Here is a 144179-nt window from a genome sequence, read left to right on the forward strand (position 1 = left end):
GAACCAACGAATACTGATGGCACTGCTGCCGCACGGAATATCGTACAGCGGCATGGCTTCGACGACGTGCATCACAAATGCGTCAGAATTACAGGCCTTTTCGTCAAGATTTAGCGTGTCAAGATGAAATAATATCGTGTAAACGATTATGTTGTGCATGCAAATGGCGTGTGTAATATTACTGTGCGTATCGGCGGCTGAAAATGTGATCGGCAATTTGTTTTCTGTGTACGGTGAGTAAAAATACTGACACTGTGACAGCTCGGTTACTTCTCCCACGCGGTCTGGGTAAATTTTCCCGTGTCGAAAGTCCAAGTGCGGACAGTGGTCACATTTGACCATTTCTCATTTTACTATCGTCTCGGTAAAACCTTCCAAAAAAAAAGTCCAGTGCGGACACGGCTTAATTCATCCTCCGAATAGTGTGATCATTCTAAGGCAACACAATGGCCCCTTTGTGGCGATGTACCGACACCGGGTGACGCCTGGTGTTCTTCTGTGTGCGGTCAAACATGCGTCTTATGCGGCGGTGCGCCTTATCTGTTGGCGTTTGAATTTTTTTGGGGTGATTTTAGGGACCTGCGCCTTATCCGCCGCGCACCTTATCCGCAGGAAATTACGGTAATCGGAAGCAGAACTATTTTTTGGGGGCCTAATGAAAATGTCCATACCGGTACATTCATGAACAAAAGTTTGATGTCATTTCAGGCAGAAACCTCAATATTACAGTTTTTTCAGCACCACAAGTGGCCATTTTTTTTTTATATTTTGCTGATGTAGATTTTCTTTTCTCTGGTGATTTGTTGTTGTCTCCGTACATGTGACAATATAAAGCCAATGTGCAAACTTTTCTCAAAAATGTTTTCAATGAACAAATTTTGGGGTTCACAATTTGAACAGAAAACCCCCTAAACTGAACAGTGTCTTCCTGAAATGACATCACAGCAACAGCGCCCTCAGTTGTCCTGAAAAGCATGGACAATTTCGAATACTATGTTTATTAATGAAGTGCACTTTTCAATGAACTTAACCAAAAAGGGATGTTAAATAGATTTCATACATTTAAGAGGAGAAAGTTGCACAGAATACGGTATATTCATCAGAAAAATTGGTTGCATGTACTCTTTAAGACTGACATCAGCAATTCAAATAGACTATGAATTGATCTCTGGGGATATCAACACCACAGTCGTTGAGGATATTCTTTGACAAGTTGTGAGATACAATCACATCAATATTCTATGGCACGCACAACATTGGCCCCAAGATATCACTTTGTATCTCATGTACATGTGTTGTAAGAGGAACAACTGCAGTCATTGAAAAAAAAACTCTTTGAGTTGGACAAGTTGTGAACAATCTCACCGTGAACATTGCGCTGGAGAATGACATCAAGCCATAACTCCAGAGGCACACTATATCCATGGACAGAGTGAGTAATTGCACAACAATCGCCATAACCCTCCGATGCAAACATACACTCTATGCAAACTTGTCATTTCAGTCAAAATCAATCAAGTGACTGTTTTTAGCAGTTAAGAGCTCCCAGCCTACATAAAGCAGGATTAACTCACCATGACTGTTTATGTAACTTGATACAGCTATGTTTTGACCGTAGGTGATTGATAAGCCACCTCTGCCTACCACTTGCCTGCTTTTGTCTGTTGACTGAATTTAACTAGTCACAGAGCTTGCTCATAACATGATCTGACTGTTGATAAGTAACTAGCCTGTGTATAAGGCATGGCCAGGGAATTAGAATATTGATTTTTTGACTGTCTGTGACTGTTCAGACAGCAGGAGGGTTAAAACTCTCCATCGCTGGCTGACAAATTTGACAAAGCCATCCTAGCAGTCAAGACCAATCAAGTGACTCAAAAACAATTGAGTTCTCCCCCTACATAAACAGGATTGACTGTGACTATCAATGTAACTTGATACAGCTTCGCCTTGACTGCAGGAGATTGATAAGCCAGCTGTGTCAACCAGTCACCTGCTTTAGTCTGTTGATGGAATTTGACTAATCACAGTGCCTACAAGAAATATGATCTGACTGTTGGTGACTAGCCTGTGTATAAGTTATGGAAGGGGAAGTGGATTGAATTTCAGACTGTCTGTGACTGATCAAACATTAGGACAGTTTTAATAATCTAATGATCAATCATTAATCATGTACAATTACAAAACGGCCCAAATATTAACATTCATTCACTCCAACGTAATGCACCATTTAGTGGCTCAATCTTATGGAATCACTGGTGCATGATACTTCATGGGGACATGGATTTTTTCAGTCATCGGGAGCAAAGAGAGGAATAGGTTGCCATATTCCGTTAGAATTGCTTCAACAAGTTCTTGCTTTTAAAGGGAATTATATACAACATTTGCTTTTGCTGTAATTTTCAGAAATGGATGGATTTGGGGGGTTACTATTTTATAGCAAATATTGTTACACTGACTTGTTTGAAGTTTTGTGTTTGTAGATGTGGGAAAAACCAAGAAAAACAATCATGTTCTTGAAGTCTGGTTCCCTGACCCCACTTAAATTGAAATGGAGCTATTTTTAGACGTCGGGGATTTGTAAGGTCAGGGAACTAGTCTAGTTGGCTTGTACCCATTCATAGGTGTGTAATAGATTGCAAACAAAATTCAGACTAACTAAATATGATAAAATAGGGGCAGTATTTGAAAAAAAGCCAGTTTTTTAACGCTGGAAATTTCAGCACACTTAAAAATTTCAGCACACCAGGTGCCAGGATTTTACAGGATGTTTTAGACTGTCATTCACTAACAGTCCAGCAAGGTATTTTATAACAATTGGGTAGTTTTGTTTTTTGCAAATGTTGTAACTTGTATATTCCCTTTAAATTCGCTCTGATATTTGTTCTCAGTGGCAACATCAACATAAATTGTTAACTTATTTCTGACTTTATAATGCGCTGCATAAATGCTGGTTGAGGTTGGACATTTTATGGCAAGCGCCATCAGCGCCCATCTGTGGCAGATACCAGCTCTTTACAAGTTGTCTTCATTTGTTCATTCATTCAATCAATCAAGGAGTTTTAGTAATACAAGAAATATTTACGAGGTACATGTACATGTACATTGTAGTAACTCCCACGTACAGGTGTAAACAGCAAAAAGGCATAAGGGTGACACTATATTTATTGACACTGGCAGATATCCATATCAATATGAATGTAAAATTGATAAGCGGATGTTTATTCACAGTGGTAAATGAAGTGAGACCCCACTTGTGTACACGGTACCACACTGAATGGGTCAATTCCAATTGATACAAGAATCAATGGGGACACTGAACATCATATCAATTATATTGAAATCACCCATCGCCCAACACCAAGTAATTAAATTGGCCGCCCTGTACACATATCAACTGATGAAGTAAATTGATGTAGGGAGCCACACGTCTCCGTCAAACTCAAGTAGCGTTTATTACTCGTTGTCAAAACCACGGATGTGCACAGCTTTGATTCTGATTTGAACATTCTGTCAACCAATTAATGTCGTTATTAATTTGGAATTACAAAAATAACAGCCCGCTTTTGTCCTCTTTAAGTTTTATACAGGAAATAGAAATCGGAAAAAGCTACAATGTGGTTAGGGAACAAAGCATTTTGAGTGGTAATTTTAAATTTTGGGTGGATTTGTTATCTTTTCAATCATTATTTTTTTCATTCTGCAATTCATTGTACAATTTATTAAGGTTCCTTTTTAAAGTAGTGCTGTGCTGAATATTGATATTACGAATATCCGAATAGGATTTTTTTTCCTGATTAAAATATTTGCAAAAATTTGAGCACTTTCGAGGAGATGATGAAAAACATCCACGATGTTATTTTTATGGTATCATATAAGTTTTGGAAAAGCCACTTTAGATGCATGATTTGTGAGCTTTAGTGAGGAATATTAGGCCAAATTTCTTCTCTAATATTTGTCATATAAATCAGCTATTCCTTGAACAAATATGTTGATGCAGGCGCACATTGTACATGATGTTCTTTATGTTATTTTAACCCTAACCTCACCTAAAGCTACAAAATACAGTAGTAAACTGTAGTATGCAGTACTTCAGCATGTATGTACGTATTGTTTGGTATTTGGTGCCTGCATACATAATTTGTGTATTTTTCTATAGTACTCAGCTCTTTATCCCTTAGTAATGGCTGGGACGTTATGGTTAATAAGCTCTTCGTAAATTTTTCACAAGCACAGGAGCAAACAAATCCCTATGGGTGGCCAGTATATAATCTAACACATGTAAAACTTGATCAGCGCATTTCGAATATTCAATCAAGTCCAAGTTAGAATTTAATCAAATACTAACTTATTAAAAAATGGAGAACCTATTTTAAAGATTTTTTTTGTTTTAACATTTCTATTCTTAATAGTTGGTGAATAGTGAAGCACATCGGGACATTTGTAAAGTGCTATATAACGACCGCATTATCTTTTTTTTGAGGGGTTATATAATAGATTGCTTCCTCGGAATGGCGGCATACACCAAACCACCCCCCCCCCCCCCCCCCCCCCCCCCCCCCCCCCCCCCCCCCCCATTCCAAACTCACTCAGTAACAAATTTGTGCAACTGTAAATCTGTGTTACATTACAGAGGCCTGGAGGCCCATCATTCAGGTTTACATATCAACACACAATGCCAAATATTTGTGAGCATTCAATCGCGCCCCGGCAGCCCAGCTGAGTGATTTAAGAGTGCTACAACACAGCCACAATATTAAAGGTCAACAACAAATGTGAGAAAACAGAGAATGGGGGGGGGGGCCGGGGCAGGCAGCGTGTGACAATAGTGAGCAATATTTAGACAGTGATCACTGTTAAATACTGTCAATGTGCAGTGCTGCCACTAGCATATTTTTGGAGGATCTGTGACTGTTTGATAACAACAAAAATATATCCCTGCAGCCCCAAAATATATCCCTGCAGACACTGGTATATTTTTGTAGGATATGCAACTGTTTGATGACAACAAAATTATATCCTTGCAGTCCCAAAATATATCCCTGCAGTTGTAAAATACATCCCTGCAGCCGCAAGTATATTTTTGTAGGATCTGTGACTGTTTGATAACAACAAAAATATATCCCTGCAGTTGCAAAATATATCCCTTCAGCCACTAGTATATTTTTGTAGGATCTGTGACTGTTTGATAACAACAAAAATATATCCCTGCTGTCGCAAAATATATCTCTGCAGTAGCTGGCTGCATTTGACCTGAGCTTGGCAGTCATGGCAAAAAGCTTAACAAAAACTGGAATTTTTTTCAAGGCCTATATAACAATATTGTGAGATTTAGTAGTGTATCGTATCAAGGGAAGATATTTAAACTTTGCCCAGTTAGTCAACAACGCCAATAGAAACTGCTCTAGGCTAGTGAAACTTACTGTTGAAGTTGCAAAAGATGCTAGGGAAAAAAAAACTGAATACAAACACTCTCAATGCAAGTGATTCCTTTATGTTTCAACAACTTTTTGGAATTATAATATGGGCTGCCAAACTGAGTGTGAAATAATATTCAGTATTTGAAAGCGTGTTGCACTGTTAGGTCTCATGTGCACTGAAAATGAGAAGTGAACTTGCCCCTAGTTGTGTAAATATTTTGCCAAAGGCTCGCTATTGTATATTGGATTAGGCTCCATTTCAAGTTGATCTCTGTGATAGATGAAAGGTCCGCCGTTGATGGGATTCTACTGCCGTTGCGGGCGTGACCTACATAATCCACCTGCTCATATCAGGCAGTCAATATGACAGTCTTGAAATGGAGGTACATGTACGTGTATCACTGAGCACTGATTTCAAACTAGTTTCTGTCCACAGTATTCGCATTGAACAACCATCCTGCAATGAGACACTTTCAGGGCTCTGTATACAACTGACCTATCGCCATTTGCGAGTTAACCACGCCCCTTAGACAACCCTATGGAATTTTGTTTGTCTCAGATTCTGCATCCAATTGTATGTATAATGTTAACTGGACAATGCTTCACAAGCTGCGTTGAGGCGATTCTACCGTGATAGGTTAATTATACTCGGTGGACCACTGAATTGAAATTAAGTGCTGGTCTGGTGCCATATGGTCAAACTATGTCCATCAAAATCCATCACTCACTTTGATTCACATTATGCTTGAGGACTAAATCCGTTGAAATGCTCTGCTGATGCTGGTGGATTTTAATGGACTAGGTATACATGGCTTATCTGACAAAGTCCCCAAAACGGGGGGAAAGGGATTTTGATGGAGTTGGTAAGGTACCGGTAAGGGTTAAAGGCCGGTTCAAACGTCATGCAAACTGGACGGCGGAGCAAATATGACATCAGAAAAACGTTTGTTGCGAAATGCGCTGCAGTTGGAATGTATTCAACTTTTGTGAATTTGCAGCGTGAAAACTTGCCACAACGTCAAAAATTCATGTTCGCGTTTGCTTTTCTTGTTAAGTATGAACCGGCATTTACTCTTCGTTTCAAAACAAAAAATTGAACGTCACATTCAATTCCCAATTGACAAAAGTGAATATTCATCCTAATTAACTAATGCCCATATTTATTGCAATTTTCATTTCTCAGTTGCCATTTACATGTATACCAACGAACTTCAAGTTATTTTGGATAACAACTGTCACGTTAAACTGCATTTTTTTTTGAGGGGGGGGGGGTGACACTGGTCTTGTGGTCTAGTAAAGTTTCTTAACTGCTAACCCTGTAGTCTATATGTAGTAGATGTTGACCTGATATTTGAGTCCTGTATCTACTCTAGGCATAAATCAATTTTTTTGCATCGTTTTCTTTCCCAACATTAAAATCTGAAACCAAGAATAATAGGGCCATACCTCTGGCAAAATACACGGTTACCCACTGGCCTCATGTTTGAGACACACCATGAACTGATCTTAGCTCCACCACCCTTCACTTCAGTAATTACAGATGAATGACTCATATGCCCCGCCCAGCAGTGACTTGGCTCCACAATAACAGATACACGTATACTGTAAGTCTATACATTTCAGCCCAAGGTAACACAGCCTTCAACAGTGAGCTCAGGTATTACCGGGATAACTACTGCACATTTGTGGCCTTCAGAACAATCATGAATTACAAGAACTTCAGTAAGATGATAACGATTAATAATACTTTCTAAATAAAATATCTTCACAGTGGTTCAATGTGTACGTCTGTTAGCGTGTGCAGTTTCATGGGGGGAAGGTTGCTGTTCATGGTGGACATGGTGAACACCAATTTTGCCAACAAAATTATCAATTGGAGTCTCTAGTATTAGATCATTCGAACTTGGACTTGATCGAATATTCAAATACTTGATTGACAGGTGAGATTTGTGTGCTTAACCTTTTGTCTTAAAGGGAATATACAACATTTGCAAACATCAAAAAAAAACATGGGAAAAAAACCTAACTATTTTTCAACTACTGCTCCAAATTTACCATTTTTTCCGTCCAAATTTTGTTTGCTATTGGTTACATGTTCATGAATGGGTGCAGGCCAGCTAGGCTGGTTCCCTTACCTTACAATTTTCCGACATCTATAAATTGATCCATTTTATCTTTAGTGGAGTCAGGGAACCAGACTTCTTAAACAAATTTTGTTTTTCTTGGTTTTTCAAGCATTTTCAAACACAAAACTTCAAACATGTCACTTAAACAATATTTGATCTATTATACTAACCCCTCAAATAATTCATTTCTGAAAATTACAGCAAAAGCCAATGATGTACATTCCCTTTAAGCCCTCCATCCCCGATACCTCCCCTTCCCACCCACAATTAAGTGAATAAAAAAAATTAAAAAAATCACAGTCACTTAGTTTATTGAAAATATCACCCAACCTTTTGAACAAAATAATTGCTTTCACAAAACTTTCCTTTTGAGTTTCAATATTTCAAGCAACTCACGCCTACGCCAGCTTCACGAGGAAATCGTCAATGAATCACGAAAGCAAGACTCTTTTTTTGTGCTTCCTGATATCAGAAGCAAACAATGATATTAAAAAAAAAAAAAATACAATCAAACAGGAAGAGATTCTACAATGTTTTACGATGTTATACTGAAACTGTACCCGCATCTATCCATCATCAATGTGTACACTGTACATGGCACACTGCCAGGCTTGTGCCTGCAGTATAATGCAGGCATCATTTAATTGGGAAATAGGTGTCAGCGTAACTGGTCAATATTTTAACAAGGCAATCAATATAGGACCAATCCATACTCTAATGTACATTTATAGACTGTGGGCTATGTAAATTACCATTCATTTGTTCAGATGTACTGCACTGTATGACAGTGTATACATGTATACTGGCACTCCAAATTAATTTATTTTAGACCTGTGCATGAACAGTACAATGTATGTAGTATTGTACTTGCTCACTCAACACACACTGTGTACATGTACATTATTGTAACACAAATGTAAAGTCTGCATATTATAAGAATGTCTACTGTATGGTCCATGGTGTTTTGAATGTACCGAAGGGGGAGGGCTAAATGACATCCTGGGTACCATTTGCCCTCAAGGGTGAACAAAGCCCATAACCACATCGCAACAGACACCAAATTGATGAATTCTTTTGTTCAAAAAAGTACCATGCTTCTACTTCTTTTTTAATAAAAGTTGCGTAATCAATTAACGTTACATATGCTCTTCCAAAAATGGATTTTATTCCCCTTAATGAATTTTGATTTTAACCAATTTAAAAAAAAATTTGTAATGAAAAAAAAAGATTTTTCGTTTAATGTCTCGTTCAAAAGTGACTAACTTGTCTGTTGCTAGGAATATACCGGTACTAGTATAAATTGAAAAAAAAATCTACAGTCGACTCTCGTTAATTAACACTGTTAACCCTCCTATGGAAACATGCATTGTCAGCCTGGTTATTACTTGGGACAATATAGGTCAAGACCCCCATTGGTTTGTACATACTAGGCCAGGAGGTGAGGAAGAATATTTTGACCATTGGTGATCTCTTAAGTTAATACAAATTCTGGTAAATAACAAACATAAAGCCTTGGTCCCAACTGTGTTTTATGTACACAATACGTTCCTCCAAAACACAAAATTCTGATATAAAAAACAATTTGACTAGGTCTGGCTGAGTTTGTATTATTGAGAGTCAACTGTATCTTCCGAGGTGAACATCGAAACAGGCACGGGGGAACGCCTCTTCAAGTTGATCAATTGGGAATATTGTTTTACGTTTTGACACCCATGTGGCATTTTTATGTGAAAGTCTATAATGCTTAACCCTAACTCCTGGGGCTCTTTTACTAGAAAGTATCCTGAATCCGCCAAAATCCACCAATTTTGTCATGCAAAAAATGCTGGTATCCTGAATCCATCAGAATCCCCCAGTGTAGATTCTGGAGGTATCCTGAATCCGCCAGAATCCACCAGCAAAAGTCTTGATGGATTCTGGCGGATTCAGGATACCATGGTGGCATAAAAAAAAATACAGCATGTTTTTCCATAGAGTCTTCAAAATCCATCACCTAAATTTCTGGTGGATTTTGACGGATTCAGGATACCATGCTCGCATGAAAATTGTGATGTGTGTTGTTGCATAGGATCCATCAACATACACCAATGCATGGTGACCCCAGCATGGAGTACCGAAGTGAATACGTCTCGCGCACAAAATTTGTGTGAAAGACATTAGCGCGTGTTTCAGCCCGTAAACCATAGAATGAAAAGACTAGATCGGCAGCGCGTCCACACGCGCCCATTCACTGTGTGATAAATCTCCGCCATTTTGGTTGTCGCTCGTAGACGTGCAACAAATTAACGCAAAGTAATGGAGCTAAATGTATCTTTCCTCCAGCACGTGACCTAGCTCAACGCGCGCGAAGCAAGAAATGCGTACCGAGTATTTACGCGATGCGCACACATAATTATTAGCGATTCACATGGTGCTCTTTGCGCGTAAACGGCGCTGCGTTCGTCACGTTTTCGCGCATTATTTGTATCTTTCCTCCAGCACGTGACCCTCCATGCAAGTCCACCCAGTACATGTGTGTACATGTTTGTACAGTATGTGACAGACATGGCAGGGCTAGTGCCAGCAGTATTTACTTGACCACAAACATTGCAAAAGAGTTAAACTGTTGAGATCCTGAATCCATCAAAGTCCCCCAATAGCTCAAAATGGAGGTATCCTGAATCCATCAAAATCCGCCAGTTCCGCTAGGCTTCGAATCCTGAGTCCATCAAAATCCCCCAGTTTGTTCAATATGGAGGTATCCTGAATCCGCCGAAATCCCCCGAAACAGGGGGGTGGATTTTGATGGATTTAGGTACGTTAGGGTTAAAGCTATAGTCCATCATTTGCAGCCATCCGAAAAGTAACTGGCGTAATTATTGTTGAAAAACTAACTTGGTTGAAAGATAGTAAGGGAACTAAACTCCCTGTGAAATTATTCTTTCTGGGAAGCTGTCATTTCGAAGTAATCAACAAAAGAAGGCCTTTCTAACGGTGCATCTTAAGATGCGCCGTAGGAAAATTTAAATTAGTAGTTCATTTTGTTATTCGGCGAAGCCCGCGCAAGCATTGGCACGACGCACACGCGCGCGTGGTTGCTATAATTCCTCAGATCAGTGCGCGACATCGCGTATAGCTGCAATTCAAAACAATTCAAAACATGATTCAGTAACTTTTGATTTGAAATTGAGATCCTAGAATGCTGTTTTTCTCGGAATATACAGCTGAAGCTGAGCTGAAACTTCATCAGGTTAGTTGATCAGTATCCTTCATTAGATTTTGAACACTTTTGTTGCTTCAAACGAACAAAATGCACAAATTACAAATGATGGACTATATCTTTAACATGTTAACATGTGATCGAGCGTTTGGTGCATCTGTGCTTCAGTTACCTTATGTACCGAGTACATCTTACTCTGGTCTATTTTTACTGTGTTGTTATTTTTGAACAAAAAAAGAATGATTACGTTAATGTACCCAATGTACATACATAAGTGATGTACATCTACATACACATCTGCAGAGTCCATGCCGTAGTCACGCATGAATTCCTCAACAGTTCACAACCAATGAAATTTCGCAATCTAATATCACGGTACAACACGTACATTTGTACAAATGCACGATGCATGTGTGCGATCCACAGAGGGGTGAAATTTAGACATTACAAAAATACTCCGACAAAATTGAACGCGTGCAATCAATTTTTTGAGCTGTCACACACGGAGTGTCAAGTTACTTTTTCCTTCGCTAACTTAGAATGCACTTTGGTACAAAAGATGACTTTGTACATCCAACGGATACTGTCAATGGTTGGGCAAAGGATGTGTATTCATAATTTCATCCTCCCTGTATTCACACACTGCATTCATGCGTGGTCATTTTTTTATGCAGTCCTCATGCATACATACACAATGTAGGCTGTATCTACTCCATTAGGGTATTAAATTCAGCACATGGCTGGATGGAAATCAAGATTATACCATCTAAATTGTAGACAACAAATAAATCAATCTTATATCTGACAATGATGCGGTCCGTATGTGCAGTATGAGGCAATTACATTTTCCTCAGGCCAAACATGCATATTTTCAAGTTGTCTTTTATGCCAAGATTGAGATGCATATATATGAATTAAGACAGGTAGTGCTCTGTTTTGACACTGAAGGGAAGTGAATAACTCCATTTACATGCCTAACTGTCTAGTGGGTCATGACAAGACAAGATCATGATCCAAAATTGCGTAAAGTCCCTGTACCGCCCTGCCTATTCCTGTAGCACCTGAACTGCCAAAGCACCCAATGGGTTTAATACATTTTACAGGACACCAATACAATGTAATACAATGTAATACAAAGAAATACAATGTAATACAATGTAACACAATGTAATACAATGTAGTACAGGTGCCAATGGATTAAACTCAATTTACACAGTGAAAAAAAAGAAATCATGATTCTTTTGGTACAACAAAGTCAAATTCCTTTTCTCCTTCTTACCGGTACATCAGATGCAATAACTAATGACCTCTATATGTTCCCTTTCAACCTTCGGTCAAAATCTTGGACATATACGGTAAATGTAAAAATGTATAATTTTTATTTGTTGACAAGTTCAGGGATTTTGATTCTAATCTGTAAGTGAAAATATCGGGTATAACTATACATGCACTTAGCCAAAATTGTCATTCAAGATGTCAGAGTCAGACAACTATTACCCCTGCTCAACGGGCCAATGAAACTAAACGGTGTGCATTCGAATACAAAAACCATCGCTACCCTCACAGGGACCCATCTATCGCTTTGTCGGTACAATCTCTCATATGTTCAAAGTTGATGTTGAGCTCATAATTTCACATAAGACCTTGAGCCGCTTGAGCGGAGCCCGCACAGTCGCACACCAGACCCAACACTATGACACACTGCATATCCGCATTAATTGTTGATGATGGTAATTATACTGATGATAAACGACTACTGAAACAACGAGTGAATTTGTCACCAGCATAGTATCGGGACACATTTTCCTTCACTCAAATTTTTTGGTTTTGTTTTCAAGGGGGACAGATCTTCCCCGCAGCAGGCAAAATACCGTTTTATTTTCACCAAAGGATTTCCTTGTTGAAAGGGAATTGGAAATCTAAACACAGCTAGGGGTAATTCACCACTCCACGAGCAGGAAACAAAAGGGGAAACTTTTGAAAGCATTTCGTCATCTCATCTCACCAATCCCGTCATTTCCTTTTCCAGAAACAGCAACACTGGATATGACATTAAGCAGCATATGATTGCAGCAAGCACGAAACAGGAAGCTTCAACTATCCACATACACGTTTGTGTGGTTACTTTTTTTTCCTACTACATGTACTTTATAAGGTTTGTTCCACAAGATTGAAGATTTGTGATATCGTTTAATGCACTCCGCTTTCTCAACAAGAAGATATTACAATGTGAACGTAAAGAGAACATTATGGCAATATTGTAATCAAGTCCTTACACAAGTCAGCCACTAGTCCTATTAGTCAAGACAGAATCTCTTCAAAATGAACTGCGACAAAAGCAGTCCTTTGTTAAGCCCCGTTTACACAGGAGAGCGGTAACGGACAGCGGTAACGGAAAGCGGTATGCCGCGCAATATTGTACATTTACACAAGAGCGGAAACCCGTTCGGTATGCAAATAATTATGTTAATGACTTGTACAATGTCAATGTATGCCTACATATACATGTACGTATATGTGACGAACCAGCAGCAATAAAAACCTCTTTTTTTTTTACAGCATCTCGTGTCGTATAACTGAGGATTATAACTTCTGAACCTCAAGTATCAAGCTCTCGGTGCTCTTCATACCCAACGAGAATGCTGATTGGCCAGGATGCGCAGTCTTTGCGCGGTATCTTTGAAAAATCGTTCAGGTTTTTAAACGAAGCGGTTTATCGCCCTACCGCGTGGTTTGTCTGTCTATGTATGTAACTGTAAACAACCTCATAAAAAAAACATGTGTTCTGTATTTCTAACCGCACGGAATTCCGTTAGGCGTTACCGCTCTCCTGTGTAAACGGGGCTGTAGTGCTCATCCCAGTACTTTTGACTGAACTTGTGAACTGACTTGCCAAATACTTGTAACTGTAAGCTTTTGATGGACTCGACTACAGCACTGCATCACGGCTTGCAAAGAAAAAAGAGAAACGTTTACTACAAATTTCAAGAAACCTAGATTTAAACCCTTCTGTCCGGTACCGGTATGACTACCACTGCAGGGACTTCTTTGACATAATCACTACTTTGACATAAAATGAACAAATGGATCTATACCCGTAACATCAGAGCAATTTGGTTAAATGTTTAAAAAAATATGTTGCCTCAATAACAGCAATGTTATTTCAAGCATAAAATTAGTCTAGCACATGAAAGCAATTGACACCAGTAATTAAGCTATGTCAAAAAGAAGAAATGCATCAGCCTGCATGTGATGAATATACACCTAAATAAATGGAAAAGTGGGTCATTTTAGAAATGTTGGTCCTCTGAGCTTTGCAAGTTGCCATTCAAGTATCATTAAAAATGACTTCCTACTAATTATTATGTTGGGAACCAGTAGTTTTTGTTTTTTACATAATCACTCTTGAAAACGTGTATGTGTGTATTTTCTGTCTGGTCAAAGCCATTCTTGCATGCACAATGCCCATGTCAGCTAGCAAATGAAAGCCGTGTTTCCAAATTGAGAGGTCCTTGGCTCTGGCCAACGGAACCGCCCTATCTGGTTACTCAAGCTTCAAAAGTATCCCCTGCTGGGGTCTGAGGCAGGGTTGCAACGTGAAACCAGCCCCAAAAACGACCAGAGAGGAAATCCAATTGTTGACCCTTTAATTGACTGAAAGGACCCCCCTGGCCTTCGCGAGCGGCCAAACATCTGGGATTGTGTGCTACTCTGCTCATTGAATGGGAGGAAAACAGCCCAAACCGCATCTCAAGATTTGTAGCTGTAACATGTTTGTACGTGACTTGGCTGGTCAGTTCTACTGGTTCATAAAGTTTGACCCCCAAAAAATCAATTGGTGAATTCTTATTTTCTCAAATGGTGTTGCCAGGCATTTTTGCTCACTTTGTGGCGTCACCATATTGGTGGGAAGGAGAGGAAGCACAGACAATGCTGGCATGTCGGAATGCATGGATGACAACTTCTGAAAATGCCTGCAGTTCGCCAGTGTTTATTTCCCAGTACTTTCATATATTTGCTTCTCCAGCAGACTTATAATGTACTCATCACGCCAAAATGCCACACTCACTTTGTACGCATGTGAATTAGGTTGACCCCCAAGTCATACATGATTATACACTTACATTCATGTGTCAGTGGGTCAAACCATCCGATGTCACACCAGCCCTTCTCAGACTTTCAATCTGCCTAAGAGATTTTGAGGCTGTGTTAAAACTATTCTGCTGACAACATTTGCTGAGATTGCTCTCAGCAGAAGTTGTCAGCAAGGGTTATTGGTAACCATAATTAGGACACACCGGACTATGGCTTTTTGCGGACACACCTAACTAGTCCAGGATGACTTTGTTTAGAACTAACTAGCAAATCAAAAGTCATTATTATACTGAATATATATTCAGTATACACATACCAGTACAGTGCATTGTAATTTGAGTGAAAAGAACAGGTTCAATTACAGTTTCGTGAAAATAACCTGAGCCATTTTTCGGTGCTTCAAACCTTTGTGAAACAACATTGACAATGTATTCTTGAAAATTTAGTAGAAACGAAACTGGTCGCATCAATGATTATCAATAGCCACGGGTATCGCGCTGTTCAGTAGAGGCATGGACTGTGAGGTTTTGTTCTGACATATGACCGTATTGTGGGGAAATTGGCACTCCAATTTTGCAAGCGCAAGCACATATCACAAATCCACCACAAGCCAAGCAAGCTGGACCATGATTCCATCCTCCATGATCGAAGTTGCTCAGCTATTCCAACCAACATTTTCAAACAGTTGAAAACGGCAGGTTAATGCATACTAAGCACAAAACAAATTGCTAAAACACACTACATTGTAATTTTGTGACTGATTTTAAAAAGTTGAACATATTTTCAAGTCCACAAATTACACATCGCACATCCAGACTTTTCAGACATGTCAGACTTTTGTGCACGCAGGTTAGACATAAATCACCCCGAAACACGATTAGGCAGGGTTTATTATCATGGATTGGTCTCTTGGCAAGTATGAACTCTACAATTTCATCCATACACTAAATACACACATCATGAATCAGAAAGTCCAGCAAAATTGGCTGCCATCATTTTCTTTTTTGCAATAAAGGATTGTTAACAAAACAACACATCATATGATGCACAACATGTAGCCCTAAACATTTGAACCGACTGACAATATGTGCTCTTATATTGCCAGCACAAACAAAACCCAACTAATGTACACATACCACACAATGTGACTAGACTACTTTACAACTCCTAAGCCATACAATGTGGCTGAGTCTTAACAGCCTCTAACAACAATACATTGGAAATCAATGAGTGTTAACAATGAATGGCCCTTGGACACACTTAATGATAGGGACAAATGGTTGTTTTGTGCAGGCAGTAAGCTCCTGCAGGACTGAATGTATGTGCCCTGACCAACCATAAACCCATGACCCACTGTGCTAGACTGACTCAGTGTAATGATGACTGACGACCCACTGGTCATCCAGTGGTCAGTGATGGCTATTTAGGGGTCAATTAAAGGGAAAATACAACATTTGCAAACATTTGCAAACACCTTGCTGGACTGTTAGTGAATGACAGTGTAAAGCATCCTGTAAAATCATGGCACCTGGTATATACTGTTATTTTCAAGAAAAGTGGTATTTTTGTATCAATTTCCAACGCTGATCGGCCGATCAGCGTTGGAAAAAAAACTGGATTTTTTTCAAATACTGGCCCCAGTTGACCATCGCACTTGTTTGCAATCGATTACACACCTATGAACGGGTACAAGCCAGCTAGACTGGTTCCCTGACCTTACAATTCCCCAATGTATGTAAACTGCTCTGTTTCTTCTTAAATGGAGTCAGGGAACCAGACTACAGGAAAATGATTGTTTTTCTTGGTTTTTATAGCATTTTCGAACCCAAAACCTCAAAAAAGTCAGTGTAACTATATTTGCTATATATTTCCAACCCCCCCATTCCATCCATTTCTGAAAATTACAGCAAAAGCAAATGATGTATATTCCCTTTAAGACCAGTGTCACTGGCTGGAAAGTGTTGATCACAACTACATGTACCTGTGCAGGAAAAAAAGAACTGCTTACAGACCTTGACTAAAAGCATTCATTCAAATTACATTACTGTTATCCAGTGACATCCAGTGATTTAATTTCATATGAATTTTTTTTTTTAAACATGTAGGGAAACTGAATATATAGGTGCATTATAATTATTTTAACTTAAGGTTGAACAAAGAAATGGACTGCAAGGGGGGTTGGAACCAACCACCTCTGGATTGCCGTTCTGGTGTCTACCAACTGCATGAGCTATCCAGCCCTATCTTGGGGGTTCCGCATATTTTGTCAATGTCTTTGTTCATTGAAGGGGCAAATAAGCAAAGACATCATCACTGAACACCAACTTTAACTCCCTGTGGGTGTGTGATTTTTTTTTTATTGAAATCGGAGGATACAGGACTGTGTTGGGCTTAACTTTTAATTAGTCACTTAGCACCTGAAAACTGCCCTGCTTATTACTCACTGTAGTGCCCGAGACCCCCCAAGCACTCAAATGGTTTTATTGATTTTTCAGTGAATAAGCACTATGTAATACAATGTAGTACAGTGAATAAACACAATGTAGTACAGGTGCATGCTTATGGGTTAACATGCCAACATTTGAAAATATTTGTGTGTTCTGAGAAAGACTCTGTGACAGCTAGGATAAAAATGCCAGACCCTGGGACTTTCTCAGTTTGCATATTGCAGGTCGACCAGTCAGCAAGCAGTTTTCGGCAATTTTGTTTATTTCTGTAAAATGTTTTAATTTAAATTAAGATCTTGAAACATTAAGCATAATCAACCTCTTCCTCCCCCCCCCCACCCCACCCCTTAACCCATTAAAATCCCAGCGCAGCTTTATTGAAAGCGTTAATAACTACAATTGATTCACTCAGTGGCAATTTGCAGTATTCAGTGACTGAAACACTCCAATCATTCAAAGCGCTGAAGTGTGTACTAAAACAAGGTAAACAGACCGATGCAGGCCCAATGCGCGGAGTGCATGCACAGACGCACAGTGTACAGTATTTGTTCAATTGGGATCCCCACACCTTGTATGTATTGCAACCAATGCACAATCTTTTTTTCACTCTATTATATGAGTCATTGGCACTACAAGGAAAACATCTTGTTTCGCGGCTAGGCCGAGTGCTGAATACCTAAAGTGAATTTTTTTTCTTTTGCCTGCTTTTAAATTCCTCAGTATAGGAAAGTTTGAATTTTTCCACAATTTATTTTGTGGGACCTTGGTTTAAAAAGACTAGCATTTTGTTGTCAAACAGGTAAGGTCCACACAATTTCATGTACATTACAATAAATCACGACTCGTAAAAAAAAAAGGTGGAGCGTTACAGTAATCTGGCCAATAACAAGATTTAAGGTGCACGTACACAATGTAAATTGTGGTTTTCCAGAGAGAACCTCAGGCAAAAAGCACCTGCATGCAAAGCATTATGAGGATTGCTCGAAGTGCTCAAATTGCAGTCCTACGTACAAACATGTACCGGTACTACAATAAGATAAATATTTGGCAAAGGTAATTTCTGGTGTAACTGGATGGATCAAGACAAAGGAGCTTCATGTACCTAGGTGTGCACAGCCAGTACAAAAATGCACATGTGCATTGCGTATAAGGCCTCTTCATAAAGTCCAAAGTTACTAAATGGACACGAAAAAGCTGAACACGAAATAGCTGAACACTGCATTCGTGAAAAGGAATCGAGGTTGATAATATCTTTCCATCTTTTAAATGTGACTTATCACTTAATGAAATGTTTTGTTTATTGATACACGAATTAAAGGTAGTTTTCCAAATCTCCACTTAAAGCTAAAGTCCATCATTTGCAGCCATCCGAAAAGTAACTGGCGTAATTATTGTTGAAAAACAAACTTGGTTGAAAGATAGTAAGGAAACTAAACTCCCTGTGAAATTATTCTTTCTGGGAAGCTGTCATTTTGAAGTAATTAACGAAAGAAGGCAGTTCCAACGGTAATTCTTAAAAAGCACCGTAGGAAAATTTAAATTAGTAGTTCGTTTTGTTATTCAGCGCAGCGCGCACAAGTATTGGAACGACGCACACGCGCGCGCGGTTGTTATAATTCGTCGGATCAGTGCGCTACGTCGCGTATAGCTGCAATTCAAAACAATTCAAAACATGATTCAGTAACTTTTGATTTGAAATTGAGATCTTAGAATGCTGTTTTTCTCAGAATGTACAGCTGAAGCTGAGCTGAAACTTCATCAGGTTAGTTGCTCAGTATCCTTCATTTGATTTTGAACTCTTTTGTTGCTTCAAACGAACAAAATGCACAAATTACAAATGATGGACTGTAGCTTTAAGTTTCAATTCTTCAAAATCAACTTCTTTTTTTACAAACTACCACCAGCAAGACAAAATAATTCTTATGTGTGTAATTTTTTTTTTGAACTTCAGTTCAGACTAAATGCGCATGTTTTGAGAACAGTCTTCTTGGGGCAATTCCAGTATACTGACAGGAAGTTTAACGCCGTAAACTTATTGACCATAGACGATGGATATTAGATTTGAAAAAAATCATTTTCAGGTTTATTCACTAAGTTCTTGAAAGGTCTGTCACTGACATAACGCTGGAGTACTTTTTGGCTCTTTTCAACAAACTGCAACAGCTCAAAATGAGTCACAATTAAAAGAGTTGTGTCATTATATTTCTTGAAAAAAACATTGAAGAGAGCTAATTTTTGAAGTAGCTTTGTCATGATCAAGATATATAACTTCATCAATCGGTTGAAAAAAAGATGATGCTCAAACAGCTTAGCGAATGGTAAATTCAGCAATAAAGTGAATTCAGATACACACGTACAATGAATGCCCCATAATTGTTACCAATTTTCTTACATACACGTACAGTAGCTAAAGCAATCTTGTTTTGCCAACCTACATGTACAAAGTGACTGTTTCTGGAGAAAAAAAAATGAAAAAAACCCACTTCCCTTTGTGCTGTGTCTCTGCAAGGCTAGCCTTGAGGCCAATTGTTCAAGTTCTTCAATTTGTTGAGCGGCGCTTGCTACGCTGAGGCACTTTGCCTATAAGCGCATTTGTCACGTCGGTATATTCAATGGAACTATACATACAGGCACCGTTTGTAATCAACCATTCGCTAATGTCTGGCTAATTCATTCAGACAGACTGCAGCGCTTTCAAGACTCCGAACAACATTGTGGGGACACATTTTTTTTGGATTAGAATTATTTATGGCACAAAGATCGCAACACTACAGTGCGAGGTGGTTTTTCATGCAATTCTTGACCCTCTTTTGCCACGCATTCATCAAATATGCATGGAATATTCTTGTTGCCATTTAACCAAGGTTGAAACTGAGGCATGAAAGGGGATTCATTGTTGTGAATAATTAAATTACCGGTACTGTGGGTTAATATACATGATATACACATGTATTGTATGTACCGGTACCTGTGCTTCCCACCAGTATTTACTTCATGTGCCTACATACATTCTGTTGTTTGTGTTGATAAAGCAATACAGATACATTCGTAAATGCCAAAACAGGCCAAAGTTTAATTACGTTAAATACACATGCAACTTTTTTTCAAAAGGAAATAAATGTGCTTGGCCAGTTTTAAACAAGTACGATTACAACCGGCTAGGGGCCTGGATGCGGATAATGGCCCAAGCCGAAGGCCAAGCACATATTTATTCCCATTCATAAATACTTTCCGGTCAAAAAGTCAAAACAAGTCAAAAATTTACCAATTTCAAACGATTTGGTGCTACAATTTTACTTCATGTTTTGTGAAACACCCCTCCACATCTGGCCATGTCTATGTGCCTCGCGCGTGTAGTCTAGTGCTAAATATCTCCTTGTATGGAAATTGGCACATGTGCGGCGCGTACTGCGCGATGTGGCACAGAATGCAGCTGTGTTTCATCAGCGGTTTAAAACTACCCACGTGACGGACTCTCAACCATTAGGAATTGGTAAACTGTCTCAGGTATTTATGTATAGGATATTAAAATCAAAATACTACAAAATCGTCTCTCTCTCCAAGCCTCTCACCATGCTCCAACCTTCCCCAAGACCTTTCTCAAGTCAAGGCCAACATCTCTTTGCACCACCTGCCAACCAAACTGTGCAGACATTCAGTGAAGAATTCTTTGAAATACTAGTCCAGCAAGCCAAGCATCCAAATTGATCAAGAGCACATTGACAAACCCAAAATATGCAGTCCGCATTCCAACATGTTCACTGGCGCATTCAGGCGCTATCGGCATTTCTTACCGAGTCAAGGGGGGAAAAAAGGCCAATCACCAACACATCAACTCCAGTCACAAATCAATATTGTGACCATGCAGGGATTTCATGCAACCCAACTTGGTCCACCCGTACGGTAAATCAATACAATTTAAGACTTAAGCTGAGGCGGAGTCACCGAGTGTTGTGTATGTTGTCATGATCCTGAGCCGGCAAGAAAGCAGCTCGGTCGAGCAAAGGATCCGCACGGAAGCGCTAAGCGGAACTTGTTGTTAACCCAATTTGGCGGCTAAGTAAAAGTGTTGTTAAAAAAATATATACAAATTTACAGCGAGAGGGGCAGAGGTGACTATTGTGGATCAAATACTTGGAACTCATAACCCCGCCAAACTACTTTCCACAAAAATCAAATTTAGGTTTTCCCTCAAGGCTCAAGAGACTAAGACAGTGCACTCCATTCTTATCAGACCCAGGGGATACAACAGAAATTTACAAGTATCATATGGATGGGCAACACCGTAGTAAATGCCACAGGTAAATTACCAAACTCATTGGGGGGGGGGGGGGAATTTGGACTTGGGCCAGCCTGTTCAACCTCAAATTCAGCAAAGTACCTTGGTCAAAAAACGGAATACACAAATTTTCTTAGCACAGAAACAAAATGGCTTAGCAAAAACAAGTCACCAGCCAAAATGTCATGAGCTGTCTCTTGCCTGTGACTGGTCCCCAGCAGATTTCTGCTAAGCATGTAAATTGGCTAAGCTAAGTTTACTAGCTCCAGGAAAGTTGACTTGTTTAACAATCAATCTACACCCAACAATTTATCTTCACACAACTACACATGTACTCATGTACATGTACCTGTGTACATTACTGACAGATATTTTACAAACATAATATGTTCCTCAGAAATGTACACGTATACTGTAATCTGCAACCTGTGCAAAGAAAAAAGAAAAAATTCCACACTAAAAGAAAATGTTCTCTTGCAGATTCTCGGACACACTGTGTACTGAACATGTATGTAAGGTACATGTACATGTACCACGTACAGAGTAGCAAGCAAACACGCCTTGATATCTGCACTGTCTCCAACCAGAAGGCTGACAGCCTAAATTGGGTCGGCTAATCACGCGCCTTGTTGGATATTCCCTGTGTCAGTCAAAAGGCAGTGGCAGCCCCCTGCCTGGCATGCTTTCTAACAAAGAATCTGATTGGACTTGGAACACTGCATGTTTTTCTTTCCTGAATGAAAAATGTAAGATTGCTTTAAAGAGAAGCTTCAAAATTACGTTTGTCTTTCTTTTTGTCCTGGTTCCCCCCCCCCCTTTTTATTTTGCAAGTCATACAGTAAACTGTGAATATTTTAAATCCAAATGTCTGCAAAGTTGCAACACTCGCTGTGCTATTCGATTTTTTTTAGATAGCCAAGAAATAGCTTAACATTTTGAATATGTACAAATGACAGAGCTTACATGTAAAATGTAAACCACCACCACAGACTAGGGGAAGTTGATTACATGCGTCAAGTAATGAACCCATGGGAAGTCATGTGTCTGGGGCCTGTCTGACAAGTTACATTTGCGCACAGATGTGTATTCATCATAGTCAATTTATGCCAGCATGCACAGTATCCTCAAAGCCTTCAAGTTGTACCGTGAATACTTGTACACAAAGATGCTGGCAATTTTAAGTTACGTATTAATAATTTTCGGCTATTTGGAGATTAACTGGCCAAATACACACCCATACTTGTTCCGTAGTTGTGGGGACTACACCCGAGTTGTCCCATGGTACTATGTGACCAAAGACGCATGGGGACAGCAGAAAGTCCCTTTAACTCGATCCTAACTTGCCTAACAATAAAAAACTTCCCCATAACGTGGTGACGGCCCGCCCACCATCTCCCACTTTGAAAGGACAATGTTAAAGAAAAGGCAAGCTTGTTTTAAAAGCTGGTCCCCGAGTACACAAAAACTATTCTAATTCAGAATGGCCACAAAAGAGAGTAAAGCTGTAGTGGTAAAGTGATGACAATGAAAATAAGTTTACTGTCTCTGTTCGCAAGGAGATACTACTTATTGCCTACATATCGTGAAAGTTCATGAAACAAGCGGCGCCGGACTAATGCACATGTGGTGTAGATGGTAGCCTCGTCCAGCTGCCCCAGACCTGTGAACAGTCAGTCAGTCAGTGAGGTACAAAGCATGGTTGTCTCTCTAAGATAAGCCAAAATATACAAACAGAAACATTGTCCGATACTGTTAACCCAATTCTAAACTTGTTGTAGTATACACATAATTGCACAGATGCCATATAATTTATCCACTAACTCAACCAAATCTATGCTCACAGAATTTGGCAGCAAGTACATACATGTGCATGTAGGCCACCGCTACAGTCACAATCCTCAAGTGACTTGTGTGATCCGCTGAACATTTGAATAAGCCTGGCAGCTGTACCTAAGGAAATGCCCAAAGCTGTAATTTTGTACATCTTCATTTGGACGTATGGCTAGTGGACATTGGTACCGGTATGTATGTTATTGCCACTCGAGTACGTGTTAATGAAGAAATGAAGGGATTTTTTTGCAACAACTGACATAATCTCTACACATGGTTATGATCATTCAGAAACAATTCCAGGACTTCCACTGCTGACGAGAAAAATGCACACTAGGTCAAAGGTCACGTTTAAAGGGAATGCATACTGTACAACATTTGCTTTTGCTGCAATATTCAGAAATAAATGAATTTGGAGGATCAGTAACAGAGCAAAGATTGTTAAAATGACTTATTTCACGTTTTGCACTTGTAGATGCTGGAAAAAGCAAGAAAACCAATCATGTTCTTATAGTCTGGTTCCCTGACCCCACTTAAGATGAAACGGAGCAATTTTAGACTTTGGGCAAATTTAAGGTCAGAGAATCAGTCTAGCAGGTTTGTACCCCTTTACAGGCGTTATCAATTGCAAAGAAAATGCTGAATAACTAATTATGGAAAATTAGGAGCAGTTTTTGAAAAAAAAGACAGTTTTCTCCAACGCTGGTCGGCTGACAAGCGTTGGAAAAATACCATTTTTCTTTAAAATGTCAGTACACCAGGAGCCACGATTTTACAGGACGCTTTAAACTGTCATTCCCTAACAATCCAGTACTTATTTCGTGATATTGATCATTTTGTTTTGTGATGTTTGCAAATGTTGTATCTTCCCTTTAAGTACACAATTAAATTCAGCAAAAGATTTGTAGCATTTGCACTGCTGTAACCACAGTCTGACAAGATTCAACAAGAAGGTTTTCACCCTTCCATTATCACTATCAGTATCAGTATCAACGGCCATTGTGCATGTATAATGCGTCTATGCTCCGGGCCGGTGTGCGCATGTTCACACTGCTAAGCACACAGTTACACAAGTAGACTAGTAACAGACATTATACACGGAAGCCAATTAATGCTGCAAATCTGGACGGCAATACCAAATGCACATTAACTCTGGATTTCCATTTTGATCGCACTCACAGATGTCTTTCACCTATTAATGTGCAAAAGGCCGCACGAGATTGAGCATGATGCCAACAACGTGGGGCAGATTCCCTAATTATTTAAAATTATTTCACCAATCACAACATCACTTCAGAAATAATAAGTAGATCTTCTTTATTAAACACTTTATGCCCCTGGGACTGCAGTAATGAACAATAACCATCCCAGTGTTGCGATCCTCCCAAGCTATGCGCATATTATTCTTGATAGATAATAGGCGGTTTATTGACCTGTGTAGCATCAGATTCCATGCTTGTCATTTTTTCCTTTTCATTCAGGATCCGTGCATGAAGAGAAACTGCTAGAGGGGCCACCCATGTTGGAGATGATCACACCAAAACAGACGTCGTCATTTCCGCATGGGATTGCTTAACATTCTGTTTCTGTATCCATTTTGATCGGCTATTATTTTCACCGACGAAAAACAATTCCAGTTATTATTAATGTACTTGATTTTATGTGGACAATGTTAAGGGTTGCGCATTAGAACTGAGTACCCGACTGACGTATATCGGAACCAGTTCCAGATTGTGGAATCAGGCACCCGTATCCAACTTTACAAATTCAACTTCTCAGACAATGTAAAAGAAATATTTTGAATGTTGTTTGCAGGGGATAGTTTAAAAATAAAAACCAGGCTACATGGGAAAATATAATATTTTTCATGTTTATGACGCTCGCCAAAGGTTGAGTTCACACCTAAAGCTACCGGTATAAGCTCACTGTAGTCTTGCTGTATCGATGCACAAATTTGGTAGTATTAGTGTGCAGACCTTTATTTATAAACAATCCGAACAACAACTTCCAAATTTTGGGGTTGGGTTTCTCTAACAGGTACCCCTGGATTTTTTTCTCAGTAGGGTACCTGGTTCCCGTTCTACCCGTACAAGCACACCCCTAGACAATGTTAAACAAAATCTGTAATCTGTATCCAGAAAGAATCAAGGCTAGGCCTGCTTAGTTGATCTGGACTTGAAAGTCTAAGTTTGGAAAACTACACCTAAGGCCAAAAAAAAAATTGTTCTGCTTCCGGTTTCCCTACCTACCCTATTCTGACAGCCCCTACCCTAATTTTTTTAGGGATAAATGAGAAAAAAAACACCCAAAACCATCACTTTATACCTTTTACCCTTGACTACATGCAGACACCTCCATATGATCGTACACAAAAAAAAATTGGCAAAAAAAAATTCCCCTACCTACCTACCCTACTTCTGGCCTAATTAGTCAGTCGACTGTCAGTCAGCTCAATATAGTCACTGAATAGTGAGCTGACTGGCAGTCAGTGGGCAAAAGGCAGGTCCTTCGATCCAGCAAATATGAACATAAACATGTGCATTGTAGTTTGCAAAGAAGTTGGAGCATAAGAAATAGTGCTCAGTCAAAAGGTTTAGCAAGTTTGTACCAATACTTCAGAACAAGAACTCTTCTTCAATTCAAGCTTGATGATGCAGGGCAGATGTTTTTATCCTTTATTTATAACGGAAGTTATACTTATAGCTCTGATAATAATATAATACCTTTAACTAAAATAAATAATTCAATTTCAGGCAAAAAAGATTTTCGTTCGTCTGTCGTTTTACTTGTTGCCATCTTTGTGTCTGTAAACATTTGTATCCCCTCGTGCCGAGCTTGGCACTGATTGGATCTTTATAACTGGTCGTCAAGCTCATTTAAAGGCACTTTCCGAACGGTTTAAACCCCCTTTCTCCACGAGGATCGTCTGACGTATCGTGAGGTACGCCTAGGGACAGCTATAGACCTTATGTTTGTAGCAATACGAAAAAAATTGTCAAATGCTAAAGCCAAATGCTGAACGAGCCCAAATGTATTCCACGTACGGTCTATTGTTTCTAATTTGTACAGTTTTGTCATGGTGTACACTGCCTGCGTGCATGATTCACGGATGGATGAATAATGCACCAACACAAATTCCACCCATTATTTTGACCATCAAAAAGCCATCAATCAAACCATAGAGCTAGGACCTATAGCTCTATATGATCAAGCCAACGTAAGCCTGTGTATGTGTGTGTGTGTCTGCACTGACCTCAATCCACCAATGTTGGGGTCTAATTCTAAACAATTTGTTTACCACAGAAATATTTACCGCGAAAGCACCATTTTTGTTCAGGGCTGCACAACATTTAATGCTATTCAGGAAAATCACTGAAGTGAATGAACAGCTGGCAGTTAAATGCCTCTGTTGATTTCAACTCCAGATTGTAATAAAGGGAAGAAGAATATTTAGCAGAATCTTCCTGAAACAAAATGACAATGTAGAACCAATTTAAATTGCATCAAGGAGTGCATTACAACAACATCAGTTGATAAAGACACTGAGATGGTGTCGCAAGCTCCTGATACGAGCTCTGTAACTCAAGTCCCAAAAAGGAAACTTTTATTGACTTGATATAATAATGGGACAGGAAGCAAACTTTCAAATTGCTCAATTTAAATTCAACTTTTAAATATTTTAGAACTTTTTTTATATTGTGATGAGGTAACACTTACCGGTAGTGTGAGGACTTTTGGAAACACCGCAAATACAAAAGCATAAACTGAAAAATCAAACTGGCTAACAAGTTTTTTTTGCATTCCATATGTATACATATTACCCACAAATATTTTGGACACTAAACTTCAGCAAACGCACACAGGAACACGTGTGTGTACTGGGTTACTCTTGTTTTGAAAAAAGACCACACAAGCACTTCCTGTTTATAGAACATGCCCATTTGTATAACAAGACTTTTTTTAGAAAATCTTTCACAATGGAAATTAACAAGAACAGTCAACAGTTTCAATCACCAAGATAATATCTGCATGATAAACTTTCTCACACACCAGAAGGAGTTACAAATATGTATCGTAAGGTTAAGAAGAAGGCCAAACTACATAATACAAGTTGATGAAGAGCAGCGAATGCTCCTTCTGTTGCATGTAAAGTATCAAGTGGAGCAATGTCCTCACGAGTCATCACAACTCATTCTGTGGTGTCTGGGTCCTACATGTTTGAATTACCTACATCCTTTGTGAAAGCACTGGCTATTGAGAGCAAACGTTTTAGTTGTTGATGTCAGTCACAAGAATGTGTACAATGTATATTTTGTTCATGTTGTACATGAATGTCTACAGTGCAATTGGAATTTGGAAAGTTGTGTAGGATACATGTATGCCTACATGCAGGGTTCGACCTTAGCGGTAACCCACTCGCCATATGTATGCGAGTAAAAACAGCGGCGGACTAGTCAAAACCAGTAGTCAGTACGTAGTCCGCCTGGCAAGTCAAAATTATTGTAAATAACGTTGTTGTTTATATGACGTACATTCCAGTTATGGTGCAAAAATTTAAAAATTCTAATGCGGACTAGTGAAAAGGCCTGCGGACTAGATACCGGTAGGCCTACACTTGTCCAGCTGGCTAGTGAAAGAAAAAGTTAAGGGCGAACCCTACCTATATGGAGTACATATCCTGAAATCTGTACACACGTATGTAGTGCATGTATGTACATGTACGTATGAAGGTTCAACAATATAGCAGCAACATAGTGTTACTTGTACTATACATTTCTAAACCGCAGCTATACTGAAAAAAAAACTTGGCAGCTTCAACACCAGTGGTTAAGATCAGTTCTGTGGTTACATACACGGTACGTGCATGCACAAAGGAGTTCTTGCATATCATACACATTTACAAGTACACATGGATCCCCCCCAAGCCCCATGCATGCATTTGCCAGGATCCAAATTTTGATCCCTCCCTTATCTCAAATAAACAGTGCCTATAACATGATATTCCATACAACCCAGAACTGACAGTGTGCCACAGGCACTGCCTTCTAAGTTCTATGTCCACAGCACAAGACAATGGAAATTAGTCACAGCTGTTTACAGTGCTGACAGTCTACATATTGTAGCACACACATGAACTTGATTGGCCAAATTTCCCACTGATGAATTGGGCATGGCATTCTGTGCTAAGGTCTGGGCCAACGCGATTAATAGGTCCAATGTAACCACAGCACAATGACTGTAATGGTCTTAATCAAAAAAAGATTACAATCCAAGTGCAATTAGAGTTGGGGACTGAGCATACCAGTAGGATAATTCGGGTTTATTAAAGAAATATTTTCAGCCCGATACACAAACAGAGATGTAATATCCAGAGTAGATACTGATACTGACGACAGCAATTGACTGAATGAAGGCTTTAAATATTGACTCGGTTACATGAACATGCATGACATGCTCCAGTTTTCTTCACTATTAATTGGGATGGAATTATAAGTAAGCCATTAATACGTAGAGACTGGTAGGGGAGTGGCTTATCAAGGCAAAGTGTTTTTTAAAAATCAAATGTCTAATTAATAAAAATGAAGGGTGAAATTATGGTCAGCCATCGGACACGTAAACACTGACCATTACCAGTTCGTCCTAACAAATATTGTACTGTATAAAGTGCATTCCATTTGCATGATGACGTGAGGGCTTTTGATTGTGCTTGTGCGTGCACAAGGTCTTTTTGTCCAAGCAGTTTATGTGTCTAGTTTCACAATTATTTAACCACATGTGCATGAACTCCTGTTGCTCAACAAGCATGACATCACATTCAAAAAGCACGTTATCCACCCCAACAATTGGTTTACAAGACCACAATTCCCATTCCAAAAACAAACATGATTACATGACAAAGTCACTGTGTTTAAATAGGTTTCCCAAATTATAGGCTCATTCAGCAAACAAAATTGGAAGCGATTTTAATATGGAGGTGGAGCAATGCTTTCGCGTATGTTGCACGCATTCTTAAAATTGAGGCCCGCACATTTTGGTCGAAGGAGCATTTTATGCATGCGTGCCACCAGCCCGGCTGAGCGTGTCACAATACAGTAATGGCAGGTCGACAAATTATGTATCAAGCAACTTCAAAAATTGTTGCAACACAACTGAGGCAAATGGAAGAGAACTTTTTAAATTACGTGTTGCGTCATCGAAAGGATTCATTCAATTCTCCACAAACAAAAGCAAATTGGGGGGGGGGGGGCGCAGAGGGAGGAAAATATGCCTCGGTCAATCAAAGCTTCAAAGCTCCACACAATCTATAGGCAATGCAAAGATCAAGTGTCTGGAGGCTGAGAGGCTAGTGGGTAAGGCAATAAAGTCGTGGCAACGTCAGAAATATCATGGACTCTGGGATGGCTGAACACAAAATCTTTGATGAAATTCTAGCCTGCCGGGAAGTTGCTAGGGGTGGTACTTATTCCGCAGACGGTCTGAAGAATCATCACTGTTGATTTATCTGCTAAGAACTGTACGCGCAAATCAATTTCCACGGTATTCATTTCCACAATTGCAAAACTCTACTACACGTCTAAAACGAACAAGTAAACACTGAGGAGTGTTGCATAAGTTGATCTGTATTTTACAGCAAGTAGTTTGAGCAATTTGCCAGTAACATGGGCACCAACATGTTACGGGTGTGCGCTGTTAAGGGAATTTTTGGGGGAACGCTGTATCTGTTGCTGTTACGGTTTGGTACCTGTCAAAGTGTGATTAATATCAAAATTAATATTAAAAACAAAACAAGCCCCACGTCTTCAGGAAAAAAAACCTGAAAAATGAAAGCGGGTACTTGCCATTATTGGTCAAGATTTGGGTACCCTGCTATCCTAGAACATGTGAATAAATGCCGACTGTCAACCAATTGTCTGATATTATTAACTGTACAAAGGGCTTTAAAAGGGTGTGTAACTCTTTTATTTAAGATACATGTATCGTCCAAGCAGACTGAAACACGTGCCAGTCATACGATAGTTGATTTTGTTGTTGTTCAACCTAACAATTCCACCTATTTAATGACCATCATAATGGGGTGTCCTTATCTTTATTCGCAACCCGTGTTGATACATCACGCAGTGCCTGGTCCAAAAATAATACATGTATGCATGGCCCAGACCTGTTTTATCATTTCCCATAATCAGCATTTCACAAGCAGAAGATATTTATAATGGATTTTTTTTTTTAGTCATCAAGGGACAAGAGACTGCCTGGGCATAGCTTGGGGTGCAATGTATTGTCCAATAAGTCTGCGGTGGAATAATGTTTTTGTTATTGCCAGTAACAAATTCAAAGAACAAACACCAGTGACTTGTTTTTGGAGACCTGCGAGTGTGCAAAGTAAACATTTCCTTCTATGCAAACATATATTCTGTGCCAAGTTGTCCTTTCAGTCAAAATCAAGTGACTGTTTTCAAAAGTTAAGCGCTCCCAGCCTACATGAAGCAGGATTGGCTGGATGTGACTGTTTATAATGTACATGTAACTTGATACAGCTCCCGGTATGCTTTGAGTGTAGGTCATTGATAAGCCAGCTGTGCCTACCACTTGGATGTTTTTGTATATGTTGACTGAATTTGATTAGTCACAGTGCTTGCTTGAAATACATACATATCTGACTGTTGGTGACTAGCCTGTGTAAAAGGTATGGCCAGGGGAAGAAGATGATTTTTAGACTGTCTGTGACTGTTCAGATAGCAGGAGGGTTAAGAACATTACTGAGGCTGCTGTCCTAAAAAATATTGCTGTGGACAATGTAACATTGCAACGCATCGTGGCACATCATGTTCTGTGCACTAAATGGTTTGTACTCCATGCAAAAACATGCTCCAACACAACATAAATGTGATTTCGCATGACTTCACTCTTTGTGATGTCAACAGTGGCTCATCAAGATTTCATGCGCCCTTTGCATTGTAACCCTGGTGTTGGATTATGGCAAAATTGTCAGGGCTGTCAGGTCTTTTTCGTCACAGGTCCACCAAATTTATGCAGAAGACAAGGTATATAAACATGTAAACCAGGGTCAGCTAGATTTTGAATTTTCTGCCTGGGTACACCCCCTCAAGGGCCTCAACCCTGGTCCGAACCAGCTTTGGATTTTAACCGTGTAGACGGACAGAACCATGTAGAAGCCATTTTGGATACTTACTAGTTTGATTGTAATAAATCAAATGCTCTTATAGTGCTTTCAATTGCATCAACAAGCTAAAAGCGCTTTTACAAACACTCCTCGTTCATCAGGCCACGAAGTTCACGCGGCAGCCGATATCAGCGCACATTCGGTCCTCTACCCTGTACCAATTCATACTCCTGGGTGGAGAGAGGCAATTGTAGTCAAGTGTCTTGCCCAAGGGCACAAACACCATGTTCCCGGTAGGGTTCAAACCCACGCACCATCATACATGTACCCCATTTTTACTTAATTTATGATTATTTGATTACTTTTTAATTTGAACTTAATTTGAATTCTTGAATACGTATTTTAAGGCTTTGTATAAATTTGAATATTTATCGTAATTTTTGTAAACCAAATTATTTAAGTCTTTGACTTTTCATCTGTTGTTGTTTTTTTTATCAAATAAACCAGAATTGAATTGAATTGAACAGAATAGAATGAGTCAAACACCGTAACCACTGGACCATGGCATTCCTGCTTGTGACATTTTGGTTAGTCTGAAAAGCTCTACAGCGTTAATGCCAAACATTCACAAGAGACTATTTAACAATTGCTGACTGCTGTGATGTGGGATATGGCGTGTTTGACACCCAAGGGGTGCATCGCCTTGGGTGCTATTTGCCCTGAGGAGGTTTCCAACGACATATCCCACATCACAGCAGCTAACAATTGTTTAGTTAAATCGAAAAGACAAAGGGTTGTTACTTACTATGCAAGAATAAATTATATTGCCGCGGTGCAAACTTTGATAATTGCAAGGTTTCTTTCCAGACATGCGCACGCAATGCAGAGGTAACTTATATGCAAGGCAGTGTATATGAGGTCATTTATTTATGCAAGGCAGGTATATGAAGTATGCAACACAGTGTATATGATGTAAACGGTTATTTTGACAGACTGGACACTTGACCGTTCTAGACCAATATGAAATCACAGTATCCAAGACACGATATATAACAAAGAACAAATGTTGCCATTCAATACAACATCATAACCCCAATGCAAAGTCAAACTGAATATAGCCCCGTCATAAGCCACACAAAACCACATAGAACACACTGCTGCTTATCCACTCAAAATACCCAAATGCTGATAATGATATACGGTCCACATTTCTGCACTCTCCAATTACACATGTTATCACAATGTCATATCAATAAACATTATCATAGTACCTACACTCCCTACATTGAGAGAATGACCCATGTTTACATGCAAAGCTACAACAAATGGAAATACTACATGTATGCTACGACTTAAACGATAAGACAAGTTCTTTTCAATCCGGTTGCAATGTCTCACATAGTACTGTACACAGTGAACATTTCGACACACAACATGAAAGCGATAGAACAAAAAGGAAAGCAAATTGTGTGTTAAAGAAATCAATAACTTGTCTTCCCAACACATTCAGAAAAAAAATTCACGAAAGTGATACAAATCACTAAAAGACACCAAGTTCTGCAACAACAGGCAATGCAATGATGTAACAGTTACTCAAACGCACAATGGACCACACTCTTTGCATAGAGGAGACCGTCTAAATATAACAATCCCAACTAGTAATGCAGAACACAAATGCTAAACCTATCATAACAAAGGAAGTCAAGAATATAAACTGGTATACCACAGTCCACTTATGAAATACACAACAATTTCCAGTTTGATGTCCCGAATATATACAATGTACAATTACAATGTATTTCCCAGACCGCACCGCCGAAATGCATTCTACACGTATACATGTTCAAGCACTCTCACAGCAGATATGTAACATACATTTTCAGCAACTAAAAAGATTAACCAAATTTCCTGGTAGTACTGCTGCCGATCGAGTTTCTCTTTCAAACTGTCCAAATATTGAATTGTGATCTGCCAATTTCAACAGTATTGAAGAATCAATGCACAAATCATAAGGCCATATTCTTATCGCACAACTTTACTTCTTTGTAAAATAAAAATTGATTTTTATGACAAATTTTTGCACGTGTTTGGTGCAAAGGGTCAATAATAAACGTAAAATTTCTCAACCAAATTGTCCAAATATTGAATCGTAATCTTCCAATTTCAACAGTATTGAACAATCAATGCATCAAAGAGCATATTGCCTTATCACACAACTTTACTTCTTTGTAGAACAAAAAAAATTATTTTCATGACAAATTTTTTGCACGTGTTTGGTGCATAGGGTCAACAAAGTAAAATTTCTCAACCAAAGAACGAAAATGGGGTCAATAACGTATTAATTTGTGGACCAAAAATCGCAATTCAAAAGTATCAAAGATGTCTCAAGTCAAACTATGGTCGAACTAAACAAAACTCCGATCCAAAATTCAGCTCTACAACAAATTGCTAGGGTCCTCGATTAAAACCTGCTTAGATAAACAAATCAATACATTTTACACATTGCAGTGATGCGGTATCCATTTTAGGCCAGCTTACAATATCATGGAGGAAGGAATAGCCAATTTTTTTCTGGGAAAATCAAGAACTAGGCCTAGATCTATATTTTTGGGGAAAATCAAAAAATTACCTGCAATTTGGAGGGGGATCCAACATTATTTGCCTTAGTTCTTTCTGAATCCTGAAAAAGAAAAAAAAAACATGTTTCAGAGAAAATTAAAGCTTGACTTTTCCCCAAAAGAAAGGGTGGAGACAAAGCTGAGAAAGAAAATTCTTGACCCTTCCGCAAAATGTGCACACACGCACAGGCATTACACAAATTTACACGGAGCAATACAAAAACATGGCCGATCCGTTAACCATTGGGCCTACGTGGCTTAATTTCCAGACGCGATTTCTCGCTAATTCTGGCAAATACGGCGATAATTTTTACACCACGCGAAAGAGCTCGGTGAGATCTCTAGGATAAGGTTGGAATGGGCGGTCAGTTGTGGACCGAAACCCAGTGGGAACGGTTTTTAGCTTATATGCAAATGAGCTGCGAGCCCGTAACAAGAGCCGTAGCGTGGACTTTACATTTTCAGGCATGTCAGCGCCGCACCATTCAATGATTAGACATCGATCACACGAGCATCGGCCTCAAAACGCCCAGCAAAAAAAATAACTCCTAGGCAGCATTTAAAGCACAATTTTCCTGGTAAGTCGTACCTTCTGGTACTCTTGGCATACGTTTCGCTTGTCCACTTTCCTGTGTTGTTGGATTTCTGGTCGCGATCTTGTTGGGAAGTGGTCTGCTGCTCTCGATTTGCGGCCACGGCAGCAGCGACAGCAGCAGCTGCAGCAGCGGAACTATTCCCCCGTCGACCACCGCCAGCCACGGCATGCTGCTGCGGTTGCTGTTGGACTTCTCGATCCACCTCGTTCATCTTGGCATAAATATGCGTCTTATCCAGACCTGTAAACAGCAATGACGATCTGGGTTAATTATCTCGGCGATACGAACAAGATTACAACACGAAAAGGAACGATTCTCCAGGCCAAAGTGGATTTAAAAACCCAACGCGCTGTCGACATCCAACCTGCTGGCCACTGGAGGTGCGAGCAAAGAGGACGTTTTCGACCCCTAGTTTTCCAAGAAAACTTTAACCAAATAATTCCAAAATTGAAACAAGGATTGACGAACCTTCCTCCTTACTCCCTGCCAATTTTCGTATTTGTAGCTACTCCAGAACTTACGATACGACAAAGCAAACTGCGAGCGAGTAGCCACTTTTCTCAGGAAAAGAGGAGTTTTAGATGGATTGTCCTTTACAATCGCACGGCCTACTGTGTGTGTGTGAATGAATGCGATGAGAGGCCAACATTGATAAAGGCGATAATCCAAGCATGAACTTCCAAACAAAGATCAGTCAGTTCGCCCACCAAAATGCGTCCAAACGCTTTGATATTTCACCAGGAGAGAGGATGATACTCGTACATGTCATGTACTTCAAGAAAAGGTCGATCTGTTCTGTGAGAAACGGCAAAATATTCGCCCAAAATAAGAGACGATCCGCCAACATGAACAACTTGCGTCCGGCGAGCTAGAGCACGAGATACGCTGGTGTGGTTAGTGCACCTCCTCCCTCTGGCAGGTGCTGTTTATACACTACTGACAATAGTGGCTTTACGCATCACTTGATGTTCACATTCAACTCGTGTGAGTGGGCTTGTATAGAACGCCAAATACGTCGCACTGGTCAATAAATACATAAACAATCTTGTCAGTCTTTTATCTCTCAGCAATATAATGGATACAATTGTATTGTCCCATATTTTCCAGTCGACTCGGAAAGATTTTGTTCTGTAATAGACAGCAATCGTCATTGACTGCGCGAGTAGATCGACTTACTGTCTTCTATTCAACTTAAATTTGAAAGGAGTAGGGTTTTTGCTATCCGTAAATTAATTCAAATTCATTCTCCCAAATACTTATGAATTTCCATCGGCCATATTAAATTCTCAAACAAATTGACGCAAATCAGCTTTGAATTGACATCTGCTTAAAGCCAAATGTCGGTGGAAGAGCAGGAAACCCTTTTACGGACCTTTGCGAGTTTGTCTCAACAATAAATTACCATTGTTTTTGTATGATGAAATTTTGCGTCGGGGAGATGTTTAGTTTACTGAATTGCCCTGTTTTCCTTCGAAAAGATCGGCACACCGCACATAGCGAATAACTGACGGGGAATGAACTCACGAATTGGAATTTCTAAACGCAAGGCAACGGTTTATCCGTTCTGACTAAAATATCTGGCCGAAATCAACATTTAAAACATTTTGACAACGTTTTTTTCATTCTGGCCATCGCCACCGGACGGATCCAGAAACATTCTATACTCATTGCCAAGGAGATGAGAATGTTTCTTTTCAGTGGGGTAGTGTTGGTCGCAGGCTTCTTGGCTTGGCACCAGGGAAAATGGGACGAACAAGCAACATTTTTTTTCCAATATGTTTTCTTAAAAATCGAGTTTTTATGGATGGGGAGGCAAGAGGGAGAATCCGCCCACTGCACCCCGGATCCACCCGGTACGATGAACGGACCTAGTTAGCCCCTAAGCAAACGAGAATGACAACCTGGCCGTTTTCAATATTAAGACACAGAAACGTCTTATAATTTGGCTATGGCCCCGGTTCTCAATGCCATTTATTCACCACTTCTCTGGAGGCACTGCATCATCATCATTTTCCCTGGTAAGTGTGAGCAGTGAGGTACAGGGACCTAATTATCCGGAACCCCAGTTTATGCTCAAAATTCAGCAACACCCCATTATGATAGGAAAATTATAAACAAGGAATGTTTTATTATCCTTGAGGCACTGTTTTAAAGTAATCGGTATAAGTGGATTTTGGATCGAGGAATGACTACTTTCGTACTGGCGGCTACACTGCACGATTCTTTATTAATTTTCTGACAGATTAGTACAGTTTACTTTTACAAATAGGCCCTAACTAAGAATTTAAAGTTTGAATTTCTGCTTCCAACAGATTGAGAATTCCCAGTAGCCATAAGTCTCACACAGTTTATTTTCAATATTGATTTTAGCTTCTTTTTTATCATTATAGAGACGGGTATTAATAGCGGTGCTTGCACGGTGCCAAGAATATAAGAACCCTGAGGCCTATATAATACGGCTTTGTGTAAGGGGAACTATGTATGCTCGACAAAAAGTACACGCATTGTAAAAACGTTTCCCCACTGTAAAACCATGGAGCCGGATGTGTGTTTCCTTGTGCATGTGCTCACAGTGAAAGTGACGGTCACGTCACGCATCACGCCGGTCAAAATAGCTTTCTTTGTGTGACGTCATGCTGTTGTACGTACGTGTACGTACGTCGGGCAACTATCAACCTCGTCCCCGGGAGTACTTTATTTTTAACCTCGTTTCCAAAAGTAACTATGAGAACGAGTTTGGGCATTGCAAGTTCTTTCATGCGCGCGGTAGATGCTAGACCCACCGTACACGACCACTGTCTAACTCCCAGGAAGACTATCATGGGAGCCGGCTTCCTCTAAACCCGTCCAACCATATTTATGGTACACAGGTACAAATATTGATGACCGTGTTGAATACTGCATTTTTAAACCCAACTTGCCGGAAGGATGTCGAAGACTCAAATTATTGTGTCCTGTTTGTGATATGCTGCTCATCGAGTTTGCACAGCACTCTACAGTCTTGAAGCATGCGTGAAAAGTTGTTCATGCGTAAAAGTATTATTCATGTTAGTTGCACGTGCAGTGAGGGTTGTAATTACGGGGGAGGCACGTACCCCCCCCCCCTCCCATGGATGTTTGTGCCCCCGGGTACCTCCCCCCCCCCGTTTAAAATTTAAATTGAATACATATATGATATAGACCTACAAATTGAGAAATGTGTGCATTTCCACATGCCCCCCCCCCCTTCAGAAATTCGACCCTGCTGCGTGCAGTGCGCGGGATATTTAAATAGGATAATTAAAACTTGTTGAGTCCTTTCTTATTATCTTCGTGGACTGAACCGTTGATGTCCATTGACATTCAAATGCGACGGTTCATGCACTCCTTGAGTCCTACAATGTATCCTGGTTTTGAAATGCTTGATACTACAGTACAGTAGCGATGAAAAGAAAAAGCTTTAATTAGGACAGCTGCACTTTTCATCTTTAGTTTCTTTTCTTTTCTTTTTTGTCAATAGGCCTGGACCCTTTTTCTTAGGGTTTACCCCCAAAAAGCTTCTATTATGCTATCTGAAAGCACCGGACGGGTTCAGACTCAGATGCGTGAACAATTTCGCCCATGGAATAGTACATGAGTTGCGGGAACTGAATATGTAATAGTTTTATATTTATTAGTAATAAAATATGCAAAAACTGGTCGTGACACTATAGTATACGTGATTGCACTAGACCATGACATTTTAATCATTTATTCTGTCCGTCGTTGGCCAGTTGTCTTTTCGTTGTCACCTTTACTTCACGGGCCACCACCGTCGCTTGGGTATGTTGGGTGCAGTACGTTTGGTTTAAGCAAACACAAGCCAATCAAAAGTCACATTATATCGTTCAATGTCTATGTCAAGTGGCATGCAAGCCGCTCAAACGGTCTGTGGCAGGCATCCTTTGTGTGGCATCCTCACCCCTCCTAGTCTGAGTATCACCGTTGTCAACGGAGCCAAGTCTACGCCATTAGACTAAACCCTCCCGGTCTGCCGTAATAATAATTTAAAGGGGCACTACGTCCGGAATGCGCCCAATTGGGCTACAAAACGCGATTCAAACGAAATGATATTAAAATTATTGGACAGAGCATTAAAAAGCAGGAGATAAACTTCCACACAACCATCCTTTAAAAACTGGACGTTTTAATGTTATCGTTGCCAGAACCATGCGAGTACGAATTTCGGGGGTCAAAATTTGGACTTTAAAAAATCGAGCTGTTGAGTGCTAGTTGTTAATTGTGCCACACAGTGCGTCGCATTATGCGCATGTGCGAGAAACAACATTTGTGTATTGTTCGCTCGTACCCTGTTTGCAGGGCGGGGGTACGAGCGAATTGTGTATTGGTGACGTGTGGCGTACATTGAATGGACATGGCTGGAAATACGTACGTATATGCGTATGCCACAACATGTCTGCGCGTCCAATGTTAAACCGTTTTTCCCCGTCTTTTCTCGGGAACGGTAAGGCATAAGGTTAGTTTCCTTTCAACCAGACATTTGAAATAGAATAAGTAAACAATCAAAAATATAACATTTTCGGGGATTTCCGGCTGTAATCCCCCTACTATATATTTTTTTGTAGACAGCGCCTCAGGCCGTGCGACTTTGCAGGTAATACAGGGCACTCATGATCTCGAGCCTACAAAGAAACCCGGCCGCCAAGACCGTAGTGAGCGTTTTCTTATCAAAATAAGCCCCACCCCGGCACAGCCCTGAAAAACGCAGGAGTTTTAACAATGGAACCACAACAGTTCTACCCATATGATGATGGAGTATGGAATTAACTAAGTTGAACGATATCTGGGAGCTCGATATTAATCTATTGAATTGAATAATAAGGCCTTTTATTACCTTGCATCCAGGCATCAATGTGACCCGAATGCCATTGCTCGGTGACAACCGCAGCACGAATGATTTCAACGTGTTTCCCATGAATCCCATTCTTTCGGATTCGAAAATCTTCCAACACCCGTCTCCCTTAAATTGATTTAACATGCCAAAACATCTCCTCGAAGTATGAAATATTCCATCACACAAGATCTTGAATGAAAACCTCCATGCTCATAAATCAATCGGTTTAGATGCAAAAAGTCAACCCAAAACACATACCATAATAGACAGATCATAAACTGCATGGCAAAATAGTCAGTTTTACATAAAAAGAGTTCATCTTATACCGCACAAGTGATTTATTGTAACATTATGATGTCACGGCAAACTTCCTTCGGTGAAGGGCAAAACCTAATTTGAAACTTCCTTTTATTGCCAACCCGATGTAAGCATTCACATTCCAACGTAGACCAACAATACGCTTCTACTAATGCTGCACCGGTCGTATCGATTACTAGCAATTATCCTCTATCGATTTTTCTGCTTCCCGAATTTTCAGTGGGGCAAGTCGCACAGACTGAACAGCCGCGGCTGCGGCAGTCAAAATCTGTTCGCCACAATTGGTATAGCATGTCTGAAAACTAATTAGGCTTCTCTAAGTGTGATCTGAAATAATCCCAACTTCCCGACACGTAATAGTTGCATTGCCATTCCAGTAAGTTAGCCATAATTAAAGGTATCACAATGTGACTGCGTGCCTGACGTGAAAATAGTATTAATTATTGTGCAATTAAAACAAAAGGTGTAATCCCTTGACAAACATGTTCCTAGAAATCAGATAAAAAGATACAACATAATAGAGTATAGGAAAACGTGGATAAAGCATGCAGTTCGTTTTTCCTCGTTCCTGTTTTCGTTAATGTTTTTACCGGGTATTTTTTTCATATTGCAATGGGTAGAATTGTATCGGTTGATGTGATGATTGTTGTCTGTAATGTGCTCCCCTATGTTCACAATATCGTGTAGTACATGTTCAATATAGAGTGGCGGAATTAAAGTACCTACAATGTACTGTACAAAATCATGTACAGTGCGCGTGTAGGATAAACTCATTACTCGAGTCTCCTGAACCAGTGCGCATGCCATAGAGCCGGGTCACGTGCCGTCATGGGCGGCTGGGATAGGAAAGGGTTTAAACATAATGCCTACGCCAAAAACATTGTTGTTTATGTGTTGAACATTTTTATCTTTTATTCAGAAGAGGAAATTGTGCGCGAGTTAGTGATTAGTACCTCATCAGCGACCTATCTTTCGCATGAGTTAAGGCCCGTACTGTTTGCATTTAGTCCTTGACGTAATTTTGTTTCCTGAATGGAACTTGTAACAGATAAAGTTTTTTAACCCTCAATATTTCTCGGCTGGAGACCGGCTGTAAATTGTGAGATCGGACAAAGGGAAAGACGTGCGCCTTATATTCGTATCCGAAGGAAAAATATTAAGGCTTATTACTCTTAATAGATCAAATCATATAACTCGATAGTCTTTTTTATGGGAAAAGCCAAGCACAAGGACTCCCAATAGACCGAGAAGCCGTAGAGCACACGATACCTTAATGTTTAAGATGACTTGAGCAATAAGGCTGCTGGAGCAGTTCCGAATTCTTGTTGAACACAAGTTGTTGCGCTTTCAGTCGATACGAAGGCGTACATCCGGGGAGGGCGATCCCCCTTTTTTGACCGGGGGGGGGGGGGAAATGGACCATTGGTTCACCCCGCCATATTCTGTGTTGAGAAACAAAGAAATGGTGATTTTAAGGTTATCTTGTAACTTTCCGATAGTCCAAAGTTCAGAAAATCGGAGAGCAATCATTGCAAAAGCTTTAAATGCACCATTTTCTGGTTCAAAGAACGTAAGGGCGCAAGATTACATAATATGTACATTTGTATCATGAACAGCACCCCCTACTGTCATGTGTCGTCCATCCCCCCCCCCCCCTCTCTCTCTCTTCGAATATCTACGGTTGGGCAGTTTAATGCAATAGGATTTTTATGACTTAAATACATTTAAAACAGCTTTCTTGCCATGACAAACTATGACTTTCCACCTCCTTTGTAGCAGTAAAAGGGAGAAATTTCAACATTTTAGTTTTTATGCTAATGAAAATTTCCATATTCATGAGCCAAAACGTGATGTCATTCCAGGCCAGTAGTGTTTCCATAGCTTTGTGTACAAAATAATATATCAAACTTTTCTTCATTTTTCTTGGAGTAAGTTCCACTTTTTACTAATTTATCATGTTAAACAGCTTGTTTGTTCAATAGTAGTGGCCAATATTTCTTGAAAACCTGTACTGTTTAGGTCAAAAAAAAAAAATATGTCGGTCTCTGGTCAGCGCGCGCGTCGATTTTAATCATGCGCGTCGATCTTTTTTTTCCCCAAAATGTTCCGCGGTAGCTCCAACAGCGCCCTCTATTTCCGCACCTCCTCAATTTTTTTTTTACCAAAGAGCACCAAGGAATGGGAAATTGCACCAAGGCAAATGATCGAAAGCACCAAGGCAAATTATGGAGGACACCAATGTACACGAGGACACCAAAAAAGCAAAATAGTACCCACCTTGTCTTCAATCCAAGCTTGAAGAAAAAAAAAAAAAAAGCCGCGTGGCCGCGTCAAATCCGGAACTTTGGTCTGACCAGAGACCGAATATTTTTTTTTTGGCCTTATATACATTTTTGACTAGGAGTATACCTTGCGTGACAAAAGCGAAATAGCGCCCTCTGATGAAAAGATTTGCTAATAACTGAATAGACCACTTTTTTATCACTTCCATTGAAAACAAGTATTTTAAGATCTTGTATGTATTGTTGCAACACACATCATAATGTGCATGAAAACAAGAGGAACTAAATTTCCACTGCATGTTTCCTTTAAGCATTTTTGGTCATCCCCCACCTCCACCCCCCCCCCGGCCCCCCCTGCAAATTTTCAGTACAGTGAATAAATAGGAGGGGGGGGGGAGACGAAGAAAAAAAGCTATACATTGCTCTGGCTCCTGAAATCTGTGCCAAACCGCATTTCTTGAGTTGACTGGTGTTTTTGCTTGACAAGTCAAGCTTGAGTTTCTTGGGTGACCTTCCACTGATTGACTTCTCATACTTGCATGCTCTCATACACTAGTACACTCATTAATCATGTTTTTACCTAAGGCCAAAAAAGGTATCTCTACCTACCCTATTCTGACAGTTTTTATTGTTTTTATTGTTTTTATTGGAAAAATGAGAAAATAACACCCAAAACTATCAATTTCTACGTTTTACCATTGACTACACGCAGAAGCCTCCATATGATCGTACACAAAAAAATTGCAAAAAAACACACAAAAAATTCCCTACCTACCTACCTTATTTTAAAATGCCATGTAATCGGAAGTAGAACTTTTTTTGGCCTAATCATAATTTCTGAAGTTAACTTTGCTCGTCTAGTTGCCCTGCTGTCATCGTCTTAATATTATAGCCTTTTGGTATGTATTTGTCTTGTTTCTTTTGTATTTCTAGTTTTTGGATTTGTCCTGTACATGTATGTATATTTTTCCTATTCTTGTTTTTGTGCTGTTGAGGTCGAATCAATAATAATATTAATAATAAAAATAATAATAATTTCGGGGTAAAAAAAAAACATCTTGGATTTGCAATTGATTTTCCAACTATTTGTTTTTCGCCTGACAAAGGGCAATTTAAGTGATGACTTGTACTATTTAATTTGCAGATGACTAATAATTTGTGATTCGTCCTGTTGGCTTATTTATTGGTTGGTTACGCTTCGTTTAAAATAAAAGAAATATCGTTTTAGGAAACGGTAATAATCGCACCAGCTGAACAAAAAAATACAGAGAATCGAGTTCCGCTAAAGCAGTAGGGCGCCATCATGCGTCAAAATACATGTCATGCATGTAGTTAGCTCGGCGGCCCAACGAGTCCTGTTTCCCGGATAAAATATTTTGTTTAAAATTGCATGGTTCGGAAGCGCCCTTTCTACGGATGAAGCATTTGCGGAGGTGAGAAGTAACATTGTGACCATCTAGATTTGTAGCTCAAGTCGTGATGTACCTCTGCCTTTGAGTTGTAAGCCTGCAACAGTGCAAGTATACTTGTGTTAGTGTCGTGTTCGCTTCGCCTAGCCTGTGATCTGTCGAGACGAGCGAATGTTGACATGCTGACATGGTTGCGTTGGTAGTTAGGCGTGGTACACTAGGCCCCATAAATGTGGCCAATTTACTGGACTACTTCCGTAAATAAAGTCCAGTAAATTGGCCACATTCATGGGGCTAGTGGTACACATGCAGTGCAACGATGCGTGGCATGATGGATTACCCACTATAATTTCTATTCATGGTCTGATTGTATTTGCCTCTGAGGCTAGACTGCATAAGCCCCAGGCCAGCAGCAGGGAAAGAATGTTGCACTCTGACGCCACTTTTTTTCATAGGCCTAGGCCCTATCCCATTCTGAAGCCTGGTCAGTCATTGCAAAAATGTTGAAAAGACATAAATCTGGGACTGAAAAACATTTCCAGGAAAAAATGTTGCAACCTGACGCCACTTTTTTCTTCGTATATCATCTCAATGAAGGTCAGTCATTGCAAAAGTGATGATAAGACATGAATCTGGGACTAGGAAATACTTTAGTACTTTATAGTAGAAAATTTTCTCGACTCTCCATAGACTTTGTACACAACCAAAGAATTGGCATCTGCATACTACACTCTTTCCCCCAGTGGTTCAAGTTTGTGTTTAATTTTCAGAGGAAATTTTGAGAACTTGTCGTCTTAAAACTTTTCTCTGGAAATTACACAGAGATGAAATGACCTCAAGAGTTTATATCAGAGTTTGTTGTGTTCACATTTTAGAAATTAAGCAGGTAAGATGTCCTCCACACCATGGTGAATATTGAAGGATTGTATTCCAAACAATTCATTTAAATGACATTGTCATCATGATCATAGATGTGTCATTCATGTGACTCCCACTGTTCTTTTGCAAGCTTCATAGGCCATCCTTTAGAGTGGGGGAGACATTTTCAACTAAATATTGTAACCGATCCCAAAACAGAAGAACTGCCTTACCTGCAGTGCGTAATGAGAAAATGTCAGAATCTGAAAGTAGTAAACACGTTTTTAGTTTGGCCTATGCACTTTAATTTTTTTTTAAATAGATTTTCCCGTTATTTATAATTCTAAATACATTTTTGCATGTGGTACCTCACCGGAAAGAAGGCTGGATGTCATTAGCCTTTAGGGACATCGTTGAATAAGGTTTTTCCTCACCTACCCCCCCCCCTCCCCATAACCCACCCCCCCCTCCCAAAGCCCAAACCAAAACATCTGTAACTACAAAATACCAGGAAGGAATACAAGTGAATTGCCGTGGCCTCGGGGTGTGGAGCATTGAACTCGTGGTCTGCAGTTAATTGTGGCACGTTGAGGGTTCGAGTCCAGCCTGGGGTTGTGGTGCATGTGCCCTTGGACAAGGCACTTTGCCACTCATTGCCCAGGAGTAAATGGGTACCTGGGAAGACCTGGTTGATTCTAGCTGCCTTGCACCGAAATGGCAGCATCGAGCTGTATACTCCCCAGGGAGCTGAGATAGTATTTGGAATGTTTCATTTGCCCATTGATCAGGGGTAATAATAATGTAAAGCGCTCTTTGATCTTAGTTAAAAGCGCTATAAGTATCTATTATTATTAACCCTAACTTTCCCACATCATCCCAAATCCTCCAAAATGCTTTTTGCAAAATGGAGTATGTTGCACGATTGAGGCTATGGCAAAAATGTGTAGCTGATATTGGAGGATGCACTGTGTCAAGGTCTTGGGCCAGACCTTGTGTTGTTTATATAATGATATAATATAATATATAATAATATATTTATTTTATTATATTATAAGGTCTTGGGCCAGACCTTGTGTTGTTTATGCTCAGCCGTGCATACATTTAGGCCTTGATTATTCTTAAAATCCTCCACAATGCTCCAGGATGCCACTGGCTCTGCCTCAACATATTGACAGTGATTGCTGGAGGATTTTGCAGGATTGAGGAAGTGGTGGTCACCCACCCAAGGACCACATTCAAGAAATAGGCCCTAACAGAGGATTGTGCAGGGTTGAGGCTGTATACAATTTTTACGTGGAGGTAGTTGGAGGATATTGCAGGATTGAGGTTGCAGGGAGTTAGGGTTAAGGTAGAATTTTTGGCAATATGTTAATTTTTGTTCAGTCTTTCCCTTATCATGCTCTTATCATGGAGGTAGGAAACACGCTCTTATGCACGCACAAGTTGAATAAGCACATACAATCACAGACTACAAACTTGTGTGTAAAACTACAGTGTACTTGTACATGTACATGTGCTTAGTACAGGCACCGAGTCCAAATTTGTAAAGTTCAATGGGGTCAGTTTTACTTCCGTTGAATTTGAAGTTAAGAGGACTGTTTAATAGTCTGCAGTTCTGCACGTATGCCATGCAAAACTCTTTAGCCTTTGAACAGCTTTAGCCTTTGAAACTTGACTTCCCCATCCTGGTGTGTAGATTTTCAAGAGCAGGGAAGCACTGGCATTTGTGCTGGCATACACAGCCTATCCCTCACCACCCAACCAAATCCCACCTCCCCCAAGATTTAATTTCCTCATTTAATAACAATAATAATTCTTGATATTATGTACCCTTAACCCTAACCGCCCTGAATCCTCCAAAATCCTTTTTGCAAATTGGAGGAATTTGCAGGATTGAGGTAACATGGCAAAAGTGCATTTCTGATTTCGGAGTACGCACTGTGTCAAGGTCTTGGGCCGGACCTTGTGTTGTTCATGCTCAGCCGTGCATAAATTTAGTCCTTGATTATACTTGACATCCTCCGCACTGCTCCAGGATGTCACTGCCTCTACCTCAGCCTATTGACAGTCATAGCCGCAGGATTCAGGCAGTGGTCACCCCTCCATGGACCATATTCAAGAAATAACGGAGGAATTTGCAGGATTGAGGCTATATGCTATTTTTCCATGAGGCCAATTGGAGGATTTTGCAGGATTGAGGCTACAAAAAGCAAAAAGGCCTAGGGAGTTAGGGTTATTAAGGAGACATTTTTTGTCATAAGTCACACCGTAGGGAGTCACAGGGAGACACCGGACATTAACAACTCCTATTTAGAGGCAAAAGTTTACCGTCGCAAATAGGCTAGATCGATTGCTCGTGGTCCAAAACATAAATATACCAAAATTTGTGGGGGTAGGATAAGGAAACATTGGGATTAGGGGTCGTTAAAGTTGGAAAAAAATGTGTGCACAAACCTATGGGAATGTCTCTCTGAGGTACAATTTCCTGTAATTATTATTATAATAAAAATGTATATTTATAAAGCGCATGTATCCACCAATATTGGTGCTGTGGGCGCTACTGGTACATCGTCGTTGAAAAGATCCTGATAATGTGGGTTTTTTTTTTTTTTTTTCAAAAGCAGAGAAACATATCGCTGTTCCATTGTTTTTCGCTGCGTTACACCAGCCTCAGCAAAATAGGTTTAGAGTATGGTTGGAGTGCCCTAGTATTTGAGATTTTGAAAGATAAACGCAAAGTCCGTTACTGAAAGTATATTTTAATAACCATTGTGAAACTGAAAGGAAATATAATTGTTAACAGTAACAGTTGTCATAAGTTTGAAAAATATCTATTGTATTTTTCAGTTCACTTCAATGAAACAGATATTTTCACATCGACTTCATAAATGGCATTTAAGAATCAATTTTAAGAGAAGTTTCACAAGAGCTAACAAAAAAAACCACCACAAAAGACTTGGATTGCCATTGTGGCTAATTAGGCCTATATTGAAATTTATAATAATTACAAATCGGAACAAGAGCCATTTAAGCATTTTCCCAAATAAATGTTCAGCTTTTCAACTGATCCACTTGATCTTTGACTTGCCTTTTTTTCCACTTCACTCCCCTCCTATTTTCAGAAGACAAACAAAGATAACTTCTAATGGCATTTTTTTTTGGGGGGGGGGATGGGTAGTGTCATCTTTATTCCATATATGCGCTACAATTGAATTTTGTTGTCAGCATTAAAATTTGCTCAAATTGCAATATTGGCACTTTAAAAGATCCCGTTGGCACTTAATTAAGGCCTACAAACAATTGCGTGTTTACAGTAAACTGACCTACATGTACCTGGATTTTATTAGGCCAAATTGCCGACCTCAAACTTTTTATTGCCACATTTGGTCCAAAAAATTATAATAAAGTATATTTTGGATATAAAAAAGTCTTCTCTATGGAAGTTTTTTGTGTGTTATTGGTTAATTAAACAGGATAAGTAAACAGAATACCGTTAAAAGACCAAAAGACCAGGCATACAACTTTTCCTCGGATCCGCTGATTTCCTCTAATTTTACTTTTCATGTATGCCATTACAACTTGAAAAACACTGTACAAAGTCTTGTGTGGTTTGGAATTTTCTCGTTTTTTGTGTGTAAATTCCCAGTTGCATACCTGAAAAACAAACACACACAAAAGTTAGAAAATAACACTATTTTCCTACATGGCGTTCATGTATAAACAAAATTGGTTTCGCTGCCTAACCCTTTTTTTTCTTTGCACATGTAGACATGAAGCAGTAAACCAAAGGAGCTGCACACTCGCCATTGGTTAGTGGACACCATGGGTAAAGGTCATCAAGGTCAAGGCGTGTCAGAGGTCAACACACACGGCAACTACTCATGGGAGGAAGTCAAGGAGCACAGTACTAAGGCGGACAAATGGGTGGTGATTGAGGACGGGGTGTATGATGTCAGCCAGTGGGTGAAGAGACACCCAGGGGGTTACAAGGTGCTGTCTCACTACGCTGGCGAAGATGCTACGGTAAGTTGGTTCAAAGATAGATTTTAGACTTTGCGTTGCTTAAAGAGCGTATACGTCTCACTGGTACACATTAACTTTTATGTGAAGGTCTTGGTACCAAACACTGACTAGTCTAGTCACAGATTCCCATGTTTGAGTTTACCCGCTTGTTATCTGCGTGATCAATCGAAGGGACGTTGAGATCATCAATTTCAATTTGATAATACAGCGTGTGTCAATAAAAACGCAGGATTCAAAGCAATTTTTTTTCTGAGAAAATCATGCTACTGGTGTGCCTAATTTGATAAGGATTTGATTTCATCTTTGACAAGATTTTTGTTTGGTGGAATTTGGACTTTTGGTTCAAAAGTTTTGTGAAGCCCTTCTGAAGCGGGTTGGCCTGATTCAATGACCTTAACACAACGACCAGTTATGTACAATGCAGGTATGCATTGAAGACAATTAAACCAGAACAACAACTGATGATAAGTATCACTTAAATTTAATAACTGGACTATCATTGTTTCAAAGCATCATGAATGTCGTCTCTGACATATCAAATAACATTGATTGTGGACTAAAGGATTATGTAAACCTAATCCTGCCACACATGTCCTTCTTTGTGATCCACAAATACTTTCACCTGTACTGAATTCAAACCTTTCATTAGGTATGTGTGATTTCACAAATCAGACCAGCTTGGAATTTATAACCCTTCTTCAATGTACTCTATCTCTGGACAGGATTGTCCAAATGAGATGGGATAAAAAGCATAGTGAAGAGAAGGAAAGGTACTTTGAAAAGAGGGTTAACATTATGATGAATAGGGGTGGTTTACATTCTTAATATTTTTGTTTCTAATCCTGCATTTTTATTAACACACGCTGTAGTCGTCAATTCGCAATATTTTCAATATGTGGTAAATTAATGCTTTGTTTTCTTTTGAAAGATGCCCATTTATTGCCCTATGATTGGATGGACCCAGTCAGGACAAAGAATAATGCAAACAATTAAACACACATTTTTTTGTAGATACCATCTTATACATGGTGCCCAGATGCGCTGTATTCTCGTAAAATCTCGCAGGTTTTTCTGGTCAACTTACACACTCTATTGCTGTAAATTTGGTCAGACCGGCTATGGCATAGCCTCGGTAGAATTGCAAAAGGCTCACACAATGAATGGGAAACCAAGCATTAACCTTCAGAATGAGATTTCAACATTTTCAAAGTGGGAGGCTAAAGCCCCTTTAATATCCAAACTCTCCAATCTACTCTTTTGGAGGTCACAAAGTAATCTTAAAATTAACAGGAAAAGCCCATAGACGTTTATTGTCACCCATTCCCCGGCTTTCTTCCTTTTCGAACATGACGTCAAAAAGCCTTGCACAATTGAAGAATGACTGCAATTGAATCGGCTTTGAAAAACGAGACGATATTTCCAGCTCCTATTTCCTGTCTCTTCTCAGGATGCTTTTGTCGCCTTTCACCCCGACAAGAGCGTGGTCAGGAAATACCTTAAACCTCTCCGCGTCGGATCGTTGTCATCGGAGGACGCAGTCAAGGTTTGCAAATAATACCTATCATCTTGACCTTTAGGACGAAAGCGACTTATATAAATAGCACGTCTTGGATTTCAAGCTTTTTCAGTCAAGTTTTTCAAGTGTTCAAGTTTTTTCCCTTTCAATTGGCAATTGATTGTAACTTTTATTAATGGTGAAATTTAATTTTGGGAATAGGAAGAAATAAATCGGGGGGGGGGGGGAAACATTTATAATATAATGGTGAGAAAAAGTTATTTACTTTTGTTTATTTTTAAAAATATTTTTTGCTCTTTTTTGGAGGACCTAGGGATTTTGATCGCTGGAAAAAAAGCGTTTTGAAATAAGAAGTTAGCCTATGCTGTTTATTGAAATTTATGAGGTCTATTCTACCTTTAGTTGTGGAAAGAAGCATTATGGCTTTTCCAAAAGTTGGGGAAAAAATCCCAATGTGGTAAACGTGCTCCCTGCTCATATATCATTCAGACAATTTGACAGAGTTCACTGCTTTTGTTTGGTCGAATGTGAGGCACTCTGGCAAAATGACAAAATGGAAAAAAAACCCCAAAAAACAAATGAGGATGACTTTTATTTCAATTTTCAGATTTAATGTTATTTATAATTTTTGATATGTCTACTGCACACATACCTGAAAGAAATAATATAAAAATCTTGGAATAAAAGTGTTTTGAATAAAAAACATTTGGCATGTTTCAATTTTAGGACGACAAAACTCAAAACTTTACAAGTTTTTAGGGGGTGATTTTTAAACAGCCATAACTTGTCAATGGAATATCCGATTGAAATGCAACAGACAAGGTAAGGAGAAATTCATTCTCTTTCCTTGTATCTGCATACCCTCATTTCAACCTCTGCCATTTTGCCAAAACGCCTCACAAATATAAGCAATGGTCAGACAATGTCCACTACCTGGCCCATGTTTCACCCTCCGAGTCTCGGTTCTCACACAGGCGACCATCGTAAGTGACATGAGGGACCTGCGCAGCAAGGCAGAGGAGATGGATCTCTTCACTCCCAACCTCTGGTTCTATGCTGCCCACTTGGCCCACATTGTAGCCCTTGAGGTACTCGGTTGGATGGTCCTGTGGTATTATGGAACAACATGGCTACCCCTTTTGATCACTGCTGCATTGCTCACAACTTCACAGGTTAGCATTTTTTGCATAGGTGGCGAGCAACTTTCGTAGCCGTTTTGTTTTTCCATAAGTTTGTTACATGAATAGAACTGGACTTAAAAAAAAAGTTTTCTTCAATTTATTATTATTTTATTTTGTCATTTGCCTCTGAAGAAGATCTTGCTATGGTAATATCGCAATGTATATTTCAGGTCAATTCAGTCAGAAAGCAATTTGCAGCAGTTTTATTCATTTTCATGTTTTATTTCTGGTAATGAAACCAGGGATTCCTATGGCACCGTAGCTGGCAGGCTTGAAGACAAGACTGCCAAACATTCTGGGGTAAACCCATGGAATCATGTAATCTATGGAATATCCCCTTGCACAGCAAGGGTCTATGATAATGCGAGCAGATTCGGCGATTAATTATGCAAAACAAGACTGCGTCTTGACCTCGGGATTCTGACCATTCAGCGGGCGCCTTCTTTCGGGTCTTCCTCAACCCAGTATTGTATCACAAAGACATGACAGCCAAATTGACCAATCAACAGCTTAGTCCGCATTTCTGATCAAAGTGATGTCACAATTTCTAAAGTCAAGTCTGATTGGCTGGCACGTGGGTTTTCCTCAACCCGTTATTGTATTACAAAAACATGGTAGCCAAATTGACCAATCAAGCTTAGGCCTTATTTCCAATCAAAATAACTCACAATTTCTAAAGTCAATTCTTATTGGCTGGAGCGCGGGATCCCATAAAATTTGCATTGCTCTCATATACCAGACGTTGGTTACGGAGCTGAGAGGACTCCATTGGATGGCGGGCTCAGACAAGGTATCATGCAGGGACTGAAAATCAAATCCACAAATGTGGATCCAGGCAGTAATTGAACTGGAGCAACAGAGGTGTAAGGCAAGAAAGGGGGCCAGCACATAAGCATAACCCAAGTGTCCAGCTCTTTGACAGCCTTGTGGTCGTACAGTGGTTCAAAAAATTAATTTGAATGGCAAAAACAAACATACAGATTTTGTATTTTTTCACTTTTTTTTTCCAATTCAGGCCCAAGCAGGGTGGTTGCAGCATGACCTGGGTCATCTGTCTGTCTTTCGTCGGTCTCGCTGGAACCACTGGCTGCATTACTTTGTCATCGGCGGGATGAAGGTAAGAGCCAGTAGACTCCAAAATTCTCGTGGAGAATCTCTAAACTCCTTGGCATTTGTACAAGGAATCTTCCCTAATCTGTGAATGTGTTATGTAACAGCCTGTTCCTTGTACTTTATGCAAAGGAGAGACACTGAGCCCTTTGTATGTACACTACTATGGCTGCTGGATCCCTGGAGGGGCAATGTAAGAAAAATGCCAATGAATTCCGAATCTTTTACTGATAAAAGTGTAACATAACGTCTGTCACAAGCCAGTACGGCCCATCAGGCCAGCGTTTATCTTCGGTTTTAGAGACATGAAACAATTGAGAATATTTCTACTCCTTCTGGATGGGATGCCAGTCCATCACTCCCTAGCTATTAAATGCCGGCTACCATTTATACTCCTGAGTGGAAGAGGCAAGTTGGGGTGAAGTGGCTTGCCCAAGGACACAACATATGGCCAGCAGCTGGATTCAAACCCCTGACCCTCTGATCATGAGTCACAAACTCTAACAACTAGGCCACACTCCCCAACAAATAAATTGCTTAGTGAAAATTTAAAAAAAAGCTAAAATGTAACTTTTTCAAGCATTAAATGCTGGATGAAATTGAAATATTTCACACAATAGAAATTAAATGCACGTGAATGGAACGCAACCATTCCCTTTTCACAATGCGCTTACTCCAAAATTGTCAGTTTCTATATGGAGTTTATTCCACTTCCTGTTTCAACCGTATTCATGATACGAAAAATGGCACACCATTATTATTATTTTTTTTTTACTTTTTATGAAGAATGGTTGCTGGTTTGCTGTAGACTAAGATTAAAAGAGTCTATCATTTACCTGAATAATTTTAGAAACTTAGTTCCCTAATTTTTTTATGAATTCAAAATGAAGTCTACAAATATTACATATGTTACAGGGTATCTTTATAAATCTGTTTTTCTGTCAAGTTTCTGTCAAGCAGCGCTCTAGGCAGAGTAAATTTGCCAAATTTCTTATGGGTCCAAAAGTGGTCATGTGACCTTGTACTTCCAAGGTACATAATTGACAACAACGGAAATAAAGTTTCCAGTTGTACCCCATCTACTTCTGTACAGGGTGAGTCAAAAAGAAAGTGACATGGATTAATGATTTTTTTTTCTTAAAAAGCAATCAAATTTGATACACCAATGAAGTATGTTTTAAAAGAGCATGTTCTTCCAATCATTTGAGGAAGAAAAAAGAGTTACTAAAATTGATCCATGCTAGCAGAAGATACGCATTTTTTTACTAAAAGAACTTATTTTTAATAGCCGTCCATGGAATGCCATTAGAAGCTATTTAGCTGAGTGAGAACCACAAATTACACACAGGCATTCAAATACAAATGAGATTGTAATTATTCTGAGTCAAGACTCAAAACATTATATTTACTGTCAAATTTTGTGTTTTGAATATGAGGAACAAGGCAACTTTCTTTTTTCTGAAAATTTTGAAGCCATTTTTGTCTGTTTTCCTTTGCAAGTTTTCGTTCATTCACGGAGGTGGGAAGCTTGTCCATGTTTCATTGTATTTAATGGGTGTTCATCAGCTGAATATTGTGGGTTTTTTTTTTATTAAAATAGACATTTTAACCCATAACTTGGGAATAGAATATGCAAATAACATGGAATTTTCACATTTACTATTCAATAACATGTACTTTATTCCTATGTTATTTTTATGAAGTGGAGTGAGCCACATATTTAAAAACAATATTTTTTCTAATTCGGTCACTTTCTTATTGACTCGCCCTGTAAAGATGTCAAAATAACGTTCAATAATTTTATCTTTAAATTGATGGCATCTCAAGTATTTACTCTAGGTCACTGCTAAGGTTAGAAATTGTTTGTAATTTAGAAGTTACGAATTTTCTTGTTTATAAATTTTTTTCCCCTTCTCTTTCTAGGCTGCTTCTGCTCACTGGTGGAACTACCGTCACTTCCAGCATCACGCCAAGCCCAACGTGGTCAAGAAGGACCCTGACATCTCCATGCCATACTTGTTCCTCTTTGGAGACAAGATGCCTGTCAAATGGGCGTCATCGAAGAGGGGCTTCATGCCTTACAACTACCAACAGAGTTACTTCTTTCTGAGTAAGTCACTCCCGAGTCAAGAAATTTGTTGACGTTTGCATATGTGTTAAAATTCTCTGAGTATGAAACGGCCTTTACCCTAACCCCCTAGGCCCTTAATTGGCTATAGGAACCATCCTCAATCCTACCAAATCCTCCAATTGCCAACATGTAAAGAATTGGATTCAGCCTCAATCCTCAAAAATCATCTGTTCTTGAATTTGTTCATTGGAAGGGTGACCATTGCCTCAATCCTTCAAAATCCTCCACCAATCACTGTTAATAGGTTGAGGCAGTGCCGGTGACATTTAGAAGCAGTGCGGATGACATTGAGCATGCTCAATTATGCATGGCTTAACATAAACAATGCAGGGTACAGCCTAGGAACTTGACAAAATGCATCCTCCAAAATCAACCAACACTTTCTTGCCATTCAGCCAAAATCCTCCAAAATCCTCCGAAACCACCTGGAGGATTTTGGAGGATGAGGAGGATTCTATAGGGTTAATGCAGTTTAGTCTGTTTTTTTTTTGTACATGTGATGTTGATGTAAACTTATTTCCCAATAGGCCTGAGACCTAATGAACAATCCGTACTTGGTCTGGCGTCCCAACTTCGCTCCCATATGTAAACAAAGAGGTTGCGTCATTAGGTATCAGGTCTATCGTGTAAAGTTTGCTTTATTTGGCTCACACGGCATTAAACTCTTAAAAGTTTTCAACAAGATGAAAGTTGAATGTCTTGTTTGTTCGGAACAGTTGTTTTTCTCCAAAATAATGTTTCAATTAGTACACTGGACTAATTGCGTGACATCATCATTTTGTTGTCTTTTTATGCAGTTGGTCCGCCCTTGTTGCTCCCCGTCTACTTTCACGTGGAAAACCTGTACCATGTTTTCTATAAGGGGATCTGGACAGTGAGTAATACATGCATTTTAACAAAAATACCACTTAAATGAATGGGAGGTTTGCGGTATATCTCAGGAGACGAACAGATGACTAACAGAGCATTCTGTTCGAAAGGTCGAGTTAAACTAACTGGTTCTTCTCAGAACCATACAACTCACAAGGAGATGTCATTCACATTGTGTTACCACAAACCTCCCATTCATTGATCATGTCCACCATGCAAACCCTTAAAGGGAATATACAACATTTGCAAACATCAAAAAACAAAACTACCAAATTTTTACAAAATACCTTACTAGGATGTTGGTAAATGACAGTTTAAAGCATCCTGTAAAATTATGGCACCTGGTGTGAAGTCATTTTCAAGAAAACTTGTATTTTTGTATTAATTTCCAACGGTGGTCGGCCGACCACCGTTGGAAAAACTTAACTAATTTTCAACTACTGCTCCAAAGTTACCCTTTTTTCAGTTCAAATTTCGTTTGCTATTGGTTACATGTTCATGATCGGGTGCAGGCCAGCTAGACTGGTTCCCTTACCATACAATTTTCCGGCATCTATAAATTGACCCATTTCATCTTTAGTGGAGTCAGGGAGCCAGACTACTTGAACATTTTTGTTTTTCTTGGTTTTTCCAGCATTTTCAAACAAAAAACTTCAAACATGTCAGGGTAACAAAATTTGATCTATTAGGTCAAAAAAAAAAAGTCTCCGGTTTCTGGTATGGAGCTTGCCCAAAAAGTGGTGCGGCGACGCGGCTTTTTTTTTTTTTTACCTGATTTTTTTGCTTCAAATGTCGGCTGATGACTGCAAATGGTGCCCGACTAAACTTAGTGCAAATGTATGGGAGTCCAGAGAGGCCACATAAAGCTTATTCTCGACCATAACCCAATCAGCGGCAGCAGCAGAATTCCAGTCAAACCAGTGAGTTTGGCGGTTTTGAGACATCATCTTTCATTGAAAAAAAAACTTTTTCATTTTGCCGACGCGCATGGCTACGGCGACGCGCGCGCATACCAGAAACCGGAGACTTTTTTTTTTTGGCCTTATACTAACCCCTCAATTAGTTCATTTCTGAAAATTACAGCAAAAGCCAATGATGTACATTCCCTTTAAGTCTCAAGTAAAATACAACTTATGAATAATTCCCAATTAATATATTTATTTTCTTTATCTTCATAAAACCAAAACTCCGTTCACAAACTTTCATTACCCTAACTCCCTAGCATGATTTACTAGGAACCATACCCGTCCGGGCAAATTCCAACACGATATGGGAAACTGCAAAAACATATTTCTGACTTTGATTCTTGAGGTGTGCCAACCAAAAAGACTGTTAGTTTAGGGGTACTGTACCCATCCTGACAGATTCCAACAAAACATGCCGTTGGGGTTTGATGGGTTGAGTTCCGTTAGGATTAATGGGACTTAGAACAGAAATAACTACATGTACTTGGTCATGAACTCATACTTTAGTGAAAAGAAGTAATGGCAAGTTGTTTTATTTATCAGTAGGGTCTGTAGTAAAGTAGAATGACTTAAACAAGTCTAATTCTCCTGCACTAAAAGTTACCTAAGATTGTTGCTATTTGTAACAATTCTTGTTCTCGTAGTTAATAGCCAATCAAGTAAGTGCATAAGGTGTGCTGTTGTGAGTCGCTCGCTCCTTACATTGTTTATGCGCCCCCAAAATATTAAAAGACAAGCAGATTGACAGCTCGGTGTTCAGATTGTGACTTGTTTTAACCCGGTGAGGGACAGAGGAGTGCGCCTTCCAACACAGCTTGCTGAACTGTCTCATAGTCATCCCTTTTAACATAGAAATATACTACGTACTTAGCGATGATCTTGTGAGACTTAGTGGGCAAATAAATCGGATGGCATGGGATTGAAGAGCAGCAAATGAAGTCTTGAGTGTCGATAACTCACAGTCATTCTTGAGGCTTCAGTCATCTGAGTACTTGAACGGGTCATTGTTTTTTCCAGCACGTTACAATATTGTTGAAATTTAAAAGAGTAATACTACTTCTAATATTAATTTCACTGAAAACTTCATTTTTAATTGAGCTCTTGTGGTAGCCAAGGGCATAGATTTGTTTTGACATCTGTGGGGGATGAATATGGAAAACATCAATACATTGTTTTGGATGTAGGAAATATAAAAAAAATGAAAGTGGAAGGCTCACTGGACACCATATAAAACTAGAAGCATATGAACGCATTTATCTGTACTCAGTTTCCATTTCCAATGGAAAGATCTGAAATGTACTTTGACGGTCTCAACTCATAATTTTCAAATTCATGTATTGTATATATCTTGTCTTGCCTTCCCTCGCCAAGGCTATGTCCATCCAATGTCAGATGTAGCTCTCATGATCCTTCCAAGTTGACCTGTCTTCTGCTTGTCTCGCCCGTGTCGTACCCATGAAAGCAGTGAGGTCATCCTTCCGTCTTCTTCTTTGCCTGCCTCTTCTTTTTCCTGTCCTTGGTTATCATTCGCGTATATCTGTTAATCTGTTTGCTGTTTGTCCATCTGTTGTCATTTCTGCGAGCCAAGTGCCCAGCCCATCTCCACTTCGACTCTTTTATCTTAATGTTGACATCCTTAACTCCCGTTTGCTACATCTCACATTGTCTCCTAATGAGATGTGAAGCATTTGTCGTTCCATTGCTCTTTTGGCTGACTGAAGTTTAAAGTTTCTACATTTTTTTTTTGTCCTTAGGATCTTGCCTGGACAGTCATCTTCTTTGTGCGACTCTTTGTCACCTATGGGCCTCTGCTAGGTGGACTTGGTGCCTTTGGCCTGTACATGTTTGTCAGGTAAGTTGAAAAACCTAAGTCTGTGAAAAATGAGTTGTAATATGCCAGTGCCATTTAAGTTATGTTTAGAAATCTTTCCGATGCGAACTGGACCTTTAGTGATCCAAATTTAAACTGAACTGGATGATAAACTCCAAAGATTTAGTCTTTATCAGTTCTTCAAAAACAGGTTTGTTGATAAAATAAATATGGAGTGTTTTACATCACATCTGCGCTAGATAATATCCAGGACCATTTGGGTTTTTAATGTACCTATATAAACAAAAAGAGTTTCGCTTTGTAAAAAAACAGAGATTATGATTTAAACTGTTTGTTCATGTGTGAGCTCAATTTCATGGCTATGCTTAGCATGGGCAAAGAATGTTTGCTTACCGTTGCTGAAAATTCTGGACTTCAAATGTAAGTACAGAATGTTGACCTGTGTCCGTGTGAACATTGTGTGCTTTCGTCCTTAGAGCAGATATTCTGTACTCGTGCAGTAAGCACAGATTGATGATTGTAAGCATAATTATAAAGTTGGACCCTGTTGTTTCAAGTCAATTTTTTCCCTTTGTACAGCAATGGACCGTAAGCCCTGCCCACTGCGCACTGGGCAAATTAACATGTGCTCCACTCTAATTCCACACTGCATTTTCCTGCCGCGCGCATCATACGCGCGGGCACGCATGTCGGACTTTTGTGCATGCACGTTGGACATAAATCACGGCTGTGATTGGTCAGAACACCATGGGGCGGTGCTTACTGGATCGGTCCATTACGTCTGCTAAGCATTTTTGCTGTGAGGTTATAGTCCACTTTTTATGTAGTCCTGAACAATTCTTACCAATATGCTCACACTGTTTAGACCAAAAATTGAAGAGTTGAAGCCAAACAAAGTATCAAATTATTGCCTTGCTTTTTTAAAAACTTTTATTCTGCCCAGGTTTCTGGAGAGCCATTGGTTTGTCTGGGTGACCCAAATGAACCACATCCCCATGGAGGTAGATACAGACAACCAGCGTGATTGGCTGACGATGCAGCTACAGGCAACGTGTAACGTCCATCCATCCTTCTTCAATGACTGGTTCACGGGCCACCTCAACTACCAGATTGAACACCAGTAAGAAATGAAGAGTTTCTTTCCAAAAACGCGATAAATGCCATTTTGTTACCTTTAGACCCCCGCCCTTTTCTGGCTGCCCAAAGTCAGTAACAACAGCAGTTATATTGTGAAACACAATTTAAGAATACAGTAAAGTAAAACAATGTAATTTAGAAACAGTTGTTATACTGTGTATGTTTTATAATGTCAACACCCACACTACTTCCAAATGCCTTCAAGTTATCTTCTGTTGAGTATGGATAACACTTCAAATCCCTGCAAAGTTCTTTTGTGTGGTTAAACTCAGTTCAAGCAGGCAGATTTGGTCACGTTTTACCGCCCTCCACACTGCTGTGTTTTGTGTGAAACAGAAACACTTATATTACCTTCACCGGAAACTGACCTGCAGGGTTTTACATATTGCTATGAATATTGACTTCCAACTAGGAGAGTTAATGCATACATGTGAGATATTCCCTCAAATTCATTTAATAAGACAAGCCGCACACCTTTCCGAATTTACCGATTCACAGATGATCGGGCCATCATACAGAGGTGTGCGCTGAAAAATCAGACTAATCTTACCATACACTGGGCGACGGGATAAAATCAGACATGTTCGATTTTTTCGCATCCGATTTCACCTGATCCGATGTCACCCGAAAGGTGTGCGGAACACTCCAATTTTACAGGATGCAATATTTATGTTAACCAATCAGATTCACGAGGAAGTCACATGATTCAAAACTGACGGCTGCCATTTTTGTCATGAACGATCATTTGTGACCGATTATAGAATGTAATTGGGCATGTGTGCAGGTTAACATTGCGGTCTCTGCAACGGTGAAAACAACCGAAGCGGTTTTTTTGATGATCCGATGAGCCGGTAAAATCGAGAAGTCGTGCGGCAGGCTTTAAGTCCAAGTGCCAAAATTCTAAACACTTGATTTGAGTTGGTTTTTTGTTCATGTTGACAGGCTGCTTTAGGGGCACGAAATCAAAATCTCGGAGCAAGACTTCTGAAAATGTTGATGTTGTGAACAAAACTTGGTTTTCAGATTTCTGTCTGACAAAAGTTTTCACCCAAGAGAGTAGTTATTTAAGAAATGCGTGTTGTTTTTGTTACAGCCTATTTCCTACCATGCCGAGACACAACTTCTATAAGATAATGCCGGACGTGAAGTCTCTGTGCAGCAAATACGGCTTAAACTACCAATCTAAGACACTGCTTGGTGCATTCGCTGATATTGTACAGTAAGTCTTTCATTTATTCCTTTTCTTTTCCAGTGGAAATCAGTGTTAGAGTGTCAGAGAGTTGTCTCATCAGATTTACAGGGGTAGGCCTAGGATTTTCTGAAAAGTGTCGGAATTATTTGAAGGCAGTGGGGTGCCAATGGTTGAGGTGTTGGATTCACGACTTACCAAATTGATTGCAATATTGAAATATTTTGGATTATAGTAATATGTTGAAAAAAATGAACGTAGATTAAATACAAAGTGGATGGATTGCCAACAGATCCACCCCTCAAGTATGCTGTTGATATATAATTTGGGATTTCAAAAGAAATTCAGCTGTTATCCAACAATATTTTTACCGGAATTTTCTTTTTTTAAAACCAGCACTTAATTGAAGAAAACAATGAATATTATAGGAACCTTGAGATGCAAACTGTTAAAATCAATGTTAGGCCCAAAAAAAAAATAAGTCAGTCTCTGGTCAGCACGCGCGTCGATTTTAATCATGCCCGTCAACCTTTTTTTCCCCAAAATGTTCCGCGGTAGCTCCAACAGCGCCCTCTATTGCCGCACTTCCTCAATTTTTTTTTACTAAAGAGCACCAAGGAATGGGAAATTGCACCAAGGCAAATGATCGAGGGCACCGAGGCAAATTATGGAGGACACCAAAAAAATAGTACCCCACCTTGTCTGTACAATCCAAGCTTGGAAAAAAAAAAAAAAAAGCCGCGTCGCCGCATCAATTCTGGAACTTTGGCCTGAACAGAGACCGAGTATTTTTTTTTTTTTGGCCTTACAGTGAAGTAACAATTACAGTCAGGTGTGAATTACATTTTTCTTTTTAGATTTTTTAAAAGAACAAACGTTCAATGAAAATATCAAGCAAACTTGATCAGAAATTATTGTAAAAAGATTAAAGTTTTCGCCATGCTCTTCAGCAAATTCATTTTTTCCTCTTAATCAATTTTCAACTTGTATGTCTTATGGATAAAACCCCCCAAACCATTATTTTTTACTTTGTAAGGCATCTGCAACCCTCGGAATTTTATTTTTTTTTGTAATTTTGGGCACAAACAGATCCACCTTGCGAGCAGACTGGTTCCTGCTCCGTACATTTTCAATACTAATTGTGGGATAGGAACCAGCCTACTTCACGAAAACGGAATTATTGTCAGGTTGCAAGTAATTATAAATTTGTAAAGTAATAGTTCAATAGCTAAACAACGGGTGATATCTCATTCAAAAGTGAATAACCATTTAAAAGGAGCAATTTTAAAAAGGAACATAATTTTTTGGATGAAACTTAAAAAAAAAAAGCATGGGAATGCAGCTCGAAAAAATTCAATATCATTAGTCCTTGGATGTTTTGTGTAGGCTTTTACTGGTGACTTTGTGACACTTCTATGTAGTAACTTACTTTAATTTGAATTTTCTCAACTATTTGATTTCAGTTCCTTAAAATCTTCTGGCCAACTTTGGTATGACGCCTACCACCATGCCTAAACATGCCCTCCGAAAGGTAGCTAACACCTATTTTCTATGTAAGCAGTGCCTTGTAAACAAGCAAAGTGCCCTTTAACACGGTCGTAAATTACTTGAATTCACTTCAAATTTTTTGAGAGGTGATTTTGACAGTGTGATTGGGGGTAAAGTCGAATAGTTTAACGTACAGTCTAAGGCTGCATCCGAATCAGTTGTCTAGAGCTGACAATAGACGTAGCCGTAGCTCTGGAAGCCCGTTTCGGACACGGCCTAAGTCAGGGGTCATTTAAGGTCATTGAGATCATTGCCAATAGAGGGCGCTGATTATTGATTGAGTAAGTAAGTTACTACAGATACCAATCATACATACCTGACACCCCCCCCCAAAAAAAGGGGGGGGGGGGTATTAAAAAACTCCAAGGTGTTTAAAACTTACATTCAGATAAACTTGATTTTATCCTCTCATATATATCACGTGCTATTCATTTTTTTTTTTTTAAGATATCACCCTTAAACTAGCCTATCACAATGTTGGTCCATCCACTCTGTTGCAAAACAGAGCTACGTTTTGTCTAGTTCATCCAAAATATATATATTTAAAACAAAAGCTCAAAGCCTGGTTCAGAGATTGGACCTTTCATTGGTACAAACCCTCAAGTATGAGGGCCTCAAATCTCTCTAAAATTTGAGGCCTATTTACTGGCATGCAACCTGAATCGGCCTGTACACTCTGCTGCTGTTTGGGGATTTTTTTTTCTCCAGTTGGGCTTATTTATCAGCCAAAAACACTTCAAAGGTAACAATGAGGTAATGAAGCTGAATATTATTGATCGTATTTACTGTTATTTGAAATTGGAACTTTCTTAAAAGATACATGCCATACATTCCCATATATTTTTTTGCTATGCACCTAGTTATCCGAATGCTAATGTATTTGGCACAGTTGTTAACAGAAACTTGTTGGACTTTCAAACAATCACTGAAGTAATAAATATTCTAGGGCTTGATTTGCAGGAAATGTAAAGTTGATTTGGGCTGCAAGTTCCATTGGAGAATTTTTGGGGGGTAAGGTTTGGAAGATGTACGAAGTACTTAAGAATTTCATGTTCAATTATCTTGCATTTGTTTGGTAGTCCAGTAAACTAAGGAATTTACTTTAAACAGGCAACAAATCTTTAAAAGATGAATTATGAAAAAGTATGCATTTTATTTTTAGTCTTTCACGTTTTTGTTGTGAAGTGATTGTCTTATTGTAATAATGTAACTGAAATCCACCCTTTGAAATCTACATACATTCCACTTGGAGTAGACTTTTCGAACAGCTTTTTTGCAATTTGTGTTTGTGTTTGTTATGAAATAGATATCTTTTGTGTGAAAATTGTTTTTATAGTTTTATATCAATGAAATCCATATCTAATTTAGTGATTTCTCAGAATTGTCAAAGAAATGTTTTATACTTTATGAGTAATTTTGGGTCAAAGAGTTCTTTTTATAACAAAAATATCTTTTACTTAATGATTTAGAATTATATTCATTGTGGGTCTTTCAGAAGTCAACCAAAGAGATTTCTTTATCTTGCCTTAGTAGTGTACAGTTTCATGGTAACGTTGGACCAATACACACGTGGCTTTCAAGGAACACATTTCTTTCACTGATCTCTATATACATGTAAACACTGGATAGCAGATAAAGAGCCGCACAATGAATGAATTTGACGCCATATTGGTGAGACCATATTGGTGAGACTATCCAGTCTTTATATAGAGATCAGTGATTTCTTTCAGTACCTGTTGCTGTTAAGCCGTGTCCGAATTACTGGGCTAAGACTTGAAATTACACACGAGTCTATGGGAAGTGGCTCCCATAGACTCGTGTGTAATTTCAAGCCGTAGCCAAGTAATTGAACAGGGCTTTTTAGGATCTATCAGGGCCCAATTTCTTGGCTCTGCTTACAGTTAGCGAAAAATCCTTGCTTACTGTAGCAGAAAATTCTGTGCTAACGGTAAGCGTATTTCACGCGTTAGCGAGGAATTTTGGCTTATGCACATGCGTACATCCCGTAACTAAGGATTCTGTCCTTACAGGGTTAGCACATAATTTTTCTGCTAGCGCGGTTAGCTCAAAATTGTGATCGTAAGCACGGAACTCTGTGGTTAGCAGAGCCAAGAAATCGGGCCCTGATGAGATGGAGTTGCTTACCAGAAAGAAAAAAAAGCTTAGCAAGTTTATGTTTATGCAAGGATATGATGAGGACCAGTCACAATCAATGTACATTGCATGGTATTTTGGCTGGTGACCTATTTTTTTAAGCAGATAATTTACTTCACTGCTTACCAGTTTTTTGTGCTTAGCAGCGCCCTGAAGTTGGCCCAAGCTTTTCTGTCCCTACCTTTCTTGTTTTTCTTCAAAACTTAATAAGTGTCAATACTGTTGCCAATCAGGCTCCTTTGGGAGTCACATTCCAAGTATTTTTTTTTTGTCCAGAACAATTTTATGTCAGTTAGTTGGTATTATTATTTACTCAGAGGAAGTTTATTTGATCAAGTTCATTGTGTGAATTTGTTCACTACCACTGATTGTTGCATTTGATTTGTTGCAGTGCATTGCTTAGGCACATTACATAATGTAGTTAGTATTGTTAAAAAAGAAAAGAAAAAGGGAACTCCGTGATTTGCATCGAAATATGGCAGATAAATAATATAGCAGCTGATTTGGTTTTACGTTTTTGTAATCAGAAAATAATGCTGTGCCTTGTACTGTTGTGCATTACTATGAAATACATGGCCTTTAATAAATGATGTGTATATTTTATATGAGAAGTTGAAAACTGTAACACTTCAGGTTTGATATTATAATAGATCGCTAATTAAGTTTAAGTGGAAATAATATTCTTGTCCATTTACTTTGTTAGAGTTCTAAGTATCAGCTAAACGGTATGCAACTTTTATACAGAATTAAAAATTAAGAAAAACGCAACATGGAAATCATATGCAATGGACAGAATACAGCTTATAGACGAAGGGAAAATAGGAAAACCTTCGCTATATATATGCATTTGTTTAGTCGCCAAATGAATGTTTTAATGCAGCACCAAAGCGGATTTGTTACGTTTAATTTTCTGTAGTTCCATAATGCTATAAATAATGTTATCTTTGCAGTGATAAAAAAATTGATTAAATTGTGAAAGGATTCATCGAAATTACTGGTTTTATTGTGTACATTTTGTCATCATGCCTTTTAGAAGTTCCGGGTCTTATTTGCATTTCAGCAAGAGTGATTATTTTATGATAAATGGTTATCCCGCCCCATTTGCTGCTATTATGTTTATCAATGAAAATACATGCTATTGCTAAGCTATTTAAAAAAAAAAAGACGCCAGCTGATCAGCTGTATTGCTCGCGTGAGGAGGCGGAAGCGCGCACTAGACGCGCCTCAAGTCGGTAAACGTTCGTGTTTTTGTGTCCGTCGCCACTGACATTGCCGCAAATATTTAAACGAGAACGGGGCGAGCTGGGAGTAGGGAAGAGGGTCTTAAACCCAGCACTCAAACAAAACCTGACGTAATAGATATGATGAGGGAGATAAGAAGCATAAATCATTAAGGGGGTTAGAACAAGTCGAACACGTTCCAACCTCACAAATATATTAAATCCTTCAACTTTATGTGATTTTCAGCGATCTCCTTTGTTTGTTTGCGTGGATAAAGCACCTTTCTTTACAGGTGACGACGTAAGTCATTGTTCTCTCACAACGTATTCTTTCTAATGGAGATCAATGGCTACAATCATTATTTGCCAGTTTTGCTTTAAATGTGGGTCAAAAGAATTCGTCCCGCCCGATTATCGGCTTGAGGTCAAGGCTATGCATGTAAGCACCTCGTGCCACGTGACATGTGGCGTGATATTTGGTGATCAAAGTGCCACACGTGGCCGGCCTGCGCGTGCGTGCGTTTCTCTTCTCTGCTTGCTGTATGCGCGGTGAGCATACTGCGTTGTACCATAGAGCAAGGACCTTTTTTACAATTTTTTTTTCTCATGTTTATAAATTATACTGAATTTTGAACCGACTGCTAAATGGATCAACTCTGATGCTAGCTAGATGCGTCCAGTTTGTATTCAACTGTCTGCCTTCAATCAACCTGGATATTGTAAGAATCACTATTAATTTTGATATTGCTTCCGTTTAATTTAATTAAACGATCGTCCGCAGGCTTTATTTTTTTTTCTTTTTATAAAATGTTTTAAAATGAATACTGGACTTCGTCCTACATTTAGTGTCATACAGCAATGCATATGCTATTTTCTCAGTTCTTTCTTCAAATTGAAATTTAGATTTGTTTTCACTTGATATTTGCTATGGAACTACTTCAGGAAAAATTGAATTACGTTGTTAAGTTCTAGATGTTTAGTTGTCGACCTGTCATTTTTAGGGAATTTGGAGAGAATAACCACAATTTTTCTCGAGGTCATTGGTCATGCACTTAAGATCTTTTGATTTTTCCTGGTTATTAACCGGGTAAATTCTCTCGGCCTAAATTCTAAATTCAGGAAACAGTCAGGAAAATTTAGCGTGCATCTTTGTGTGGCTCTAAATATGGAGGAAGTACATATCTCACTTAGGCCCTAAAACAATAATGCAACCAAACTCTTGACAAATAGATCGCAGTGCATCATGGGTAAAGGTCAGCAAGGTCAAGTGGTGACCCGGGTCGGCAGGGATGCAGCCTACAGCTGGGATGAAATCAAGAAACACAACAGCCGATACGACAAATGGTTGGTGATTGAGAACGGCGTGTACGATGTGACTCGGTGGATGACCAAACACCCAGGCGGCTTCAAGGTTCTGTCTCACTATGGAGGGGAGGATGCTACCGTAAGTTCAGCCTTCCGGGGTCACATCATCCACCCCTCTATTAAGTCATCCCTTAAAACATTTAATAAAAAATAAGAAAAGAAACCAAAGAAGTAAATGTTACTTCAAGTGCTATCTCACTTTGGAGGATGCCAATTCCTCAGTCATCCTGCCTCTCATTAGGCATAGTTCCTTAGAAACAAGGGGGGGGGGGGAGAATGGGGCATAGGACATCTCAGGGTGATTTTTTTCACAGTTATGGATGGAGGGGTGTGAATGGGGCATCTTAAATTTAAATTATTTTTTTCTTAAATAAGGCCATTTTCCCCTTGAGAGCCACCCCCTTCACAGGACAACCCCCCCCCCCCCCACAGTAAACTCTTTACATCTTCCCATGTAAGTTGTATCACTGCATCACAAAAGTATGTTGATGAAGAGTGACACTGACCCAATATTGAAATAAAAAAAAAGTTGTTTGTTTTTGTAGCTTAGTACTACAGTTCAATTTAAGACAAGTGTACTCTTTGCTCAACTTATCGATTCAAAAAGACTCAATTTCTTTTGAGGTTTCTGCAGCTTGCCTTTCATTTGATAAATTAAACAAAAAAGGAATAAGTAAACAACTTTTATCGAAAGATGACAGACACTGTTCTTGGGCAAGACACTTTACTTCAATTGCCTCTCTCCATCCAGGAGTATAAATGGGTCCCTGTAAACTGAAGGTAGAGACTAGAATGTGCCGATATTGAGCTGCTGCAAAAACTGGTCTCATGGTCTGATGAACAGGGGTAATAATGATTGTGAAACGCTTTGAGACCTTTGGTATAAAGTGCTATATAAGCACCAAATTATTATTATTATTTATACTGCTGTATAAATATTTATACCATATAAAAATAATACTATATTTATACTGCCATTATTTTCAAATTATAGTATCCAAAATTGGGGATCTCACTGCGAAGCCATTGTAAGACATCCTCACCACAAAAGAGTGCACTGAGGCCCTTTTGAATCAAATCTGTTGATGAATTGAACTTTGTCCATATTTTCATTCTAGGAGGCCTTCGTTGCTTTCCATCCCGACAAGAGTCTGGTTAGGAAGTACATGAAGCCTCTATGCATTGGCACACTGGAGGATAACTCTCCCAAGGTATGTTTAGAATTATGGATGTATGTGACATGTTTAGGGACACGATGAAAGCCTGTTACTATGCCATCAAACTTAGTAAAACTAAAAAAAAATTGTTGTTTTTTTCCGGGTTGAAGTCACATGGCAGGCAAAATACACAATTTTATCTCTCTTATTTTTCTCCTGCCTCAGAAAAACGAACTTTAAAATTTAAATTTAACTTTTTTTGTTTCATTATTGATGGCACTAGCAGGCTTTCACTCAATGCAAAAATCTAAACACATCTTAGAATAAACATAATGTGGAAAAAGTCGGTACAAAAAGTGTTTAAACTCTATAAGCACCATTTTACAGTGTAGTAATAATGTATATACATATATGCACAATATTCACCAATATTGCATGGTACCATTTTGCGTGGAATAGGGAGGGATGAATTAAAACTGAACGTCCCTGCTAACCACTGAACTATTCTAACCCCTTTGTTGAAGTTTTCGTTAAAAGTGCAAAGTTATGAAGTTCTAATGCAAATGATTAATTGAACCTTGATATGTGAATAAGTTTGGCTTCCCCACAGTTCAAAAAACTTTTTTTTGTGGTTTTAGAAAGATAGTGGCTCTTGAGATCTGTACTTCAGATCGTACGACACAATTAATGATGTCCTTTGATCAAACAATGGCAAAAGTTTATCGACTTCAGTGATGTCACAGGAAGTTACGAATTGCTTTGATGCTGGATCATCTGTTCCTTTACAAAAGACGTGGGTTTTATTGGTGACTTTTGAACTTGAATGATAGACTTGCCACACTGCTTCTAGCTTTTAAACTACAGTCTCATGAGGTTTATTTTGGAACTCGGACCCCATGACTTACAAAGAGAAAAAAACCCACATTTTTTTAAATTCCAAAATGCTTTCATTTAGCAAAAATACAGTTGCAGATTTTTTTCTCCAATTTTTCTCATGCATCAGTAAAATGTTTAATCTTTTTGTTGGTAGTTAAAACAAAAGTTGAAGTTGAACAACGAAATTGACTGGACTGGGGTTTGAACCTGCAACCTCTTGCCATTTCGGTGCTCTACCAACTTAGTGAGCTATCCATCCCTATGTTGGTGGTTCCTTATATCAATGACTTTGCTCAAAGGACACTAGGAAAAAAAGTTGGAAAACATCTGCTGCTGACAAAGCCATTTGACAAAAAGGGGAACTGCAAACGTAGGGCTGAATAGCTCAGATGGTAGAGCACCGGAACGGCAATCCGGAGGTTGCAGGTTTCAAACCCCGCTCCAGTCTATTTCTTTGTTCAACTTTATAAATTATTATAATGCACCTAGTCAGTTTAGTGAGTGAGTGTCCCTTTGTGATTCATTTGTAGCCTTTTTTGACAGATTGCAAAATTGAAAATACTTTGCAGATAAGGTGCACTGTTTATAATATAATTTACATTTTCGCAACAATGTTCAGAAAAACGTTGCACCTAAAATTTAAAATATTAAAGGTGTAGGTGTCTGTGTTTCAGTAAACTTCAGACTGTAGCCTTTTGCTCTTAATAATAGATTTAAAACCCTAACCCTTCCCAGATTCTTCAAACTCCACCAGGAGGTTTTGGAGTAGTAGGAAAAGTTGAATTTCCTCGTTTGTAAACTTTCAGAGTGAACTTGTGACCGACATGGAGGCCCTCCGTGTGAAGGCTGAGGGGATGGGTCTCTTCAAAGCCAACATGTGGTTCTACGCTGCCTACTTTGGCCACATCTTGGCCGCCGAGGTTCTAGCTTGGCTGTTGCTGTGGTACTTCGGCGTCGGCTGGGTGCCATATCTGCTGGCAACGGTTCTACTCACCATAGAACAGGTATGGAAGGGCCACGCAGAAGCTTTTTTTTTCGCTGTTCTTAGTATCTCACCATATAATAGCAAGTTTACTATCTTGATTACTGCAGCAAGTGAGCTCGAGTTGAAATTATATATTAAAGGATATATCCACTTGTGAGATCTTCATCTGAGTTTAACTTTAAATAAGTTTAAGTTATAGCAGCGAGTTGGTAGTTTGCCACAGCAAATTGTTAATTCACTGTGGTGAGATACGCAGCAACCTGTTGTGGCAATTCCATATGGCCCTTCTACGCTTCCGAAAATTTACACCCACTTTCTCAATCTAATGGTTGACACTTCAAGGGTACTAAAAAAAGGATGAAATATTTAAATCAAGGGTCTCTCTATACCGAAAAAGAAAGAATGTAAGCACTTTGACCTTAAAGGATAAATTTACAAAACCAACAGTTTCATAGGTTGTAAATTTGGTGGTCTTTTTTCTCTCTATGAAGGCCCAGTCCTCCTGGTTTCTTCACGATTTGGGCCATCTGTCGGTCTTTCGCAAATCACGCTGGAATCATCTCTTGCAGTACTTTACAACTGGTGCTCTCAAGGTACTTATGTTTTTTTTCTCGTAAGGCTTTTTAAAGCCTTACAAGAGCCACAATTGTTTAAAAACAATTGTGCATTTTAACAGATACCCTGTGTTTGGTTTGCCACTTTTTCTATTTGGCAACTTATAAAAAGTTTTCTAATTGTTCGTCAATTTAACCCCAAAACACCAGTTTCTGTTTGAAACTTTGATGTGACAAAATGATTTATATAACCATTCTATGGGTGGCATGGGTGGCTTGTGCGTAAAGCGCTCGCCTCTCACCAAGGTGACCACTGTTCGAATCCTGGCCGCGGATCGCATGTGAGTAGAGTTGTGCGTTGGTTCTCTCCTGTGCCACGAGGATTTTTCTCCGGGCCCTCCGGTTTTCCTCCCTCCGGAAAAATCAAACACTTTCGATCTCAGGCTGTGCTCCGTGGTCATATATGGGTCGATGTGGCCGGCAGCCATAGGCATCTTCACGTGCCAGCGGCCCGACCACGTTGTAGCCGCGTCCTTCGCAATTCAGCATACCAGCTGCGAGTAAGGATGATTAGCCTCCCAAATTATTATTATTAATTATTATTATTATTCTGATACTTTGATTAATTGTGGGTGAAGTTAGTGTGTCATTTTTAACAAAATCACAATTAGACATAAATCAGATTCTAAAGCCACATAGGGAATGAAACTCTATGCCCAAGTTTTGCAAACTTTTGATGAATATAGGGTTGTAAGGCACGTCAATTGACATTTCTTTATACTGAGGTCAATGCCCAAATTTATTTACTACATCCAACGGGCGGAAGAACCGCCAATTACAATTTCGAATTTTATTGAATGTAAAGAACGGGTTATTGGTTTCCCACCCACTGTTGAGTGTGGGTATGTTCAGAAAAGTTCCTTGCAAAAGAAAAAAGGCAAGCGATGTGTTTATCCCACAGGGTAGAATTTCAGCCAGGGACCAGACATTTCTGACCTTTAACTGTGTTTCTCTGAACAAAAATGAATGTGCTCAGTGTAGTTTTGTTCGGTAAGTGAATTGTGCATTCCCAGTGAAGGTGTTTTGACACTTATCACTGCACATGCATAAAAGCTCAAAATCGATTGTGCTAGTTGTGTGTGACTGTTTGTCTCGTATTACCCTCTTTATTGTGATTTTAGGATTTTGGGCAGGATTTTTGGTCAGGATTTCTCCTGATTTTAGGTTCTTTGTCAGGATATTTTTTGTCAGGATTTGCGGGGATTTGTCCTGATTTCACAATTTCTTTTGTTAGGATTTTTCCTGATTACTGGATTTTGTCTGCATTTTTCCTGATTTCAGGATTAAAAAGAAATCCCTTTTAATATCTGAAAAGGTGTTTTCACCTATAAAGGTTTATATAGACCCTACATTGCTCTGGGGCTCTCGATGACCCTTAATCCCTCTGCCAATTATCATTTAATGTGGATCTTTCTCCCAATCTCACCCATCAATAACTCTCTAGGGTGCCTCGAGCCACTGGTGGAACTACCGTCACTACCAGCATCATGCTAAGCCCAACATCATCAGGAAGGACCCTGATATCAAGATGCCCTACCTCTTTGTCTTGGGAGACAAGCAGCCAGTCACCTGGGGCACTAATAAGAGGAAGTACTTCCTACCTTTCAACTACCAACAGATCTATTTCTTTTTCAGTAAGTCATGCATGTGGAATTGGCAATAACTGGCCGGCTGACCCCATCAAGCTCGGTGGTCGAGTGGTAAAACGTCTGCACTAGTATAGTAAGCAGGAGGTTGTGGGTTCGAGTCCCAACCAAGTGAGCTTGTGATTTTTTTTCTTGCATTCCCTAGCACGGAGTATATAGTGCTTCTAAAATAATAATGTTGAAGGTCAAAACCCAATATTGAATTTACATCCTTGATAACATTCCATCACACATTCATGATATAGTCACTTTTGACAAAAAAACCCTGAGACTTTTGACACATGCTTTGATTTCGGCACGAATGGCAAACTTCAAATCATCGTGCACAATTTGGCCTTGTCTCAATAAGAAGGCATGTTCCAGGCTACTGCATTGGATGCCCTAGTCTTGTAACAAAAGGCTGATTTGAGATGATGTGAAAGCGTAAGTTTTGTCCGGAATATAGAAACCTGAAATTCTTGACTTTGTCTTGACAGCACTGCCGCCTCTTCTGATGCCCTTGTATTTCCACCTGGAGTATTTCGCGCATGTAATCAGGAAAAGGCTGTGGAAGGTAATCAGAACGACTTTTTAAAAATGACCCTCCTACTTCTTGTGCACAAGCATTGGTAAATAAATAGGAATTTTAAAGTTCAAAACAAGTAGGAGGTTTTGTTCCATTTCTTGTCTGGTGGATTTTTCTATTTTGGCAAAGGGGGAGGGGGCTCTCGGAGTCTGTACAAATCAGTGATATACGTGCAGTCAATATTGCCTGAAACCAGTCCACTTCCTTTTCTTTTTCCTTTTAAGGATCTTGCTTGGATGTGCGTCTTCTTCATCAAACACGCGTTGCTCTTCGGTCCATTGCTTGGAGGTTTTGGCCTCTTCTTTAACTACATGTTTGTCAAGTATGCAGCCCACTGTCCTTTCTAACCATTATTTTTGAAAGACTGACCGCCTTTTTATTCAATTGAATGAAATTAGTTAGAATTTAGAACAACTTTCAGTAAGGTTCTTTTGTTGACAAATATTTCGAGACAAGGAATCTTGTCTTGGGACTCAATATTTTGTTTCAAAAATCCACCTAAGATGGATCCTGCACATTTGAAAAAAAAAGGTGACGTAAGATGTGTTGCAAGAACTGCTCAAGACTTTTAGAGTATCTTCCCAAATTGGTAATCATTCCTCTGCAAAAATGGAGTCATGCATTTTTTGGAACAAAATTATAACTAAACAAAAGTAACAAAGGCTAGATGTAGGCCCCCTCCCTTAAAAAAGACATACAACAAATTAAAGAAGTCTAGTTGAGCTAGGGCTCCAAGCACAAGTACCCCCTCAGACGGTAAGAAAGGGAGAGCTGGGGAGACCACTGGGAGAGACATTTGAATGCATTGCTGATGACGTCTGACGCTCACGCGAAGACGTTATGGCTTCGTGCATATTCAGAATAAAATAAGTCACTCGGTGTGTCTCATCCACTGAGTTCTCGAAAGTGTTTAGAAAGCGCCCTCTGTTGTTTGCGCATGGAGCTAGTAATTTAATAACAAAACATGAATCTGCTGACAATTATTTTGGCACTATAGGTTCCTTGAGAGCAACTGGTTTGTCTGGACCAGCCAGATGAACCACATTCCCATGCAGATAGACCATGATCAACACAAGGAGTGGTTACCAGCTCAGCTGCAGGCTACCTGTGATGTGGAATCTTCGTTCTTCAACGACTGGTTCACTGGCCACCTCAACTTCCAGATTGAGCACCAGTGAGACAATATTTAGAACTTACATTCGATTTAATATGAAATTATAGTATATTTCTCCCTTTCTGTTTGGGAAAGACAGCTCCAGTTTTACAACATGTAATTCAGGACATGAGCTACTTTCAACGCATAAAGTTTTTAAAATCTCAAAAAATAACCACACTTATAAATTTTGTGTGAATTTTTCTTGAATTACTGAGATTCCTCCAACATTTGCTTGACAGCCTTTTCCCCACAATGCCAAGGCACAACTTGTACAAGATTGTTCCTGACGTCAAGGCGCTGTGCAAGAAACACAACATTCGCCATCAGACAAAGAGCCTGAGCCAGGCATTCGCTGACATCATCCGGTAAGTCAACAGTCTCCAGACAAAGTGACAGAACGACGGATGAACAGAGCATAGAAAATGTTGAGTTGACACCAGTTCTCAGAACCACATCGGACTAGTATATATATATATTGCGTATGTCCACATATTGGTTGATTGGATACTAATATACTAAGCCCCTAGAGTGTGCAGAATAAATTGTATGGGAACATTTATTATTTCTCTGCTAAGACGTGTGTGGAAAATGCTACCATGGATGGGTTTGTAAACGTGGAATAAAATGCTGCGAAGGCATCTCAAACTCGAGAACATAACACACCATGTAATTCACAAACGATTTATTGTCTGAAAGTGACACCACAGGCACAGACTTCATCTCACAATGGCTGAAAAAAGCAGACAATCAAAAGTCAATTATACTTTCAAACCAAAAAAACCCATTGACTGTTGAAACTTTGATCCTGAAATGTTTAGTTTATGAAGCGTTGTAGATCTTTACTTTGAATTGAATTTTTATCTGTTTGTAGTCATTGTTTTTGAGAAACAGCCTCAATGAGAAACATGGATTTTTATATATTGACTTTGCCGACTTGTGTCTTGTAGGCTCAAATAATTTTCTTGGACTATCTCAAATAAAAGAGGAAAATCAGAATTTGGATGTATGATGAATTGTTTGTTCAGACTATTTACACGTAAACGCTATTGTACAGTCAGAGAAAATCATATCAAATCGGTTGGACATACAATTAACAGTGACTTTCAGAATAAAGGTTTACAAAGACATACCTATAGCTCATGACTTATTACAGTCAATTTGTTTTGTGATAAATATATTCGTGTCTTTTGTTTGAACTAATTTACTTTTGTATGCACTTATTTTGCAGTTCCCTCAAGCATTCCGGAGAGCTGTGGTATGACGCCTATTACCACACATAGGCTGACATTCAGATGTGATCGATTGATTAATTGATCAGACCTGATTGACTACATTGATTATTGGTTGATTGATTGAGTACCTTGATGATTGGGCTTTGCTTCAATTGTTCTGCACCTGTGGCTTAACATCATATCAAGCGATTACCAATGTGTTTCGAATATAATCAGTTCTTGTCTAAATCCTACTTAAAAACTGTATTAAAATTGTAACTGAAATATTGTGGTTGATGTTAGTGTGAAATGGACAACAGTCAGTCTAAGTACTTGAAATACTCGTTACTGAAATCCAGAAATAAAACAATTTATTTATTATCAAGGCATTAACTCCAGATTCTTCAAAATCCAACAAGAAGTTTGGGAGGGCTGTGCATCTCATGCAGTTTGGGAGTTTTGGGTTTTGTCTTTGTTACTACAAGAAAGTTTCTTGTAGCCTAAAAACACTTGAGTCTTCAAGAAGTATAATACAAATTACCAGTGAATTCGTGCAGCTATTAATCCACACAATATTACTTTGTATAAAGTTGGGAGAAAAGTTCACCTTAAATTACAAAATGTAGCATTGAACATTTTGTGGTCTTTATAACTTGTTGCTAGTTTTTGCCACAGCAGCTGATATTGGCATTGCTACATCGCAGCTGAAATAATATATATCTTTAACTTGGTTTTCTTTACTCTGAACTACAAAACTACCAGTAGGCCAACATGTATGAAATATTTACTTTAATTAAGGGGAGTATTTCAGTTATGTTACCAAAATATATGTCAATATGCTTAGAAAAAAATACTGCATTTGGTACTGTTCTTATACACTCAACCAAAAAAGAAAGTCCCCGCCCCACTACGTTTTTGTCTTCACTCAAAACTACTGCGCACATCTTGCTCAAGCTATGACTAATCAGAAATTCCTTAGCAATCCAGCCACACTCTTTATTTGGCCCAAAAACAGTGATAAAAATGTACGAAATTATGCAATTGACGATATGATACCGAAAACAGTTGCAAAGTTGTTTGTATACGTTCAAGGTGACATGTGAACCACAACTTGCACGTGTACAAAAGTGCAACTGTTTTCGGTATCATTTGTCATAAATTGCATAATTTCGTACACATAATCACTGTTTTGGGCCAAATAAAGAGTATGGCTGGGTTGCTAAGGAATTTCTGTACTGATAAGTTGTTATTTGAGTGAGAGGTGCTCAGTAGTTTTTGAGTAAGACAAAACAGTATTGGAAGGGGGGGGGGGACTTTCTCTTTTGGTTGAGTGTAGTTTGGATGTGCAGGCCTTGATAAACAAACCACGCAATGCAGCAAAAGTTTGCTTTTATTTGGTGATTTTTTTTGTTGTGTTTGGATGTTGCTTTTGTGTACATTTGGTTTTTGTTTGTGCCTTGCCATTTAACCAGCTGAGAGTGAGAAACCTTTTACTATATCATTTTAGCCTTTAATGTAGAGGTACTCCTAAAAAGAAGAAACAGTCTTAAACTTGTTTGGCCAATATCCAGTCTTGGCTGGGAAGTGGCCAAAAAGTGCATGTATTTCATTTCTAAACTTGTATTCTAAACCCTTGCTACGAAATAGTTGTTTTTACTTGATGCAAATGTGAAAGAATAATTAAACGTCAATCTAAATTGATCTAAGATGATTTCTTTGTTGTGTAGTTAATTGGATTTGTCAAGATTAATTATGTGCAGGACTGAGCCTTAGGATTGTTTGAAAATTGGTGGAAGGGGCAGTGAAACACTACATTTATGTTATAGGGGCCTTACAAAATATCCGTGTATCGTAACTTTATACAAATTAAAAATAATGGGAAACATCATAAAATTGAATTGCCAATTTTCGAAAAAATTCCATTATGATAGATTACACCATTCAGTTTCATTTTTAGCGCGCTCTAAAAAAAACCCCCAAAACATTTAAACTGTCTTGTACCCTGCCGCCATGCATGCTCTTACTTTGGTATCCGGGGGTTTCCCAACTTGATTCCCCATTTCCCAAGCAATAATTTGTCTGAATCTCGCTCTTATTGAATCATTCTGAAGAATCATTCTGAACAAACAAAATGGAAAAAGGCAGGCCGCTCTATATTCCCTGCACTTTGGCCTCATTAGACATTAGGCACCATTAGAAATGGTACGCGTGCGGGATACAGGGATATACTGTGCGGCTAGACTCGGATAAAGTTGCTCATCACCATTTTGCGTGGTTATTTTACACTATTAATGAACAATGTGCATTTCAGCTAGGGTTAATCCTTCCACAAAAAATGGTGAAAAAAACTATAGGTTTCCCGGCCGCCATGAGCCGCATACTTTAGGTCTAATTTTACCCCGTGCCCGCACCAGTGGTCCGCATCTTTCCTAAAACAGATCAAGGACCCGTGAGTCGGGATTCCTTAAAAAGGAATTTTTATTTCAGCCGAAGTCGGTCTCTCTGACCCTGTATTAGTTTCCACAGCCATCTCACGGAGTTGGATAGCTAGCTCTATAGGTACGGGCGTACGTGAGGTCCACGTGTACCTCGGAGAGTTCAAAAAAAGTCCGTCCAAAGAAGGCGTGTTCAATGACAATCACGTGATTCGATGGCGTGATATTTTTGGCCTTGCACGCGCACGGCACGGCAGCGTGCCACTTGTTTGTATGAATGCCGGCCAGGGCAGGTGTCCTTCAAGTTACATAATTCCTTTATTCCAGACATATCGGAGCGGTAAATCTATGTTTGGCTGTGTCGGCCGGACCTGTGGGCCTGGCGGTACATAGTGTGTGTTTTGGATTAAATTAGACCTCAGATATCCCACTTTTATGGAGGGTAAGTTGCGGTTTTCACCGTCATTCACTCTTGCAATTAGGCCTGCCTTAAACCGTTATAATCAATTAGAAATTTCGTTTGCCATTGCGATAGAAGTACAGGTTAGTTTAGTCATGGAGGAATAACATGGTTTAGTCAGGATGTGTACAGACAACAGCACTGAGCACTGGGACTAAAGAGTTACAAAACCGCACCCAACCATTGACCTCCTTTTTGATTGGAACTTGCTTCTGAAAGAAATATCCAGACGCCACTTCTTTGTTTGTGTACAAAGTCTATGGATTACATTTTTAAAGTATTTTTAAACAAAATTGGAAATGATTCTCGGTCCTAGATTCATGTCTTTTCAGCATTTTTGCTTCATTGAGATAATAGGCCCTAGCCTATATTATAAAAAATTAAGTGGCGTCAGGATGCAACATTCTTTAGAAAAATCCTTTTGCTAAACTAAGCAATAATTAAGCCATTTGCAAACCTATACCCTTTGCGAGTTGCATTTGAATAACATTAGTACACTAGCTGACTTGCTAAGAATGCTAGTTGGCACGTTTTAACTTTGAATTCTCCAGATCAAAGACACTGTTGCTATATCACATGATTCGGGGCAAGCTCTTGCATAGTTACGTAAGAGAGGCTCAACATCAATACATTGCGCACAGTGTGTGAGAATGGCACAAAGACACCTGACCATTCCGGAGCTGGGGGTTGCTAGCGTAAGGCTTGCCCCGAATCACGTGATATAGCAACAGCCTCTTTGGTTTGAATTCGCAGTTAAAATGTGCCAAGCATTCGAGGAAGTCAGGGTACCAGATGTTACTTGAGTTTAATTCGCAAATGGCTTATTGGATTGAAATTGATCCAGCACTTTTGCCTACAAATTGAAGGGATTAAAAATCCAAGTAGAAACTTAATTATGAGACAATATTTTCACTAGGCCATTTTTATAATTAAACACTCTAAAACCAAACCAAACAAAACAAACAAACTGATGTGCAGCTTCTGCAGAGAGGAATGTAAAGACCAGAAATTTGGAATATTTTGGGTCTATAGATTAAAGATGCGTTCCTCATGCTATTTGTGAGTTTCAACTCGAAAAATAGATTTGTTTGTTTTCAATTGCTATTTTCTTAGAAATATAAAAGTTATTCACTTTTGAATGAGACATCGAACGAGAAATTAAATCCACAGACATTTTGTTATTGAATTATTTCTTTGCAAAAATCGAATTATTGGCTGTCGGACAATAATTCGGCTCTTTGAGAGCAGTTTCATTTGTGCGTAAAATGAACTTCTTTTTTTCAGAGGGTTGCAGATGCCCAATAATATTGTTTTCGTTAAAGCAAAACATACAAATTGAAAATTCATTACGAGAATTTTTTTTTGAAGAGCACGGAGTATGCATCTTTAAATATAATTTGAATTGACTTTCTCCTGTCCTACAGTAACCCCGCGGCATTATGGGTAAAGGTCAACAAGGTGAAAGTTCAGCTGCGGTCAGCAAGCAAGGTACCTACACCTGGGAGGAGGTCAGACAGCACAGCACTAGGACGGACAAATGGGTGGTGATTGAGGACGGGGTGTACGATGTCAGCCAGTGGGTGAACAGACACCCAGGGGGCTTCAAGGTGCTGTCTCACTATGCTGGCGAAGATGCTACGGTAAGCTTCACAGTTTTAAACTAAGAAACTTGATGACAGGATTTGAACGGGTCTGCAAACAACCTCTGGTTTACTTAGCTGGAGTTACCCAGCCCTAAATTTTATCATTGGGTTGTCATTTAGGGCTGGAGGAAGCTTTTCACGTGAACCAGCAGAGTTGGCAGGTCACAAAAAAAATTCAAAAAATTTTGTCCCTGTTACACACTAATTTCAACTGGAACTCACCCAAACCTTGCCTAGAATAACCATTACACAGGTCCTTGAAGTAAAAAACGATCCTCGATGAAGATTCAGCCTACAATTGCAGTGAAAAAACGAGGCATAAACTGACAACCGTGCGGTCATGGCGAGGACCGCAATTGGATTTGTGCACAGCGCGTTTACCAGTTCATTCTTGCCGGCTGCGCTGGCTGATGGCGCATGACGTCACTGATGCGGAAGCGGAATACCCGACGCATCATAGCTGCGATACTGGACGGCAACCAAAGTTTGCCAATTATCGTGCATGAAACAGTCGTCGCGTGACGTCATGCGCCATCAGCCAGCGTAGCCGGCAAGAACGAACTGGTAAACGCGCTGTGCACAAATCCAATTGCGGTCCTCGCCATGACCGCACGGTTGTCGGTTTATGCCTCGTTTTTTCACTGCAATTGTAGGCTGAATTTTCATCGTGGACTCGTTTTTTACTTCAAGGACCTGTGTAATGGTTATTCCAAGCAAGGTTTGGGTGAGTTCCAGTTGAAATTAGTGTGTAACAGGGACAAAATTGCACATTTTCGAAAAAATTTTGAATTTTTTTTTGTGACCTGCCAACTCTGCTGGTTCGCGTTAAAAACTTCCTCCAGCCCTAAATGACAACCCAATGATAAAATTTAGGGCTGGGTAACTCCAGCTATGGTTTACTGTGCTCTGCCGCACTGTCAGACAAATTGTGTCGGGGTTGTAACACTTCTTGACAAACAACAATTGGCAGTAAGTTGCTGAAAAACGTATAGTCTGAAATTTTCCACAGGCATCACAAACTTTTACTTTTAATTGTAACACCTCTTTTAATTTGCTTGATAAGTCACAGACAGTCAAAAATTCAATCCACTTCTTCTGCCATGCCTTTTACACAGGCTAGTCACCAACAGTCAGATCATATTTCTTGTAGGCACTGTGACTAGTCAAATTCCATCAACAGACAAAAGCAGGTGACTGGTAGGCACAGCTGGCTTATCAATCACCTGCAGCCAAAGCATTGCTGTATCAAGTTACATAACAGTCACAGCCAGTCAATCTTGTTTTATGTTTGTAAGGAGCACTCAACTGTTTAAAATATCACTTGATTTATTTTGACTGCTGGGCTGGCCTCGTTAAATTTGCCAGCCAGAGAGGGAGGGTTTTCCCAACCAGTAACTTAGCAAAAATGCTCAAAATCTAAGTATTACAAATTAAAATGGCTTGAAAATTATGATTTTATTTCCCACTGTGGCCGTGCTTGCAGTTTTCTCAACAAATAACTTGAGTTTTAGCACTGATTTGATGATAAGCAATACTGTAAAAAAATTACAGTACTATAAGAAATGTAACTGTGAATAGATTAATTTTTGTTTGTTTAAAAATCAAGTGACCCTATTCAGTGAAATCTTATGTGATTATTTCTCCCCAGGATGCGTTTGTTGCATTTCATCCAGACAAGAGCATAGTCAGGAAGTACATGAAGCCATTGTGTATCGGCTCGCTAGACAAAGACAATCAACCCAAGGTAGAGACTTAGCTTTTGCTTTTGTCCTCTTTGTGATGAACAATTCTTTCATGGATTTTTGTGGTGAATTAAGAAATTTCACTACTTTTTAAACATAAAGAACCAACATTTTCCAAACTCCTTTAAAAATTAATTATTAATGATTTTAGTCCCTCCCATCAGTTTTTACAGCTTTTGATTTTACCCTTATGGGGTTTAGCTTTCAATTTAAAATATTTTTATGAACCTCGGTGTTTCTAACAAATGTGTCGACGTTCTTGTGCTTTTTTTCACTGTGTTGTAGAATCAACACTTAACGTTTTATTTTTACAGCAGTCTTTAGGGTATTTGGGTATTTTCTTTTCTATTTGGCCATTTATGTTTCAATTTTTATCTATCCATGATTTTTGAACTTTGCATGACTCAATGTGAAGACATACATGTATGTTTCCAAACTCTAATTTCCTTCGCTGTGCTTATCAAGAACTCTTGGACTTTGTTATGTCACAAGTTGTTGAACAGACAACAAAGTTTGCAGAAGTCATGGATTAAAGGACCATATAAACTTTTAAGTTTAAAAAAAACTGATACCCATAAAGGGAATCACAGTTTCACTAAAACTTTTATCTTTCACTAAAATTTTTATGTCTTTTCTGTCTTCACAAAACACCTCTCAACAACCCTTTTGCCTAAAAAATGCTTGTATTTATTTGTTTGCCTATTTACATTCGCTATTTTGTTAGAAGAAACCTCCGTTGTTTTTACAAGTTCGCTTCGCGATAACTAGTTCGCAATTCAATGTCGTGGTGACGATATGAAACACGTGCGTTATTTAATGCTGAATGCAGCGATGACTAGTTTCCGCCGGGCTGCGCACTGAAAGGGCTAAAGAAGGCATGATGGAAATGCGGTAACCAGTCTATGCATGGGCCGGCCGAGGTGCACTGCAGTTGCAGGTCGGATTCGACATCGTGAAAATGCCAAGAAAAAACCAACGGAAAAAGAACATTTTTGCAAGTTAATTCACAGAACTTGATCTCTCTTGTCTGTGTATGTATTTTCCTTGTTGATGTTTTGAGGTCGTACTACTCGTATTTGGAGTGATACGATGCGGCGTGTTTCTCTGAAATTTCCTACCGTAAAAACGAGGTTATTCGCCGGCCACACACAGTGCATGACACACACTTTACCGCGCGATTTACGGACAGCGTTGGCCAGTTTCCCGTCATGACTAGCATTGTGCATATGGTGTGCACGACCTGAATTTTCCATTATTTTAAAGAAGTATCGACCGTAAATATTTTGACAATAATTAAGGTAAGTTTTAATCACTTTTTATGTCCATTTTTTTGCATAGCTTTCGTAGTGCAATGGAAATAGTTCAGGCTGAAATTCGCATATAATTGAATACCCCATTCAATCAGCACACAAAAAAATTGGCCCCCCCCCCACTATTTTTTTTTTGCCTAATCAAAAAGCATGTCATCTGACAATAAACTGCATGATGCTCTGACTGTTCCCTGACTTGCATCCTGAGACGAAAGAAGAGAACTGACCAAAAAAGTTGATATGAGCAAAAATTACTGTGAAAAGGAATTGGAAATAAATTGAATAAAACTTTTAATGTGATCAAACAATAGTGATTTATTATCAACCCCCCCCTTTCGCAGAAGTCCCTCATCAGTGACATGCGAGACCTCCGTCTCCAGGTGGAGCAGAGAGGTCTCCTGAAACCCAACCTGTGGTTCTATGTGGCTGTGCTGGCCCACATCTTGGCCTTTGAAGTGCTGGGCTGGCTTGTCTTGTGGCGCTATGGAACGGGCTGGGTGCCATACCTGACAACTTCAATACTCTTGCTTCTAGCACAGGTAAAACAAAGTTCCCCTGACTGCAGGGGGAGTGTGGTCTAGGGGTTGGGGTTTGTGACTCACGATCAGAGGGGCAGGGGTTCAAAGCCAGCTACTGGCCATATGCTGTGCCCCCGGGCAAGCCACTTAACCCTCACTTGCCTCTCTCCACCCAGGTGTAAATGGGTACCGGCTTTAGCTTGGGAGTAACTTGCGATGGACTGGCATCCCATCCATAGGGAGTAGGAATTTTCTCAGTCGTTTCATAGCGAGGAAACTGGAGATAAACGCCAGCCTGATAGGCTATATTGGTTCATAACAGTCTTTACTTTACACAATATGCAAATGAACTCATCTGAAATGCATGCATCTGGAAATTGCCCCGTTTCAATGCTTTTCTTTTTCGAAGAGAGAAAACTTGTTTTATTTTTGGATGCAAAAAAGTTGATCATTTGCAAAGTGTTGTCATTTTAACACTGCATCCAAATTTCAAAAAACTATTCAATCTTGTTAAGGTTTCCAAAATATTTTTCAATTTAACCAATCCAAGACGCATATGCAGAAAAGGTGGAATTCCCTTTGAAGTGTTTTAAGTGATTCATTTTTGGAAACATTACCTTAAAGTTAAGCTTTGCCATTATTGGAAGACAACAGCACACATTTCCGTGTTGACTTGAAAACGGGTAACGGAGATATTAGTATACGCATATAGTTCTGACATTTAAAGGAAAGTCTCAAATTAGGACAAAATGTAAAAAGTTGTTAACGTTTATTTCCTTTTCTTGGATCTAAGGGGCAGGCTGGATGGTTTCAACATGACCTGGGTCATCTGTCCGTCTTCAAAAAGTCTAGTTGGAATCACTTTCTTCACGGCTTTATCCTTGGTGGATTGAAGGTAAATAGCTTTCAATCTTTTAGCATCGTCTGGGGACCATAGTCTGAGTATCATTGGTTATATTCAACAGAGCCAAGCTCCATATTCAACGTACAACATATGTGAGCATGCACATTTTATGTGACCCTCACACCAGCCAATGGGAGTCGACTTTAACAATTGTGACATCAGTTTGATCAGAAATGTAGACTAAGCAGTTGATTGGTCTGCCATTTTTGGCTGCCATATTTTTGTAATACATTGTACTACAACGGGTTACCTAAGACCCAGTGTCTGCAGAATGGTCAGAATCTGGAGATCAAGACACGGTGATGTTTTGCATAATTGATCGCAGAATCTACGCGAATATCATTAGGCATACAACTTTTCCTCGGATCAGCTGATTGCCACGTTATCCACTTCACACTTTTGCTGTTAAAAATTGAAAAACACTGCACAAAGTCTTGTAAAGATTGGAATTTCCTGGTTTTTTTTACTTCCAAGTTGCATGCCTGCATCATAGACGCTTGTGTACAGCTGTCCCATAGAACAGACCACAGGGGTGTCCATTAATAAAACATTGCTTAGGATTGGACATCTTTAGATTTCTACTGGTTTGAAGATTTGTAATGGTTTTCAACTTGTCCTCGTGATCAGGGCTCCTCAGCCCACTGGTGGAACTACCGTCACTTCCAGCACCACGCCAAGCCCAACATTGTCAGCAAGGATCCTGACATAAGGATGGAGTATCTCTTTATGTTGGGAGACAAGATGCCGGTCCAGTGGGCCAATAGGAAGAAGGGTGTCATGCCGTACAACCACCAGCAGAGCTACTTTTTCTTCCGTGAGTACTTGGACTGTGGTCCAATGGTTACAGTGTTTGACTATGTGCCATGGTATGTGGGTTCGAACCCTGACCGGGAACATGGGGCTTGTGTTCTTGGGCAAGACACTTTACTACAATTGCCTCTCCAACCAGGAGTATAAATGGGTACCTGTGAAGGTGGAGACTAGACTGTGCTTATCTCAAGCTGCTGCAGAAAATTGGTCTCATGGCCTGATGAACAGGGGTAATAATTGTGAAGCGCTTTGAGACCTGTGGTGTAAAGCGCTATAAAAGCACCACATTATAATTACCTCGCTCCCATATTACAGCAAAATGCATACCATTAAACGTTGATAGCATTAAACGTGCTGTAGCATGGCGTCTAGAACCGGCCCAATTTAGTTTTGCAGGATTGTGAATTCGATGTGTTTTTTTATTGTATGAAAAAGCCGTTCCTTGCTCTATGATTTTGTGTTAAAGGCAAAGCCACAGAAGTGTTATTGTACAGCAAATATCCCACACAATGCAATCAGGCTCACAATGTTTACCCAGTGGATTATCAGATTATCAGCTGGCTGCTTTCATAATTAGCATATAACTGACAATGCCAGACAGTCTGAAGACTGGATTAGGGATCAGCCTAACTGCAACCTGCTGCAAGTAAATTTAAATTTTTTATTTTTTTTTTATTTACGTCATCTTTAGTGAGGGTAGCTCCGATCAGTGCAGGGCACTGCTTTCCATGGAGGCCCTCAATATGAGAAATATGAGACCCATTATGTATCACCTTTAAGGGTTACAAGGTGCTGCGGTGCATATTAGGCCACTGCCAGAAACACCGGGGCAAACCCCTTCGCTTAGCGATAAGTGTTACTGGGGTCTTTAACGTGCATTACACAACACACGGGACCTACGGCTTTACGTCCCATCCGAAGGACGAAGCAATAATGGTTAAGTGCCTTGCTCAAGGGCACAAGTGTCCGGGCCCGGGCTCGAACCCACGCCACTGTTGCCTCTGAAACAGTGCATTAGTCCAGTGTAACCGCTAGGCCATGACACTCCACTAATCATTTGTTGTAAATTTATACTCCAACTAAATCCTATTCAAATGACAATGAGTTTGTTTTTTATCTGTTTCAGTGATTTGTGTACATCGTACAATAAAATAACACAGGAATAAAAGGGAATCACACTAAGCCAACCAAATGTGTAATTATAAGCCTTCTACTGTATGACCATGAAACAGTAATTTTTTTCCCTGTTTGAAAATTTCTTCACAGTTTTGCCGCCGCTATTGTTGCCTGTATACTTTCACTACGAGTATTTTGCCCATGTGATCAAGAAGAAAGTGTGGATCGTAAGTTCAAGATGTAACCTTTATACGAGTATTATAGATCACATATACACAGTCTCAAAAGTGTGATAGGACCCTTAATTGTGTGTCACGAGTGCTCTTAAAATTGAGATGCATGTGCATTTGTTTAACAGCCTATTGGTCCAAGATGGATTGCGTCCGCGCGTAAAAATAGGGGCGTGAGCATGGTACTACCTCAGCATTTAAGGTGCATGCTGGAGGACACATTGAATATTATGCTGTTTAATTGTCATTAGCACTATACTGGACTGATTTTACGACGATAATTTTGTAGAAATATAAATTCCTGCTCACTGCACTATTTGTTTCTTTTCTCGTTTTTTCCCCAACAGGATCTAGCCTGGATGGTGTTCTTCTTCAGCAAGCTGTTCTTGACCTACGGACCTCTTCTAGGCTTGTCTGGTGCTTTCTGGCTCTACATGTTTGTCAGGTAATAACAGTCAACTTACATTTTGTTGTGCTTGCATCACTGTTTTTCACGAAATTTTCATAGCACAATAGAGGCAATATATTTGTATGGAATGCGGTCCTTGTTTAAAAGTGGCCCTGGTTTTGAGTACCAACAGGTACCAACAAAATCCAAGTAACACTGCCACATAAGATAATGGACTCTTGCAATGACTGGAGAATGCACTGTGTGATATCAAGCCTACAAACTTGAAGTGTATTCTTTTGAGAAAAATTTGATTGAATAGAAGCTCCCAATGGGGAGGCTTTTTATTTTTTTTTTTTTTTGGGGGGGGGGACCTTTTATCTTGGAGCATACCTTTGCCACAGACCTTTTATGGATAGCTGGCAGACTGATAATTGATGCGATGTGATCAAGCCTACAAACTTAAAACCTTATTGACAGAGAGAAATGAGATTGAATTAAAACTCCCAATGGGGTAAGCGCTTTTGGGGGGTTCTTATTGGGTTTTTTTAAGGGGGGTTGAGACCTTGGGAACATACCTTTGCCAAAGACCTTTTACGGATAGCTGCCAGACAATGTGCAGGGAAAGTGCATGTTGTGTTACACTATGAGACAGTTTTACAAGTCGCTTTTCACTTGCGTAAACTTGCCCACAAATACATTGCAACATAAAGCTGTACCGAACACCTCAGTTGACATTAGTTTGTGATTTAGTGTTTTATTAAAGTGAGTCCACACTAGTCCATCATAAGTCTATCAGTCTCAAGTTAATTAAGGCACAAGTTGTTCCAATGAACTGCGACAAAAGAATTGACCTAGCTTTGTTATTGTTCATCCCCAGTTACTTTTGAGTGGACTTGTGAACTGACTTTGGGAAATTTTCTTTAACTCATTGGGACTTTTGTGATGCAGTACAGACTCTGCATGTTTTGTTCATTATTTGGACTGTTCTTAGGTTTATGGAGAGCCATTGGTTTGTCTGGGTGACCCAAATGAACCACATCCCCATGGAGATAGAAAAGGACCAACAGAAGGAGTGGTTACCGATGCAGCTGCAGGCTACCTGCAACGTGGAACCCACGTTCTTCAATAGCTGGTTCTCGGGCCACCTCAACTACCAGATTGAACACCAGTAAGATCTACCCGTCCTACTCTTGAAATTAGATAAGACGGCAATTTGTTCTTGAATCTTCGTCACTCAAATTGAATTGACAGTATCTGCTCTCTATGCATAGGTCATGGACTAGCAAATTGTGTTTAAGTCGGGATATTCCATAGACTAACATTAAGCCAATTTCCTTGTTTAACAAATGTCTGTGCATCTCCGTGAAATGGGCCAGAAAGCTCACACTAAAAGATTTGAGCAAGATAAGTTTTTGCATATTTGAGGTTTTTTTTCCTGAAATACATCCTTGTTGTAAATCATTTCAGCCTGTTTCCGACAATGCCGAGGCACAACTTCTACAAGGTGATGCCTGACGTGAAGGCGCTTTGCAAGAAACATGACATCCCCTATCAAACTAAATCTCTGTTAACTGCCTTTGCCGACATTGTTCGGTAAGTTTTCCAACTTTCCTTATTTTCATCTAATAACTTTACTTACAATATATTTAACCCTCCATTCAAGACCAGGTGGAAATTCAGAAAAATAATTAAGCCATAAGGAAAAGTTGTGAAATAATAGCCCTCAACGCTATCTGTGCACTGAACACCAAGCAATTGGCGCACAGAAGATTGTTCATAGGATCAGTTTGAAGTACTGAAACAGCTTTTTCTCTTCTGATATCGAACTTACCCAGGTCAGCTTTGTTGTGAGTATGATGCCATTCACACACATGGGCGGACCCAGAGAAGTTAATCCAAGGTGGGAGGGGGGATAGGGGTCTCGCAAGTGGGAAAATGGCCATATTTGAGACAAGTTTGTTCACTGCGGATGTCCCCTCCGCACTCCCCCCCCCCTGGATCCGCCACTGACACATGAATGGTATCATTGAATGGGGCCAGGCAGCCAGCCAACAGAAATTTCTTAATCACCTTCAAAATTGTAGCATCACAAATTGATCACGAGTCAAGCTTTTCAAGTGATAAATAACAAAACCAAGGCTTTGTTATTGTTCATCTGTTCTATCTTGCTTCTGACCTAACTTGTCATTTGGCTTGTGAAAGGTTTGTGATCGACTTGAAAACAGATCTGTTTACCTAGCTTGCATAAAAATGTAAGTATTGTTATTTAAGAAAGTTTTGTTATCTGACAGCACTTGTTCCTTTTTGTGTCTTGCAGCTCTCTGAAGCGGTCAGGAAAGATTTGGCACGATGCCTACTACCACCGATAAAACGTGATTAGACAGAAGGGAAGTACTGAGATTGACCAAACCTAATAAAGTTCAAAGTAAATTTTATTTTCTATGGTTTAAGTCTGATTTTGAATAAATGTTTCGGTGGAAAAAAATATCATCTTGTGATAGAGTTTATGTTCTATAAAAAAATGTTTGTAGTTATAGAACTATGAAGGCATAGCCATACAGCGTAATGTTTGGTATCCAAAATTACGTCCTAAGTACATAAATTGCATTGAGAATGTCATTTCATAAACTTTGGGTACATTTTTTTTCCTGTTCCTGTTACATGTACATGTGACATCTATGATTATATAATTCTGATGCATTTTTTAATGAAGTCGTCATTAAACAGTCGTGATTATGAATAGCAAACGATCTACCCATAAAATTAAAAATCATTGAAATCATTCTTAATAATACTTGAAAGGCAAAGGGAACAGAGACAGGAAAAATGTCCTAAATTTATAGAATGACTTGTAAGCCTTCTAGGCAGCTTTCGTTTTCTTTGTCTTTCCAAATTTCAAATTTCTTACTAGAAATTTATCCAAATGGTATAAAATACCATGTGTGTGCAAGTTATATGCAATGGTTTTGAGATAATGTGTCGTGAACTCAGTACGTGTGTGTTGCCTTCTGATGATTAACTAACTTGAGTATCGTGACTTAGAGAAAAATAATTAGGTAATTACTGAGTGGTGGCATGGTTGTACTAATCGACGTTAATTATTTTAAAAAGTGGTTTCAGACGTTTTTAAAGCTTCTAAACTTAGTCTTTGTGAAGTTTTTTGCGTTAAATTGCTACAACTTTTTTTTTTTTCGGTGGGAGGAGGGTTGCTAGATAATGTGAAAAAAAAATTATGGTGTTTATTGTATAATGTACAAATGTTCATTTTTGTTTTGCGCTTAAAACTGGAAAAAAGTGAAAACATTTCAAAATGTTAAAAACGTTATTACAATTTTGAAACAATTCTGGATGTTAAAGCATGTAAAATCCAAATATGACACTGCAAGTCTAATGCAGAGTACTTTTTCAGACTTAAAAAAAAAAACCAGAAAAAAAAAATTGGCTTGAATTATATTATTGTAGCGCATTTGGCACGCACAACACAAAATCCTGGATTCCCAGATACATTTAGACAAATCTCCGAAAAAAATATCAAAATCCATCAAACAAAACCAAGCATTCATTAGTATCGAAGAAATCATTTTATTCTGTAATTTCAAAGGAGTAAGAGTTACAAAAAAAAATTCCAAGAATGAAAGCAAGGCACATCTTGAGACAACAAACGGCAAGAATGTATTATCTGCCAACCATTTTCTAAGCATCCATACGGCTGATAACAATCAGTCAGTTTGAATTTGTTAAAAAAATTAAGTAACTGGAAAGTTGAAACCAACAATTGATAGTCTTGATTAAATAAAAACACTGATCACTTCCCATAGACTTTGTACACAATCAACAAAGTGGCATCTCAATATACATGCGACATATTTCCTGGTGAAACTTCCTATAATATTTTTATGGCACTTGGAGCCATATTGGTTTATAGAAGGAAATGATTTATTAATTGGAGGTTCGGTTGGCACCACGCTAGACTTGAAATCAAGTCTGTAATTGGCCAGCTTTATTGGCCAGTTTTATTGGCCAGCTGCGCAGCGCGCCCCAGTTTTGTTCCTTAGTGAGTGTGCAGTATGGTGCTCACATACAGGGACAATGTTTGCTTCCTTGACACCAAGACATGCCAAACCCAGCACATGATGATAAACATGATACACTGTGCCGTTCTTGTAGATATTGGGGGTGCTGACAGACAAAACACGACTGTCTAGTGACTTGTTCTCAAGTCTAGCACCATGTTTGTGCACAGGTCGTACAGTGCCTCTTAGGCCAGCCTCAGGTTGACCTGCAATCTGAACTAGCCTTGCTCAAGGCGTTCCCTGATAATTGCTTCGTATCGTGCATTCCCAAAAGTCAGCTGCAGTACAATTTAAAAAAAACTGCATAATGATTCTCTAAATTGGATAGTTGTTTTACACACACTATCATAGTTAAACATTTTACTGGAAATTTTTGAGTTTAAGGACAAAAGTGTAATTAATTTTGGTAAAAAAAATAATTTTACAGCCATTTTGGTCATGTTCCCTGCAAGCATGTATCAGATCTTTACAGTTTGGATCACTGTTAAGTTGGCATCAGACTATTGTAGATCACAAGTCTCAGTGTGCACATCATGAACTTGTGTCTTTCAAAGCAGAATGCCTGCAGCTTTCCGATACATTGAATGTATACATTACAACAGCATTGAATCCATTTACAGTATTAATTAATAACTTTGTCTTGATTGTATCATTTTAAAATTTAATTTTTTTTAAAAAAGGTATGTACCTCTGTCATTTCTGTTTTAGCCTCTGAAGAAGAACCTGCTAAGTTCGCAACGTCAGGCCACATTAATTTTTAGATTTATATATTTCAGATCCACCCAGTCAGTAAGCAGTTTGCAGCAGTCTTACTACTTTTTTTCATTTAAAATTTCAAAAGCTTTTGAAGCCGGTAACTATTACTGAATAGCTTGATTTTATCATGTGATTGTTGCATAATTAATTTAGACAATAAATACTGAGCACCATGTTTGCTTTTGATTGGCTGTGTGATCTTTAAAGTAGTGAAGCTTGTCCAATGAGGAAACCGGTTACTGATACTATCTTGAGTCTCTGGATTTGCGATTGGTCAGTTTGATCACGGTTGCTTTTGATAGGCTGTGTGATCTTTAAAGTAGTCAAGCTGTCCAATGAGAATTGGGTTACTGATTCTAGCTTCAGTCTCTGGCTTTGCGATTGGTCAGTATGGTGCCGATACTACCTTTCTCGAGCCTTTGGTTGAGAATACTTGGTACTTGAAAACAATTACATTTGTTGCTTGTCTGACACATTAACACAATATTTTGAACCAACTTTGCATTCAAAAATAATTAATTTGCAAACACAAATCTTTATAAACATGCATGCAAATTATGAAACATTAAAATTATAAAGCATGCAACCATTTAAAAATACGGGGGCCTCCTATATTATCTAATACATATTTTGTAAAAGAGATATTTGAATGAAGTCAAATTGCATCGTTTATATGTTAAACAATTTGTGTTTACGTTGTAAAAGGAGTTAAGTACAAAATTAATATCTTTAATTACAAAAGTCAGTTAAAAAACATGATTTGATGAAATCTTCTGAATAATGACATTTACATTTCAACCATTAGTACTTCCACCAATTTCCCAAACCTTGAATAAGGGAATATATGCTTGGCCGATTTTAAGCAAGTACGTTTAAAACTGGCTCAGGGGCCTGGACACTTGAGCCATTACAAGGCCCCTGAGCTGGTAATATTGGCAAGGCGCACATTTATTCCCATTCATAAATACCTTTGAGTGCAAAAGTCAAAACAATTTGTTCACACAAATTAACTTCATGTTTTTTTCGGCACCCCTCTAGCTATGTTATGATATGTGCCTCTCGTGAGTAGTCGTAACTTCTCCTTATATGGAGCTTCGCACGCGCGTGGTGCTTACTGCGCGATGTGGCAAAGAACATGGCAGTGCCAATGAAGTGTGAATTTAAGACTCGAAATACAAACTCATTAGGTGTACTGTGCACGTATAAGTGAAGATTGTGAACGTTCAACCAATAAAAGGGTAAAAGGAACGAGATTTCATAGGAGTTAAAGTTTCACGTGACACCGGAAAAGTGTTTAAAACCGGCCAGCCGGTGTTTTATCAACTGTTTAAAACCACCCACGTGACACACCCAATAGGAATGGGTAAACTGTCTCGGGTATTTACAACTCTTAAATTATATCATTACTTCAAGTACCAGCTTGATTTGTGTCGTTTTACCACCAATGCCCATCATACTTAATAGTTGCACCACACCTTCAACATCTCTACTGCCAGATTTTATAATAGAAAAAGGTTTTGTAGAAAAGTTACCTCAAGGTTGCAATGTGAAACTCCTGATTACATGTTTTAAATAGTTTACATTGAAAAAAACAAACCCTTTGCAAATTTAAGGGTTTTCTGATAGGAATTAACTGCGTTCAAAATTCAATTTTGACGAGTAGGCACTTTATCTAGAGCACTGTGTAATTAGACTTAGAAAAAAAAATGAAGCTGAATAAACCTTTCCCCTGATATATATTTTTTTTAATGATTTACTCCTCTTAAAAATGTCCACATATTTAAAAGGAAATGGTCAAGATGTGATGAGCCACATAGTCGGCCGTCAATGGACTCCGGTCACAAGTACCCCCTCAACGGTAAGAAAGGGAGAGTTAGGGGAGACCACTGGGAGAGATGTTTGTGCATTGCCGACTGAGTTCACACTGCAAGACAATTATATCAGGCGTTTGAACATACAGACTGTTTCTTAACAAAACAGCCAGCAAAAGCATTCTTCAAAGCCTAGTACCACCCTGTGAACAAAGTGCCGATTTCCAGTGCCTTGTCAAGATACACGGCCCAGTTGCCCTCCCCATAGCAACGGACTGTTCCACTTTTCAGTTTGAGGGTCAGGATGTCTTCTTTCTTTGCCACGGCTTCTAGTTCTCTCTGGATGATCGCGTTCAGATCGGAACCAGTCTGAACGGCCTCTACGTCCTTCCCAGTGCCTAGAGTCAGATGGGCCCGACTCCCCCGCCCGCACGTGGGTGAGAATTCAGTCGGGCGCCAACCCTTTGGACAGGGAACCTCGTCTCTTATAGGGTAAAAGGTTGATATCTCCTGACCTGGCATCTGTGATTGGTCCAGGTGTTGGAGTTGTTTCTGTTGCATTGTTTTGTCTACATTGTTACCTGCTCCAACTGGGGTGAAGTCGCTTGTTGCGCTACTGTTCGTCTCCCATAGAAGTAACTCCTGATCATTGAGTCTGATTCGAGCTCCTAAGGTTCGTGGCGTGATTAGGAATCCTATAACCGTCAGGTTGAAGGCACGTCCGGTGGCCTGTCTGACCGCAGGGGAGGTCGCGTACTGCTGGGAACCGGCTCTCTCGCTGTAGTTGCTGAAGAATGATGTACAGTGGAGCAGCGTAGTACCAGTGATGAAACCCTCCAAGGAAAAGTAACGATCAAAGTCCAGGCCGCCTGTGGAGAGTTTAACAAAAGTGGAAAGTTGTCTTTCATTGTGAAAGATAATTGAAAGTGCCCTACATCTACACTATTTATTATTTCTCTTCAATATAGACCACTTGGTTTTGCTTGTTTTGCTTGAAGTAAGCCCATAAAAAAATGAGAAACTTCCAGAAATAGAATGAAAGTACATGAACTAACCTGAAACATGTTTGTCTGAAAAGCTCCGACAACGATTAAAAAAAAGTTGTGAATATTTCACCACCTGATTAATTTTGTAACACTTAACTAACTGGTATTTTTTTTCCTCAATTTGATTAATAGTACAACATCTTCCAGTCACTTGACAAACAGGTTGACTGGTTACAAAGAATCAGTAAGAATATCAAGTGCAGTATTAAAGTGCACTGTTTTAAGAAGTTTGCAGGAACTTCACATTCAATGTAAATTGTTCCCTTTGTGCCAGCAACCAAGTGTGGAACTTTACAGTCTCTTCATAGTCAACTGTAACAAGGAATTTACCCATCAGCACCTGAACATTGTACTACATTGTAATACATGTCCTTTCTCTATGGTATATCGTTGTACCACATCGTATTATATTGTATTACATTGTACTACTTTGTATTACATTGTACTACATTGTATTACATTGTATTACATTGCATTACATTGTACTACATTGTATTATATTGTACTACATTGTATTGCATTGTACTACATTGTACTACATTGTATTACATTGTAATACATTGCATTACATTGTACTACATTGTATTATATTGTACTACATTGTATTGCATTGTACTACATTGTATTACATTGTACTACATTGTATTACATTGTACTACACTGTATTTATTCACTGATGAATACATAAAATCATAGGGAACAACAGTCAAGGTGATTCCTGATGGTACAGGAACTCATGAATTAAATCCACCTTTCCATGCACAGATGTGCATCAAACAGGATGCATATTTAATTTATTGGATAGCAATTTCTTTCTTTTTCCAAATTCGCGTTTCAGCTTGAGAATGCACAACGGGGTGGTGCAAAAAGAAGGAAACCCTCTTTTGACAGCAATTTTCACCTACTTGTTGAGCATTTTTCAAAAATTCAATTTAATGGTATTGAAATATTGATCTTTAAACATAAGTGACCAAAAAAATGACGGCAAATGCATATTTTGTCTCTGAGATATGGTAGTTTAAATAGTTCATGTGCCAAACCTGGTTGTTCACGGACGGCTCCAGAGCTTGATTTGAAGACAAAAAACACTACACTAGACTCACATGTGGACAACGGTGATTTTGTTGACTTGTATTCAAATTAATATAACAACACTATTCTTGTGATTTGTTAAAAGATTTTTTCAGCACGTATGGTTGAGAGCTATACTTCACTACATTATAAAAAAAATACTGCTCAAATGTATAATTAGGTTGCAATTCCTGTCAAATGTAGGCTTCCTTCTTTTTGCACAACCCTATATTGCCATGCAGGATGCACAATAAAGAGAGCAGCCCCCAACCCCAAATCATATTTGAAATGCCCGTCTAGTTTAACGATAGGAAAACCTACCAGATGCATTTCGCGGTGAGCCAGGAATGGCATACTTTGTAAATATCTCCACAAACTTGGGCTGCTGAAGACACTCCTTGAAAATGGTCTTCCCGAATCCTAGGGTGTCCACGGAGATGTTGAACCCAAGAAACCATCCGTAGAAGAAAGGGTACAAGATCGTTGGAAGCTTTGGCTTTGCGTTGGCGGTTCTCAAAGTCTCTTGCATGAGCTCCGAATGCGAGCCATGTGCAGCCCCTGGGTGACCGGACGTGGCGTTCGGTTGTACGACAAGAGTTGTGTAGTTGTAACGATGCGCCAAAGTGAAGCAGTCTTGTAAATCAGACGGGATATTTTCTGTGCCATTCACGACGATGACTTGCACCCCTTTTTTACAGCTGTCTTCAATCTGTCATGCCAAAGTAACATTTTGGAAAACATTGGCACATACTAAGTGTAATGCAACTCAAAAAGTTTCAGACTCCTACGAGGCAAATATGAAAGCCTCTAATGAAACTTATTGATCGTACTTTTTCATAAGCATGCTTTGATAAAAATTTGATAAAATGTTACACTCTGAGCTAAACCTGGCACTACCAGGCATAAAAAAAAATAGGTTTTCACTTCACAGCTGGTCTTAAAGTACCGAAGTCTGACATCAGCTGTCTTTGTTCTGGTTTACATGCTGATTCGCATGCTGATGTCTTCACACGCTTAAGCTATGCAACATTGTGAATCAGAATACGCAGCACACTTCGGTACTCTAAAGCCAAGAATTTGCATTTATGAAAGAACAAACTTTCACTCACATTCCCTTTATGTCAGGTATGTTGGTCAGAAGAGGACTATAAAACTTCAATAATGTCATCATGTTCTTCTAAAAGTTTCTTTTTCAATAACAGCATACGAGACGGATCATAGTTTTTATTATACTCATAGCCGAACGGTTAGAGCGTGGAGCTACGGAGTGGAAGGTTGGCGGTTCGAATCCCATTATGACCAAAAACTGGAAAACTCTCTCTGACGACCCAACAGTAAAATGGGTACCTGATTCGTTCAGGGAAGGTAAGACGGCGAGAGGAGAGGACTGGGCCCCGCCACTCATATGCCGCGCCCAAGACACAGTGGACCTCTAACATCCCACTGCCGCTACAGCCAGTAATGGCTATGGGACCTTAACCTTTACCTTAGGTAGGTTTCTTACCAAAAATTTCATAACACCCCTTTTCACAAAAATGTGCGAAAACATCTATTGGCATGTCTTCTCACTGTTTTGTTCTTTAAACTTCCAAGTTTACCTGGTCCTGGCATCTGTGGTATACGATTCCCCCGAAGGGTTTTACTTCAGAACCTCTGGAAGTCTTCAAGCAGCAAGTCGCCGAGTCCTTGTAGGTGCTGGTGATGGCTTGGGCTAAGGCTGACATCTCTTTGTCTGATGCCACATGTAGAAAGATCATCACCTGACAAAAAGGAAATATCGACGTGCAAATTCATTAATGGTCCTGAAAAGAGAAATTGGAATTTTATGTTGGGTTTTGCCCGTCAAAATGACAGCATGCCAGAAGGAATGATTTCACAGGGACTTTAGTGCCATAAATAATTTGGTCGGTTACTTATTGGATTGCTGCAAATGATCTACTCTACCTTTCAAATTACAGCAGTAAAGAGCAAATCCCAATAAACATTTTGCATAGTAGCCATCTTAAGAGGGCGTTTTCTGTTATTTTATTTCAGTGACAATGAATGCACAAAAGGTTCACTCATGCATATCCCAGCAAAACAAAGGCACTGCCCTCTATCTCAGATGGCTGGCAGGCATAAGGTCTATACTGAACTTACATCTCTCCAACACAAAATTCAACCAAACACAATGGGAAATATTACCTTTATTTGAGTGGAAATGTACTTGACAGTTTGAGGATCTTTCAGGAATGGGTAGTTTGCCGAGCCTGGATCTAGTGTCGCTGCCTTTGTTGCCATCTCCTGAGATTCGGTCTGCTCCTTAGTGTCCGACATCATGAAGATTAACGTTTGCAGGAGAACCATGAGAAAGATGGTGGCCAGGACTACTAATCTGGAGGGCAGACTAGGGAGCATCATTCTGGGTGGCTGCAGAATGAACAAATGAAAGGAAGAAGTTAATGGCAGGAGGTACAGTATGAAGAAAAGCTGGGGAATAAACCTGAAAGTTTCAGATCTGTCTTCAGTTTCAACATTTCCACATGAACCATTTACTAGGGTCGCAGTCGTACTTGAGTTAGTTTCCAAAGTTCCCAAGAATATGTATAGGGAACATGAAGCCTAAACTGATGAATCTGAATGAGTACATAAGCAGTCAGATTGGGACCTTGATAGCCCCATAAATGTGGCCAAGTTACTGGACCACCTCCATAAATAAAGGCCACACTTGGAACATGTACCCGAAAATGTAGAACTTCTAAGTAATAGACCAGAAATCAGTTTGTTTTGGTATTCCAATCCATGAGGCTGATGTATAGAAAACACATGGTGAAATAATATTGCATCAGGCCTCTTTAGGCTTTTAGCATGTTTAGCCTAAATTGGAAAAATAGGCCTCGTACGTGCAATTTTGAAAATAAAATGTAACATTGGCGTGCACAATATCTATCAATCTTTTCAAGCCTCACGAATATTAATGAGGTTCCTACCCATTATGGTGTGCAGTAAACAATTGCATAAAAGCCTCCTTCATGAGTTGTTAATTAACAAATATCACCCTTTTTGCTGGCTTCCATTGGTCGATACCAAGACCCATGCCATGCCACGCCAAGTGACGCTAATGAATATGCTAATATGCCCGCCATCATTGTGTGCTGGGCCGAAATCGGTCAGCCGTAACGCCTACGGCACTTTGCTGAACAATGCACATGACATGTGTTTGGTCGGCAAATAATTTTTTTGATCCTAGCTCTTCGAAATTTTCCATGGAAATGATTCACGTTGTAACACTAGCGTCTGCAACAACAGATTACTTAGCTGATATTCAGAATATATACTTAGACGATGTAAGTGTTCAACTACTCGTGAAATAACAACTGGGATAAATTCCTAGAAATTAGGCTAAATACTAGTCCCACTAACTGGGTCGCTAGAACTCCTTTTTTGACATTTGGGATGTTGGACAGACCAACATCCCAAATGTCAAAAAAGGAGTTCTAGCGATAGCGACCCAGTTAGTGGGACTAGCTAAATACATACATTTGGGGAAGTTTTCGAACGATTTCTTCCAGACTTGAAGGTCAGCTTTGACAGTAACCATTATTGAGGTGTCGGCATCGATGATGGCAATTAATTTTTTCACTGACATATGACGTTTAGAATTTCTTCTTCAGTTTCAATCATACCGAGCATATTTTCTGAGAAACACAACGTTCAAAATGCCATGTTTTTGGGGTGCATGAATTTCACTGCTCCGTTTTTTCTTATAGCGTCTATTAGTACGTATCAAATCGGATTAGCTTTGCCAAACAATGGCGATGCTTTGCGGTTAGCAACCATATAGAGCAAGGAACAGATGGCAAGGAACACAATGATTCATTGATTCATGATTTAGCATGTTTACTGACGAGAAATCCGCTACCAAATACATGATGAAAAAAAACATTTCCTACCTCCATGGAAACACAACGCCCTAGCAGTAGCACCTAGGCCTAGTCAGTAACATTTCTGATGTGATAATCAAACAAGGGTTTTACAAACATGAGCAAGTTCATGAGTTGATTCAATTGTTGGAGAATATTATATTTCCGCAAAAGGGGACTGTCCCCCTGTATTTATGACCCTTGACCACGTCACGGTCGAATGATTTCAGCCAATCATGTCGACTCAAGTGCACACTGACATGACCCCTCGCTAAAGTGCGTCTGTCTGGTTCGTGACTCTCACCCACGTCTATGGCCTGCGGTTAAAAAACAGCAACCAGTCTCTCACATGCAATCTGCAGTAAAATCGTGCAAGGAAGAAATGTTGTGATTTTTAGTTGTGGGTAATTCTTTGTTTTTGTGTCGAAATGTCCAAAGACAGAGGATATCAAATGCTAGAAATAGTAATACAAAAGAGGAAGACTGTGATCAGATCTTAAGGTTAGTGAACTATTTCCTCTATGTAATATTGTGAATAGTACTTAGTACTAGTAGGCCTATACTTTTGACTAAACCAGAACCCGAACAGTGTCATGACTGTAAAACCGTACACGTCACTCGTCAGTTGTCACCACAATATATAGCCAACGACATCATTGGTCGTCATCCCATTCACAACGACAACTAACTACACAAGTATTGGCGATCGCGTAGTTACGGGCCCCTCTTTAGTTTCCGTCAAATTAGAGTCAAGGGTGCTTGTTATTCAAAAATGACCTTTTTCAACCTAAAGCAGACTTCTCTCATTTTATTTTTAGTCTAAAATGAGAGAAGTCTGCTTTAGGTTGAAAAGGTCATTTTTGAATAACAAGCACCCTTGACATTTTTTGTAATTTTGATCAGACCTGTTTCTTAGGGTAGAATTTTTACGATTTTTGTACGCAGCTTAAATTATAGTAGGGTTGGTGTTGTGCGAATCTTATTCCTGAGAAAGCCATTTTTGATCGTGTTCCCTGCATTTGATTTACACATAATAATAATAAAGAACATTTGTAAAGCGCTGGTATCCGCCTTAAAAAAGGCGCTCATGGTGCTTGAGGAGAAAGTCAAGTTAAGATTGCGTGTTGTGAGAGTAAGCTTGTTTGTACTGGTGAGATTTTATGTTTGTCTTAAATGTTGTGATGGATGGAGATGATTTGATAGCCAGAGGGACTTGGTTCCACACTCGGGCTGACGCTGCAGTAAAGGATCTGTCACCCCAAAGAGTGGAGGTCCTGGGCTCGTGAAGCATCATGAGCTCACTGGAGCGGAGTCCAGTGCGTGCTGTTGAGTACGGGTGGATAAGGTTGATCAGATACTCCGGCGCATTGTTGTGGAGGATTTTGTAATAGGCGATAGGCATTAGAGCTGGAGTTACTCAAGCTAGGTAAACATTATTTGTAATTAACTTTATTTCATTACTTTCATTTCTATTCGCAAGCTCCAACATTGAAGATTTTAGAAATCTTTGAGAAATTTAGCCCGGAATAGTTCATCTACATAGTGTTTCGGCTGTAAACATTTTACGTGTAATTACCCTTCCCACAAATGTATGTTTTAACTCTCTGCAGATCCTAACCAAAAAATTGGGGAGTGTTATTTTTAACCGAGTCCCGACGTTGCCACGTGATCCACACAGTCGCTTAGTGACCAGTGAGGAACGTAAGCCGGAGCACGATGGGGAACTGCATGGAGTGCAAGTCCCATGAGGGGGCGGAGAAAAAGACCAGGCGGACCAACAACGTCCAGCGGCCTGCTGCACAGCACAACGACACCAGCTACAAGGCCGTCAACAAAAAGGATAGCCTCAAGCTGGAGGACAACGAATCCTTTCCAAATCTGCAGCACATAAGCGACAGGGAGCAGTTAGGTGAAGGTGAGTCAACAAGATAGCCAGATTGTCTCTTAAATAAGATTTGAGGCTTTGCATGGTGGAGATACAAAATAAGGAAAGTTTTGCGGAAACACCATGTGCGAATAATTTCTCAACTAAGAGAATGGTTCTGAAAAGAACCAGAGGTATAAACTCGACGTTCCAGTCAGTATGCTCTGACCGTCTTCAGGAGAAGAACCAGAGGTATAAACTCGACGTTCCGGTCAGTATGCTCTGACCGTCTTCAGGAGAGAGACGGTCCTGAAGACGGTCAGAGCATACTGACTGGAACGTCGAGTTTATACCTCTGGTTCTTTCAGAACCATTCTCATAGTTGAGAAATTATTCGCACATGGTATTTTTTGCAAACCTTTCATTATTTCAGATTGTCTCTTGTCATCCGTAGTGAAGTTTAGAGCTGTGACTGTGGGTACTGTGTGGGAGCAGTAGAAGACACTGTGGGACTCTCACTGGCAGATTTAGTCAGTCACAAGTCACCACCAGTTATCATCAGTCATCCAGTCTCAAGTCAAGCTGCAAGCTATTCTGCAACTGTGACAAGGACATTCCTATGTCATTCCAAAGAGCAAGGGAACAATGTCATTGTTTATATCCTCTGTATGTTGTTACTTGTGACCTGACTACTTGTGATTAATGTTGACCAGGCCAAACCGACCGAGACATTATAGATATGTACCGAATCCGAACCGAAACTGATATAAACTCCCCAAATCCGACCCGACCCAACCTGACAAAAATTAAGCAAAAACTGACCCGAACTGAACTGATCCGAAAAAATAACTTTTAACTGGCTTGGGCAACTGTGTACGCTTTTTGTGCCTGAACATTCCCGCCTGGCGTGAAAATGTCATCTCTCAGTAAAGAATCATACCCTATGGTACGGTGAAGACTCAAAACTTTTTTACTGGTGGGCCTACAATTGTTATAGACTGTGCGTGATAGACCGCAAACCACATGCACATTCGCGCGGTGGGTTGACGTTGGTCGTACCGGGCACAGTTACTCTGCAATAATATTGCACTGCGTGAATTAGCGTGAAAGGGGCTCTTAAAATCTCCGTGTTGTGCTGGGGTCCAACACAGAGATTTTGGATTGAGTGAAAGGCCTGTAGACTAATCTCATGACTGCAGTTACAAGCTGTTTCAGCGGTAGTACCTTATACTTGCAGGTCGTGTGGATACATCGAATGTTCCGTTCCAATTGTGTGTTTTCAACTTTCTAAATCACACACCTCAAAATTGAAGAATATGTGTGACATGCATGCTACCATGGTGGCACCTGATAAATGTCTTGCTACATTGGTCAACAGATATGTCTGTAGACAAAGCTAGGTGTGGAAATTGTTGTATTGTCACAAAAAAGAGGTATTGACTGATAAAAATGGTGTAACATCTCCCCCTTTCAAAAAATCAGTGATTTAATTTTGTATACTAAAATTGCTTATTTAATTAGCTCATACCCAGGAAACCTTACATCATCATCTTATGTCATTATTACGTCATGAGTATCGACGAGTAGACCAATCCACTAAGCCCCCCCCCCCCCCAAGACGCTTTGACCAATCACGGCCTAGATTTATGTCTGACCAGTGTGCGCAAAAGTCTGACATGCGTGCACGCGCGTATGATGTGTGCGGCTGAATATGCATTATGGCATTAGAGAGGTGCGCAGTGGGCGGGGCTTAACCCTAACCCCCTAGGCCCTTTACCCTAACCCCCTAGGCCCTTTACCCTAACCCCCAAGGCCCTCTTTGCTAGGAACCATCCTCAATCCTCCACAATTCTCAAAAAATTTGCACTAATGTTCAAATGAAGGATACTCACTGCCTCAATCCTTCAAAATCCTCCAACAGTCCTGCCTCTCAAAATGCATTCATAGCAGCCTCAATTCTCCAAAATCCTCCTCTTCTTAAAACACTGTGCAGCCTCAATCCTCCAAAATCAACCGGTACTGAATGTCCATGTGCCCTCAATCCTCCCCTATCCTCCAAATGTGTATGTTGCATTCAGCCTCAATCCTCCAAAATCCTCCTGTTCTTCAAGCACCTTTCAGCCTCAATCCTCCAAAATCAACCGATACTGAATCCATGTGCCCTTAATCATCCACAATCCTCCAAATGTGTATGTTGCATTCAGCCTCAATCTTCCAAAATCCTCCTGTTCTTCAAACACTATTCATCCTCAATCCTCCAAAATCAAACGATACTGAATGTCCATGTACCCTCATTCCTCCACAATCGTCCACAAATGTATGTTGCATTCAGCCTCAATCCTCCCAAATCCTTTAAAACTGCCTGGAGGACGTTGGAGGATTGAGGAAGGTTAGGGTTTAATGGATCAATTGAAAATGTACAAAGCCTGCCACATGGTGGTAATGTTCTCCTAGAAATGACCACGGTAATAGCACTTCCATGTGTCTTCAACTGACAGTGAAACTTTCATTTTCAATTTCTGCAGTTCATTTTGTTCCGTGATCCTGTGTGCTTCATGTATTTCGATTTTGAACATCCACATTTGTTGTTTCCTTGGTTTTATGAAAGATATTAACCCAAAGCAACTGTTATTAGGCCCAGATGCAAAAACTGAATTTCGTTTTATAACATTTAATTTTTTAATTTTTTATGTAATTTCCGTTATTTCTGTGCGCCTGCGTGTTGGTAGATTTTCTGATTCGTGTTCAGAAAAAATATTCCTCAGTGAATACTTCACTTGGGTACTGTGCAAAATTATTATTATTATTAATATTAAAAATGTGATTTTAAATAACAGGAATTATGTCCTCCAATTTTTGTAGGGTTGGCATGAATCAGAAGAATTTTATCTTTAAATGTAGATCTCACTGTGAGAATGAGCAAATTGGGTAAATATGCTCAATTGCCTATGAAGGGATGTACGTGTACATGTACAAACATAAATGTGCAGACCGACATGTACAAATGTATGTATGCAATGTACAGTGTAGGCATATGCCATGAAAATGTTTTAGTGCATTCAAACGTGCAGTGCATGTAGTTCCTCATGAACGAAGATCTGTCATGTATTATTCCACAGCCTGCTATGCTAACTGCACAGTGGCTGGAATTCTAAGGATGTTAGGCAACCCTGACCCGGTTATTAACGTCCTGTTGTGATCCAGAAATCAAATTACCCTCGGACACACGAAGGAATTAAAAACATCGCAAAGTTGACAGTGTCGGTTTGAATTAGCAATTTAGCATTGCAGTCATTGGCCAATTTTACGTGGAGCTTGTTTTGTCCCTTGCATTGCTGACATTTGTGCCATTATGTCAATTGAGATCACCTAGATGGGGTGTACCCCTCATCCTGTTTTCATATTCACGCATTGATGCAGTAGAATGAGGCTGCCGAATATACCGAATATTCAAATATTCGGTCGTCAATCAAATATTTGGTCGCCAACCGAATATTCGGTCATCGTCCCAATATTCAAATTATTTTTCTAATCAACTATTTGAAAAATGTGAGCATCTCATTTGGTCGCCAACCGAATATTCGGTCATTGTCCAAATATTCAAATTTTTTTTTTTCGAATCAACTATTTGAAAAATGTGAGCGTCTTGAGGAGATAATGAAAAACGTCGTACAATTTGTGTGGTTTTAGTTTTTTGTTAAATGCCACACTTTTGTTGAAATGCACTTTTGTGCAAGATTTGAGGGCTTTCATGAGAGTATTCATGGTCAAATATTGGCCATTCCGCTGATTGTTCTTTAAATTATTTTTATTAGCTCTCTGTCAATTATTTGACAAGCGTAGGCACAAGCAAATCTGGATCGGCGGCCAATTTAGGATGACATATGTTTAACTCAGATCAGTGCATTTTTAATATTGAATATTTGAATATTCAATCAACTCCAAGTTGGAATTTTAATTGAACACTAAATTATTCCAAAAATGCATAGCCCTAGAATGAGGAGATTTAAAATCAGTGTATTCTGCAGCTAAAACTCAGATTTCCAAAAAAAATACTAATTGCATTGTGTCTCTTAGTTGCGGCTGTGTGCTGAGAGCCTCGTTAGCATGGGTCGTTAAGAATCGTGAAGTTGTTGTCAGCATTTAAACACCTGCCCCAAAGTCTGTTCCTTTATAGAGATAATCACGAATTCCAACCTTGTGTCTTCATCATGTGTATTTTTGTTTTTAACGAGAGTCGTTAACAACAATCATTACAAATTTGCTTCAGCAAATGAAACCAGAAAACAAGAATCGAAAATATGTTCCTCTTTAGAATGCAAGTAACGAGGCTTCCCATCAGTTGCCTTGAAAAGAATCACAAAATCGTGCGTGGCAGTTAGAATTTCCCTAATTGCTACATAAATATTAATGTGCAGCAGTTGTGTGCAAATATCGTTTGACAAAATTGCTCACAGATTCACGTTTTTAATATTGTGATATTTTTTTGGTTTGTGAAGGATTTACATGTAAAGTGCAATGACCCAATCATTAAGGAGGTGGTTGGCCTCTGTGAAATTTACGGAGCCAGAGAGGGCGACATGGAGGGGGGGGGGGTAGGGGTTGTCAACTTACAGTGACCACAGGGTATTGAGGACTGGTAAAGTTCACTGGCCAAACTGAGGAATTTAAAATATTTACGCATTTACACGTACAAGTTTATGTATGCGACCGTGCAATCCTATCTTTCTGTTTAGTGAACATGTGCATTAATCCTTAGAAATGTATCCAACATTCCCTGTAAATATATCCAATGAGGAATTGCCGATGATATTCAGAAGCATGTGCGGATGATATCTACAGTATAATCTAGGCATACTTTATGCATGGCTAAGCATAAACAACACGGTACAGCTTGAGACGTTGACACAATGCATCCTCCAAAAATGACTGGCACAAAAATGGCACAAGGCCTCAATCCTCCGAAATCCTCCAAAAACTGCCTGGTTGATTTTGGAGGATTGAGGAGGGTCAAGGATAATTCAACACACATGAATCGCGTGCATGTTGTGTCTGGATCTGATTGTACCTAATCATGTATCGCATGCAGCTACATGTACATGTACATGTATACAAGTACATACATCACTCTATCCTATTGATCTGTACCTAATCCTTGTGTCTGGCCATTTCATTACTGCACATGTATGTCCCATTGGGTTGCAGTCTTATGTGATTCAAATCTCTTATCCGTGCTCATGACACTATGACACAATTGAACATACATGTACACTCACACTAACCATCTATTTGACATGTACATGTACAAATGTACAAGTACCATCTTGAACGATGAACTATAGTGTTATATTGTTCATAAAAAGTTATCTCTATTTTCTAGATATTGTCTATTAAACTGTGTCCATTTTGTGAGTCAAGTTGGTGTGTTGTATTTTACTATTGATTAATTATTTCTTTTGTAACTTTAATAATCATTTTGTGAGTCAATTTTTACATTTTTTTTTCAATCTCGTTTCCCCTTGTTTGGATTATAACTGTTTGCATTATATGGATACAATGAAGACACTTCTCAGAATTCTGAGGTATTTTACATTTTGTAACTTGTACTAATTATTTGGCTTTTTTGGTGTCTTTCAGAGGACACAGAGGACCCTTCCCTACACCCAAGACCAATTACTCTATTCATGACCAAGTCCCAAACATTAGGTGAGTTTAATTGGAATACTGATGGTACTTTAAAGGGAAGATACAACATTTGCAAACATCAAAAAATGAAATGATCAAATTATCACGAAGTACCTTACTGAATTGTTAGGGACTGACAGTCCAAATCATCCTTTAAAATCGTGGCTCCTGGTGTGCTGACATTTTCAAGAAAAACTGTATTTTTCCAACGCTGGTCGGCTGACCAGCGTTGGAGAAAACTGGCTTTTTTTCAAAAACTGTTCCTAAGTTTTCATATTTAGTTATTCTGACTTTTCTTTGCAATTGATTACACACCTGTGAAGGGGTACAAGCCTGCTAGACTGATTCTCTGAGCCTACAATTCCCCAAGTGAATTAATTGCTCTGTTTCATTTTAAGTGGGGTCAGGGAACCAGACTACAAGAACATGATAGGTTTTCTTGGTTTTTCCAGCGTCTACAAGCCCAAAACATGAAACAAGTCAATTTAACAATACTTTCTATGACATACTAATCCTCCAAATCCATTTATTTCTGAAAATTACAGCAACAGCAAATGTTGTACATTCCCTTTAAATTTATATTTATGTAGTTATTTATTTATTACATTTTTTTTTATTCAGGGTACGCTGTATGCCCAAACAGTTTAAAAACCAGCGTTCCCTTGGGGCCCTGCATACATGACATATTATTAAATAAAGTTAAGTGAAGTAAAACTTACAATGAAAAAGTACATTGGTGAAACAGACTAAAGGACATTCAAGCTTACAAATACTTTGTACAAAAAAGAAAGATATATACAAGTTTTTAATTTAGCTTTGAAGTACATGGCATGAATTACTGATATCGGGATGGGCGGAAGCCTTGCAAAAACGTTTTTGGAAAAAACATGAGGAAATTCCCGATCGGGCTCCAAATTACAAGTTTTTGAATGCAGAGTTGTAAGTGAGCCATTTATGAGGCATTTCAAAGTCTGACTTTCTTTTTCTAATGCAGTTTGCGATTCCCATTTGTCTACCGGTATATGAATATCTCTATTATTTTGCAATTTTTTGTCCATCTCAAAATTCATGATTTTTTTATGGAGGGGGGGGGTATTTTTATTCTTGTAGGATTGGCTATTTATTGATGCATTTTTTTCAGTGGCCTTAGTAATGACTTTAATCACTTTTTCCTTTTTGAAATATTCATTGCTATTGGGCCACACAGATATATTAGCATGATTAAACTGCTCATGAATTGAGGTAGAACAAAAAAGTAGTTGTATTTTGACACAAGTGGCAAAATGACTTCCTTGAGAGAAATGTGTCAGTAGACGTCATACGAATAAAAATATCTCCATTTCTATGTCACTTGTAATTAAACACTTAAATGTGACTAATTTTAAATGAAACAAAAACATCAAATTTCAAACGATTTCTGAAAAGGAATTTATAGTTGACTAAATAGAAACATTCATTGTCAAGGTATTTTTTTCCCCTCCAAATTTGATAAAACAGAAGTAGTTCGGGAAAGACGGAAGCAGAACCAACTGCAGTTTCTAAATGAGCAGGCAGCTCATCACAGACGTAGCAGGCTACTGACCAAGTCTAGCTCCTGCTCAACGATATACATCGATGATAGCACCGTCACGCAACCGAACCTCAAAGCCACCATTAAATAGTGAGTAACATGCCGGATTTTTGTTTGTTAGGGAGTTCAGCTCTGCAAGAAGTTCTTATGAAAGTCACATGTCTACTTATTTATATTTATGGGTGAACCCGACCAATTAACCCTAACCTTCCAAAATCCTCCAAAATCCTCTTTGCAAAATTTTGCAAGATTGAGGCTATATATGGCAAAAATATGTGGCTGATTTTGGAAGATGCACTGTTTCAAGGTCTTGGGCAGGACCTTGTGTTGTTTATGCTCAGCCGTGCATAAATCTAGGCCTAGATTATACTTGAAATCCTCCGCACTGCTCCAGGATGTCACTGGCTCAGCCTCAACATATCGACAGTGATCGCTGGAGGATTTTGCAGGATTGAGGCAGTGGTCACCCCTCCAAGGACCACATTCAAGAAATAACGGATGATTTTGGAGGATTGAGGCTGTATGCAATTGTTACATGGAGGCAGTTGGAGGATTTTGCACGATTGAGGTTGCATCCCAGCAAAAATACCTAGCGAGTTAGGGTTAATAAACATTTCTGTACTCAAGAGAAAACACTGGACAGCAGATTTGCAAGCCCTATTTGATTCTGTAGTGCTTCCTTGTGTGTGTTTTCACATGTATACAGGTGGGGTGTTACATCATGTCTACATACAATGAACATGTGTATGTGTGTCGTATAGTCGTCAGTTTGTGGAACTTTGACTTGCGCAATCATTGTCAGATTTTATACTTGGACAGAAATGTAAAGTAACAGGAAGTCAATGTATTTTTTTTAGGAAGACCAACAATTTCACAGTGAAAAGGGACGTACAGTGTATGTGTATGTACCGGAAAGACAATGGATTATAAATCTTGAATGGAAATCCCCATTTACTACAGGAAATGTTGAGGGTTTATTTTTCGGGATGACGCTACATTTTGGACAAACTTATGTTTCCTTTGTAGAAACTGATGGGCCGCATGTAGAAAAAGGAAGTTAGTATATTAATGTGTGTTGAGGAAGAGACATGTAATTGTTATGCCTCAATGTATCCTGAAATTGAATTCCTTTTTCTTCCAAAATAGTTATGAGAAATGTAGAACATACATTAGAAAAGCTGTAAATGTAAGCACATAACTTTGCATAAGATGTGCATTTGTGTCTTGAAGTGTGCCCTCTATTTGTGTTCCCTCCCCCTCCTTTTGAATTTATGGCTGCGTAATTTTAGGATTTTTGGTCATCCCCATGCTCCCCACTGTACTAGATTGGATTGGGTTTGAACAAATACATACACTATACCAGGCTGTAATATTTAACATTTCAGTGTGTATAATTTAATGTTCTCTTATATATTAAAAAGAAAATTGACTGAAGCGGGATTTGGACCTATGACCCTCAGAAAACTGTTCTGGTGCTTTGCCAAGGAGTTTAATTTTATATCCGGGATACATTTCAGCCAAGTTTATCTGCAGTCGGATAATTGATTCGGATATTAGTTACAGGATTCTGAACAACTTCCAGAAAATCTTCCTGCAAAGACGGCGTCAACATTGTTTACAACCGGATAACTCCATTGGGGGAAGATTCTGAGGAAGTTGTTGAGAATCCTTCAACTGATACATGTACCTGATACATTGGTCCCATTGTGGATTTAAACCGCTCCGCAGGTTAGCCTGGATATTTCATGCAACAACTCCTCACTGAGCCATCCTGCCAAATTTATTCGTGTCTGTTTTTGGGATGCTACCGTAGTCTTGGGCCATAAGAGCCTGTGGCTTGGGATCATGGCAAAAGTTACGATGCTAGCAACATTAGCAATGCTGCAGACTTGGGCAGTCAGGGGATCACTGGTGTAAACACAACCGTAGTATTCTAAAAAGGACACTGGGGACACCCCTTCGCTTTCCATCGTCTTTGGTTTCAGGGCTGATCATTTGAATGCCAATTAATTATTATTCAAGCATAATTGATATTGTCAGAAGGAGGATTTCGGTCAACAAAGCATTTACGATTAACTTTTTGCATAAAAATGCAAATTCTAAACAGATAGAATTCTAAAATCCAAACAAATAGCATCTCACTTTTTATGTACAACCACTGCATCAGAGTAATTTCATTGCAAAAGAAATGAGAAATTCATTATTCTCTTACAATTTTTCATGATAGACCTGCAGTGCTAGTAGAAGTGCCGTCATTGGACACTTTTGGACACATACATACATGTACATGTACATGTACATATATACTCCTGAGTGACCTTTCAACGTATACATGTACAACTCTGGCCTCCAAAGATTTTGGAATTTTATTCAATCTGGGAAAAAAAGAACAACTTTTGTTAGTTTAATATTCAAATGTCGATATATTTGGCACGTTTGGCATTTGCCCAATAACCTTATTATCGACTGCAATATTGAAACTCAACTATGAATTAGATATCTATGATCCGTTCTGATTCCAATAACTCCTCCAGTTATACTGGTTTCAGCTGTCAGTGAAATGCACAGTTGCCTGAATGAATTCTGCAGGAAACAGATTAGAGAACCCCCATCCAGCGTATGGGTCGTAATGTCAGGTTTTCACAGTGTAATTAGATTGAGCCGAGTATGTTGAATGTTCCGGCTTCACCTGGTGATTGCAGAGTGGAGGAATGAACAGTCCAAATGACATGTAGACATATGTGGGTTATTAATGGTTGTATACACATGCCATGGGTAAATATATTACTAGTAGTTTTGCACGTCGCTGACTTAAATTCTTAAAAAGCTCTCTATAGAGAGTGATGTCTGAGTGCTTGCGAGAAGATATTGCTTGGTGGATTGGATCCAGAGACCTCCTGCTTTTTAGTGCAGACGTCTTTAACCACTGGACCACGGAGCTCACTATGGTCAGCTTGCCAGTTTGAATCTTGCAGTTGGTAATGCAAAAGGGAAAAAGCAAAAGGGAATAATAACATTGATATTGAAATGTACATCTCCATGGTGCAAATCATGATGAGGCCAAGTAAAAAAACTACCAGTTTATTTTCCCCGCCCACTTCCTTTTTCTAGCCTTGTTTTTTTTACATCTGCAATAATGTTTGCACATATATTGTCAATATATTGTCTTTTTATTTATTTTTAACAAAATTTTATCTACCGGTATGTAGAAAGGGTTAGCCACTCTTTTCGACACAATTTCAGCAAAAGAGTCGAGAAAGTGGAAGCCATCTTGCAAAATCTGCTATCTTAGAGGGGGGGGGGGAATAAATAAATAAACACACCCCTCCTTAATTGAAATGTAAAAAAAAAAAGAACGAGAAACTATGTACACTTGTACATGTACATGAGTACCTGTACATTCATGTACCGGGTGTACATGTACAAAATCAATTTGGATTGCCAGCACTATGTACGTGCACATCATGTATGTGATAAGTCAATTAAAAATGTTCGTGGTCATTGGCCGTTACTTTAATGGATCGATCAATTTTTAATTTAGTACAACACGTTGTATCGTTCATGTTATAATGAATGCATACATGTACCGGTACACACATTTGTGTGAATTCTGTTGTATACAGTTGATTGCATAAGTCAGTATAGGAATCATCCTGCATCTTTTTTGTATAATTTAATGTATGCAGAGCTGCTACACCAATTTGCCACATGTTTGTGAGTCCTTTACTGTTTGGACTCTAATAGTTGTATTATTTATGTTTGCAAGTATGTTCTCACAGGATTACAACAAATTAATACATTGTATACTACGCATAAACCAAAACTATGCATAAACTCCAATTCTCCCGTATTAGAGCATTTTGTGGGCCATAAACTCTCAAGTTTTCTTCATGTGGACAAAAATATCTCATTGGATTTGATATACAAATGTACCAGTTGGTAAAATTTCATTGTCCCTCTCCCCTCCCCCTCTGACCCCTCGCCTCTGGCCCCTCCCCTCTGACCCCTCCCCTCTGATCCCTTGCTTCTGGCCCCTCCCTTTCTGGCCCTTTCCCTGCAGTAATAATATAATGAGTTGATAATGGACGAGATGTTTCATTTTGTTTCTCCCCTCTCAGTGTCGCGCTTGCAATCTACTACCACATCAAGAACAGGGAATCAGACAGACAGATGGATATATTTGATGAGAAGCTACATCAGCTTACGGTAAAAAATAGTTCCAAATAAAAAGCTGTGTTTCTGGAGGGGGGGGGGGCTTTTTTTATATACAGTGAAACACTGCTATAATGAACACCGCTATAACACACATTTGGCTATAACGAACATCCCCTTTGACTCCCAAAATAGTAAATTATATTATAATGCACAATTACTATAACGAACAACCACTTTAAGGAACATATTTGGTGGACCCTATTGTGTTCATTGAAGTGGCGTTGTACTGTTTTTGTGGACATTGCCTTTATATCTAGGTTTCAGTTCACATTGGCATTTTCATTTCATTTTTCTGCCATGTATTATATGTTGGAAAGCGTGGTCATCTGAAAATTCTTACATGAGTCTTGCTTTATCAAATATAAAACTTTTCAGATTTTAATCTGAAATCAGATTTTTTAAAATTTTCCAATGAAATTTCAGATTTTTTAATGATCCCACAAAATTTTATCTTCATTATAATTTCCAAGAAAAGTTGGTAAAAATGGCACGTAAAAATTTACACAAGTGTGAAACACCTAGACCAATGCTGATCAGATCCTTTTCTGGCTGGAGAAAAGGTTAAATACTGACCTATGACATTGATGCGCTGTGCTGCACTGTGCGATGCTGTAGCAGCTCGGACCTAAGGTCCAATTTCAGATTTTTTTTGCTAAGGCCAGTTTCATCTCTGCTTTATACATTGTGGGAGAATGCAAAGCAACAAGTGAAAACGGATGTATGGATTTTTATCTTCAAGCAAACTTGAATCCTTGATCCTAATTGGTCGATCCGTGGCAACAAATGGTGCTACATTATCCCATATATGTACAAGGGTCCAAACCGTACTTCGCTTATCGCACTTTTCCAAGATGCATTCGCCATTCCCGCAGCAGGCACGTGTAATAGGTTAACTGCGTGCCTGTTCCATCTATACTGTGCGTCAAGTTTGCTTGAAGATGAATTCGTTGTCCCACTCGTGCTTGTGGAACATGGAAAATATAGTGCGTCTGCGTCCGACATACCACTCGGCCTTTAGCCTCATGGCATGTGGGAAAAAAACCGAATGCATTACATTATTCCATTATCCACCCGCACTCGTTTGGTAATTAATAATGGATTACTTAATCCCAAACCTAACCTACATCTTTCCCGACGTTATGTACATGTCAATAATTGACAAATCGTTAAATCCAGTGACTCACAACAGTATCAATTGTAGTAGTGTGCTTTTACTTATTTTTACTGACAGTTTCATGGGAACCACCATCTTTGTGGTCATGTGGCAATCTTAAGGAGCATTAGAATACAAAAAAGTCCCATCATCCTCAGGCTATGGTTGCATGACAGGATGTATGATTTATTTAGCCCATGTTATGAAAGGCCTTACCAGGTGACCACAACGCGTAATATCTTTGATTCTCTGTAATCTATAGAAAGATCCTGTGCCAGACGACTACTTCAAAACCAACCCAGAACACAAGCACATCTACAGATTTATCCGCATGCTGTTCAACGCGGCACAGCTGACTGCAGAGTGTGCTATTGTCACATTAGTAAGAGCTTTTTTATTTAAACATTTGCACATTTTAATATTGACTTTTGCCCTTTTGCAATGCAATTTTATGCATACTGTATTGTGGGTAAAAAAAGTCACCGAACTTGCTCGGCAGAAATCAAACTCACAACCCCTTGCTTACAAGCTACTACAACTAATGGTTCCTCACATATTTAAAGCTATAGTCCATCATTTGCAGCCATCCGAAAAAGTAACTGGCGTATTATTGTTGAAAAACATACTGGTTGAAAGATAGTAAGTAGACTAAACTCCCTGTTAAATTAATCTTTCTGGCAAGCTATCATTTTGAAGTAATCAACGAAAGAAGGCCTTTCCAACGGTGCGTCTTAAGACGCACCGTAGAAAATTTTAAATTAGTAGTTCGTTTTGTTATTCAGCGCAGCTAACGCAAGCATTGAAACGACGCACACGCGCGCGTGGTTGCTATAATTCGTCGGATCAGTGCACGATGTCGCGTATAGCTGCAATTCAAAACAATTCAAAACATGATTCAGCAACTTTGGATTTGAAATTGAGATCCTAGAATGTTGTTTTTCTCGGAATATACAGCTGAAGCTGAGCTGAAACTTCATCAGGTTAGTTGTTCAGTATCCTTCATTAGATTTTGAACACTTTTGTTGCTTCAAACGAACAAAATGCACAAATTACAAATGATGGACTATATATCTTTAAAAGGTGTATGACATTGTCCCTAGACTCCATTGCAGACACAGATAGGGGTGTGCATTTACGGGTAGTACGGGAACTGGGTACCCGATTGAAAAAAAAACATGGGTACCCGTAAAAGAAACCCAACCCCAAAATTCAAATTTCGGAAGTTGCTGTTCAGATTGTTCATAAAGGTTAGTACAACAATACTACCGAGTCGGTGTGTCGATGCAGCAAGATTCGAGTGAGTACATTAAGCAAACTGCAACATTCGCAAGCATCATAAACGTGAAATATGTGTTGTTTTCCAACGTGGCCTGGTCTATATTTTGAAAATTCCTTACAAATGACATTCAACCTTGACATTCAAACCTTTCTTTTTCATCTTCTGAGCAGAAGTAATTTGTAAAGTTGGTTTCGAGTACCCGATCTCATAATCTGGAACCGGTTTCTAACATCATCGGTCGGGTACTCGGGAACCCTGTTCCAACGCGCAACCCTAGACACAGACAATCTCAACTATTGAGGGCAATATTATTGTATTTCCAAAGAAAAAAAGTTTTTTATCAAATAAAAACCACGACAATTTCTTTCCTTTATACATCATGGTTTATTGTATTTACTCTTGACATGCAGGTCTATCTAGAGAGATTATTAACCTACGCTGAGATTGACATCACCCCAGCCAACTGGAAGCGAATGGTCCTAGGTGCCATACTCCTAGCGTCCAAGGTGTGGGACGACCAGGCCGTCTGGAACGTAGACTACTGCCAGATCATGAAAGACCTCACTGTTGATGATATGTGAGTGGCTATCAGCAATTTATTCCTACCAGTCTTGCAGTTCAGTTCTTTTCTGAGTTCTCCGAGTTACTGAGAGAAAAAAGATTTAACCTGAGATGGTTGACCATATGGTCTGAGAACCTGTTCTTCTCTGGTTAGGATTCTGTGAATTTGGACAAAATGCTTTTTGCTGAAAATTCAAGGAATTTGCAAAAATCTGACTGAAAACCTGATCTGAAACGGGATTTGAATATCGGCAACCTCTGTTACTACCGTAACACTGCTCCTCTTAGCTATTGACGGTGTTGTAGTAGAGTCCATCACAAGTCCGTCACAAGCCCATCACAAGTCCATCACATATCCATCACAAGCCTATCACAACCCCGTCACAAGTCCATCACAAGCCCATCACATGCCCGCCACAAGCCCATCATAAGTCCATCACTTATCCATCACAAGCTCATCACAAGTCCATCACAAGCCCATCACATGCCCACCACAAGCCCATCACAAGCCCATCACAAGTCCATGACAAGCCCATCATAAGTCCATCACTTATCCATCACAAGCTCATCACATGCCCACCACAAGCCCATCACAAGCCCATCACAAGTCCATCACAAGCCCATCGCATGCCCACCACAAGCCCATCACAAGTCCTCACTAGTCCATCACAAGTCCATCACAAGTCCCTCACAAGTCCATCACAACCCCATCACAAGTCCTCACCAGTCCATCACCAGTCCATCACAAGCCCATCACAAGTCCATCACAACCCCATCACAAGTCCTCACCAGTCCATCACCAGTCCATCACAAGCCCATCACAAGTCCATCACAACCCCATCACAAGTTCTCCAGTCTCAAGTCAAGTCACAAGCTATTCAAAGTAGCTGCATTCCTTTGTTATTGTTCATCCCCTGTTACTTACGACAGGACTTGCGATAGGACTAGTGATTTACTTTTGACCAGACTTGTGATGCACTGGACTACAGCACTGCCTATTAATGCCTATATCTGCATCCTCACAATGTGTCAGTGTCTGCTCAAGAGCCTCTGTTTAATTTCTCTTTGATAGGAATGAGCTTGAGAGACAGTTCTTGGAGATGTTGCAGTTCAACATCAACGTTCCCTCCAGCGTCTACGCTAAGTACTATTTTGACCTCCGTGCCCTGGCTGATGCCTATGAAATCTCCTTCCCTTCCTCACCGCTCAGCAGAGAAAGAGCCCAAACATTGGAGGTACTACAAACATTCATTTGTCCAATATTTTCGTATTCTTTTTTTGGGGGGGGGGGGAGGCAAATATCAAGTGGAGGAAAATGGGACAGTGATCAAACTGATTGTAATAACAGCAACTGTGAGAAAACCATCGCTGATTCTTGGGAACATTTGCTGTTTTGTTTTACTCTTAAAGGGTCCATCAAGTGAATTTTTCTTTAGGAACATATTTTGTGCAACTTTCTACTACTCGTACATGCATGAAGACTACATGTATTTGACTTGTCTTTGCTTTACTGCTATGTACTGACACAACAACCAATCACCAAGAAAAGAACGACGGCGAAATATCCAAAATTCTGGCACATTTTGGTGCTAAAATAGCTGTAACATTGAGGTTTCTGCCTCAAATACATGTATGTATAATCAACCTTTTCATAATTTGAAATGTCAGTTATGCAAAGTTTGTCAATTACCCGCTTTGAACATTTTGATTCATGGTTTTCCTTTTCTCTTAAAATCTTAGAAAGAAACAATACATGTTGTTAATACTAGTGGATTCCCCCCCCCCATGTCCCCATTATGAAAACTACAACAGAATATGCACTCATCTTTCCCATAGAACTACAACTATTAGTTGCATATTTCCCTAGATTCGTTCACTGAGAGTTCATACAATACAATGTTAGGAGAAAACAGGAGAAAAACCCACAATACCCTGCGATCTACCCGCCGTAATCGGCCTCTTTCTCCCTAGCAGCATTTAAAGTAAAAACTTGATGTTTTACACTGGTTTTCCAGTGACATATATCCTGCTTTGTGGCAGTTGTGTAAGATTGTTGAGTTATGATCAAGGTTTACAAAATCTTGGCTTAATTTCAAGATGTGGGATAATGGGTTCCGCTTCAAGATTTTAGTCTCCTTCAGTCACAGTTTCAGACCAGTTGTATCACTCTAGGGTGGCGTGGGTGGCTAGTGCATAAAGCGCTCGCCTCTCACCAATGTGGCCCGGGTCCCATTCCCGGCTCGGACCATATGTGAGTAGAGTTGTTCGTTGATTCTCTTCTGTGCCATGAGGGTTCTTCTCTGGGCTCTGCGGCTTTCCTCCCTCCGCAAAAAAAATCCGATCTCTGGCTGTGCTCCGTTGTCAGGCATGGGACGTATGGCGGCTGCCTAAGGCGCCTTGCATGCCTTCGGCTCAACCACGTTATAATCACGCCCTGTGCAAATTAATCTGGTCCTCTGAAAATGTCACAACGTTTAGCTAGGAATGTGCATTGTCTAACATTTCCTGTTCATTATTCTCATCCCTCACTCCAGGCCATCACAAGGCTTTGCGAGGAGAAGACGCGAGACCAAACCTACCAGGAGCTGAAGCGTTCCTCCAGCGTGGACGGCATTCACTTAGGCCCCAAATTCACGGCGGCTATCATCTCATGACACCTGCCTCCTAGAATCTCACCCGTCTGGGTTCGAACCAGGGACATATCAAAGTGCAAGTATCTGAACAAAAACATCAAGTGTTGTTTTTGTTTAACCAGTTAAAAAGTGTTGCAGAGCCCTTTTGCTGTGTTGAAGGCAACGAGGGAAGTATAAACACGTCGATGTAATATTTATCTTGCCAGGTCGATGTTGAATCGAACCGGGGACAAATGTATGCAAGTTAAGATGCTTGCGATGGATTGGGAGATTTGGCGCCGCTCCGCTTCTGAACCCAACTATTTTCTTGCCAGTAAACCCTCATGTGTTTACACATTCTCACTTCCCTTGTATACGTCAAGGACGTCAAATCGTGTCAAGTGGAGCACTGTTCCCTCATGGATGACTGAGTCCCAGGCCGATGTCATCAAACTGCTAAGGATGCCAGTTCAATGTTCTAGGTGGTTGTACTTTAGCTGCTTCCAGCTGGGCAGGAACTTCTGCTTCAATAGCACAGGCATATTGGGGATCATCTCTTATTAGTGCCCCGTTTAAGGTCTGGTCACAAGTCCTTTGTAGTTACCAATTTTCATGTTAGTCAGCTGTTCGGTGGGACAACCTGTGAATGGAGTCATTATTATTATTACTTTCTGGTACTGAAACCAAGGATTCCTCAAAAGCGCCCTTGGCGCTGTCGCTCATAAGCCTTAAGAAACCTGTAGAGAGAAGACAATGAGAAGAAGTGACAGTTTTATAGAGGTGGGAGGAAAAGCCCAGAAGAATATTCTGGGGAAAACTCACGGAGTCAGGCAGGGACTGAAAACCCAATCCACATATTGATCCAGGCGGGATTCGAACCCGGGTCATAGCTGTGGAAGGCGAGGAAAGTACCGCTACACCAACCTGACTCCCCTTATAGATTCCATAGATCTTCTCAGCCACATCGTCCATTTCAGCCACCTGACATTTTTCAGAGCAATTATATGTCCTGATCGTATGATGCCAAAGTACCATGTGACCATCCGGTTTCCCCTTGATTGGTTACCATTGCAGTAGGCATGTTTGGTTAGCAAGCGCATCCTGCGTTGTTAACTAGACAGTAGTGCTTATTTTTCGCATAAAATAACTACAAATTCTTTATCAAATGGCAGAATTGTCTCTACAAGTACAGTGTACGGTTGTCCTAATCGTGCCAACCCAGCACCGGATGTTGGCTATTTTTCTCACAGGTTTTGTAATCCATCACAGCTTTGCAGGCTTGTCTACCTACTGTGCGCGGAGTTTTACATGTACAATCTTAGCCTACTACAATAGCAAAGATCACTTTCCGAAGTCTGGATTTAGGATGGGTCGTGTGGGTGAGAGAGAGAGAGCCCTCTCTGGCAACTTACCCACTGTAGTCTCCTGTCCAGGGAGTGAAATTATATGCCCCTCAAAAAATGCTCAGACAAAAAGACCTAGCAAAATCAATGTTGAGCTGTCATACAAGCGTTAAGAATGCACTGACAGTCCAAAACGGTACATGGTAAAAATTTGGTAAATGTCCGAGGTTCGACTGTAGTTTCCCCTTGTGCCTGTGTACTGTGGTCATCTCTTCAGCTGTCTGTTTTGTCCACCTGTGTGCAGAGTCCAGCTGTCTATTGTGGCAACTTGTCAATTGCAGCCAGCTTTTTGTAACCCTTATGATTACATCTGCTTTGTCTTTTCCCCGACTGCTTATGTCCAAATATCATCCCCTCGTGCGCTCACATATTAAGACTGTAAAGTACATGTATTGTGTAAAATATATCCATAATCCCAAATCAATTCTTTATGTTCTGCTGGATGTCAGCAATCAATGAAAAATATCAATAAATCAATGAGAACTATTAAGTCATTACCAATTTCTTTTCTGGATTAAGGTAAACGTGAAATTTGTGTTTGTGAAGTGCAAGTAATTTTAAAGTCACAGAAAACAATGGAAGCATTATGAATTAAGAAAAAAAGTGTAATCAATTTTGTATGTGCTCTATGTTTAAGTGTACAACTTCACACGGCTTCAACCCTGTGTAATCTGTGGAGTTTTGTAGGACGTTGGATCCTGTGTTTTTGTGCTCTGATATACATGTACAGCAAGTTCAGATTTATTTTTTGATTTTTTAATGATTTTACATTTTTTTTTAAAAAGGTTATTTATATTTGCAGTCAATTAATGTCTTCAGTGTACAGTGTCCATGTAGCCCAATAATCCTCAATAACAGAAATCAAAATATGGAGACTTTATAAGTCCTCATCAAAGTTGCTGAGTGAGGTCCAAGGTCAAAGGCCATGGAGCTGCTGAGTACCAGTCACAAGCAATACAAATTGCATAGCATTTTGACTGGTAACCTACAGCGCGTCTCAAAAATAATGTAGCAGTCAAACAACATTTTTTTTTTTCTGAGGAAACTAAATCGTTGAGTATTTCTTTACCCTCGACACTTAACAACCTCTCAAGTTTTGCAAAACAACATTTTGCCACCAGAGTAAGCACCTACACTTCCAATTTCTTCGAGGTAATCTTCTGCAGAGTATTGATAACACTTCAAATCCCTGCACAGTTCTTTTGAGTGGTTAATTAAGCTCAGGGCAAGCAGGCAGAACGGTTTCACTTTTCATTTTTCACTAGTCTTAGTCCAAGAATACATTCAGAATTTTTTCCCAAGTGAACCCTCAAGTGCTGTCAAGTCACCATGACGATAGGAGGCACTGTCAAGATGAATCAGTCGAATCGTATCTTGGGAATTTAGGCACGGACCAGAGAAATTCCGAGCATATCTCACAGGCATGCATCAGCTTGAGTGTAGCATGCGTGAAGTATGCTCAGCATTTCTCGGGTTCTGAGTGCCAAAATTCCCAAGATTGGTTTCCGCTTGTCCATAATGAGTATGTACTTGGCTTGATGGATTATTATTTTATGACGCTGTATAATCATGTTTTAAAAAGAAATTTAAAAGAAATGACAATTTTACTTTGGTTTTTAGCTCGGTGTTTTGCAAGTGCAATTTGTTTCACTGATCGTAAATGCAAATCATGGCATAATATATTTTTGTGATCTCATCAATAATTGTCACATTTTCAACTGAAAGTACCACCCAAACTGTCATTGTGTTTTATTAATCATTACGTGTAAACCACGGTGGTGTCCACCCTTTGATAAAGTATGTGCATTTCTGGTTTTACTGGAATTTATATTTGTGTGTGTGATTGGTTTTGTCAGCTGTTAGTTTTGCTAAAGAAAGATCCCCACATGACACTGTGATTGTAATGTGCACAAAACAAGTATACAAATAATATCTGATATAAGAGATGAAGCGGACACAATAGGATGCAATGGGGAAATACAACTGTACTCCAAATAGCGCCCTCGTATGGTGTCTGCCATTAATTTACATTTTACGACAGGCTTTGTTGGACCATAAATGTTGTGGCATCAGTTGAAAGCAGCCACAACACGGTCCAGATTTACCTTAAAAAAACTTCACTGTAAAGGCAATTTCATACTTCACGCGAATGCAAAGCAAATTTGACGTCAGAAAACATCCGCTGTGAAATTTCCCCGAGTTGATGTGTTCAACTTTTAATATAGCTCTATGACCTGAGCTGAGGTACCCTGACTCTTTTTTTTTTATGAAACGTGTCAAGTGTTTTTGTTCATGCAGACTTAAACAAAATAATGATTGTAACTATGACTGTGTGTCTGTTTCATTGTGATCATTTTTGAATGGCTTGTATGTGGAGAGGGGGTTCCAGTTGTTTTCTTACCCCCTGTATCTCTGTCATTATGTTCTGCTATAGGAAGCAGGGATTTTCCATTAACGGTTAGCAGGATTTTGGATTTTGTATCAATTTCCATTGGAAAAAAAATGTTGATACTGCCCCCAATTTACCAAATTTAGTTCGTCCACATTCTGTTTGCAATGGTTACACATCCGTGAACAGGTGCTAGCCTTCTGGTCTGGTTCCCAGACCTGACAATTCCCCAGCGTCTATCAACTGCTCCGTTTCATCTGAAGTAGGGTCAGGGAATCTTGGGAAAGTGGTATTTTGTATAAATTTCCAATGGTGGTTGGCCGACCACCGTTGGAAAAACCTAACTATTTTTCAACTACTGCTCCAAATTTACCAATTTTTTTCAATTCAAATTTTGTTTGCTATTGGTTACATGTTCATAAACGGGTGCAGGCTATAGACTGGTTCCATTACCTTACAATTTTCCGGCATCTTTAAATTGATCCATTTTATCTTTAGTGGAGTCAGGGAACCAGACTACTTGAACATTTTTGTTTTTCTTGGTTTTCCCAGCATTTATAAACACATAACTGTGAATAAGTCAGTGTATCAACATTTGTTGTTAAATACTACCAAAATTCATCCGTTTCTGGAAAATTACAGCAAAAAAAAATGCTGAGTCTTTATTTTTTTAATGAGACTAATCAGCCTAATGACAAATCCGTTTGCAATTTCCTTTCATTCACCCTGTAGAGTAATGTACACAAATAATGTAAGCTATCCGCCTTGTTCTTGTAAGTGAACAGAAAGTATGGTTAAGTTTTGTATTTATGTAATTGTAGCTCAAAATATGAGATCCCTATTTGTTAACCATCTTTTTAAGTGGCAGTGGTAAAATTAAAAACAAGTGAAAATGTGCGCACTGAGACATTGTATTGAAAGTAATTTTTTAAAATGTATTTCCCCATAAAATTATTATTTATGTAAAACTGTACAACTGTGAATAATGGAGAGTAATAAATTAATTCTTTGGTTAAAAAAGATTAATTTTGTCTTTTTCAGTTTTGTGCGTTCGGATTCTGTTAAACTAGAGTTTTAAAATCAAAGATGAATATCTTATTAAAAGTAAATTACTTGTAGTCAAATTGATCAAACTTGGATGACAAATATTCTGAAATTCACCAGAAATTTGTTTTTTGATTTGGTAGATGTTTTGGGGGCAACATTGAAAGCAAAGAAATTGGAAGTTGTAACAATGCCTCTTTAATCCATCAATGAGGCCTTATTAACCATTGAATGGTTTTGAGAATTCTCTGTTGAAATTGTTCTACTTTAAATATCATTTTGGATAAACTTCGACATTTAAAAAAACATCGAAAAAAGAGGGGAAAATTTTGAAATTGCATTGAATTTTTTGTAACTGACAAAAATTGAAAATGAATACAAAAACACAAATTACCCCTTGTTGCTTTCTTCTCTCAAAAAATGTCCTGAAATTTCAGTTACGCAGATAATGGTTCGAAAAACAATTAAAATCATGTTTTTGGGTAGGTTTTTCTTACTAAAAGTCTAAAGAAAACAAAATTAATATTCACCTTTACAATTTGAGTGTTGTTAGTGGAAAAGCAATCAGTTCAATTAAAACAAAACACAAAAAGCTCGCAATTTTCTCTTGTTAATACAGTTAGCTTTAATGGCTTTACTCATCATCTGCAATTCACAGCATCAACAGTGCATTTATTTCCTAAAAAAAGTATACCTTTTCCAATCACAAAATGATTGCTCTGTTAGAACGCAGAACATGACATAGATAAAATTTTACAAGTAGTAGCCAAATTGTCTTTAGCTGCCAAAAAATATTGGAGGAACTAAAAACGAAAATATCTACTGTTTTACTGAGTTCATCAGACCGCAATAGGAAAATGAATAGGTTCACTAACAATCCATATTGTTCCAACATGAGTGGAACAGGGTTTGAACCTGCAACCTCCGGATTACTGTTCCGGCACACCACCAACTGAGCTATCCAACCCCATGTTGGCAGTCTCAATAATTTCTCAATCTCTTTGTTCAAGCGATGGTAGTGACACAAAGCAACAAACCCTTCTTCTGCCAAATGTCATGATACTAGCAAAAATTATAAATGCTACAAATGGAAAATGGGATCATTACAAAAGGATGTGGCTTCTTGTTACAGGTACAAAAAGCTAATACATCACAAAGGTAAACTAAGTTCAAACAATTCGAGTGATTTGACATTATGCATGGCAGATATCTCAGGTATCTCTTTGTTATTTCAATTTAGTAACAATGAATGCACAAAAGGTGTACTTCTGCCTATCCAAGCTATACAATACCACAGCCCCCTAACTCCGCCTTAACGCATAAGGTCTATACACATGTTCTAATAATTCAAAATAGGATTATACCGATACTCACATACTACGAAAGACCCACTTTCCCTAATTATTCAATTAAATATACCATTCTCAAGTCTTCATTAATGTACGATTCCCAAGAGACCGTTTGCATACAACAGCCAAACTTGAATGCATGCAAGAAGCAGGTCGTCATGAACACCCCTGTGGAACACGAGCACTGCACCTCCAAGATGGCCGCCATGTAAAGAGTCTATGGTTCGTAACACATTCAGACATCAACTAATTCTTTTCCATCTCTTGTTGCCCATTACATTTTTTTTTTTACAGAAGATTAGGGAAGCCTGAACATAGGGAAGTTAAGGATTTTTATTTTTTTCTAGATCTAAAATATTCTAGGGAGATTCTTTTCTACAGAAATGAAGAGTAGGTTTGCAGGGATCAGAATTTTACCTCATTTTCTTGCATACAAAATATATCAATTCCTGAAATTTCAATGTTCTTCACAAGAATTACATACTTAAAAAAAAGTTGTTCTAAGGCTTGAAGCAGAAATTTCAATGCAAAGATACATGAAAGAAAAACTATATAAGAACAGAAAAATTTAAAAATGGATTAATTCTTCCAATTCAGGCGACATGATCTAAAATACTGAGGTACATGAATCTCATCTTTTTGAGGCATAACAAAGATAATGGTTTATTTAGGGATATAACAAAGTTTGCCAATTAAACACCAAGCAACGAGTCATTTGGCACTTCTCGTCAGTTTGTCGTATTCGCATAGCAATGGTCATATCACCATACTATCACTACATCACTAATTTCCATACATAACCTCTAAGAATGTCCAACGATTCGTACATTGAGGTTTACCAAATCAAGGTTTGTCTCCAACTGCGACTTCATCTCTGGTTCCTGAAAATTCCAACAACCACTTTTACAAACCAGATGGAAACTCTCTAAACTTTTAACTGATTAAGTGCCCCCAAAGTCAAAGGCCTACAATCCTGAAGGCGAATCTGGAGAGAAAAATGAGATTTCGTAAACCCCAAATGATAATACTGAATGGTCCACACGGCACACCTTTTTATTCTGTTCAAAAAGTTAACCAAAACGCTACTATGTTTTTATATTATTTTTTTTGACACACAATAACAAGGTAAAGCAATTTAGTCTGGTATAAAAAAGTATTTAAGGTGGTAATAGCAACAATTTTGATAAGCTAGACTCAATGTATGTCTAACTCTAAACATTTTAAATGCTTCATGATATTTGTAAGAATTATATTCTGAATCAGCACATATTATTTGGGGTGGTATTCAGTGGTATTGCAGGTTTTAACCATGGAGCCATGCAAAAAACAAAACAAATTAACTCCAAACGAGGGCTCCCTTCAGATCCAAGATAAACACTGACAAGCCGGCACCTTTAAACAAATTGTTTTACACTGGACAGAAGTGGGACAATCAAGCAGGGCTTGCATGGGACAATTTTTAATGCTACGGCTACACCAGTTAGTACAAGACATATTCAGCAAAATTAGTTTAAATTATTTTTCTTATCAAAAACTGATTTCCAATGTTTCATTATGAGCAAAGGAACAGACATATTACCCGGTACTTTTAGTAACTTTGATTATCAACGCTAAACTAATTACTAACTTTATTTTCAAGATATTGAAATCATTAAATGTCCTTTGAAAAATAAAACATTTTAGCCCTCAAGAATACACTTACAATTTGGAGGTTTTTGCACACACATCTTTAAACAAATTTAAGGTAGCATTATATGCTTAATTCTAATCAATATTTGATTGTAAAAAAACACACAATATGCACCAAATTTTCAAATAACAAATCTTGGGGACAATCTTGACTTGAATTTGTCCATGTAATTTTGTTATTGTTAGTATTATGTTCTATCCCCTTTTTGCTTGCCCACAGGGTTATAAAAATTGGAAATCAACATTAGTTTAGTTACACATTAGAGTTACACAAACTAAAAAGAATTTTAAAATATTCACTGCAAAATGGACCGATATATTAATATATGAATATATTAATAATTGACAATGATGAAGTAAAGAAGAAAGGTTTTAGGAATGATGGTTAACCCCGCGGATTTGGTGCCTAATAATGTCCTACTGTGATTACCGAAGTGAATACGTCATGCGCACAAAATGTGTGTGAGACATTAGCGCGTGATTCAGCCTGTGAACCAACACGCGCGCGTACTCCATTCGTTTGCACTACACTTTCTGGTTCTAAATGACCTCACACTTCGGTACTCCGGCGAGTGCTATTAAAAAGTCTGCATTAGTGTTTTTGAATGCACATTTTGGTCCCAATCCGTTTTGGAAAAAACGACACTTTTTATGGTCATTTTCAAAATGACTTTTTGGCGTAATTGTGACATTAGGCAACAATACCACTATAATTATAACCAACATTACTACACAATGAACTGGAATTACAACATATATATCATGGGTTACTTTTTCAATATAAAGTAAAGGGAAGTTGTACTTTGAGAAATTTAAAGGTTTGTTAAGAAACAAATCTTCAAAGAAATTATAAAAGAAAATGACTATATTTGAATCAATATATCTGTGTATTTTTATTCCTTGTCTTGTTTACTGTAGAAATGAAAAATTTAAAGTAATATTTTGTCACTACATTCAAACAGCAAACCGTATGACTCAATCCATAAAAATACATAAAAACGTTGCTGTCAATCTGTTTTAATTTTTCTGGTCGTAACTTAAAGCTGTTGTCTTAATTGCATAAATACAATCTGATTTATCCTTAACCAAATGCATCTTATATTGCATCATATTCAGCACATAGGAGTGAAACTCTTATAATGAAGGATATTCTAAACGGGATCTTAATACTGTTCTAAAATTCCTATCATACCATATCATGCTACATTCTTTGAAATCTACAAGTAATACTAACGGCTACCAAGCTTTCAAGCAGACCCAGGTAAAAAAAAAAGGAAGAAAATAGTAGGATCCAAATTTTCAACAAAACCAAAAAAAAAAAAAAAAAGACAAAAATAGTTTTTTTGGGGACAAAATCAGTATAAAAGTAGGAATTTTGCAGGCTTTCAGGAGTACTTTTCATTGATACAGCATCATAAGCCTCATTTAACATGTTCGTTACTCACAACACTTGTGCTCCATCCTCAACTAAGCTCTTGGAAGTACAGTTGCAGTACTCCAGCTTTGTGTGAATTATATGAAAGTGTGTAACACTGTTATGAAAATTTTTCAATGAGATTTCATTTTTTTGGAGTTGTGGGACGAAAAAGTAGGACAAAATAGGAATTTCAACAAAAGAAGTAGGAAAAGTAGGAGCAAGGTAAAAATACTAGGAAAATTAGGACAAGTAGGAAGACTTGAAAGCCTGGGCTACGTGTGTTTGTATGGACTGATCATGCCAGCTGCATTTTAAACGAAACAGATGCTTGTTAACATATACAACATGCAATCAATCATATGACTTTTGACCTTCGTGACCTGTGACCTTAGAGTTCATGTCGCAGGCTGTAGTAGGCATCAAACCAGATCTTGCCAGACTTTTCCAGAGACCTTGAGGAAAGGAAGAAAGAATGGAAAAAAAGACTAGTTTGCTAAATTAAAATTAAAAAAGCAAAATTTTGGATTTAGTTAATACTTGCTGCGAGGAAATATTTACCAGACGGGCTACTGTACTTCACCTTGTAAAATTCACAGCAGCAAGACAATTTTATTTGTCGAAGTCCTAAAGCTTCTATAACAAAGCAACGAAAGATTTGAATGATCGTTTTCATCTTTTCATTTCACTACTGTCGATTGTTGTTGAAGTTTTTCACCCCTCATACAGCAAGAACTGCAGCAGAAATTAAGAAATTTGACTAAAATATCCATGCTCTCTCGCATTACCAAAGCACTATTTGTGTTTTTTTTGGCTCAGTTGCTTGGTTCTCAACTTAATAAGTAGGGCTGTCCCGGAAAATATACCGAGTATATATTTGAATTTTTGATCATCAATCAGATATTCGAATAGGTTTTTTGCTGGTTTGAATATTTTAAAAAATATAGAATAAAAATATGCAAGTACACACATGACTGCATGTTATTGTTAAGTTGCGGTGCTTTATTGTCAGGTGCCACTTTCTTGTCGACGGTAACTTTTTCCGACGACAGTTCATTGTTCTCATCCTTTTAGCAGGTTAAAGTCCTTGACAGTTATGAAATACTTAGTGCAAAACACTCCAGTGACCCATATTGATCGCCGCATGCATATTTTAACTGGCGCTCTCTGCGTTCAACTTTTGACCAGCTCGGCACGAAGTTGCAACTGGCAGTTTTGAATATCTGAATATTCGGTCAAACGCAGTTTCAAAAAATCGAATACTAAATTATTCCAAGATGGACAGACCTAGTAATAAGGTCATGAGTTTTTATAAACAGGAAACAACCATTATATTTTGTTGCAACTTCTTTGGTACTTGATAAAACTTACTTTGAGAGCTGAAGTTTAAATGCTTTTAATTTGTCGAAGAAAAAAGCGTGGGGGCTAATCTTGAAATTCGAGTTCGGGGACTTAACTCTCACTCTGTGAGCACAGGAAAAATAGTTTTGTTGTAAGTTTACTTAGATTAGCTTCAGAACTGTAAAGTTATAAAAATGACAAAGTTGTGACTCACGTTACAATGTCTACGAAGGCTGAGCCCAGAGTCTTCAGCTGATAATCAATGCCGTGTTTCTTACAGAGGGATTTGGCCATCGGGGCGATGCGGTAAAGGTTGTGACGTGGCATGGTAGGAAATAGGCTGGAAGGGCGAGAAATAAAAACAATAGAAAGTTTCTGCTCAAGTTCGTTAACTTCACATCAATTGCACATTTTCAAATCTGGGTATTACAAACCTCTGTAAGTGCATTTCAATCTGTTTTGTGTATATCTCACTTTGAGCCCAATGATTTATATAAATAGGCTGTGTTCATGGCGAACAAAAACAGAAAGAAAATGTGAATATAGAAGGAAGATTTTATGCTTATTGTCATCTTATTTTCTGAAACAGTTACAGTTTCAATGAAGAAGACTCTCTTATTCCTATACTTACTGGTGCTCAATCTGGAAATTCAGATGCCCAGTGAACCAGTCGTTGAACCAGGACTGCTGGATGTTGCAAGTAGCACTCAGCTGCGAGAAAAAATGCACGGGCAATCAAATGATTATAATTACCAGAAAATTGAAAAGTGCGATTTCCAAAGAATGACACTTAGATAGGAACATTCCTGCTCCCCAATCCCCTTACACTCCATGCTGTAAAGCAATTGCCATACGCCAGTTGGGTATTTCAACTGTGCATGCACACAATGTAAAAGGGAATACACATCATTTGCTTTTGCTGTAATTTTCAGAAATGGATGGAATTGGGGGGTTGGAAATATATAGCAAATATAGTTATACTGACTTTTTTGAGGTTTTGGGTTCGAAAATGCTATAAAAACTAAGAAAAACAATCATTTTCCTGTAGTCTGGTTCCCTGACTCCATATAAGAAGAAACAGAGCAGTTTACATACATCGGGGAATTGTAAGGTCAGGGAACCAATCTAGCTGGCTTGTACCCGTTCATAGGTGTGTAATCGATTGCAAACAAGTGCGATGGTCAACTGGGGCCAGTATTTGAAAAAAAGCCAGTTGTTTCCAATGCTGATCGGCCGATCAGCGTTGGAAATTGATACAAAAATACCACTTTTCTTGAAAATGACAGTATACCAGGTGCCATGATTTTACAGGATGCTTTACACTGTCACTCACTAACAGTCCAGCAAGGTATTTCAAAATGATTTGGTAGTTTTATTTTTCGATGTTTGCAAATGTTGTATTTTCCCTTTAAGGGTCACAGGTCTTTTGAGATAACCAAACACTCAACGAAGGCGCATGAACGCGCAAGGAGACGGTTGCACGATGCTCGCGTGTTATTTACGAGCAGAATGAGCGTTCGCGTATAACATCGCGGTTACAAAAGACCCTTCCATTTCATCCTCGGTGACCTGGACTACTTCATGGAGATACCGAACCGGCCTATTCCAGCATGATGTGATTCATTCAATTATCTCCAAACTACGATTACAGTTTTCTATACGGAGTGTGTGTGGGAACAATTAAAGAGGTTGTGGAATGCTCGAAGACATTTCCGTCATTTTTCGGGTATATGTAGCCTAAGGTGTGATGACATAAAAACGACTATTGTGTCTGTCATGAAGTGGCTACAAAAGGTACTTTTGAGAGCTGTTTTTCAGGTCCTGTTTCGACCCGAATGTGCAATTCGTGTAAAACAAAAACAAAACATAGCAAATCGTGACGTATTAAACAGGACTCGTTTATACTACGCTGCAACAGGACCTGAAAAACAGCTCTCAAAAGTACCTTTTGTACTCATGTCATGACAGACACAATAGTCGTTTTTATTTCATCACACCTTAGGCTACATATACCCGAAAAATGACAGAAATGTCTTCGAGCATTCCACAACCTCTTTAATAGTGCCGTCAGGCCATTCATGAGAGCTCCACAGTGTGGTACACTACTCTATTTGTTTTGAATAAAATACACACTTGAAGAGTGCATCATCCTTATCATCCAAGCCACAATATTGCAATTTCCTTGCGCAGGATAGCTGCATAAACCCTGGGCCTGCTTCCTGGCTCTGCTAACTAAAGGTTAGCATATTCCACGGGTTAGCAGGAAACTTTGTTTTGTGCCATGGCGCATGTCTGTAACTAGGGGTTCTATGCTTAGAGGGTAAGCAACAAGTTTTTATGTGAGCACTGTAAGCAGAGAAACAGAATTGCACAGAATTCCGTTGTTAGTTGAAGTGAAGTTAGCTTTACCTGTAACGCTAACCACGGCTTTCCCTGATCCTCCTCGATATTCATGGGTATGTGGTTGGACTGGGCCACCCAGGTGAACCACATGCTCTCCAACACCCTGCAACAACAAACAAACGATAGGAATGAAAGATTAACATCCGTTAAAGGGCTATGCAATGACATTTTTTATGCAATCCTTATTAATGCACCTTTGTGTCTTTTCAAGGGTATTTGGTGCCTTTTTCGTTTTTCGTAATGTCATTTCAGGCAGAAACCTCAATGTTACAGCTATTTCAACACCAAAAAGTTTACAGCTTTTGCAAGACCAGAAACTGATTTTTGCAAGATCGCCGAGTCGGGATGAACTTGCCGGGGTTGACATTTTACTCTGCGGGGAAAGGAAATGAGAAGCATGCTTGGGCGGCTGCTTTACCTGTGGGCAACCAACAGGCATGATGTCATACAGGGTGAGTCAAAAAAATCGGAACCCAAACCCCAAAAATATATTTCATATTTTAAAAAATATGTAACACCAAACATAATAATGACTGGAAAGCCAATTTCATAAGCTACTTTTAGGTGAAAAAAATACTGAAATTGGTCAATCCCTTCAAACAATATCACCATTAAAACCTGTCTCGTCCAAAAACTGCGATTTCAAGAATCGTCGTCACAATTGTCTTCAAACATCACCAGCGATAAAATCTCAGCTTAAACGTTAAAAGTATTCAACAAAGTCCTGTCTTTCGAAAAAAGTAGATTTTCTATATCATATTGTTTGTCTAACCACGATTGTTAATAAAGATATTGTGTACTACAGTTGGTGACAGTTGTTGAAACAAGTATTCTTTGTCATTTTCATTTTGAAACAAGTATTCTTTGTCATTGTTCCAAACAGTCAAAACACACAACAATTTTTTTTTTTTTTTGGACGACAAGTTTTAGGGTAATTGCTTTTAAATGGTGATTTTCTTTGAACGGATTGAGCAATTTCAGTATTTTTTTCATCTAAAAGTAGCTTATGAAATTGGCTTTTCAGTGATTATTAATTTTGGTGCTACATATTTTTTTAAATATGAAATATATTTTTTGAGGTTTGGGTTTCGCTTTTTTTGACTCACCCTGTAGATTACTTGGTCTATTGAGAGTTGGTTCATTTGATTGTAATAACATTATCATATATCAGTCCAACAAGAAAGCGTAACGAAAATCAGAGCAGTTGCTTTAGAAATGTCCTCTATTGCATAGCTACAGAAAACCTGCAGTCATGCGAATGTCAAGTGATTTTTTTTTAAAAGCAAACACACAGAAATTGTACGCGTATTGCCATCTGACACATTGTTCAAATGCTTCAGTGACGTCATCTGCATCTTCTTTATACGAGTCTCTCAAGCACCCCCCTTCATTTCTTCATTAGCCCCACCCCCTTTACCTCATGCACTCAAACAGCACGAGTGTCTTCCAGAAACCGAGTAGTGGTATGTAGAACAGAGCAAAGCGGACGTAGTAGGTTGCACTTAGAAACAGATCCTGCATGTACAGAACAAGAGCAAACAGAGTTTGTTAAACTTTAGGGGAAAGAAAATAGCAGGCAAGTGTCGTGAGTTCATGTTCACTTTATATGTGAACCTCCTGGCTCCGAACACTGACTAGTCTAGTTACAGACTCAAGTGTTTGTCTTTAATCCAACAGCAATTTGCAGAATTGATTGACCGGAAAATTTAGGTAATTTTTTCTCCAATTTTATTTGAGCAACATTTTCAAACTGTTGTAAATTGTAATGCTTTGGTTTGTTTCACAAAACAAATTTATTGACCTTAACCAAATAAACCCAGATGGGAAACATGTCGCACACATTGTAGCACCTAAAAGATGTTCCCGAATGTAACATATTCCTGCAAAATCTTGCTAGTGTTTTTTAAGGTCAACTTGCACACATTCTATCCTGGAAATATTGAAAGTTTCAAGTACAAGTTACGTGATCGTGTCAACAAAATTCACAAAATAACTCAGTACCATCCATTCCTTGCGGGTGACACAGTAGTAAAAGGTCATGAACTGGAAGTAGACGGGGAACAGAAGAGGCGGCCCAACTGCAGAGAGAAATATAACAGAGCAGATTACCAAATGCTTTAATACTATTACACTGCCTCAGCGCTATCTGAAAATTCGGGCAGAACATCAAACTCAGCAGCAAAACATGGCAAAATCTAAATAAATTGCAAGGAAAAAATTATTTTACAAAAATATATCAGTCTGGATGTTGATTTTATTTGAAATCTGAGCCAAAAGTGCTTGCCAGAAATTGATTGACTGCTCTGATGACCTTTTAGCAACCTTTTAGCACTGACCTGGCGTTATTTTCTCTGTAACGCGTCATGCACCATAAATATTCTGACAAATATGGACAGCTTTGAGAAGAGACCTGATGCTTTTTCAAACAACAAATTTCGAGATTATGGCAGGACTGTTTAAACTTCCCATGAACGCATTAATGTAGAGTGAACATTTAACCGTAGTATTCTAGTGCCTATGGACAGATAGCTGATCTCTATGCACCAATCGATGTCAAAAAAATTTCCTTGAAAACAACCCAGTTGGAAATAGTTTCTACCACGACCAGGTAACAAATCGAATTTTAGTTTTTACGTTTACTAAAATAGAATTTGAGAGATGTCCTTCACATTTGCATTAACATGAAATATGAACCGGCTTTGAAGCTGTAAATCTGCGCCACTTGATCCCCATCTGAAACAAGCGAGAAATTTTACTCACCACTTCATTTTCGTGGGGGAAAAAAATTTGGGCAAATTATCACAAATTGGAAATTAACATGAAGAAGGGCAACTTACTTATAAAGAAGTACCTATGCTGATAGTTGTAGGGCATGCTGGACTTTCCTTTGGCGGCATTTTTCTCAGCCATTTTCTTGGGCATGTTCTCCCCGACGACAAAGAGGGCTTCAAGTCTCACATCGGGATCCTTGTACATCTGGGGACATGGATGCAATCATGAGTGAGTCACGCAATTGTTAAATATTTTAAAAAACTTTTTTTTTTAAATGTTTTCTGGATGCAGGGTTTTGGGCCGGGTGGATGAATTGAGGCATTGTTTGGCATACCCCACTTTGAAGATATTTTAATATCGTACGCCTATCTAATTAGTATTGGATATAAGCTAACAATCCAAATAACGCCAAGTACAATTGACGTATCACAGTTTGCAAGTTAGCTACGCCCCTTAGACAACCCTATGGAGTTTTGTACGTTAAGTTTTGTTTGTCTCAGATTTTGGGCATTCCGCGTCCATTTGTATATCATGTAATTGGACAATATTTCACAAGCTGTGTTGACGCAATTCTACCATCCAAATCATGCAGACCCTAAATATTTTTATTGGGAACAAAAATGTATGATGTCGCCCTCCACCCACGTTTTAGCGTACATCTTACCGCATTCGTTTGAAATTTGTATTTCATTTTGTGTAAGTTGATCGTCGGTGCAGTCTTTGCCGCACTGTGTAGCGAAGCCTACGAATGCATGCATCCCCAAAAAACTACCTTGAACAGATTCTGTTCAATTAACCTGTTCAGTTGTTTAATTGACCTATAACACACGAAAAGACTTTTTTATTGACAAAAAAATTATTTTATTCAAAATTTTTGGACAAACGTGGCATACAAGGTGCACTGAACCAATTCAAGCCCCATTGAAAACAGTGTAAAATCAACAAAGTTCAGGGCCAAATAACATGCAAGCCGACATCACTGGGGTTTCTGAAACAAAAATTAAATTATTTTCTAATCCTTCATCTGCCTAATTCTTTTCAATTTTGGGTGGGTTAGCCGATTACATTTTTAATTATTCACCACAGAACATAATCACCTCCCGAAAAGTGGTACTTCCCAAGACTGCAAGATATTATCAAATCTGCTCTCAGATGAAAGCCCAAAGACCAGGGAGTTGATCTTTGGCTATATTTACACAACTCCACCTTTTTTAAAGCCAAACAGTCTCCTTTTTTAAAAGAAATTGTGGGGTCACTTTTTATGCTAATCGGCTGGCATAGAAATTCTCACTTGAATTAGTTCACTGCACCCTAAAAGGTTTGAGGTCGGCGATTTGGCTGTAAAAAAATCCTGGTAGGTCGGGTGACTGTAAACACACAATATTTCATTGGCTTATAATGGATATCTCATGGCGGTACTGAACAGGATCGAGAAAAACACAGGTTCAAGGCTTTTTCTTTTTTTCAACAGTGGATTACAGATTTTCCATGTGGTCAAGTTACATTTAATTAACAGAAATAAGAAGTTACTAATATAAAGCTACTTACTACGTTTGGCTTAGCGTGATGCTGGTAGTGCATGTGGTTCCACCAATTGCCAGAGGCACCCTGTGCATTTTAGGGGGAAAAAAGACCATTAATCATATGAAAGATTTGGATTTATCTACCATCCAGGACAGGACAGACATTGGCACTGGACACATCTAGCTGAATATAATTTTGAACATTTTAAACAAAGAAAACGTTCTGCACATTTTTTCTAGTTGCATTTTTTTGGTTGGGTACATTTTGTCCAACTGATGATACCATTTAATGAATTGGTACAAATATTCAAATTATCATATTTCTATTTTCATTTCAATACATTATAATTTTCTTTGGATTCCTCCCCCCTCAAAATGTGCTAACAAATGTTAATTCACATGTCTTTTTCTTTTAATTTAAACAAAAAAAGTTGACTCTATTTTTTGAAAAGTAACTCACTGGAGTTGAAATAAACTGGACAGAGGTCTTATTAGTCTTATCATTTTTGTGTCTGGAAAAGCAGTGTACAAGGCTTTTATTATACCCTTCACAAAAAGTCTATTGAATAATTCAACAGACTTTTTCAATTCTATTCCATCTTATGAATAAATTTCAAAAGACTTTTGTGAAGGACATAATTTCAATTGACTTTTGTGAAGGACATAATATTCTCTTTGTCCCTCCCCTAGGCAACCAGTTTGGATCCTTGAAGTCCAGCTGGGATTGTCCTGTTGGTCCCTTTTGTCAGAGTCTAGCCTCTGGGTTGTCCATTGTACTGATCTCTCCAGACACATTATTAACACATAACTGAGCATGTTACTGTTACATGCCTAGTTTTCTACTAACATGTTGGACTTTTGACATGAGCGGACACGGTCATGAACTGGTCAGGAGAAGTTCTACTTCAGGAGTGGGGTACAAATAATCCAAAATGTTTCTACAAGGAAGGGAACAGGCTATTCTAAAAGTGGGAGGGGGAGGGTTGACTTAAAGCCAGGGCTTGAGAGGAACACAGATGAAAATTGGCAACATGGGCGGTAGATTGGGACAAATAAAAAACTCATGAACAAAATATTTTACAAAGCCTCAAATCAACACAGGGTCTACTTGTGGCATAGGTGTGTATTTGCATAAAAAAGGCACTCCTAACAACTTGCCATTGCAATTGTTTCAATTAAAACTTTCAACCCCCCCAAAAAAAAAAATAGATGAAAACTTCTCACTTAGGCTTTTCTAATAGCCACAAATCTAAAAAAAAAAACAACTGGAAAAATCTAATCCAGGGCATTACAAAGCTGGGCGTCGTGGTAAAACTTTGCACACGTGTATAAATTTTAATCTCAATTTACCAGAAACTTGCACGGAAGGATTAGCTGGCTGGATAACTGTGACCATTACATCATGTAAGGTCTGTTTATACATGGGGGGGATTTGTGGGGTGATCTCTGGGGGACCGGTATCTGTTGACTCTTCTTCATTCTGTTCTAATTGTTACATGGACTGAACATTGGACTGAACAATTGTCTGCTGTTGATATAACCTTGTCATTTGCCAGACAGCCCACTCCCAAAAAGTAATCATGTCATGGCTTCATATGAATTGATTCTTGACAAGATTAACATGCTAAAATATACAATCATTTTTGAAGACATGTTATTGGCAGTATCATTCTACTCTAACAACTGGACACATGAATATGGAATAGCCTACCCACCCCAATCAGAAATTCAAGCAGCGTCTTGTCTTTCAATCAAAAAGGCTTTCAAGACCCATCTTTTCCCCAAATCATAACTGGCTGTCCTCTTTCTTTGTCTTCTTTCCCTTTTTCATTTCTTGGTTATAGCGCATTGTATCTTTGGGCAATTTGGCGCTCTATAAATCCAGTTATTATTCTTCTTCTTATGTGACTATAATTTTTCTTTAACTAGCGGATGAACTTTTGATCACTTCAATGCAATCCTTAAAATTTCTTGAAATGTTTCAGCAATTGATACTGTTTATCATGTCTGACAATCTTGACAGATATCTGTTAACTGTTACACCCTAGGGTGTGTGGAAATTACAATTGGAGGATTCACAGCTGCTTGGAGGATTCACAGCTGCTTGGATGAGTGTTTTCTTTCGGTTGGTATTTTGTTTGTTTTAAATACGGAAAATTGGAAAGGATTAAGCAAAACAAAATTTGTCAAAGATATAAATTTTCCAAATGAGAAGTAATTTTCACTTCATGATGTAGCTAAAGATGAACTTCCCACAGTGCTTTCATCCTTTTTCCTTCAAAATGCACTAGTGCCCAGGACACAAAGGGTTAAATACAAGGGTCTCTTCTGTCCCAGCAGGTGGGAAAAAAATCAATACATAAGGCCAAAAAAAAAAAGTCTCCAGTTTCTGGTATGGAGCTTGCCCAAAAAGTGGTGCGGCGACGCGGCTTTTTTTTTTTTTTTTACCTGATTTTTTTGCTTCAAATGTCGGCTGATGACTGCAAATGGTACCTGACTAAACTTAGTGCAAATATATGGGAGTCCAGAGAGGCCACATAAAGCTTATTCTCGACCATAACCCCATCTAAAAACACGTTAAAATTGTGCAGCAGCAGGATTCCAGTCAAACCAGTGAGTTTGGCGGTTTTGAGACATCATCTTTCATTGAAAAAAAAACTTTTTCATTTTGCCGACGCGCATGGCTATGGCGCGCATACCAGAAACAGAAACCGGAGACTTTTTTTTTTTGGCCTAACTGAACTGTTTTATAATCAGTTCAGTCACCTTGAACAGAACTGTTTTATAATCAGTCCAGTCACCTTGTACTCTTATATAACACATCCAGATGGATGAAGACCATTGGTATGGGTTTGTCCTTGTAAAGGCACATATCACTCAGAGCTCTAGTGTTCCATTCAGATCACCCTTCCATACAACAATCTATGTGCAAACTTTTCTGTCCAAAATTTTCTGTCTGTAGCCTCCAGCCAAGGCCGAATCTCTTTGTTCTTTATTCCTCCCCCCTCCAAAAAGACCTTCCTTTTTTCTGCACAGAAAGGAACTTTATAGTGTACCTTGATGATTCAGCGAGCAATTACCTTGATTCATATGGGAAAATGTGAGGGAATTTCAACATTTTTTTTGCCATACAAAATTTCATAGTTTGCCTCACAAAACTAATTTTAGTTTTTTTCTCTTTGAAATTGAAATGCATTCTAACTGTTTTGTATGAGAATCTAACATAATCTGTCAACTAGGATTTATGTGTGACTTGTTGTTGTGCATAGTACACTACACAGCAGATAAGACAAACTTTGAAATCAGGCCAAATCATGATTAAGTGCTTCATAATCCTATTTTGGTTTGTCCAAACAAATAAGTCAAAGTTCAATCGCAGAAAATGAGATACAACTCTAGAAAAGCTTCATAGATTGATTGGAACACATTTACTTGGTCCGAAAAAATTAGGGGGGGGGGGAGGGAAGGTGGGTGGTTATTCTGATAATAAGTGAATGTAACCAGATCCACATATCTTTAAAATTGAAACAAAAGAATGTTTCCCTTAATCTGCGGCTTCTTGTATAATGTGTTTTTGTTCCAAATTTGAATGATGTTACTGAAGGTCACCGAAGGCAACAATCTGCATATAGGCCTAACATTCTGTCATTCAAGATATCTGTTCATACCAATGAATGAAAACCAATTGCAAAGTGTGAAAGGTTGTTTTGCTCACATAAAATGCCGGGTTGATTCAACAATTTCTATGTTTTAGCCATCTATTATTTAATGACTCCATTCATATTCTTTATTTCATGGTCTACCTAAAGAATCATTCGTATAGATTCTAAAGAGCTCTCAGGTTTTAGAAGCATGATCATACCTTGCTAACTCCCATCAGCAACGCATGGAGAGCACGGTTCACTGTACGACTCTTGGAGACTGACAGATGGCCCAAGTCATGTTGAAACCAACCGGCTTGAACCTGTGGAACAGAATGAACGCAAACATACATTACTAAAATCATCATTTTTTTGACATTAATAAATTTCATACATCGTTGCTATATTCATGTGCTACTTTTCTGTGTGTGTGTTCATCGATTGCTCATGGCTTTTCTTCTAAAAATGGTATGCACATGGGATAAATTTGAAACTTGTAACAAACATCGACCCTGTATCGAAGATGGATTACTGTGACACCATGTAAATCAGATATTGAATTTCGAATAATTTTATGAAAACATTGCACCAAATTTATTCATTTATAATTAATGAATCACTTTCATAGTTTGTACTCTGGTAAACCATATCTCGAGAAAACTTTTTTGTGTAGTTGTTTGAGCACAATCACCTGATCATTACTTCTGGAGATCTACTGGATAAAATCAACGTTAAATATGATTCAAACAAAAACTTAATGATAGCTGTGTTTCGCACTTTACAGAAATATAAAGTATGTTGGCTAAGGGGAAAAGTAAAAGTCAATGGTATTGCATGTACAATTTCAAGACAATGAATGGCCTTTTAAAAACAACCATAATGCAACATGTGAATAAGCTACGTTGTCAGAATGAACAGTGCGCACTTAGGAGTCAGAAATCAATGAGTGTGTGTATTGATTTTATGGAGATGTTTACATTGTAAATACTACTCATTTAGGGCGAAAAACCAATAGACCACCGGCCTAATTCTGTCACAGAAAGCACTAGACCGCTAATTTAATCATTTGACACGGTCCAGCAGTCCAGCAGTCGAGTGGGTATTCGTACAATTTCTCCTGGATGGTATTTTGCATAATAAATGCAGCTAGACCTATCACCATGCCTTCTGGCGATGAGACACAGTCAGCTATATGATAAAAGCCCATGGGTAAAAAACCTGAATGTATGTCTAGTCTAGTCGGCCTGCTCTGCAGCTGCAAAACACACCCACTTTCATCAAGGCTGGGTTACTGAAGGGTTAAACTATGTAGGGAAAATAGCCATTATACGGGCAACTGAATGTGAAATATGCAGTATGTTTATTTATCAGGGGTGTGAGTGACCACTGATAAAAATAGCTGAAAACAGCTGAAAAAAGGTGTAAAAAAGCTGAACTTTGGAAATCTCCTATACTTTTGTACACAGCAAGTGAGGGAAAAAAAGCTGAAATCCAAAACCAAAAAAGCTGAAATCAGCTTTAAAGCTGAGATTTCACACCCCTGATTTATAAAAAAAAAAAAATTAAACACAAATTTTAGATTTTGCAGAGCTCAACCTCAGAAGCCGTTTGTGTGGGTTTTTTTTTTGCACTGTTGGTTTTGTACTTCGACAGCCATTGATTATGATATTTGTTTATGGCGCTATTCCAGCGTTATGTAAGGAAATGTAATGTCCGTGACAGAGCCAATTAACCATAATATCTGATTAATGATTCACAGAAATCCACGACCAGGCCCCTAGCCGGGTTTAAAGCGCCCTTGTTTAATACCAGCCAAGCACATATTTATTCCCATTCATAAACACCTGTTGGTCAAAAAAATCAAACAATTTCCAACGATTCTCTTCAACAATTTTACTTCAGGTTTTGTGAAACAACCCTCTGGTCATATCTATGGCATGTTTCTTGCAGGCGTGGGTGCTATAAAAATCTCCTTATTTGGAAATTGGCGCGTGCGGTGCGGCAGCGGCGCTTTATCGGTGGTTTGAAGCAACCCACGTGACGGGCTCCCGACCAATAGGAATGCGTAAACTGTCTCAGGTATTTACAGGGGTGTGAGTGACCACTGATAAAAATAGCTGAAAACAGCTGAAAAAGGTGTAAAAAAAACCGAACTTTGGAAATCTCCTATACTTTTGTACACAGCAAGAGAGGGAAAAAAGCTGAAATCCAAAACAAAAAAGCTGAAATCAGCTTTAAAGCTGAGATTTCACACCCCTGTATTTATGAATACAATTTAATACAAGTGCTAAAGGGTTAAATAATATGGCAGTGATTTCCAATCATCTCATGTTCATCAGACCATGAGACCAGTTTTTTGCAGCAGCTCGAGATCAGCACAGCGTGGCCACTACTCTCTCATAATGTACACATTAAATGTTGTACCTCTGGGTGGAGAGAAGCTATTGTAGTAAAGTGTCTTGCCCAAGAACACTAACACCATGTCCCATTGGGCAAACCACACCCCACCCCAAATTAGTCGTACATCATGCCTTTAACGTCATAACTAACATTGGACCATAAGGCTTGACACAATTCCATGCAGAGTGAATTAATGAATTATGGGCTAGAAATGAAAGTTCAGCCTACCTGTGCAGTTGCTGTAAGGAGGGCAGCCGCAACAAACGTCCCCCATCCAGCCCCAAAGTACAACATGTTGATGTAGGCAAAGAGGTCACAGAAGACAACTTGTACAAGCATGAGGAAATAGAAGAAGTAGTTGGCTTCAAACAGACCCTGACAAATAAAAGACACAGATCTTAAATGTTAGATTTCTTTGTGCACAAGCACCCTATCAACAGCCAGAAAAGGAGAGTTGGGGGTGACCTAGACTGGTTCCCGAGCCATCCACTGCGTATTTGGAATGTATTCAAAGTTATTGGAGGTGGGGATTAGTCTCGGAGACCATCGCAAGTTGAATTTAGTTCAAACGTTTTCGCACGCCGACGACGCCTGACGCTAACACAAAGACGCGGTGGCTATAGCTTTTGCACATTCACGCTGTGTGTCCCATCCACAGAGCTCTCAAAATAGGTTAAAAAACGCCCTCTTTTGTTGGCGCACGGAGCCCATCGGGCACGAGTCACGCTTAATAAAAGAACATAATGAAGTATATACACACAAGGCAATAATCAATGGCTTCTGGTCTTGCCTCATTTTATACAGATGCTGAAAATAAAAAAAAAGCTAAGCAAATGAATGTAAGTTAAGCACCTCGAAATATTGTGCTTTTTACCATTTTCTGGGCAGTGCTCCTCAAATTCTTGAGATCTTCCTCGATTTCCCTCCTTTCCTCCCTCTGCTCTGCCTTGCCGATGACTTTTAGGCCCTTGAGGTACTTCTGAACCTTGCTCATGTTGGGATGGAAGGCAGTGAAGGGTTCCTAGTTGGGAAACAAAACACAGCAGATGAGACAAGGGAATTGTTTTTGGCGTGGTGGTGGCAAGTCTGTTTAGAGTTGAGATTTGGGGGAAAATGAAAAATCCACGAAATAATCGGCCGAGGGTTTGAGGTTCGCCAAGGGCCCCAGAGCAATGAAGGGTCTAAGATGTTTGTATTTGCCTAAAGGCACCCCTTACAGTACCCATTTCTTTTGTTCTATATAAACTTTTATGGGCATAAAGTTCCATAAACACCTTTACGGTAACTACTCAGAGTTCGGATTTCAAAAGGCATTCTTTTAAACTCCTGAAATCAGAAAAAATCCTCACCCAAAAATCCTGAAATCAGGAGCAATCCTGCAAAATCTCACTCCTGGTCTGTAGCGTTAGCTATCATTCGTATCAGAAGTTTAAAAATGAACCAAGAGTTTAAGGAGGATTTTGAAGGATTGACAAAAGTACAGCCAATTGCACACCGTTATTACTTTACTGTGGATCGATAATGCTTGAAAGTTTTAAGTACAAAGAATTATGCAACTGGGTCCCTGTTGCAGTGGGATTGACCTATCGTCGTTTGCGAGTTAGCCACACCCCTTGGACAACGCTAGGGGAATGTTGTACGTTAAGTTTAGTTTGTCTCAGATTTTGTGCATTCCGCGACCCTTTATAATATCAGGCGACCCTTCATATCATATACAATATTTCACAAGCTGCATTGACGCGATTCTACTGCTGATATTCACAACTACAACATACAAGTACATTATATGTACACAATTAAAAAAAGATTTTACTTGTATGGCAATTCATTGCTGTTAATTCACACTTTCCAACAAGTACGTATCATTATGAGACCTCAAACAGATTACACAATACATGTACGTGCAATACGTGCAAAACTGGAGTTCATACGACCATATTTCATACGTGACATATTGATCAACTTCAATGGAGAGCTCTAAATATAATATTCTTTTGTTTATTTCTTTTTAAGAAAAATTAACTCGATAACCACAAGTTTAAGTTCAGGGTAACCGCCACAATTGAAAAGTGGACTATGAAACCAAATACAGTGTGATATGCGAGATGTAACTCTTGATACATTATCTAGTGTCATTGCTAAAGTCACTGGCACCGTCTGACAGTTGTTGGATAATATCTTGCCCAATAACCCTCACGCTACAAAGTACCCCAGCTGATTTTTATCTGAACGCACTTTTCGTAAGTCTCGCTGCGTTTTTTTTTCTTTTGCAGTTTATTTATTTATTTATTTATTGGATAATTTCTCATGCAAAAATTAAAAAAAAATTAATCTCACTGCGTTATTTTGCAGTTTATTAATTTATTGATGAGATAATTTCTCAGGCGAACATTAATTCTCAAGGCAAAAGTTAATCGTTTATCCAAAACAGATACAGGAATTAGATCCGCAGATCAATTTAAACACTTGCAAACAAATCATTATTACAAAGTCAACTTGTAAACTTGTGATAGAACATGGATAGAGGCTCACAAAACTTAAACCTCTTTCAAACGGATTCCAACTTTCAGAACACATGAACAAGCTTATTCAGCTCATAAAATGCCTTTAAATAGTCTCATAAAAACATTTTTTTTAATGATAAATCTGAAAGTGGTTTGTCTTTACCGTGATGAAGAAAATAAATTGAAAGATTGTGACTTGAAAAGTTAGACAACCTGTCTTTTGTTCAA

General features: G+C 39.0%; 7 protein-coding genes across 15 annotated transcripts in view; 4 read left to right on the top strand and 3 right to left on the bottom strand.

The window, feature by feature from the left end:
• Positions 1–33356: 33356 nt before the first annotated feature.
• LOC119740654 (ubiquitin-conjugating enzyme E2 E3-like) lies at positions 33357–35665 on the bottom strand. 2 transcript variants are annotated; one of them, XM_038216019.1, is made up of 3 exons: positions 35506–35665; positions 34726–34972; positions 33357–34198 (listed from the first exon to the last, which is right to left on the bottom strand). In XM_038216019.1, exons 2-3 carry the CDS (start codon positions 34941–34943, stop codon positions 34144–34146), a joined length of 273 nt encoding a protein of 90 aa, XP_038071947.1. In that variant the 5' UTR covers positions 34944–34972; positions 35506–35665; the 3' UTR covers positions 33357–34143. The 2 variants fall into 2 exon arrangements, with proteins under 2 accessions (XP_038071947.1, XP_038071946.1); XM_038216018.1 differs by having other exon boundaries at positions 33360–34198; positions 35201–35662.
• Positions 35666–37513: 1848 nt separating this feature from the next.
• Positions 37514–61997, top strand: LOC119740655 (fatty acid desaturase 2-like). Of its 4 annotated transcripts, none has more exons than XM_038216023.1 (11): positions 37514–37602; positions 48241–48495; positions 49943–50038; positions 50986–51183; positions 52208–52309; positions 54226–54412; positions 55231–55307; positions 58023–58120; positions 59043–59219; positions 60330–60455; positions 61889–61997. In XM_038216023.1, exons 2-11 carry the CDS (start codon positions 48295–48297, stop codon positions 61938–61940), a joined length of 1314 nt encoding a protein of 437 aa, XP_038071951.1. In that variant the 5' UTR covers positions 37514–37602; positions 48241–48294; the 3' UTR covers positions 61941–61997. The 4 variants fall into 4 exon arrangements, with proteins under 4 accessions (XP_038071951.1, XP_038071949.1, XP_038071950.1 ...); XM_038216021.1 differs by lacking the exon at positions 37514–37602 and adding an exon at positions 43519–43735; XM_038216022.1 differs by lacking the exon at positions 37514–37602 and adding an exon at positions 43519–43705.
• A 3904-nt stretch (positions 61998–65901) lies between these two features.
• LOC119740657 (fatty acid desaturase 2-like) lies at positions 65902–76084 on the top strand. Its single transcript, XM_038216024.1, has 11 exons — positions 65902–66066; positions 66578–66791; positions 67831–67923; positions 69552–69749; positions 70222–70323; positions 71789–71978; positions 72467–72543; positions 72780–72877; positions 73553–73729; positions 73951–74076; positions 74940–76084. The coding sequence occupies exons 2-11, from the start codon at positions 66591–66593 to the stop codon at positions 74989–74991; spliced, it is 1314 nt and encodes a 437-aa protein (XP_038071952.1). The 5' UTR covers positions 65902–66066; positions 66578–66590; the 3' UTR covers positions 74992–76084.
• A 1544-nt stretch (positions 76085–77628) lies between these two features.
• LOC119740658 (fatty acid desaturase 2-like) lies at positions 77629–91485 on the top strand. The gene is made up of 11 exons (XM_038216025.1): positions 77629–77799; positions 79242–79457; positions 81109–81204; positions 82854–83051; positions 83824–83925; positions 84562–84748; positions 86011–86087; positions 86438–86535; positions 87473–87649; positions 87949–88074; positions 88799–91485. Exons 2-11 carry the CDS (start codon positions 79257–79259, stop codon positions 88848–88850), a joined length of 1314 nt encoding a protein of 437 aa, XP_038071953.1. The 5' UTR covers positions 77629–77799; positions 79242–79256; the 3' UTR covers positions 88851–91485.
• Positions 91486–92918: 1433 nt separating this feature from the next.
• Positions 92919–99399, bottom strand: LOC119740659 (2',3'-cyclic-nucleotide 3'-phosphodiesterase-like). Of its 3 annotated transcripts, none has more exons than XM_038216026.1 (5): positions 99171–99399; positions 97423–97647; positions 96837–96998; positions 95560–95947; positions 92919–93990 (listed from the first exon to the last, which is right to left on the bottom strand). In XM_038216026.1, exons 1-5 carry the CDS (start codon positions 99174–99176, stop codon positions 93314–93316), a joined length of 1458 nt encoding a protein of 485 aa, XP_038071954.1. In that variant the 5' UTR covers positions 99177–99399; the 3' UTR covers positions 92919–93313. The 3 variants fall into 3 exon arrangements, with proteins under 3 accessions (XP_038071954.1, XP_038071957.1, XP_038071956.1); XM_038216029.1 differs by lacking the exon at positions 99171–99399 and adding an exon at positions 98904–99119; XM_038216028.1 differs by lacking the exon at positions 99171–99399 and adding an exon at positions 98758–98894.
• A 52-nt stretch (positions 99400–99451) lies between these two features.
• On the top strand, positions 99452–118933 carry LOC119740660 (cyclin-Y-like protein 1). The gene is made up of 9 exons (XM_038216030.1): positions 99452–99641; positions 100751–101055; positions 106642–106710; positions 108187–108349; positions 112378–112465; positions 113890–114009; positions 115317–115483; positions 116540–116702; positions 118002–118933. Exons 2-9 carry the CDS (start codon positions 100857–100859, stop codon positions 118119–118121), a joined length of 1089 nt encoding a protein of 362 aa, XP_038071958.1. The 5' UTR covers positions 99452–99641; positions 100751–100856; the 3' UTR covers positions 118122–118933.
• An 8572-nt stretch (positions 118934–127505) lies between these two features.
• Positions 127506–144179, bottom strand: part of LOC119740661 (acyl-CoA 6-desaturase-like) — a 20781-nt gene continuing 4107 nt past the window's right edge. For all 3 annotated transcript variants that reach the window (XM_038216031.1, XM_038216032.1, XM_038216033.1), the window contains exons 3-13: positions 142322–142468; positions 141676–141822; positions 139269–139370; positions 135432–135491; positions 133949–134087; positions 133113–133189; positions 132529–132626; positions 131118–131214; positions 129340–129419; positions 128923–129048; positions 127506–127822 (exon numbers count right to left, since the gene is read on the bottom strand). In XM_038216031.1, the coding sequence (XP_038071959.1) occupies positions 127759–127822; positions 128923–129048; positions 129340–129419; positions 131118–131214; positions 132529–132626; positions 133113–133189; positions 133949–134087; positions 135432–135491; positions 139269–139370; positions 141676–141822; positions 142322–142468 (1137 nt within the window). In that variant the 3' untranslated portion in view covers positions 127506–127758. The remainder of the gene's footprint in view (positions 127823–128922; positions 129049–129339; positions 129420–131117; positions 131215–132528; positions 132627–133112; positions 133190–133948; positions 134088–135431; positions 135492–139268; positions 139371–141675; positions 141823–142321; positions 142469–144179) is intronic.

Source organism: Patiria miniata, unplaced genomic scaffold, assembly GCF_015706575.1.
Source record: "Patiria miniata isolate m_02_andy unplaced genomic scaffold, ASM1570657v1 HiC_scaffold_5, whole genome shotgun sequence".
NCBI classification, from domain to species: domain Eukaryota; kingdom Metazoa; phylum Echinodermata; class Asteroidea; order Valvatida; family Asterinidae; genus Patiria; species Patiria miniata.

Excerpts from the sequence above, each read along its gene's own strand:
- LOC119740654 (XM_038216019.1), bottom strand. The coding sequence starts at position 34,943 with ATGAACGAGGTGGATCGAGAAGTCCAACAGCAACCGCAGCAGCATGCC. Across the intron at positions 34,199-34,725 it reads TATGCCAAGAGTACCAGAAG|GATTCAGAAAGAACTAAGGC; the intron begins GTACGACTTACC and ends TTTCTTTTTCAG.
- LOC119740655 (XM_038216023.1), top strand. The coding sequence starts at position 48,295 with ATGGGTAAAGGTCATCAAGGTCAAGGCGTGTCAGAGGTCAACACACAC. Across the intron at positions 51,184-52,207 it reads CATTGCTCACAACTTCACAG|GCCCAAGCAGGGTGGTTGCA; the intron begins GTTAGCATTTTT and ends TTTCCAATTCAG. Across the intron at positions 54,413-55,230 it reads ACAGAGTTACTTCTTTCTGA|TTGGTCCGCCCTTGTTGCTC; the intron begins GTAAGTCACTCC and ends CTTTTTATGCAG.
- LOC119740657 (XM_038216024.1), top strand. The coding sequence starts at position 66,591 with ATGGGTAAAGGTCAGCAAGGTCAAGTGGTGACCCGGGTCGGCAGGGAT. Across the intron at positions 69,750-70,221 it reads TTCTACTCACCATAGAACAG|GCCCAGTCCTCCTGGTTTCT; the intron begins GTATGGAAGGGC and ends CTCTCTATGAAG. Across the intron at positions 70,324-71,788 it reads TTACAACTGGTGCTCTCAAG|GGTGCCTCGAGCCACTGGTG; the intron begins GTACTTATGTTT and ends ATAACTCTCTAG.
- LOC119740658 (XM_038216025.1), top strand. The coding sequence starts at position 79,257 with ATGGGTAAAGGTCAACAAGGTGAAAGTTCAGCTGCGGTCAGCAAGCAA. Across the intron at positions 83,052-83,823 it reads TACTCTTGCTTCTAGCACAG|GGGCAGGCTGGATGGTTTCA; the intron begins GTAAAACAAAGT and ends CTTGGATCTAAG. Across the intron at positions 83,926-84,561 it reads TTATCCTTGGTGGATTGAAG|GGCTCCTCAGCCCACTGGTG; the intron begins GTAAATAGCTTT and ends CCTCGTGATCAG.
- LOC119740659 (XM_038216026.1), bottom strand. Across the intron at positions 96,999-97,422 it reads ACATTTCCACTCAAATAAAG|GTGATGATCTTTCTACATGT; the intron begins GTAATATTTCCC and ends CCTTTTTGTCAG. Across the intron at positions 95,948-96,836 it reads ACCACAGATGCCAGGACCAG|ATTGAAGACAGCTGTAAAAA; the intron begins GTAAACTTGGAA and ends TTGGCATGACAG.
- LOC119740660 (XM_038216030.1), top strand. The coding sequence starts at position 100,857 with ATGGGGAACTGCATGGAGTGCAAGTCCCATGAGGGGGCGGAGAAAAAG. Across the intron at positions 114,010-115,316 it reads AGTGTGCTATTGTCACATTA|GTCTATCTAGAGAGATTATT; the intron begins GTAAGAGCTTTT and ends CTTGACATGCAG. Across the intron at positions 115,484-116,539 it reads GACCTCACTGTTGATGATAT|GAATGAGCTTGAGAGACAGT; the intron begins GTGAGTGGCTAT and ends TCTCTTTGATAG.